The sequence below is a fragment of the Falco biarmicus genome, chromosome 6, assembly GCF_023638135.1.
Source record: "Falco biarmicus isolate bFalBia1 chromosome 6, bFalBia1.pri, whole genome shotgun sequence".
Lineage (NCBI taxonomy): Eukaryota > Metazoa > Chordata > Aves > Falconiformes > Falconidae > Falco > Falco biarmicus.
In genome coordinates, this window is record NC_079293.1 from 6,766,535 (window position 1) to 6,888,430 (window position 121,896).

The following is a 121,896-nucleotide window of genomic DNA, read 5'->3' on the forward strand; positions in this document are numbered from 1 at the left end:
TACAACACCACAGGTTATTCTGTGACCTGTATGGCACTGAGTCGAATGACGAAGCTTAAACACCATCCTGCTCACAGACTTGACAGTGATGTCTCGGTGTCTGTCAGGAGCATGACAACTGTGGGTGGTCAAGAACAGAGAGAGTCCTGCAGTCTCTTAGACAGTTGTCCACATACAACGCTGAAGTTCAGTTTTGGAGCAACAGACAATTACAAATACCAAGTGATGCTCTGGCTAGCCTGTGTAAGGGGTGACTTTGGAAGTCTGTTATCTGCTGGCTGTGCTGAGAAGCTGACTGAAGCCGCATGTGATCAAAGTGGGAAAGTCAGCCTTTAGGCCAACTGCATTTGAGTAACTGGAGCTAAAGACCATGGCTAGGAGGGTCAGTGTGGCCAGGCCAACACCAGACATGCCTTGGAGTCCAGCACGGAGCGTCTGACACAGTTACAGCTGCTCGAGCATCAGCACCAGGGAGCTGCAGGCTACCCAAGAGAAAGTAATGAGCTAGGCACACATATTCTCATTCTACACTGATGTTATGGCCACTGTTCGAAGTATTTTCCTCTTCCCATAACCTGCATGCCAGTTTTACACAAGTTTTGAGCAACAGCTTTTCAGCCCCGTTATGAGAGCAGTCACGGTTACACATTCACCATGCTAATGCTTTGTTGCTTCATCTTTCTAGATCTTTTATTTCCCGTAGTGAGTAACCCAGCCCCACTTACACTGTTGTGTTTACCCAGCCCCACTTACACTGTTGTGTTTGTAGTTTCACGGTAGTGCAACTACTTCTTCAGTGCAACAGCACTGCATGTCAGCAATGCATTATAACAGCCAACAAAGCCAACAATCCGCACCAAACAAGAATTTTGATTAAATTAGCAAACTTCTCTCCTTGGGAGAGTAGCAAAGGAGTTTCATTTCCATCTAACACTGTCTTTTCTGAAGGTGCACATCCCACAGCCATAAAGAATTCTTCATTCCTCCTCCTTCCCAACATGACCTGGCTTGATCAGGCTACATCAGTGTAACTGATTAACATTTTGTTGGCTGAGCCCGAGCAGGAATTTATCACCCATCACAAATTCACTGTGCCCCTGTCCTGTGGGTTAACGCACCTGAATTAACATCTGAAGATTAAAATTCTGTGCCGTCAGAGTCCAGACAAGAACAACATCCAGACAAAAGGTAAATTAGCCCTGGGAAACGGGAGGATGGGGCATTCCTGATTTTTCTTCTTTCCCCACCCCCACCCCCCCTTCAATGAAACAAGAATAAACAAGGTATTCCTAGCAGTCACAGTATGAACATGTAAATAGAGAAGAATATAAGGACTGTAAAGAAAACACCTGCCTGGTTTGGGGACAGAGTTTTAGAAGTATATTGACCCAGATTCCAGTCTTGGTTCTGAATGCAATATTGTAGTTGAAGGGTCAATTTGATCTCTGCCATTTGTAGCAGTGTGACAGTTTAGAAGTGGAAAGAATCAAATCCTTTGAATTTACTGCGATTTCTGCTATGCCTTTGTTCTGTTCAGTGGCTTTTATATATTTTCAGAAGTAAATTTAAATCTACCCACGTCCTGCTGAGCACAAAGCATGGAAAGTCCGCTCATCCACCACCTACCAGACTCAAGCCCGGCCAAGTCACTGCACCACTGCTTCCAAGATGCTTATGAAAAAGCTGTGTAATCATCTAATTTATTTTAGGAGGTGTTAGAATAGCAAAGGTAAAACAAATATTATGCTTGGCAGCTACACAGAATAGGGCATTATCATCACCCATGGATAGTAATAATCTTCTATTGATTCAATATATTTGTGGTTTAAAAGTCTAATGAATAGGTCTAGGCTATATTACCTAGTGTAGTGATATTTGTAGGAAAGGGGGGGGAAAAAAGCTGTTTCAACAGAAGAGACCATCAATGAACTCAGAGAAGCATTAAAGCAGATTTTGTCATGTTCTTAACTGTAAAAAACTGGGGTTTAGATAAAAATCATGTTTTAGAATGTGTATGTGGAACTAGTGACTGCACTTCCCCCTTTTAAGGTTAGCTATAATAATATTTTGGAATTATTTTAGCTTGAAAATTTGAAGGTTTAGTGCAAAACGGAAGTTAAGAGAACAAATTACTTCATTAGTTCTTGCCTTAAAAATTTGTTTATACTTGGTGGTATTATTGTTACTTCCAAATTGAGACTTTTGGAATTTCTGTAATGTTATTAGAACACATCTGAATCTTGAAAGATTGACATTTCAGAATTATTTCATCATCCTTTGGGTCTTGTTTGTATTACTTAGGGAAATAACTTTTGATTGAGCCAATTACAGTATGCTGAATGGTTAAATATATTAAGAGCAGTAACTGAAATCTGACATTCCATTGTTTGCACTCTTCCAAAAATACATGAGCCATTTTTACTTGAAAAGTGCAAAAAGGGTTTGAGAACATGCTTTAAAGGAATACTGTCCGTTTACATCTGGCCTAAAACAAGCTTATACCAGACATAGTCTGAAAATAAATGTTTCTGTGGGGCTTAAAAGTTCCCTCCCTTCTTTCTAAGATATGAAAAAAAGGAAAAAAAGAAATCTGAAAATAGTTTAAAATAACATATGAGTCCCTTGAATAAAACTTGCCACTGAGTATGTGAAAAAATCTCCATAATGCACTAAGTAGGAGAGAAAAAATATACACTAAAAATTTAAACATGGATAGGGAATGGCTGGCATCTCCCGGTGGGTACATTGAGGAATGAAGATGCAGAGCTGTGGCAATTAGGTCTGCATTAAGCACAACGCAAGAGCATTAAGGGGTGTGCCTTGATATGGTGGCACCAGGGTGGGAGGGGGCTGAGGTCTTGGTAGTCATAGCATGGGGAACTTGGTGTGTTGCATGGTCTCTGCCAAGTGCTGCCTGCTCAGCTTCCCCCACCACACTTCCCAGCTGTGTGCGGGTCTACATTAAATGGAGGATGAGCCTTCCTATCCCTTCCCCAACCCTCATTTTAACAATCTTTTGGAAATCCTGCCCAAATTTAACCTTTTGGATGCCATACTGAAATACCTTGTTGCCTTGACAAAGGCAAAATCAACAGTGCCCAAGTTTCTGAAGATCCTCCGCAACATGTAGAAGCAATGGAGGAAAAACTATAAGGGCTTTTTTTTTTTTTTCACCCCCTTTTATTCACCTTTCCACACCAGGCATTCTGGACCCAGCAGAATTGTACTTACTGGGTACAGAAATGCCAGCAGCCACCATGCTACCGTGAGCCTCCTAAGGGTGTCTGTGGAGCCCTTCATTATTCAAATATCAACTAGCTTTCTAAAAAAGCAAAGGTTCTAGCTCTTGTGGCTGCAAGGGAAAGCCTGAAAATAAGAATCCTTATTTTGGATGCGTGTGCAAAAGCTTCTTAGCTATTATCCCTTTCCAGCCCCATAATTTTTCTTAATCAAATGGTTTCGGGTATTTGATTGGAGGTTGGGGTTTTTTTCAAAACATTAGAGTTGGTAACATTATTTTCTATTTAAGTATACATTTATTGCCTCCCTATAGATGATACAAAGCATGTTATTCAGCCCAGAGTCTGCTGAATTTAGCAATTCATTTGAAATTCAGTGCCAAATCAGGGAAGCACTGAAAGATCATGCAATTACCTTGCAGAAGGTACCAACGTACCAGCTTTTCATGCAAGATTTCTGCCCTCCTGAGCCCATCTGATTGCATCTGAAAGCAGTTACTGTTTAGCTGAAGAGCCCCAAGGAAAACCAGAGGAAGCTGTACAGCTAGGATTCGGTTTGGCACACATCTCTGCTTTCACAGAGCATCTATTAACATTTGACTCTCATTGTAATAATGGACCACGAGTGGCTTTGGATTCAGATCTGAACAGCAGCTCGACGATACATGGCACCTATGTTATTTAATAAAAACCACTGCAAGGTAAAAGACAGAAAATAAATCATTAGCGCGTTTCTACTCCATTTTGTGCACTTTTCAAGCCAGGCTGTAGTTTTCACATCTGCTTTTGTTAGCCATGCAGTTTTCCTGCAGTTTTCCCTGCACTGGACCATCTTTTGCCATGATGCAATGCAGCTAAAACTCGAGTAGGTGAATAAACAAGTTGCAATTCCAAACTAGGTCACTAGGTGGTACCTAACCGGAGAGGCAGTGACGTTAGGATAGGCAAGCGGTGATTAGCGCAATGTAATCATCTGCGCAAGGGCTCCGTTTCATTAAAGATGTGTTAGAGCACACATCCATGGCCATCTGTTTCTGTTTTGCCAGCCCACTTGATTGGCCATCACAAGCATTCCCATGTGTGCTGAAGCATTGTTGAGCACAACATCTGGCAACAACCAACACCGCCGTTAAAAAAACATGATAACAACAGAGGCATTAAAGCAAATATATGTACAATAATTTCATTGTTGAAACCTTTACCAAGGCAGGCCTGTCGTCCAACAAAGTGAACACTGAAAATGCTCCTTTCCTAAAGTTTTGCTTTACTGGGCAAACACTTCAGTAGGAAGACACTTCAGTGGAATAGCTTTTTTTTTTTTTTTTCTTGGTCCTGGCTTTTGACATTGCTCAGAAGGCAATCAAAAAAAAATTAAAGCATTTACAAGGGAATGAAAAGCATTAAAGCAAGACTGAACTTTTGACTAATTTTCCTGTATTAAATAGAACATATTTATGCCATATGTTGTCAGAACATAGAACAACTGCATTTTAGAAATGAAACTGAAAAATCAAAACATCTGAATCTTTATCTTGGCAAAATAAAGAATAAGTGTTGAAGGAACCTAATGATCTTTTGGGAGTGAGAAAAGTTGCTGTCACTGAAAATGGATGGAATGCCTCCAGATTTACGCTGATGTAGCTTCAAGAAAAATTTGACCAAAGTTTAGTCAGCAAGTAAATAAATGACTCTATTTACAGCTGCTTTTTGCCATAGATTTAAGTGTAGTGAATAAGCCACTGTTTTTCCCATTTACATTTCTGAGGATAACTTTTAATGAATTATGAAGCACCTCATGCTGAAAAAAACACACAGCTTAGAAAAAGCAGGATATCCTCAGGCCTCCTATCTTTCTTGATCCCTGAGTCTGTCTATTTTCTTTTCCTTCACATAATTTAAGCCCTTCCAGACTAGCCAGGCATCTACAAGAAGACAGACGAAAAGATGGACAAGAGATATATCTGTCCTTAGAAACTGAGCTATGCTTAACATCCTTAAGCAAACACAGCTGACACACTTGCAGTTTGTTTATGCGTTTAAGCATTCACTGCAGAAACCAAGCTAATATCATTGATCTCACTTCTTACATCGTAGTGTGTAACAAAAAGCTAAAAAGCAAGATGTGTGTGCGCAGGCCTGACATCTCCAAGCCCACAGAACAGGAGCAAAGTAAATAATGCCAAAAAAAGTCTTTCTCAGTGAGGCCACCAACAGTATCTTTCAACGAGTTACTTTTAAGTGGAAATGCTGAGGCTGCAGGGTGAAGGACCTGCCTCTGTATGCTGACCAGCTCCATTGGACTGTGATGTTTTACCAACAATTCCTGTTACACGGAACACAAGAAGAAAGAAATTTTCTGCTTCTGCATATTGCTGAAAAGAAGATAATGCAAGGTTTCTACCGTCTTTCTTCTGGACAATACAAGAATAGCTTGAGTACTGCCTTTTCCTGTCCTCAGCGCCTGAGGATGGTCCATTTAATTTGCTAACAGCAACGTAGTTTAGGCTGGCAGCCAGCTGTGAGGAGGGCTTAGGGGAAGGAGAAGGGAAAAGTACCAAGATGCTTCTGCTTATTAACTCTCAGTGCTGGAAGACAGGGAACAGAGTTGTCTTGTACTTGCTGCTGGGGACTGTTACATTAATCATATATGTGCACTGTTGCTGGTCCTCTCCTCCCCTAGCAAAATCCTTTCACAGAAATACAGAATGGTCAGGGTAGGAAGGGACCTCCAGAGATCATCTCGTCCAGCCCCCTGCTAAAGTAGCTTCACCTGGAGCAGGTTGCACAGAGTCACCTCCAGGCAGGTTTTGAATGTCTGCAGAGAAGGAGACCCCACAGCCTCTCTGGGCAGCCTGTCCCAGTGCTCTGTCACCATCAAGGTACAGAAGTTCTTCCTTATATTCAGGTGGAACCTCTTGTGTTGCCATTTGTGCCTGTTGCCCCTTGTCCTGTCCTGGGCACCACCGCAAGGAGCCTGGCCCCGTCCTCTGGACACTCGCCCTTAAGGTATCTGTAGACATTGACCAGATCCCCTCCCAGTCTTCTCCTCTCCAGGCTACACAGCCCCGGCTCTCTCAGCCTTCGCTCACAAGGGAGATGCTCCAGTCCCCTCACCATCTTCATAGCCCCCCGCTGGGCCCTCTCCAGCAGTTCCCTGTCTCCCGTGAACTGGGGAGCCCAGGACTGGACACAGCACCCCAGGTGTGGCCTCACCAGGGCAGAGCAGAGGGGGACGATAACCTCCCTCAAAACCTCCCTCGACCTGCTGGCCACGCTGCTCCTAATCCCCCCCAGGGTCCCATGGGCCTTCTTGGCCACCAGGACACACAGCTGGCTCGTGGGCAGCTTGCTGTCCCCCAGAACCCCCAGGCAGTCTCCGCAGAGCTGCCTTCCAGCAGGTCAGCCCCCAGCCTGTTCATCCTACACCAGATCAGTAGCGAGGTCAGACTTTGCACAGGTGCCAGGCTAAGTTACTCTCTGTTCTCAGATAAGCTGGTTGACATGGTGGCTGGTTTTCAGAGGATATGTCCAAGCTGGTTTAGGGATCCTTGCCAGATCTCCACTGGTATAGACTGGGTCACATGCCTGCTGCCACTCTGGGGGGAGAGGACCTTGGCATGAGCCATCTGCTCGTCTGTGTTTTGGCTGCTTCTTGGAGGAGATGGTTTAGTTTGTTCCCATAGTTGAGCCTCAGAGCAAGCTACCAGTTATACAGAGGCCCTGAAGTTAAAACAGGGTAGGAATAAAGCTGATGGAGCCATCACACCCACTTCAGACTACCCCAGCTGCTTGGACCCAGCCCCTGTTACTACTTTACAACCTCTGGCTGAAGGATTAGGCAGAGATGGTTTTACTGGCAAGAACAATATATGGTTGTAAAGGAACATTACTGATGCACAAGGAAGAATGGACGGCTGCACTAAAAATACAGTGGTCACAACGCAACTGTTAATAACCTCGGTGAATGTGACCACATTTGCCCTACAACTACCTCCGCTGCCTGAGCACCCAAATCGCTCATCCCTTCCCCTGGTGCTGGAGGCGCAAGTTGCTGGTATCAGCATCCCGCCTTTGCTGAGAACTGCGGTGCCCATGTCTGCCCAGCTGATTACAGGTTGGATCCACCCCTTGAGCAGACAGGAATATTTGCTTCAGAAACATTAATTTGCTGCTGGAATAAATGGTTTGCCAAGGTATTTATTCCCAGATCGGTTAGAAATGTTGGACTCTGACCTGTTGCCCTGACTGCAGTGTCCTTCAAGCTCCTCCAGAGGTAAACAGATGCCCTCCTTCTCCCCCTTTGGCTCCTCTGCGCGGCTGAGGTTCCCACATCATTTCTAGTATTGAGTTCCCACATCTTTTTTAGTGCTGAGTTTTGGATCAAGGCCCCTAGTCTTCCTGCAGCTGTAACAACAGCAGCAATTTAGTGGTAAATTCTGTCAGAAGGATTATGAAATTCATTGACAAATGTTCCTTTATAGTGTGTCAGATTTGAAGCATAACTGAATGGGAAAAATAGTCTTCCTCCAAAAAGAGTTTTTTAAAAAATATGCAGTATATTGCACAACTTTTTGCTCTTTTTTTTTGCCCAAGGAACCACTTTTGGTTATATTCACATTTCTTTTGTCACTGGCTTGTTGGGCTGGGTCTGGTGGTGGCTGATGGATCTGTTTTTATGACATTGCCAAGGGAGAACAGAGGTGTGAGGTAGGAGTTCTGGCACTGTGGTCTAATAAAAATGAGGGAAAATGCATTTAAAAAATGAATGTAGAAGGCCTAATATGAGTTTGAGAGATGCAATGGGGCTACTTTCTTTTTCTCTTCCCCCTAAGAAACTCCTGTTTATCATGGCCCTTGGGATGGCAAACAGCCCTAGCCACATGATTGTACCCTTTCTCTTTCGTAATTAAGATTTTGGTGTTTTGCTATATTTGTGATCGGCAATGGTTGATTAAAAAAAAACAACAACAACAAACCAAAACACCACAAAACAACAAAAGAATTCACTCTTTAGTATGTGGAATCTGGCTGTGCCTGCCCCTGAAGTGGGAAGAAGCGATAGAGAGCGTTTCTGTGTATGAAGGCAGAAGAGTAGCTTTCCCAATATGCTGCCAGGGTAGAAGGACCTACAGACACTCTCAAGTTCCACAGCACATTCAAGAAACTGTTTATTTTTGCCTATCTGTTTTTAGGATTTTTTTTTTAAGTGCTCAGATTTGGCTTAACTCTGATCCCACTGACTTCAAAAAGAACAGAAATAATCCACTGCTGAGTTCTTCTGCAAACCTCACTCTTAATTGTCATGCAAGAAGGAAAAATGCAGCCTAGGAGAGCAATGGGCCACATAAAGAAGTTGAAATGGAGGATCTCTAGAATCCTAGTTTTTCATTTAGAAAGTACTTAGATCCAACGGTGAGTCAAAGGCATTATAGCAGCAGAGCCTGGTATCATGTACACATTATCGATGCCAACTAATTTTCAGCCAGGGTAAACTGGGAATAGCTAAGATTTCTTATTTGGGAAAGAGAGATCAAGGACTCAGGAGCAGGTCATATTTCACAGAATGGAAATATGCACTTCTGGGAGCAGGCTGCTTTTTCTTTACTGCAGGCAGCTGAATAAAAAAGCTGAAAAAGAAACAGGAGTGGCCAACCTATGACTCTTGCAGCACGTGTAGCTCACAAGCAGTGCAGGGGTTTTTTCCTAAGCTGAGACTGGTGTGCTTGAGCAGCAGCAGCAATGTTTTGGTGGGTAACTATGCTCAGGGATAGGAAGAAGGGCTCCACCAGGCTACAGTAGCTGGTGGTCACCGAGTCTGCTGGGACCCTGTTTGCTTCCTTCCCAGCGGAATGGTTGGACACCTGCAAAGCATCTGCCATCTTGCAGTGTCCTTTCTCCCCTTGGCTTTTTGACTTACATGGTACATACCTATACAAAATTGGGCTTTCCAACTAGCTGAAGAGCTTGATATTCTTACTGGGTCATCAAGGAATGTAGGCAATTCCCATCTGATATAAATCCAACCACCTTGTGGGAACAGCAGGCATAGTAACACCCAGCTGGTCCCCCACTCACCCTACTGAAGACAGTAGCTCCTGCCCTACTTACTGCCCCCTAATACAGATGTCTCCTTGGTGGCGATGTTCATGGCAATACAGGATTCCTGCGCAGGGAGTATATCATGACAGACTAGCAGACTTAACCCCCGCAGGTATATATTCTCCAATGCTTAGAAGAGAGGTCTCCTACATTAGGATACCTCAGACAGAGAAACGTGTGAAAGTGCTTGGAAGAAGAGAAGTACAGGTCTTTCCCTATTCCATCATGCACATTAGACAAATTGACCATAACATACCGCCTCTCACCTCTGTTTGCTTTCTTCTCAGACAAGCATGATCCAGATGAATAAAGTTTGGAATGGGTATTTGGACCAATATGGAATGGCAGAGTCAAGCACACTGTCTCACTCCTTGATACATCACCATGTATTTTACATCTATAATGATCCTGAGATGTTTTTACCAAACCATGTAGTTGCTGTCAGTAAACTTATCAGGTGAAAATTGTGGGAATTTAGAAATAAAAGAATCAAAATCTCCTTCAGAAAGGTCTTCTTAGGGCTGTGTTAAATTACTTTGCCCTTGTGAACTGTCATTGAAATCAACGCGTTTTTGGGTGGGATGAAAAGGCATACACTACAAATTGTGCAAGCTGATCCAATACATCAGAAACAGAATTTGATTTGGTCCTCAGCATGCCAGCTGTATCTGGGGGCATTAGTCAGGATGTCCCCTGGCTCAGCTGCTTCCAAGTATTCCCTGCAGGTCTGGGAAGTCTTGCTGTTTGATCCCATTATTGTTCCCTTGTAGAAGGTGCATCAGAAGTGGTCTGAGATTCCATTACAAGTCACTTATCCATGAGTCCTTTGGATTGAACTCTATTACTATACTCTTCCTGTTTCACTTGTGAAGGCCCTGAAAGAGAAATCAGAAGCACTCTGTCACCTCCTCCAGCAGGCATATTCCCACCCCATTCCAGCAAGTTGCTCCTGGCTTCCACACCTACCCCCACGTACAATGGGTGCTTTTCATGAATGTTGTCCAAGTTGTCTTTTGATAGGTACAGCACTGCTTTGTGTACTGCGAATGCTTAAGTAAATATATTAACTTCAGATCTGTAACTTCACAAAGCCTCATTATGGTTTGTATACTTCACTGAAACCTTACCCTGTAGTACTTAACATCTGTGATTCAGGGTGTCAAAGTGTTAATTGGCTGGCATGATCAAGATTAAACGAGTAGATTATTTTTATATTCTTCAGTAATATATTAAAAGTGAAACATGATCCATTGGCCCTTGAGGTTCAAGTCTCAGCACATGCAATTATACAAGGAGTTCCCTGTGAAAGTGGTCTGGAGAGATGAAAAAAGTGAGCCCTTCCCAGATGTGGTCTTAGCAGTGGTCCATAATACATGACATCAATGAGTTAAACTAAGGAAACTAGTGAAGGCCAACATCTCGGTTTTACGTTTCAGATGAGGTTTTTGCTTATGCCCACCTCAGGAAATGAATATTGCATTCATAAATTGTTTTTCTTATCCAGGAGATGAACCTTAACATTTTCATTCAGCCCCAGAGTATTAGATTTCTTTAACACTTTGCCACATTAGAATATGTTTTCCATCTGAATCTGATGATGCAATATCTGAAGAAAAAGTTGGCTGAGTGGCATTCCATAACAAGCAATAAAAGTTTATGATGCACAGAGTATGATAATTGGCACAATATGAATTGAATGCTTCCTTACGGATAATATTTGATAAGATATAGCATGTGTAGCTATCATAACATTTCAATCAACCCACGATTGCTACTTTAAACTGTATTTATTTTATTGTCTCCATAATGGATTTTACAGTGCCAAAAATTGGTCTGACTTCACTAGAAAGATGAAAAGTCAGTGTGTTGTTTTCCCTGGTGCATTTATTTCCCACTGAAATCCTTTTCTCTTATTTTCTTCTCATTTTTTTCAACCCACCTCCTTGCCATGAGCTGTTGACATATGATTTGTTGAAAGTCGAAGCTAGTGGACACCAGTGTTTTATTCCCCCCACTCCCCACCCCCCATTGTGGCATTATTTTTGCATAGGGGCTTTTACAAGGTTAATTAAACCATAATGGGGAAATCATTCACGGACAATGTCCTTTCCCAGTTTCCAGATTTTATAAACCTCACACCTGTTTTACTTAGGTTTTTGTGCTACATCAGCCTATAAATCCTCCTGTATTTCCCAGCGTAGTTTCTTATGAAATAAAACTTTTTTCCCTCCATTTGCTCAACTGTTTTCAATACTTGCAGTCATGCCTGAAGTTGTCAATCAAGGAACAGCTTATCAGTCTGAGCTTTTCCTTTTCAAGCTTATGCTCAGTGACTTTTGAGACCTGTCAACACCCAGTTGATTTTAGCCTTAACAATAAAGTCACACTCTATCTCCCACCTAGTAGCTTTAGATTAAATTCTGATGTCATATACGTCATATTTACATAGTTAAAACTCATAACAAAGCAACCCACAGGCAATAGGATGTAATAACCATGCAACAGAGCCATTTCCTGTCCCCTTTTTTCTCTCACACTATGTTTCGTGTAGTTTATTGGATGTGAATGTTTTGAAAATGAAAATCGTCTGGGAGAAAACTGCTAGCCAGGCGTGAGGTTTAGAAGAATTCAACTAAAAGAATATATAGAGTTGTAAATGCTTGGCCACCTCTGGTATTGTAAAATAGAAACTCTTTCAATATTTCTTTCATTTCCACAAGAAGAATAGATGGGAGGCCACAATTATGTGCTCCAGCAGTCGATTTTTAATATCTTTAATTCTGCTCATATTAAAGGAAAACAATTAACTTGGAGTCAGAAAGCCTTAAACACCAAAAGTTTTACAGTTTTCATTTTAAAGCACAAAGGACCTACTTCAAATACAATGCAACGGGAACTTTAACCACGGGCTATGTTTAAAAGACAAATCCACCATGGTACTTTAAACAATCAATTAAGGCAAGTTTAACAATTTTTTTTCTGCCTCACAAAACAGCCCCATTAAAAATAAGAAAATAAAAACCGCTGTTGCTTCTCTCTCTCTCACACACACATGCACACACGGAGTAATCTTTAACCACAGTCATATCAAGAGATTGTGTTTTACCTAAAAATACAGAAAAGAGTGAGCCTTAACCAGTGAACTCGATGTAGAACTGTGCAGTACCTTCTGCAAACCATTTTTTCAAACTGAGGACAACTGAAATGCTCCCATTGATTTGGCTACTGCTAGCACTCTGAGTGAAAAATAAAATATCACTTCAAGCTATTTAATGGGGGTGGGGGGTGGGGGGGTGTTCTTTCACTAGTATTGATTTATTTTATAATTTGAACATAATGCCCAAACAAGAGAATACAAAGAGTGAAGAAAAAAGGCATCAGTTTCTGCTGGAAAGCCAAAGAGGACCCTTCTGGCATAAAGACTCTGTAATTCTTCCCTTCTACCCTAGGCATGCCCTTCTCTGTGATGTTCCAGCATGGATATAAATGGTCCTTTAGTGCTGAAGCGGGGGGCGCTCCAGGGGATGCTCCAACTGCTGAAAACTTACAGGTAGGCTGGGCTTAAACGCACATGTCTGTCTGCATAGAGCAGGGCTTGCGTCATGGGTTGTGTGCAGTGGGCTTGCCCAGATGTATGGCCGCCATCCAGTTCTTCCAAACCTCGCTGCTTCTGTTTGCCTTGCTGCTATGGCTGCTACTATTGTTCCAACAGTTTTCTTTGCTACAAAAGCCTGGCCAGCAGAGGTTAAATCAGACTGGACTTGGGGCCAGACAGCTCTTTAGACTTGGGAGAACAGTTTGTTTGTGCTGAGTTCTCCAGTTCTTGCTCAGTAAATAATGGTCCGTTTCAAAATGAACCAACCATGTGTCAAAGCACTGGCTTTCCAGTTTGTCCTGAGAGTCCTTTATTCGTCAGCAACTGGCAGCCTAACTCCCTCAGGAGGGACAGCTTGTTACACAGCAGGCCCCATGGAAACAGGACCCTAATGGTGACCCTGGCTTAGACATCAAATGTGAGCTATTGGTGCTGGGGACTGCAGAAAAAGTGGATGCTGGGGCTATAAACAGGAGCGACATTTGTGAGACATCCTTTGGCTCGCTTGGAGGACTGAGTCCTGAGTCTGGCCTTGGATGCGGCAGTTCAAAATGATATGAAGGGAGAGACTCAGAGAAAGACAGTAAGAACAAGCAGAGACCAAGGAAACAAGGAGAGAGAAGGAAATTTTCCTGCTTCGCCTAGAAAAAAAAAAGAAAACTGAGATAAGATACGTAATAGGCTTTGAATGCTTTGAATGATAGCTGCCAAAGGGGAAGGACCTACTCTTCTCTTTTCATCTCCTTTTAGATGTGACAAGCAGTAACATGCTTAAATTGGAGCAGGGAAGAATGAGGTCAGGCATTAGGAAAATCTTCTAGCCATAACGATCCTTAAGCACTGGAAGGTGCTTCTGAGGGATGTTGTGCAATTTCTAGTGCTGGCAGTCATCAGATATGGTTTCAGCACAGAGAATCCTGTCTTGAATCAAGGAGATGGGGTAATGACCTCCCACAGCATCTCACACCCTTGTTATCTCTAAGTCTATGCTTGGCCTTTGTCTCTTTTCCTGACTAATTTCATATCAACACCTGTCCCTCCTCCTAAGCCATCCTGCTCAACCCCGCAGCCCCTCCTAAGCAAAGTTAACCATCAGCAGGCAGTAGCACTCACTGGAAATAGCGACCTCTATTCCCCCAGCTCCTGCTGGTGTTTCCTGACAGAAGCTTACCACTGCAGGGAGTGGATGACCAACAGCAGTAGCAGAACAGGAAAGTCACCCAAGGTCAAGCTACTGGTCAGCAGCTCAGCAGTCATCTTGGGCTTCCTGCACCCATAGACTTGTGTATCCAGTGGATCATGTTATGTCTGTCAGTCAACTGGCCTTCAGTACCAGGGTTTGGCTATCTCTACAGAAGGAAAAAATATATGGGTATAGTTAACATGTGTAACTCTAATGCATAACACATGTAGCCATGTATGTAGCCAGAAGGTGTTCATTGTGCTTGCTGGAGTGATGATTGCCTCAGCTTGCACCACATTTTTTGTGCCACTGCTGCATTTCCCCCATCAATTGCCTGTTTGGCCACAGAGCATGAGTGCTTTTTTCTTCTCACATACTGAAACAGCCGGTCACATGCCAGCATCAAACCCACTGTGGACCTCCCTGTACCGCAGGAGACTTCAGGATGTTGTGCAGCCAGTTTGACATTCAGTGTTCCTGAGCTCTTGCTGAGATTTTGCACCATGCACTGAAGTCAACAAGAACAACAGATGTTCAGCAACTTTGGAAATCAAGCCAAAAGCCTTTGCTGGGGTTGATCTGATGGCAAAAGGACCCAATTCTGTGTATGTGATATAAAGCCCAAACTGTAGACTACCTGCTCCTCAAATGGACATGCCATATACAGTGAAATTGCACTCTAAGTCTTCTGACTGCTTCGTTGCATAGCAAGGAGGTTCCTATGAAGCCTTCAGAGAAAATATGAAGCCTACATAATGGAAGACTTGATTAAGTGGACATAGACTGCTCAGGCCCATAGCTGGAAAATTTTTAAGGACATGAGGCAGTCTGCTTTCCTTTCCTAGAGATTATGTGTGCCCACAGAAACACATGAGATGCTGCTCATTAGCTACTGAGCAGCATCTGTATCCACTCCTCGCGGGCTGAGATTAGTGAAAGCAGGATGCAGGAGCTGGTGCCCTTCACAGACACCCCTTTTTATGATACTGTGCTTCCCATCTTCAGGCCTTGCACCAGCCCTGCTGCGTGTCAGCCACAACATTCTGAGTGCCAGCTTTGGCACTGGGGTGGAGGGTGTTGACCACCTGGCGTAAGTTACCTAGAGGTTACCACCCAGTTGCTTTAAGGACTCAGTGGGAGAGCTTTTCAGCTGACCTGAAGTAGCATACATGTATATGTGAGAAACAGCTACTGTCTTTCTCTGTTTTTGATCATTGTATAGGGCAATGAATCTGACAAAAGAGCTGAGTGAGACTCCATGTTAGTGTCTGTGTATTTCAGTCCGTAAAGGCAATCAGTCCCTTTCAGCTTTGTACACAGAATGATGATGCTGAGGGATGCGGTCTCTGCTGCCCTCACAGCTAACAGTGACCTCTCCAGCAGCTGAGGCACTGGCCATGGCTCTGCAGCCCTGACTTTCAGCTCTCAAAAGGCCCTTTTGCACTGCCTTCTCTTCTTACTAGCAAAGCTTTGTCATAATTTTTCAGAGAAAGTATATGTTTCTTATTCACTTTCCTTACCTTTTTGTTTATTTAATCAGAACATTTCGCCTTCTCATTTACCGAGATTTTCATTTGTCTAGGATAGAAGCACTTTCTTTCAACCTGTCACTCCTTTGTACAGTGGCTGACACAATATTGCTCTGAACCACTACTATTCTTTAAATAATAATAATAGTTGTGATGATAAGAATAATAAAACCTTAAAGGCTTTGTATCTCAGAAACATGAATTGGGAGCCCCATGCTTGCAGGAGATGTTGGGAAAAGGAAGCTAGACGTGACTTGTTTAGTAAATGTATCCACACATTTTCTTCTGCGAGTGTTGCATCATACATTAGGCTTTCTGATTCCTTGGTGAATGAAGTGTAATGTGTATAATATGGAAAGAAGACAATGCTCATGAGAAGTATATGATTACAAAGGTAGAAACCAGGGTGCAGTGTGAGTTTCCTTCAACTAGATTTCTACCAGACAATTTAACAGGGAGGAAATACAGGGCTAATAAAGCAAGTAAGAGAGAGGAGTAACTAAATTAGTTGGAGGAACAAAGCAGACTGACATTCAGCTTGCCCAGCTTGTCACTATTAGATGTGCAAGTGATAAATTAATCAGATGAACAGAATTGCCCTAGATACTGCAAACTGTTACACAAGTCAACTCTGTGTGTCACATTAATGAGTATTTATGAAAATTAATATGAAACAATGGAAAAGTTCAGTTGTTAAAATATGACCTGCCAACTGCTTCTACCATTGTTTTCACTGTACCCCATGAAACAAAGAGCGTTTGGAGTCCAGGCCTCTGCTTCATTTTCAGCTTGTCCCTAGCTTGTGATTTGTTGTTGCAATTTTGTCAAGATGCAAGAAAACAGTGGCTGTTTCCACCACCAGCATCTTCCAGCGGGCTCTACAAGGCCTTTGCTATGCAGCAACTGCCACACTGAAGTGAACTGTCTCTTCTCAGAAGAGCACTGCATTCTCTTTTGTGGAGCTAAGGGCATTCTCCTGCCCTCAGTTATGCAGGACAAATCCTTGGGGTTTTCCATTGGGAGCTGGGCCCACAGGGCTGGAGCAGACACCCATGTTATGAAATGGCAGAGCAAACGGTTGCAAACCAAAATGAGAGCTCAAGTGCTGCCTCCCTACTGAAGCAAACCAAACCTAAGGACCTCACTCAGTTTCATCAGCACATCATCACAGATCTAGAATTCACACACGAGGATATCTGAGATTAATATGTTTCTTCTTTACACTTTGGCTAAAAGATATCTGTGGTCACAGTGAGGTAATGACTGGCAGACGCTGATTTTCCAGTGACCTGTAAGGATGCTTGCTCTTGATCTCAGTTCAGCACTCCTGCTGCTATGTTTTCTTACCCTTTTTTAACTTAGAGTCTTGGACTGGCTCCCACACATCCAGGCAGGCTTAGTTCTCTCAGGCTACATGTAGCAAACGCTGTCTTCTTTCTGCAAGAGCCTTTTTTCTAAATTACTTTCTGGTCTTCAACATGTTTTACTCTCTTTTTTGTTCACTTCCTTTCTCCCCTGCATAAATCGGCTTTCCCTGCTGAACTGACAGGTTTCAACTTTCCATTCAGCCTTCACTTCTACCTTGGGTTTTCTGCACTCGTTATGCTCTGCCACCCCTTGTCTTTGGCTGGAGAGATCCTCTTGCCTTTGCTGTGCCCTATTCAGGTCATGGAAGGCAACCTCTGAGCTGTGCCGATTCCTCCATACCAGCCCTTTTGCTGTTTTGGACCCCAACCCTCCTCCTTTCCAGAGCAAAGGATGGAAAAATATGATAATGTTTTGAGTAATGAATTTGAAATTGAAAGTAATGAATCATTTTTGTGACTTGGGGGTTTACACATGGGTCCGTATTTGGTCCTGGCATCATCTTATCCATAGTTCCTCCTTATGCCATTTCGGAAGTGAAATAAAATATACAACATATAATGCTTCTTTCCCTTGCTTCCTGTTCTCATCGGCTTCCTTGCTTTTGGAACCCGAAGTGCCAGTGCTCTCTTTTAATCTCTGGATCTCATTTTTCTTGATGCCTCTCTTGGATTTAAAATTTTTGGATGTGCTGTCTCCTCTTTGCCTATTTGATGTAACTTGCAGACACCGCTTGCCCCTCTGAAGATAAACTCCTAGTACAAATACAGAACAAACAACTGAGACGAATACCTGGGCAACTGTGACCAAGTGAGAAAACTGATCATTTGAGAAAAATAATACCCAACACTTTTAAGAACATTTGGCAAAAAAAAATGCTTTGCTTTTTACATAGCTCTTCCTTGCAAAGACAGCTGCGAAGGACAGCTGCAAAGAGAGTGGGGTTATTTTTGTTTGTTTCCCTGGCTCAAATGGTAGATTCATGTGGTCACATGAAAAAAGTTCATCTTGGCTTTAGGTACATTCAGTTGTCCCTTACAGTTATTTCCAGAGATAAACCAGTAACGCAAGCACAGCTCTGAACACAGGTGGGGTCTGAACATAAATCAGACTGCCCAACAATCTCAACACCAGCTCTCCCCCATCTTGAGATCCCATTGGCATCCCCATCACAGGCAATGACTGGGGCTGAAACAAAACCAAGCAGGTTGGAGCCAGCCCTGGGTATTTCAAGAACCTGTTCATATTGCCTTGTCCAAGCTCACTGTCCTTCATAATTGCCATCATATGTTTCTACGTGCAACGTGACTGAAAGATAGCTTTATATCCGTTCCACTGTTTGCTTATGCTGCATCACAGTATATACAGCGGGAGTCTCTCACAGCTGTACAAAAGTCGGGACCAAAGTGTTCATAAACAAGCACAATCAGTAGCCTGGACTAATTTTCACTAATGTGTCTTGTGATGGAAAGTAGCTAAAATCAACTCTCTACTTCTACTGATATTAACTGAAGATACTATTTCCCCTGCTGTAATTGTGTCTCTTCCTTTAACTGTAGTTTGTTTAAAGCAAAAGCAGACTGTATTACATTTTAAAGTAACTTTTCTTTATTTTTGCTCAAATGTAGCAATAATATTAACTTAATATGGCAAAAATAATACATTATTTAATTCTTTAACAGTCTAGCATGAAATTTGATCTATGTACACAATTTGTCTCAAATTGTTTCACACTTTACTGCCAATACTGCTTTGCTTTTTTTTTCAAGTGTTTGTTCATTTTTTTTTTAACACTCCCTAACCCCAAAATTGCCACGAGGAAAATTTCACAATTCTGTGTACTCAAGGAAATTTGAAAATGTTACTTCACCAAAGACATTCCTATTTGGAAGCTAAAATGAAACAATTCTGTATGGATGGCAGGACTAAGTCATAAAATGAAAGACAGTGTTGCAAACCTCACAGCCCCATTATAAGTCAGGATTTTTCAATCTCTTAAGTCACAAGATCATCATGGTTCCCTATTTCCTCCACAAATTAGGAATATCCATGAAACTACAAATCTTTCCATTGAAAGGGAGGATTGTCTCCAGGCTCAGTAAATATATATCCAATTACAGAAATGCAGTAATATCAAGAAGATCCAGTGCATAGACAGAGATTAAAAGTATCCCACATTCTTTCATCATTTTACACAGTATCACCCAGACAAAAGAAAATCATCTGAAATCAAAGGACTTGAATTTAGATGGAATCATTTGGAGAAGAATAGTGCATTCAGCTGGGGGATTGGGGACTTGGGGTGCCACCAAAACATTCATAATGCCTATGACCACAAGCATGGCTAATTGTCACTAGCATGCTCCATTAGACAGAGATTTTCATGGGTTAAACAATTATTTTGTTTAACATGTCTACCCAGATCTCCATCTGCCTCTCTTGGTCACCACTTTCTAGATTTCAGCAGAATTGTGTTTTCTTTCTGCATCAAACCATCAAAGGAGGCCAAATACAGTCCAGGAATACATTATAAACCTCAAACCTTGGTCCAACCTGCTAAATATTTATTGAATTTGGAAAAAATGTGAGACAAATTTAGATTGAACTTGGGCTGATTTATTGTGTTTGGCAAAACATGGTTGTTTCGTATGATTATGACTCTCAAACCAGACAAAGCTAAGTGGTTTCATTTGAATGAAACTAAAGCTTAAATCAAAGCTGGAGAGACATTACTGGAACAAAAGTTGTTGGGGGTTTTGTCTTTTTTTTTTTTTTTTTTTGTTTTGTTTTAACAGCAACAAAAGTTATTTTGGTTTGGTTCTTTATTCATCTTAAGCCAGACTCCATAAAATATTTTATCTGGGCCTTTAGTCTGCCTGCACATATACAAATGGAAAATCATGCTGATTTTCAGTACAAATTTTTTTCCTGATCATTAACTACCTATCTTTACCAGAACAAAGGAAGTCCTCACAGTTTTCTTGAAGCTGATTTCTTCACAACAAATACATTCTTCCAGAACAGAGAACTCTTTTTGCCTAAAACATGCAGAGACTTTCAACCAAAAAGAGAGAGAGAAACTAAAGTTTTTACTGGAGATTTTAAAACAAATAACTATTCCAAATATTAAATTACAGGGAATAGGCATGTGAAAGCAACAATAAAATAGCAACAGAAAGATGCAAAAAAGATGCTAATTTTGCTATTCTGAAATTCTCATGCATTGCAAAATTTATGGTACTTTCTTATATCATCATCATCATTATTTGGAATCATCAAGTGGAGTGTTGTTTTCCAGACAGACGTTTTTGACAATGTAAGTTGCAAACAGTTTTCTCATTGTTTCATTGATATTTTTACATAGACTTAATTTTTATCTACTGAAATAATTAATTTGAAAATAAAATATGTTCTTATCTTAAAGTTAGAGCAGATACATAGCAAACTCTTCACAAAAATGGATATTAAACAACAAAATCTAAAGAACTTGGGCAGGTAGCACTACGTTTTTTCCTCATATGCTTATACAAAATAATTTCCTTTCAGGTTTGAATTATAAATTCACTAAAGCAAACAAAATTTTTGCTTTGAATTGCAGATGTTTTCCTTGACAGAAGAATGCGTTTAATTTAATTTGCAATGCAGCTGATGCTGGAGTAAACATAGCAGCAGTTGGACTGCGATTCGTCTTAAGATAGAATTAAAATATATTTAATATTTTCATCACTGAAGGCTAAAGAAGAATATTTTGCTATCACCATGGCCACATAAAGCAGAACATGATGTAATCACAAGTTCATTTGCACAGATACTCTGGCAACTGAAGGTGGAATCAAGGCCTTTTGGGTGTCATTCAAGAAAATACAAAGGTGACAATTAAACCTGAGCAAAACGCAAAAGGACGGCACAGAGGCCTTTAGCACAGAAGATGAACAAAGGTGAGAAAACAAAGTTTAAAAATAAATAGTTTTTTTACGTAGATACCAAGACTACCTACTGTTGTGGTTTAACCCTGGATGGTAATGAAGCACCACGCAGCTGCTCACTCACTCCCCATCAGCCAGAGGGATGGGGAGGAGAATTGGAACGGGATGTAAAACTCAAGGGTTGAGGTAAGAACAGTTTAATAATTGAAATAGAATAAAAATGCAAGAACAATAATAACAATGATGACAATAACAGTTGTAATGAAAAGGGGGAGGGAATGAATGACATCCAGAGGAAAAGGCAGAAGGGAACACGCCGGCTGACTGATGCCCGGCCAGTCCCCAGCAACGACCCGCCTGCCCCGGCCAACCCCCCGGGTATATATACCTGGCATGGCGACCCATGGCACGGAATATCCCTTTGGATAGTTCGGGTCAGCTGTCCTGGCTGTGTCCCCTCCCAATCCCTTGTGCCCCTCCAGCCTTTTTGCTAGTGGGGCCTGAGGAACTGACAAGTCTCACATCAAAGCCAAAACACAGCACCGCACCAGCTCCTGAGAAGGTAATTAACTCCATCCCAGCTGAAACCAGGACACCTAGAAAGGCAATGGGTAATGCTTAGGAAAGAGGTAGTGAGAAGCATGCACCTCAGAGGTTCATCCTGGGATTGTTTATCCCTCCAACACCCCATGACCAGAGCATGCCCTTTGCAGAGCTGGACCCTTGCTCTTGGACACAAGCTGGCTGTGCTGCCCCCCCTCCCTGTCCTGCCCTCCAAGACAGATGAGGAGCACCGGCAAGGCACGGTGCTGGGGCAAGGGAAACAGCAGCTGCTCGGTACCAATAAATTAAAGACAACAGTGTGGTAGTAGGGCCGTGCAAAGACCAATGTATAGAAAAATCCTGCAGAGTTTCAGTACAGGAGATGCAGCAACTGCATCTGCTCTGCGGGCAGCTGCTGGCTAACAGCTAGCCCAGCCGGGGGTCTCCCCCTCGCCTTCCCCATTGCCTTGTGTGATGCCATGCTGCTCGGCCTGAGCAACGTTTCACAGCCTGGCCTTTCACAGAGTTGCCCCGAATTAACTGTTCACAGAATAACACAGCAGAAAGGTAAAGTGTGGCAATTTTATACAGCACAAGCACATCTAAAATAATACCCACTCCCACTGTGGTGTGAGAAAAAGGCTAGCTGCAATTAAGCTGCTGAAGTATAGCGCTTTCATTCATTAAAAACAATTCGTTGATTTAGCACACAACACAAAACACCCACAGACCACAGGAAATCTCTGGGCTAATTCTCCTGCCCTTTCACCTCTCACACATTCGAGCTTTCTGCTTTCTTCCTCCTGTCCATCTGCTTTAATCATTAGCAACAGCCTTGTGCAACAGCTCTAGCAAGTAAAGTCAGCTGTCATCAGAGCATATTTAAACTCTGACTGTTAGTTTCCACTAAATCAGCTCTATGCCCACAGGCCCCATTAAGCTCAGAGAAGGGCAGTGGTGCAGGTCCCAAAAAGCTCTAGGGGGAACCAGCATTTCCCAGATGAAATTGTGGTCCTCAGACCAGGTTTATTCTTTCCTGAATTTTCCAATAGCTTTCAAGTCGAAACATGACTGGTGCAGAAAACAGTCGCTGTGTGACCAGCGCAGTAGGGTAGGTCTAAGGATGGTGAGTTTGCATTGCAGTGTGCATTTGAGTGCCAAAATATACTATTGTTAAGAGGGAAAAATAAGCGCGGCTCTTGAGAGTGGTCTGACAGGACAAGTACAGGGAGGACTGCAGTACCAGAGCTGGGGAGGATTTGATTTTGCTTAGGAAATGAGCTTTCCCTTTCGTAACATGCTGGCTTCCCCACAGAGCCATGGCTGAAGGAAGAGAATGAGGGCAATGGCAGGGGAAGCTCTTGATGTCAGCAGCACCTTAAAAGCAGCAATGTCATTCAAAATTAATCCAATAAAATGAAGATGCAGTCTTGCTTTGTAAAATACATTTATCCATTTGGATTACCTCTGCTGGAGAACAGCGTAGGAAATTCGGAGGTGCAATTGAAAGTACCAAGTTAGGCCAATAAAAAATGGGCAACAGGTACTGAGGCAAGCTGAAGGGATACCAGGGCACTTTAGTTTCCATTGTCCTTAGAAGAAGCTTTGGGGTTTTTTTTTTGCTGTGCTCCTAACTGTACATACACTATCTGCTTTGTATGTATACTGTCCATTAGAGTGTTACATCAACCATTAGGTAGACCTAGAGACCAACACATCGCAGGAATAGATTCAACTAAAAAGTTGAGGCATTAGTCCTGAATATCCATGTTAAATGTATGGTTAAGTACCTGTCTTTGGACCACACCCTCAACTGGTGTGAATCTGTGTACTAGAATCAAAGAAAATACAAAGACAGACAACCAGGACAATCGCTCATAGAATCACAGAATGGTTTGGGTTGGAAGAGACCATCTAGTCCAGGGGTCCTCAAACTTTTTAAACAGGGGGCCAGCATGTGGATGAAGTGGCAGGAGGTCATCTGCGGCTGCTTGGTTTCCCCCCCCCAGCCCCCAGCAGGGTGTGTGTGTGTGTCTGTAAATACTGGGGGCTGGACTGAGGACCCTGGGGGGCTGTATCCGGCCCATGGGCCGTAGTTTGAGGACCCCTGATCTAGTCCAACCCTTCTGCAATGAGCAGGGACATTTTCAACTAGATCAGGTTGCCCAGAGACCCATCCAACCTGACCTTGAATGTTTCCAGGGATGGGACATCTACTGCCTCTCTGGGCAACCTGTTCCAGTGTTGTAACACCCTCATCATAAAAAATTTCTTTCTTGTACCCTCTTTTAGTTTAAAACCATTCCCCCTTGTCCTATCACTACAGGCCCTACTAAAAAGTCTGTTCCCATCTTTCTTATAAGCCTCCTTTAAGTATTGAAAAGCTGCAACAAGGTCTCCCCAGAGCCCTCTCTTCTCAAGACTAGACAACCCCAACTCTTTCAGCCTGCCCTCATAGGAGAGGTGTTCTACCCTTTTGACCATTTTTATACTCCTCCTCTGGACCTTCTCCAACGGGTCCATGTCTTTCCCGTGCTAAGGGCTCCAGAGCTGGGTGCAGTACTGCAGGTGGGGTCTCACCAGAGTGGAGTAAAGGGGCAGAGTCACTCCCTCGACCTGCTGGCCATGCTCCTTTTGATGCAGCCCAAGATACAGTTGGCTTTCTGAGCACATTGTTGGCTCACGTCCAGTTTTTCATCCATCAGTCCTTCTCTGCAGGACTCTCTCAATCCTTTCCTGCCCCAGCCTGTATTGATACTGGGGGCTGCACCAACCCCAGTGCAGGACCTTGGTCTTGGCCATGTCAAACTTCATGAGGTCCACATGAGCCCACTTCTCGAGCTTGTCCAGGTGCCTCTGAATGGCATCCCATTCCTCAGGCGTGTCAACCGCACCACTCAGCTTACACAGCACCTGCCATTCAAAGAATACTTAGGTTAGGTGTCCTTGGTTCAGAAAAGTGACAGCAGGAAAGTAACGTTACAGAGCAACCAACAGAATTGTAAGTGGCATGGCAAAGATAAGTAAGAAATCATTATTCACTGTTCAGAGGTAGCTGTACTGCCTTTGGACCTACCCTTTACCCTGTGCAACCTGTGAAATTTTTGGGTCCTTAAAATGCCTGTACAGAAGTAGTTTTTAACACTGCATGCACTTAAGTGATGGAAGCCAAAAAGAATCAGATTTATGGGAGGTAGGTCTGTCTAAGGTTATTAACCATAGTGGATATCACTAAGCCACTGATATCTAGAGGCTGGGAAGATGGGTGAAGCTCTGCATGCCTTGCGTTAGTATTCTGTCACTTCATGCCTGCTTGCAGTCACTGTTAGAAACAAGATACTGGGTTTGAGTGATATTCAGGTTTTCACAGTGACATGAATATGTCTGTTCTCCAGAAAGCTTAACAACTCATAGGACATCTTGCCAGGTATTGCATTCAAACATTAAAGTTACAGACTGAAACACTACAAAGCAAACAAATGAATAAGGAGTGAAAACTCACGTTGCCATTGCAGGATTTCCAAATTATCACCTAGTATCTTGAATAGTGGTTTTAATCTCCAGCATACTTTACTTATTAGCTGGTGGAAGGGTGACAAGTCTACAGAGGAAATTACCCTGAGCTTCAGAAAATAAGGTATGCTCTGCTTTAGGGCAGCAACAGATTCAGGTTACCCCAACCATACACTCTTTAAATGACTATATTTAATGAAGTAAGTTCAAATGTTTCAACAAAGCTGAATCACTAGCATTAATAGAAGCATAATTAAAGTTATATCAGCACCTTTGTTCTGAAATTGCATCTTATCTGGTCCGTTTCAAAAGTGTATTTTGGACAGAAGTTTCATCAGGTAAAAACCAAAAATCTGTGCTGAGGTTGGTCCTAGAAAGGCAGCTCCAGAGGGTGCCGCTACACTCGGAGCTCCTGACTTGGGGCTCCAGGGTCCTGCTCTCCACCTCCCTCCCTCCAGAGGATCCTGGAGCTCTCAGAGTGGTTAGAGAGGGAGGGAGTGCCTTGGACCAGCCTCCCACTAAGGCACCCTTCCACATGTCTGCTGAAATGCATCTGGCTGTTTTCCGCCTTCTTACACCTCTCTAAACGGCCACATTTTAAAATGCACACATCCACAGCGCACACGAGAACATTTCGCATTTGGTTTTTGCAATGTAATGGTTTTGCTTGCTTTGTTATGGTTTCTTGCACCAGATGTAGGAATGCTGAGACATATGGAAAAGAAAATCAGCTACAGCAAGGGCAAGCTACCAGTCGTTGTTGCAGGTTCCTCAGAGACAGGTGAATAGGATTAAAGACAATGTCAACCAACTGGCAGAACGACTTAGAAAACCACTAGCATTTCCTCTTTCCTTATCAACTCCCTCAGCCCAGAACTGTAATGCTGAGCTGTGCTTGTTCAGTTCTTCAAAGAAAGTAATTCTGGAAAAAATCCTATGATGATAGTCATTAAAGATCCTGTTGTAAATGTTGCAAGATGATAGCAATTAAAAGAAATTTAAGCCTCTTCACAGCCTGATTCAGGTCTCTTCACCAAACACTTAGGGAGGTTCAACTGACCTTTAATGAGCAGTCCAGCCTTAGAGATGTTACACAGGACAAAAATCACCAAAGTTTTAAGATCTCGACACTGAGGGAAAACTTGGACGTAGGATGGAAAGGCGAGTGAGGATCTGCTTACACCTAGTTTACAATCTAGCCCTCCACTCCACCACAGCCTTATAAAATGTCACGAGTTCTTCACCCCTGTCTGCCTGGGAGCCTCAACAGGGACAACATAGACACACTTGAACTGGCTGTAACCTCACCAGCCTGCTGGACCTGTGGCTGGGGACTGGCACTGCCACAGTAACGGCTGCAGAGAGCTGCATGGGGTGCAGAAAACACCCACAGCTCTGACCTCTGCCCTCCTCGGCTACTGCCGTCCCTGAAGCGACAACATGTGGGGCAATGCCTCTTGCTGAGACAGCTGGCCAGAGCCTTTATGCAGCACACCCCTGGTTCTCCTCCTCCTCTTCTTCCTCCGTGTAGCAGCAGTGCTGCGTTGTACTGCTGAGGAGCTTGGAGGCGGCACGACGTGCACGAGCGGCCGTGGTGGTGCAGAGCGTGAGGTGGCTGACTGCCCGTGGGCTTAGCCAGCCTCTCAGCTCGGTTTCACAGCCCCGGCTGCTGGCCACCTTCCAGTACCTTGTTTCCCAGTACCACCTTGGTTAAAACTAGCTGAAGTCTGTCTGCACTGCACCACGCTTCCAGCTGCACTCGTCCTCCCAACAGCGCCACAGGCAATCTTGGCTCTGGACATAACCCATTGCCTGCATGTCCACGCACAGAAAACCGGTTTTCAAAAGCATTGACTCAACTGTTCAAGCAGACATTAGGATCACTTACAGAAGCATACAGAATACTTTGTTTCAGCGCTCAATGGTCTGTTTGTGTGTTTACCAACTGGAGGGGGTTGTAACATGCAATTTTGCCAAGGCAAAAAGGTGTTCCAAGAAGAGCAGCAGCAGCTGTAAGCAGGCTCTGGGAATTAAATAATGGCATCTTATAAAACTTCACAAATTGAGCCAATAAGTGTGCAATAAGTCAGTTTTGAAATTACTGTCTTATATCAAGTTTCTCTAATAAAAGTCAAATTTGTGCTTAGAAAAGCTTAAAGCCCATATGTAGGAAAACTTTATAACTCTAATGGGAGCCATGATAGAGCAGCATGTTAGTAAATACATGTGTAAGCAGCACAGTACAAAGAGAAAAGTAGCAATATGTTAATTATCTCCCTCCTGTATTATTTTTGGTTGTCACTATGGATGCAACTGCAGCGAAACACATGCACATTCCTGACAGCTGCTCTGTTCCACAAGGAATAAAACGGCAGGAAGACTGGCAATGCGAAAGAGAGAAAACAGAGGCTTTTCTTCTATAAAAATTCATTATGTGTCCATTCAGAGATAGAAATAACCTTTTCCATGTTCTTGGTGACTGATTCAGAGGCAACATTTTTGAAGGAGATATATGGGTTGGAAAAGAAAGCTGTCTGTTGCTGGAGAACTAGTCCGTAGGGACAGGCTCCTTATTAACAGCCATAGGTTCTCACTTAGCTTGAAGTGTTGCAAACAGTCGTGCCAGCACTGACAGAGGGGTAGTCTCTCACATCCCAAAGGCCTGCATGGCCTCTGGCAGGCTCACCCAGTGAGCGCGGAGCCAGCCTGGAATCCAGTTCACCACCAGACAAGAGGTGAGCAAGGCTGTTGCTGCTTTGCGGGTGTGAGACTTGGACACTGTGCAGAAGACGTATCCCACTGCTGGAGAGGTTCCAGCCATGCCGTGCAGAGCACCGCGGAGTGACGGCAACACAACCAGTGGCTAACTGCATTTGCCAAATGGGCAAACATTCTATTGCCCTAAATAAAAGTGGACAAACTCTTTTCGCTTGCATTTTTCCTCAGCCACAGTACAAAGCAGCAACACTTTGTCCCATCCAAATGAGGTAACCATTGCTCTCTATAGGTTCAGGTATAATAATAAAGGTTCAGCTGAAATGAACCGGGCAAAGGCTTCAAGAACAGATACTGGTCCTCTCACTTGAGCTTTTAGAGAAAAAAATCATCGAAGAGAGCGCCAAGATGAAGGACACTGTAGGCCTTTTTCACTGAAAGAGCATACCCTTAAACAGGAAGGGCAGAAAGACAAAGGATTGAGTAGTTTGACAAGGTGGTTGAGTTAATCCAGGAGATTCTGGGATAAAAAGAGTACATTAGACATGCAGTCACCCCAGCATCCTCCAAACCTCACTAATCTATCACCCACAGAATCAGCTTCTCACCTAGAAGACATTAACCATAATGGGGCAAATAAATAGAAACATTACCAGAGTTATCAAACACTATTTTGGCCAATCCACAAAGGTGTGGATAAGTAAACTGAAGATGTTGCGTGAAAAGGGTGACAGTGTACCTAACTCCAAAAGGACATTCAAGGCTACAAGTCTCAAGGAGTCCAGAGTTAATAATCTAATTCCACAGTAGGATGGGTCTTTAAGATACACCTTTCTCTTCATTTCTTTGTTTACATGACTGCAGTTCAACCTATTGGGTTTTGTAGTTTCCATTCTTAGGCACTTGGCCCATGCACTGCACAGCTTAAGCACCAATCCTAACATCTTTATTAGATAATGCCTAAAACTTTGGCATTACAATGCATTCTCCTTTTTAAGGAGTTACACTTGGGCTTAATGTAACAGACCTGTTTACATTTACGTTTTTAATAATTTTGAGTTATTAGGCAATGCCACTTCAAAGATTTCCTTTGCCTTTTAGAACAAAAATGTAGCTTCTATAACCTTTCCTTATCACCAGGTCTCCTTGAGACCTACTGTTCTTCAGATTACTGCATGCTGTGCTTTTAGAAATAGACAAATTATATCCTCTTCCTGTGATATGGTGACTAAAACTGTATAAACAAGCATTTCAGATAGCAATGTGTAAACAACGCACCAGGTCATCCCAGTCTGCAAATATAACAGGAACACAAAATTTCCTGGGCAACAGTGAGGGTATGAGCAAAGTCACTCCCCAAATATGCAGGGGCTCTGGCCTCGAAAGCCAGAAAAATCGCTTTACCTGTTGTATTCCACATGACTTTGGTCATCACAAGAGTATGCAAGTATGGAAGCCTCTTTCCTTAGTATGGTATCTGTTATATACTGCTGGTTGTCTGGACAAGAGTTGTCTATATGGCAGTGGTTTGTTTTGCTTGGGCTTTTCCTTTTGTGTTTTGCTTTTTGGGTATACAGGGAGGTTGGGTGTTTTGGGGAGTAGGGGTCACGGATGCACACCCTGCTCATCAGTCAGGTGGTCCTCTTTTCTCATGATAGGTTATCCCATGGACATGGATGGTCCCTGTCTCTGCCATACTCTTCAAGGTGAAGGCAGGCAGCCATCCACAGTTTTCCCTCCCAGACTTCTTAGCCAGTCCTCTGGAAAACCTGAGCTCAGGTCCTGCCTCGTTTTGAAAAGCAGCATCAACACCTTGAACTTGATTCATAATTCAGGGAAAAAACAGTTTTCTTTTACATCCTTGAGAGAGAAGACCTGCTTAGGGCTCCTTGGTCCAGATTTTGGGCAGCCTAATTCCACACAAATCCCTGTGCTTAGGATTTCCTGTGGCTGGCTCTAGGCCTTCATGCATCCAAGGCAATATAAAAACACTAAAAAAGGGGTTTCAGAAGGAAAGTGAGGCTGGCTGAACCTAGGCCTACAGGTTTCCACTCTTGAAGGTAAAGTTTTTTTCCCATGTTTTATTCTACAGTATGACCAAGATGGGCAGAAAGTGTCTGGCTGAGAGCAAATTACACAACAACCTGCTGCAAACAGCCTGAGCTAAAACACTTCACGTTCAATAGGGCTTTCAACTCTAGCGCTCTGGATCCAGCTGCTGGTCTTCAATTTTGGCTGCAACACAGGGGCAGGAAGCTGCAGCCTCCGTTGAGTGCAACAACAGGAGCACCCAGAGATATGTTTGTCAGATGTTGTAAGAAGGGCTAAGGGAAATTAACAGAGTCCCAAAATCCAGTACTTGAAATAGCAACTCTCACCTGCACCTTCCCGGCATTTTATCTGGGATCTTGCAGATTTTTCACTCATCTTTTTGATTTTTTATGTGTTTGCCTGTATACAATGAAATGGATGAAAGTGCTGGAACAACTAGTAGTTTAGTTTCATATAATGATTCATGAAAATCCATAAAGCTGTAGTAGGATTTAACTTGCATTCTATTACATATAGATACAATATACACATATATAATAAATATATGTATATATTATATATATAAAAATAGACAGTGCCTTCAAAACTTGTATTTTCCCATGAAAAGAATACAGTCTAACCCTAGCTTTTGAAGCTCTTTCGCCTTTGAGATAAGAATGCACAAATGTGTAGCCATTTTTCCTAGAATATCACAACATGCTCTGCTCCTAAATTGGAAAATATCACTGTCTCCATATTTCACTATATCTGGGGAATACAAAGTGAGCTCTTCTGTGGACTAGGGGACAGAGGGGCATTGGAACAGCATGTGCAGGAAGACACAGTGCAACCACTGGGGATACAGTGAGATGCAAAAACCTCACATTTCTACTTACAGTGATATCTGGGAAGCAATTTCACAATAATATAAGAAGATATATGGATAGCCTGACCTATTTTTTTGTAGAGACTCACTGCAGCTGAGTATTTCCTGTACTGACCTGGATCCAATATCATAGAACCTAATAAATCAGTTAATATTTCAGGTAACTAAAATATTAAAAGATGCCTTAAAGATTTAAAATTTTTCCACACATCATACTCCAGCTTAACAAAAAAGGTAATGTGAAACATGTAAAAATTCCCCTCCTTTATTAATTTTTCTTTTTTTTTTTTTTTTTAACTTGAAAGCTTTCCAACTAAGCAAGGGGAAGCCATGACCTTAGAAAGCGCTTTTCTCTTTACCAGAGTGTTCAGAGACAATGTGTGTGGCACATTTAAGTGATACACAATCCCCAGTTCTTCCCCTCAGTCTCTAGGGAATAAAGACAGAATATCTTGTTGCAGTAAGAACTATTCCCCAGAATACAGATGTCATCTATTTGGTGCATCTAATGATGTTCAGTTATTAAACATCCTGTTTAGTTCTGATCTGTCCCCAAATATGGGATTTTCTTAGAATCACAGAATCATAGAATCATTTATGTTGGAAAGGACCTTTAAGATGATCAGGTCCAACCGTTAACCCAGGACTGCCAAATCTACCACTAAGCCATGTCCCTAAGCACCGCATCTATGCATCTTTTAAACAAGAACCCAAATTTTCATCTGTGACACATGGGCTCCATGGTGACCCCTCCTACGTATGGAGACTCCTTATAACCACACCAGAAATAAATATACTTGGAATAGACCCAACTCCTTTCACTTTGTTGGACTCTGCTGACCATGATGTAACTGCACAGGCATCATGCTGCTTAGCCCAGGAGAATCTGTCTATTAAAAATGAAAATGAAAAAAAAAAAAAAAAAAAAAAAAAAGGATTGTTTTTCTAAAACAAAAGGATCCCAGTTTCCTAAAGCCAAGGCTTTTGTATTAATCAGAGAACCTGTTGATCTTCGCCAGCCACTGCATTTCCTGGAAGTTCAAGGAGCTGAAACAGTTAATTCAACACAATCTCTTAGGAAGAGCCTAGTAGCAGAAAAGGGTTGGCTGAAAGCATTTTCCTGTACTCAGGGTTTTAGTTAATTTTATACACAACAACTAGCATGACACACTATTTTGGAAAAGGTCATAATTCATTCCAGTCCACTTGCAAACCAGGAATTCTAGGCTTTGTATAAGTCTTTTGTAAAATGGCCAATTTTATGTAGATCATGCAAACACTCAGAAGTGCAACTGTCAGGAGACAAAATTCACCAACAGCCGAATGGAATTAAACTCAAAAACATCTTGGTTATTGTCTTCTGTACTAAATAAGCACAAGTCAAAATCTAAAAAAAATATGGTTGACACCAAAATAATATTTTGTCACTGATCCATAGGTATGAAGTCAATCCAAAATCTACAAAACTCAAGGCTTCACATTTTTCATGAACCTCTGATGCAGGCTTCTATGCTTTTCAAGTTACTCTGTCTCTCCCAGCTCTGCAGAGAAACATGCAAACTAAAAGCCTTTGGTGTAGCCATAGCTAACAGCCTAGTTACTGGTTTTAGTTGATTTTTCTATTTGCAAATATTCTATGAACAGGTTTTAATTTGCTTATTTCTTTAATGTAAAGTAATTTCATTTTCAGGTTACAGACTGGGCACACAGTATCCGCTGCATATATGAAGCAAAAACCATCTAAGATTTGAGCTAAGATATCTGGTAGGTCATCACTGATGAAGCAGTAGACAAAGATGTAACTTTGTGTTTCCATGCTGAAACCTAACTACATCATGTCATTATGTTTACACATATACCTAATGCTAGAAGTTAGATAGTTAATCTCTTAGCTGGATTAAGGGACTTGTCACAGGAGGAACGTCAAAATGCTCTTTGGCATTGCCTTTACTTTAGAATAAAATATAAAAGGGGGGGTTATTTCATTTAGTTAGTTGATTATTATTTTTGTTAATAAACATGGACCTGAAATGTCAGGTTTATGAATGCATAGTTTATGAGCACATTTTACTTCTAACAAATGTCTTATATAGTGGGAAATGTTAAAAAAAAACCAACCCAAATGCTAACTGTTCATAGTGACATTTTCTAACAAATAATTTTATGTTTCCTAATTAAAATAGGAGATTTAATTTCAAAATATCCTTTCATTTTGTGTTTAAAAAACCCTTTTAAATAAAAGTCCTCAGACCTATAGGTGTCCCTAATGTTTTAGGATTTTAACTGTGTCATCCACCAAAAATCTCCGAATGTTCTAGGTTCGGGTTAACTTGATTTCCCCTCCCCGCTGATGTGCAAACAAATCAGCCATCCTGGAGGAGCTCAACAGAAAGACAAAACAGCCACAAACTTCAGTTTGAAATTGGCCCAAGTTTCAACCCCCCTCAGTGCCGTAAGCAGGGCAGGAGCTGCCCGCAGGCTGGTGGTGGTACCTTCGACTGGCCGCAGCACATGGCTGGGGGCAGGTACCCCTTCAGCCACCCAGTATTAGTCCATTGCCACATGTGAGTCAGAACCTGAAGACTCCCCAGGGCAGAACTGTCATTTCATAGCAACCTTTCTCAGTACGCTCTACATTTGGCCAAGTCAAGCAGCTGCAATCCTACCTTAGTCATTTAGCAGGCAGGTTGGTCCTGAAATTTGTCGAGCACACATAGCAGTCCTTTAATGTAGCCCATTAAACAAACCCTGATGCATGTCAGCAGTTCTCAAATTCAGTGGGAATGCTTCAGCAACTGAGACATTTTGGGTTTGAGGGTCCCATCCTGGCCAGTACGTGGGAATTTTGCCATTGAATTCCACTGGTGTGGGGGGATACTCCAGGACCAGGCCAACTCTAACAATACAGAGGAAAAAATGCTTTTAGGCATCATGTGTGGTTTTACCCAGCATTGTTCTGCTACAGAAAAGTTTTCTGCATGCAAAATCTGCATTTTCACTTTGTAATGTTACAATTAGAGTCTTTGCAAGTGTCTCCTTGGATCCACTATGAAAGTGGGAGTAAAACTGAAACTACTCAAATTAAAGCTGTTGTATGTTTGCAAAGGCTTAAAATGCCTTTTTTTTCCTAACTCCACACAACACACATCCTCCTGGCTAATCCCTTGAATCCAGGGAACAAAAAGCTGCTTCACACAGTCTGGCTCATCTAGATAATGAAATATCCAGAGGACTTAGGTCTGGGGAAATGCTCTGATTTGCAGTTGTTTAAAGGCAGGACAAGTTAATAGTGTCGCTGGTGAAGATAATCTAAGGAATTTCAACAATAAACAGGAGCTGAAATGTCCCTGGTTTAATGCACAGTTGATGTCACGACTTGGTTGCTTTAAAAAAAAAGAAAAAAAAAAGTCTGCACTTATACTGTCAACAGCAATGGATAAAGCGGACTTGAGCCTCTTCATATCCACCAGACAATCTTATTCTTACCTGACTATCATATATTCTTTGCCTTGCAGTTACTTTTCAATGTATGCTGCTACACATCAGTGCTGATGTACCTGAACTCCGGTGCATGTGGCTCTCGCTGTTCCCAGAGCACTGATAGCTGGCTGGAGGCTCCACTGCGGAGCAGAAGAAAAGGTCACTACTGAAACAGATTTCCAACTACAGGTCCTGTCTGCAGGGGCAGATGCATCTTCTCACACACACCCGGTATCTCCCTGCAGTCAAGGGGCTCCAGGAGGAGCGGACAGGTCTACCTGTATGGAGAAACAGCAAAAAAAAGCACAGATACACACCTGATAGGAGAAATGGGTCAAAAGAAGGGGAAATAAAAGCGCACTGGAATAAAGCCTTGCTCATTACAAGGGTCTGGAAACCAGTTTGGGTGATTTTTTAACTCTGACCTGTAAATGTCTCTTTGAAAAGAAGACATATAAACTGTTTAGTAAAAGTGTATTTTAAGGAAGTAGTTAAAAGAAAAGAATTTGAAGGCAGAACCAGCCAGTCACTCCAGGCAAAGGAGAATGTATTCACCAAACTTGTTTTAATAGCAGAAGAAAACATACCTATGTTGGTCAAGTGATTTTTTCCTGCTGAAGATGGCAAATATATTAATCGAACAACTTACTTGACAAAAAACTCTGGCTATTATTTAGTCAGCTGTAGTCACAGCCTAATTTATGTCTGTTGCTGTCCTCATTGTTATGAGTATCCCTCAGGAGCTAACAGTGTGAGATAGTACAAAACGTTTTTATTTTATTTTATTTTATTGCCTACACCCAAATGCTTGGTAATTGTACCAGGTTTTCTCAATGTGACAAGAGGAGGAAATGCTGAGTGAGAATTTTAATAGCAAAAATTATTTAAGAAACAAGAAGTCTTGTTTCCCTCAACTCCCAACCTCTTGGGCACCAGTAAATAACTGAGTAGGAAAATGTTACCCAGAAAGAAGTATTTGTGACCCAGCTGGTGCATTAGCTGGCTGTAAGGAGATGACAAAGTACCTTGAGTCCAGCTGTCTACAGCAAATCTTCCAGATCATCAAGGTGGGAGTACTTCCAAGTCATCAAAGTAGTCCAGAATCCATACAGCAAGCTCCGAGATCTCCATTGCAAAGAATCTCTACAACCTCCACTGTGCACGTACACGCAAGGCACACACATAGTTTTTAAAACACCCGGAAAAGCAATCACAGTATGAAACAAAAAAATGCAACAAAGCCAGCAGGTGTTTGAGGACACTGGCGTATTTCCTCCCTTTATTCTTTTGCTTTTTCCTTCTGCTTTTACCCTCCCTCTCCTGGCAGCAGCACTTTCTTTGCTCAGCCCTTAGCCGTGTTACCCCTCTGCTGCATCCCTCCTGTCCCCAGCATGTTCCCATACATCCCCATATGTCCTGCAGTGACCAGCAATGCCAACAAATACTCAGCGGCTGGCCATGGCCTGCCCACCCGATAGGAGAGGGAGTGATTGAAAAATCCTGCAGGGTATCCCTTAAGCATCACCATCAGGAAACTGGCTGCTGACAAAGGCACGGTGCCGACCCCAGGAATCAAACACTGGCCTGAAGAGCAGGGGCTCTCGCTGTAGCCCAAACACAACTTAACTGTAATCCCTCGCTGCCTCCTGTGCTTATACAATACAGACCTTCTTGGGTTACAAGACACTTTGAAGATCTCACCTTCTCCCATTACTTGTCTTTTACATAAAATGTCCACAGATGTGAGTCTGCTAGCGTGTCGGAGGACTGCGGTTAATAATTTATAAACCAATACTTCCTATAGGGCGTATTGTTTAAGGCAGGGCTGTGTGGCAGAGGGAGGGGGCTGCCTTGCTGCAGGAGCACCCTCTGCTGACTCCCGTGTGGGCCGGCAGCCCTGAGGTGGGGTGACGGCCACCATGGGGACCTGCTGGGGGCCAGCCCCTGGCTGCAAGGGACACTGCGTCTCAGCTTCTCCAGGGTCATGGAGACCGTTAAACCCCTCGCTCTGCAACAAGTAGCAAGGCAAATAGCAAAGCACAAATGAAGTGGAAATCCGCTGATGCACAGTTCTTGGGAACCCCATGTGGTGCACCCCCAACTCGTGAAGCATCGCTTGCAGACAGCCCAGCACTCTTCCTGTGTGCCTGCTCCAGCAATCACACTGAAAGGGCTCCTCTTGAGCCAAAGCCACACGGAAATGGTCCGTACAGCTACACCCGAAAATAGGCCCTTGTGTGTGATGGTGTTTGCCCTGTACTCCTAAATCAGCCCAGGTCTGAGTGGAGCACAGGAGAAGATGTGGGCAGATATATTTGCCAGGTCAAAAATGACTCTCTGCAGGTGGGACTGATGCTCTGGCCCAGCAGTTGCAGCCTGAGAAGAAGGGTCCTCCTGAGGAGTGTGCACTGGGTGGATCTTCAGCTCCTTATCCGCGGCAGCTCTGGAGCTGGAAATGGCAGTAACAGTGGTGAGAACAGTCAAATGGCATCTTCCTGCAGGGGTGTGTGGACCAGATCATCGTAAATAACCAACGTGGCATAAACAATGCCTGCTCAATAAAGAACCAGTGAGTAGCTCAAGAGCACCGCTGGCGAGTGCTTGCCCTTCTGACTTCTACCACGCCTATCTCTATCAACAGTAAGTCTATTTACTGTATCACTTTTGAAAAATATTTTTGGACGTTTCTAAACACTTTTAAAGTATTTTTTAATGAGTGAACTAATGGTTTTTCACATCATCAGGAATCCTTGAGGGATTTTAAACTGATGATTCCCAAAATGCAGTAAAGAAGTGGTTATAAATGTTTCAGAAAAGCTTTCCAGGGTACTGTGCAATTTCAGCTTGCTTGCAGTTTTGCTTATGTCTTAGGCCATTCTTTTACCAGAAAAGTGATTACAAAACCAAAACATTCACGGCTCTCTAGGCATACCTTTACCAACCTGAGGAAGAGTTTGTCTGCTGTCTGCTGAAAGCTGGTCTGCTTTTTCAAACGAGTGTAATAAAAGATATTGCCTCCTCTTACAAATCTTGCCTTGTTGACTGATCAAAATGTTGCAAATGTTATTTCCAGCAGTGTTTTATTATTCAGTCTAGAAGGGCAGGTTTAAAAACTTATGGTAAAGGCATGTCCTCATTTAGCTAGAAACCAAACTGACATCCTCCTGCCTGAAACTTTTGGCTGCTTATCTCCGGCCTGTGGCACAGGAGCCCGTTTTTGCACCACTGGGAAACACAAATGGCTGTTGGCGGCTCTGTGCTGGACACTCTTCATGGTGGGATGGAGGCTGAGGCTTCAGTGTCATCTCACCATGCACCGAAGATCGCGCCTGGGCTATTCCACCCCTCACACCGGTGCCTGCAAGCCCCAGACTGCCCTTTTCTGCTGTCATCATGCCGGGATTGCTGTTGGTAGATGCACAGCAGGAGGCATCACTGGGCAGCCTGGACAAGTGGTGGGACACACGGAAGCTGCTGTGTTGATACTCACGAAGAGGACTGTCACAGACCCCTTCACATGCACAGCATGGGTCCTCACCTGAGATAAGGGCTATCTGTCTTCACATGCGGCTGCACCTCCAGGAACACCTGCAGGGACTGCTGCTACCAAATTTCATTACACTCTGCTTTCTCGGACAGAAATATGTAAATGCCTCTTTCTCATACGACCTGGAATTCGTCTTGGTGGTCTGCTGTTAACAGGGCAGGGATACAGGCAGAGGTGATGTGGTGGGGAAAGCTAAATTCTTTCCCATTCACTCACCCAGGGGGAACCAACACCTTCACAGAGGACAGACCTTAACTGTTGCAAGCACAGACAGTAAACCAAGAGCAACCTCTATCAGAAACACTGTGCGTGTTATACTGGCATGGAGGTGCAATGTATTGAGCTCTGTTTCTGCGTATCAAGACATTTTACATTTTTAAAGGAGGTGAAAAAAATACAGAGAGCCTCCTTCTGCAAAAATGTACCTGGGAAGCGACCCTGGGCTATATTTAATTGGAAAATTGTTCTGGTTGAACTGGCTTTTGGATTTTACTTCCAATTCTGTTAGAATTAGTGCATCAAAAGCACACATACCCTCTCTCTTTCCTCTTGGTGGCCTCCTTTTGTCTCTTTTCCTTGTCATATCTGTATTTTTCTCTTCTGTTCCATAGGGGGGAGGAGTTTCCTCCAAAGAGCCATTCATGACATGGACAGAAGCTTGGCTCTACAAAATACCAGCCTTAAGCAGGTGGCTGTAATGTCACTGGGTGGACCACGTTCCTATGAAAAGGCTCAGCATCAGACCCTCACTTCTGTCTGGCAGCAACAGATAAAAGATTGTCAGTAGCAATCTTGAGCATCTTGAATGTCACCCAGTTGCACATGTCTGCACACAGTGACTTTCAGCCTGTTCTTTTACTTGGCTGCTCTTAACACAGCCTTGGGCCAAGGCAATCCTCTAGTAAAATCAGTGGGAGTTCATTTCACTGGAAACCAGGTATATCTTCCTGGGAGGTACCACATTTTTCCACCGCATATAGGGTTCAGTTTTGTCTTCTAGGTGCCTCCTACCTCACAGACTCATCTGTATTTTTACCAGGTTTTGGATCAGAAACAGTTTGTTGTTATGTGTGTGCTTGGTATTCATCCTCATTGTGGACAGTCACTTATCAGGTACAGATATAAAGCAGTTTTAACTACACGTTGTTTCAATAGTGTTTGTTACAAAGCAGCATCTAATAAACCCCTCGGTTTACTCAGCGCAGCATAAAAAGAATAAGGCATACGCTGTCTAACAGAGCAACCCCCTTGCAACAGCAATAAGAGGATTTGTTCTGAAGGTCTTTTATTTAGGAAGAGGAGCAAAATGTTAAGAAGTGCCAAGATTTTTCTTTTGTGTATAAATCCCCTCACTTTTTATTTCAGGGGTCATGCACCGCTGAGGTATGTGGTAAGGAAATAGCATCTTGAACTTGCCTTATACTGAAAAATGAAACAGATCTTCAATATTCCAAGGAGAAGAGGGTGTGCATCGTTTCTTGAGAATAAGCCCTTTGTGTCTCCATTATTTTTACAATGCACTTTAATGACCTGAAAGCATGTGTGTGCCTTCTTAAATCATCACATACAAAACTACATTTTGACTGTAAAATATATTAAGACTCTTATAGAGGAAGTTATGCCATGTGTGGGGTTTTTTTTCTGTTTTCAAAGATAGGATGAGTCTTGCCCTTATAACAAGGACAGGTCCAAGAATGAAAAAAATAAGGTGGGAAGGGGAAGGTTGTTTTTTTTTTAAAGAGTAAATCCTAGCTCTAGACATCAGTGTCAGAAAAGTCACCCTCACCAGATGGCTAATACAGACAAGGGAAAATAGCCAACTTGATTTCAAATGTGAGGGTGATTTTTAAAATGAATGATAGAAACTACTTCAGATTCATTATTTTAAGCAGGGAAACTCATGTGTTTAGCTTATGGGTCTGGTTTGAATAAAAGTTTGTCTTTCTTGAATAGAAATCATATGTGATTCCAGGCAGTGGCCTGGACCATTTGCTAATACTAATTGTTGCTGGTTGAAAGTAGGGTAGAAGATTGTTAAAGTCTTCCCTGGCAGTAACTTGATCTGTGGAAATGTACTTTACAGGAACTGTGATGAGGTTTACAGCTGGCAGAAGCTTGTGACAGGATGGCCACATGACTTTACATCTCCCTTTTAATAACAGAATAAAAGTTTGCATGACACAAGTTTGGTAGGTAAAGGATGGCAGGGGTTGTATAAACTGTAGCAGAGATATATATTTTTATAAACATGTCACATTTTGAAAGATACTTGATGAAGTGGCTATTTTGAAATAATATTATCACAATATGCTGAAGTAAAGCTGGCAAGTTAGAAAACCACCAACTGAGGACAGATGGGCTGTTGAAGCTCTCACATGAAGAATCAGTGGTGAAAAAAAAAAAAAAAGTGTCAGATTATAATCATGTCAGTTTGCCCTTGCCCAGTCTCAACAGAAACCTGGTCAGTTGGTAAATACTTCATTTGCTGATAAAGAAGAGCTCTAACCTTAGATAAATAGATAAAATGTGATTATTCTGCATAATTTACATGTTAGCATCAGTATCCTGGCAAATTCCATAGTGAAACCTTATCTTCCACTTCTGAAATGCCAGGGTTACACTATTTTCAACCTTCAGCCATAACCCATAGTACAGCATTGCTTTTCACGTTAACATCCAAGCTGGCTGCACCTTGCTGCTGCATGAAACACCCAGAGCACGATTCAGCCACCCAAAAATAGGTCTTAGTGCCCTTCAAATTGCCCTTACATGTCTGAGACACCCCCAGTGGGCTGGCAGATGTAGTGAACAACCCACTGCACGCCACGTCCCTGGCCACGTCCCTGCGTCCCTTCCCAGAGCGGCAGCCAGCTGCCTCGGGGAGACACCTTGCGCATTGCAAACAGCACCGAACCCCAAAGGCTGAAGCACTGAATCAGATCCCCTAGGCGTGTGGTGTAAACCTGCTAAACCACCTTGGGATCAGGCTGTACAGGGACTTGTAACAGAGCTGTGGCTAGGAAGCGTAAAGGAGCTGTGGGTATGATGCTCAGGTGGGATGCCACGGCTCCTTCCTGACAGGGAGCGTGCCGGAATTGTAAGAAAAGCTTGTCCCCAGCTGAAGGGATGAGTGACATTTTGTTGGTGTTCATACCGATGCCATGTCACTTGTGAGCTCATCCAGAAGAATTTCAGCCTGCAGTTCCAGTCAGAGAATCACACACTTGTTTTCATTGTACATCCAACCAGTATCAATGTGTTTTTTGAAGCTTTGTCATGCTCGGGTAGACAGAAAGTATTCTTTTCACTAATATTTGTATTGTTCCACATCTGGTTCATAATAATTCTCATGCTATTGTCAGTGGAATTGCTCTGCCATTTCCTTTCATGATGTGCTTGATGGCTGCTCTGGAAAACAGTTTATTTACAGGTTCAAGAAGATGCCGTTGGGTGTATTTTCCATTTGGCAAACTACAAAAGCAACATATACAGTTATAAACACCTGCATAGACTAACAGATATGTTATGTAATTTACTTCACAGAGAGGTGTACAGTGTAAATATCACGTAAACAGCTTTCCACAAGTCAAAATGAATGCAGAAAAACCCGAGACTCTTAGGGAAATAAAAAAATAGAGAAGTGCAATTTTTTTAAAACATTTTCACATTCCTTCCTTCCCAATCCCAGTCATAGTTACTTCACATTTTTCCAGTGACTCTCCTCTGGAAGTAGTGAATATTGTGTACTTGTTCTATATTCTATCGAAAAAATCAAAAACCTTCGCAAACATTGCTTATTTTTATTCATGATTTTACTTCTCTACCCGTTTGCAGAGTAGCAGCTGGCTGTGAAAATGCTCTGTATTGTGTCCTGTTCTGTGTGGTCCTATGAGAAGTTTCAGTAGGCTCCTGGGGCAAAGCTGAGCTCTTCGGTTGAGTCACATCCATGGCAAAGGCTGGCATTAAGTCCTTTCACCTTTTGCTGGCTCTGACCTGAGCATCCTCTGGCATTTTTAGGTAGCACAATGTTCTTGCCCTAAACGGAGCTAGTCAGTTTTCACACCCACTGCTCAGCTGCAGAGCAGATATATAAATCTTATAATTAATATTCTTGACATTAAAATGTGGACTTCAGTCATGCTGTTGTCTGGGCTAACTTCCTTGTCCTTGATGGTTTGTTTGGGGATTCTTGGCAACCTCTTGTGACGATGACGATAACCTTACAAGTATAGCTCTAAGAGCAGACTCTTCTAATGTTTTCACAGTTGTAAGGTGGAAATAAAGGATGTGGGGTAGGATGTAGAGGAAAGCCAGTATTTCCATTGTTCTGACATGTTTTGAGCAATATATTGCAGCATCGGGTGTGTCTTTCATGGACCAGCCTGCAACGCTGCCCATATAAATACTATGTTTGGGTATGTAATGGTCACTTGGGCATGAAGACTGCAGCTTCCCTGATTGTGGAGCTTCCAGAAGGTTGTAAAAAACTCACAGCTGCCCATGGCAAAAATACCTGGGAGACAATTCAGCTCTTACCCTCATAAACCTGATGCAACTGACTGAAACTCGCTTCTTATCTGCATCTCTCTCAAAAGGAATGGAGATGGCTGTAGGACAGACCTTCTCTGATTCAAAAACCAATGCAGCATCTCACTTACTTTCCTAGCCCTCATGTTCCTGAGGAAGCACACACTTTTTTCTCGATGCCCCTTCTATGTCCCTTAGTACGCTTTCAGCAGAGGACACGGGGGAATCAGGCACAAAAGGTGCAACAAAACTCATTTCGGTGCCTGTGGGTGGGTGGAGCCTCTCCTGCTGCTGCTCCTGCACACTTCAAGGAGGTGCAAAGCACCCCCAGGGGTGTGGGGAAACAGATGGAAGCACCAGCAGTTCACAGCTGTTCACTACGGGCAAGACCGCAGCACAGACCCCTGGGCAGGTTCTTGGAAAGGACTGATTTAACTTAGCTGGGCTTCCAGAACTGCCAAGATTATGCAGAGGAGCACTGAGGCCACCGAAAATGGAGAACAAGATGGACTGGAGCCACCAGAGACCCACACTTCCTAAGCCATGCCTCAGAGAGTTTCTGCACGTGTCAGCCTTTCACAAGCAGTTTGGTGCAAACACTGAGCAAATGTTGGCCTTTGCCGGGGACACGCTTCAGAGAACACCATGGGCAAAGGCTAAGAAAAAGGAAAAGCTTTCCCAAAAGGCACAGAAAACAGGAATTAATGGAATCCCTTCCCCAGCTGTAATTCACGTGTATTTTAAGTACTATTAACGCAGACAAAAACAAGTTCTCGGATAGTTCCTGTAATAGCAAAAGCAGTTGCTATTGTAACAGGTTATGAGTCAATGTTTCATTTTCTTTTATGCATTATAATCTACCTCCAGCCATCTTTTAGCTGACTCTTTCACCAAGTTCTGACTCCCTGTTAAGCCGCAATCTCTGGCACTCATAACTAAAGCAGCGAGACCAAGTCCTTAAACTTATCCACTAAATGTGTTGGCTCTGAGAGCGTTTTCCAGAATTATGTCAGCCCTCCACTTAGCACTTATCTTCCTACCTCCTGCAAGTGCCCCTATTCACAGCACTTTGTACGTAGCCTGGGACTTCCAGAGACCGTCATGCAACATATTAAAACCATTCTAATCTGCTGCTTCACACATAACCCCTCAATCACAGCTCATACTGATTCCAACCATCAGGCTCATAATCTTTGTAGCACATTATCCAAAAAAAAAAAAAAAAAAAAAAAAAGGGGAAAATCCATTTTCATTCTATCTTATCCACAACATGTGCAAATATTACCTCATCCATCCTTGAGCTGGCTCCAGAGATTAACCCAAAGCTGACATGATAGATGTCTAATTTAAAAAATAGTCTGTTTCCTGGCAGTTGATTTTATTGTCAGTTTTGTTTTAAACTTCAACTTTGGGTGTGACATTGCTACCAGAATTTCATATTTTTAAATACCATTTCACTTTCAAAGGCTGAAGCCAAGGATGATGTCATGTGCGCTAGTAGCTTAGCACATACCTGCAATGGGAGCTTGGAGATTAAAAAGAAAGTTTTCCTTGCAAAAACAAGAGCGGGACACATTGGAAAAAGATTTTTGTAGGAAAGCAATGTGACACTATTTAACCTTCTGATTAGGTAAAGCATTACATGAGCCTTTTTAATTGGGGGAATGTCACTGCAGCAGTTCCCCGGGCAGGAAGTGGCGGCTGATGCCTGTGGAAAGCAGGCTGCATGAGGTTTGAAGCAGCACCCTTTGAAGTGAATGGAAAGAGTTTTACTGAGCTCAGCGGAGGTACTCTGCATTTGTACTAATGCAATTCTGAGTACAATTTGACCCATGGGGATGAAGGGCACTGGCTAAATGAAAAAATAGCATGAATCCTTTGTTTATGTTACAGAAAAGCCCATATTGTATGCAATATTACTAAGAAATAAAATATCCTTTGCAGTGAAACAGTTTGTTCTTCCTAATCCAGTATTATTGTTACGCATGTGTTAAATCATAGGATACACATGGTTGTAAAAGCTGATTTATTAACTAACTAAAAATCAGAGGCATCCACCCAAGCGCCACCCAGCATCTGCTGGGACTAATGTCCCTCAAAAACGTCCCATATGTCAAAGGAGGGTATAGGCTCAGAAAAAACACTAATCCCAGCTGGTCAAAAGGAGCAAAAGAAAAACAGGTTTTGCTTTATAGACTACAGTATTTTGTTTGTTTTCATTAAACACTCTTACTGATTTTAAACATCTGTATTTGTTAACTTGTTTAGCTCTTTCAAACTTAAGAGTACAAACAGGGCCATATGTGCTTACTGCTGGCATTTCTGTTCCCCACGCTAACATTGGCCTCCAGAGCCAGGCTTATCTCTGACAACTCGGTAAACATGGCTCACGATGAAATCTGAACTATGCGAGGTAGTTTCTGCCTGCAGAAGGCAGAAGGGACACGTGGAAACCTCCCTCTTAAAACCGGCAGCACCCGCTGCGGCAATGCCGGCTGGGCTGAAGCAAGGCTGACATATGGGGGGCTGCATGGGGCCGGCTCCACTGTCTCTGGTCGTTAGGTTTCTCATCGTTTGCATTTGCTGGTTGGAGTCCGCGCAAGCAGGTGGAAGGGTAAACTCCAGTGACTTGCACATCCCGCTGTTACATTGTCGTAGAGGCTGGTCTGGAATAAAACGAGTAGCTTCCCGCGGCTGCATGAAGCAAGTCTGCTTGCCTCCAGTCACAGCTGGTCAAGAAGAAGATTAAGAAGTGGTTTGGCTTCAATGTATTAGTACTTTCACAGAGATGAAATAGAGTGCACTCCAGGGCTCTTTAATCTAGCAGAGGATGGTCTCACAAGTGGAAGGTTCAAGCCAAACACATTTAAGTGATGAATTAGATAGGTTTTTAACAAAAGGAGGAATCACCATTACAGACCGGAACCAGTTACTCAGGAAAGCGATGTCTTTATGGCTGCTTTCCTAGAGGGCAGGTCACAGTCGGATGAGTTACCAGCCCCAGTCCCACAATACCTCCGATGGACGGGAGATCGGACTACACAGCCTGTAGTCATCTTCACCCTGTATACTTTGGGAACCCATGGAGCTGTGGATGTGTCACTTGCACTCCCCAGAAGTGCAGGGAAATTACAGTCATGCTTCATCTTCCACTATGGGAGAAAAAAATTAATCCCTTATATTCTTCTAATTTTTGGCAATTGACAGCTATGCTTAGGAAAAAAAAAAAAAAAGACTCATTTAAGGCATATCCCAGAGAGTGCTCTCACTTTGAATATTCAGGTCACTTTTTGCAACTACTCATCTAATTTCAGGCCAATCCAGAATAACTTTCCCAGAATATTTTGACTTCGGCTTTTTCCTCCTATGATTGACCTGTCAAGTATAATTCCAGTTTCTAATATATGCCTTTGCAGTAGGTGTATAATCTTGGAACCTGGTCTGGAATTATCCAACCTAATTTTTGACACCCAAGTTGCCTGCTGAATTCTTAATACAAATGGGCCTCTCTTTAGCAACGATTCTTAGTTTCTTTTCCTCAGGTAGTTTGCCCCTTCACACAGACACCATAGATACTGTCATTAAACATTCATCTATATTTAGAATTACAGAAACATGTATCTCTTTTGTCCTCAAACCCTGTCCCCCTTGCCTTCAAGACCTATATTTCATGCTCGGTCCTTCTCTAAGGCTTTGCACCCAGCCCGTGCTCCATGCTATAGAGGTATGAGTCCATGCTCACTTCTCCTGGCTTATTCTCCATAAGCCAGGCATCCATTCAGTCCTTGAGACAGGGGCGCACCCACACACAAGAGCATGTGCACGCACATACGTGTGTTCACACACATACACTCATTTTTTAAATACATGCAGCAACTCTGCCTGCCCCTTTGCAGCAGATAACATGGGAAATACTGATACTATATGAAAGCTAGGGGAGCAGAAGCAGGGAGAGAAGGTGGTAGGTACATGTATGCATACATTTCTTCAAAGGAGAAGAGGAACGGTTAGTGGAATACATACATGTGTGTGTTTAAATGGGAAATGAGGGGGGAGAAGCAAAGGAATGGCAAAGCTTATTTGTCAAAGGCTACAGAAGGCAGAAGACAGACAAATTTGGTTTGTGGATACAGGAGAACTGAGGACAGTCTCTGCTGTTCATGTGCAAGTGTGTACACATGTTGGGGTGAGGGAGAATCATGCTGTGAACTGAGGAAAAGTTCTCCTGATCCTCTCTGGACACAGCCCATGTGAGCCTGACTGCAGCTGTATGAGACTACTAACAGAAGATAAGGGCAGGCAAGAGCTACGGTGGTCTTGGTTCATTGAACACTTCCAAAGGCAGGAATCCAGCATTAGGAGAGGTGCATTACAGTCCTGCAGAAGTCTCGTAAACAATCTGAGCCACTGAATGCCACCACTAGTCCTAGAGACTTTCGGAAGCCTCTCTCAACGTTTCACTAACAAAAGTGTGTAAAATTGTCTGTTCAGCCCTTGTATGCTTCCCTACAGGAGGCACCAGCAATATGAGCTGCTCAGAGAACACACAGGTTTCTGGACATGAAACTGATGATACCTTTTTACTTGTTCCTCTTTTCCCTGCAACATCCCTTTCACTCCATTCTTTAATATGTATCTTTTTTGATTATTAACATTGGCCCCCAGGACAGCTGACTCTTGTCACACCTGTAAGAATACACATGTTAATCTGACTAGACTCAAAGTCCCCTAAGAAGGCAAAAAAGCATCCGAGAGGGTTATCAAAAGCTTCTAGACAATGGAATATCTCAAGAAAACTGGCTTTACTCTCCTGGGTGTGGACTGTGGCTTGTACACATTTTTGAAATCAAGGGCAGGTGTCTGGGAATGCTACCGCAAAGAAAATACACAGGGGGGTCTAATTCATATGGCTTCACATCCCCTTCTAAATTTGCACATCTTTCCGTGTCCAACTATTGGGTGATTTTTATCTCTTACTACGTTTTGACCTCGACAACGTGAAGATCAAATAAGCAGCCCATCATCAATTAACTTTCCAAAGCAAATACTTCAATATTCACAACACATATGCATCACAGGCATAGATGCCGGGCTGTGTGCGCCTTGGTGGGTGTGTGTGCACACGCAGAAGGAGCCAGGGGAATGGGCTGCTCAGTTAACACACAAGTTTCGGAACATGTGGATTATACGCTCTCCTTGTACCTCTTCTCCCCACAACATCTCTTTCACTCCGAATGCAGGCAGATACACATACACACACATGCTCACCTTTGATATAAAATTGGGCCTGGCTCTTGCTGTGAATGTAATTTTCATCTGCTTAATGTCTCTCTTAACGCTCTTCTGTAAGTGGTCTGAGGGGGCCACCATGTCAGGAGAATTTTGGCCCACAATGTTTTAAACCTCATCACACATTAGGGCCAGAAACAGCAATAGCTTCTCATTGTAAATTGTGCCTGTTATTGTAATTTATCAGGATCAAACAGTTGCTGGCAGCCCTTTCCATAAGATCCGGTTGCAGTGTCTATATCAGCATCAAGCAAAATCAAACATGGCTTGCGAACAGAGGTTTAGCGATAAATAAATCACTCAGGGAGCTTTAGAGAAACAAGTCTTCACACACACCAATGTTATGGTACTTGTCTTTATTTCTCTTCCAGCTTTCCTTTCTTTTCTTTTCTTTTTTTTTTTTTTTTTTTTTAATTTGATTCACAGTGTTCGGATGACATGTGTTTTGCCTTATTCAGCCATTTGGAGTACAGGTGCATGACTGTGTTTTTGATGGAGTGTTGCTATTCTGGAGTGCTCCATCCAAAACACAATCCCACACATGTAATCCAAACTGCCGAAGATGAGTCAACCATCTTCCCTTTGCCATGATAATTAGACACTTCTTTTCATTCAAAGTCTCATAGCCTTTATTATTAGTTGCAGATGCCATGCTTGAACAATATTGTTGAATCTTAAAAGGCTTTCACACCGGGCTATTTTATCCCTCAGAGTGGAGGAAATTAACAAAAAGCCCAGGCTTATCCAAACTTAAATTAAATCAAATCAAATATTATGACACTGCAAGAAAACAGTGACACCTAAATACCTTTAGCACACATGTAAAAATCATAGCTTAATATTCTAGTAAGTAAATATAGCAGCTTGCTGGCTTTGTCATAATTAGGGGATTCACGGAACAGCAGCTTCCAGCCTTACTAATCCAGGCAGGCCACACATTCAAGTGTCTTTTCCTTGAAAACGTTTCAGTTTCTTATCACATTAAGAAAATGACCACTTCCCAGAAGCCTGAAACAACAAAGAACCTCAGTAGGTTTAAAATCCTTAAGCTAGGTATTATTTTCCAGACAAATGCTTGCAAAAGGCAGTTTTCACAAGTCTTAATATATGCTGTCTGAACCTTGGGACTGCTGGTGTTTATTTCTGGTACCTTAGGAGCTAAGAGGCGATTAGTGGGGTAGATATGGAGAGAAAGAAGACATGGGAAAGCAGGTGACATAGTCCTTCAAGACTAAGCTTTAAGGACTATTTTAGTCCTCTGACAAGCCGATCTCTTGGTGGCATTTTTGGTACTAGGTGGGTGGCAGACAGACACCAAATGTTCAGCTGCTGGAAAACTAAGTAATGACAGGTTGTATCCCTACCTAAAGAACTGTTTATGGGGGGGGAAAAATATCTTCTGCCTGTCCACATTTGTGAGATTCAGAGAGGTGAGGTTTCCCTTTCCATAGTACCTGTCCAGCTGGCTTTTGTTTTCTGTACTTAAAACATCAGATTAGATTATCTTTATTTGCAGGTGTGAAAAAATAAACCAAAAAAGGAGGACACGTGCTGACACCAGAAAGCTTGCTTTACCTGATGGAGGATGAGACCTCCTTGTCAAGTGCTGCCAGCACAGGGCAACAAAGGCAGCGTGCTACAAATGTGCTGTAGGTGAGGGATCTGCACCGAGCTGAAATGGCCCAAGCAATGCTGGAGATGTGGCAGTAGAGGAGACCTCAGATTTCTCTGACTTCCCCACCCCCCGGCTCTGTACTAACAGCATCTGTACAAACAGCATGGGACTGGGCCCTGCATCTCCACGAGCAAGGATGACGAGTGAGACAGCTAAATTAAATCGACAAACACATGAACTTGCTTCACACAGAGAACAGACTTGTAGTAGTCACCCTGTTCCCCCATCGATACCAGTTAACACATCCCAGGGTTTTTGTTACTACATGTGAACCTGAATTCTGGGGGGTTTATTCCTTAACTGGCCAAAGACAAAAAAGGGTATCCATGTGCACTCATCTACTTTTTTTTTCACTTATTGGAGGAAAAGGGCTTCCTACACATTCACCTTGGCAGTCCGTGAATCAGCTGGCGGAGCAGAACTTGCACAGGCAACAATTCCTGGCAAGGATCTGATTTTGTCCCCCCAGCTTTTAAGACCTGATGCTCAGTTCCCTGTGCAGGAATGTAAGACTAAACCTCACAGCACGATTTCAAAGAAAATAAAATATGTGGAGCAGATTATCTTAGGATAAAATTATAATGAGAAAAAAAGCTTGAGGAAAAAGGTAACTGGAGTAAATTTTACACTCCAGCTCTCCTGTCCAAAGGTACACTGTCACTACCTTTAGCCTACTGAAAATGCCATAGGAATACCACTAACAAGCCGCTTGGTTCACAGCAATACTGTTTACAGCAGACATGAAGTCAGGAAAACGGTGCAATACATTATTGGTTGAAAAGTTAAATCAAACTCCTGGCAAATAAATGAATGCTCATTCCAAATTTTCTTTCTAAAAATGTAGGCTAGTAGACGGCAAAGTGAGTGATCCATTAACAAAGTAATGACCTTTCAAGCCAGAAGACGATCTTGCCCAGTAACTAACTGCTTAATGAAATTACTACCTCAGCAGCATAATTACACGTCCTTTGACAGAAGCCGCAGAAAGTCGAGTAGACCGTGCCCATCGAGCTTGAACTCCGGTGCTTACAGCTGCGCTGCTCCATTTCAGTGCAAGGAGCCACGCAAGCATGCTGAACGCCCTCAGCCCGGCACGGGGAGCTGAACCACCTGAGCAATCCAAACTGGAGTCGGAATACCATTAGTTATCACGTGTATGCACCTGCCACTACGCCCCACGTGTGTCCCAGGGCAGACAGACCTAGAGTTAGCAGAGAAATGCCAGCAGTTACACACAGGTGAAGAACAGGTTGGAGGGGCTGTTCTCATACACCTCCAGATGAAGAACAAGCACCACGCTGCCCGCCTGTAGCCATCACCGGTGGTGTGGGGCATACCTAGCGGGGGGCTTCAAACAGGGAAGGGTGCTGGCCTCTGACAGAGGCAAATCTCAGCAACATTTTGACTGATTTCCCTGAGAAGATGCACAAATCTTTCTACCTTTTCACTTCAGCAGAGACTCCAACCCAGAATAAGCATCCTGTGCTGAAAGCAGGGAAGCACGATCCTTGGCCAAGTGGGTGTTCCAGGTTCCCCCCACTCCAGTAACAGGAGTGATTTTTAAATCAATCCCCCCCAAAACCTGAAGACCTCCCAGTTGCACTAAGCACAACAGTTTGATAATTTTTCAGACAGTAGGATAAATGTGATATAATGACTAGCTGTATTTTAGGGAGAAATCTCCTCTGGCAATCCTAAAACTACCTTACTTTCAGAGGAAAATGCTGAAAATTGCAAATCTATCACTTAAGAGTTTACGCTGTTTCTGTACCAACAAATGTAATCGCACTTGCCATATGGTGCTTTCTCAGATACTTATCTGCAGAGAAATGATGTTCCCCTAAAGTAGCTTTTTAAGATAAACACACATCCATGTGCTGTTTATTGTACTTTAAAAATACACACACACAAAAAAAAAAAAAAAAAAAAAGGTTGAGCACAGAGAAATTTCTTCAAACTGCATTTGGAGAGTGACCCAAGATGTGGGAAAGTTGTCTATTGCTTATGTTATTTTTTCACCCACTTTTGAGTGCTTTGAGGCTACATTTCCCCTGAGTTATGACAGATATTGCCACCCACCTTAGTTCTTCCTGCCTCTGCCCTAACAGAACCTCTTTGTTGTTTTATCTAATCAGATTCAGAGGCCCTGCTAGAGTTGGCTCTTTCAGACTGTTCAAAGCGGTTATATTTCTTATTTCCCAGGCTTCAGAAGAACTAAAAATAACCAAGTGAAAATCTGAAATGCAAAGCTAATATTCTTGCCAGTGTTAGGCAGATATGTCGTCAGGACTAACGAGAGATTTTACAGATCTGAAAAATTTTAATAAATCAGGACACTTAGTTTTTGGAGTTTTCTGAGTTTAACCTTTCCAAAGCCACTAAGAATTTTTTGTAAAAATATTTACCTTTTTTTCTGAACAGAAGATATGCAGTGTGTCTTCATGCAAAGAGATAAACTTATTATAAAACTTCCTACATACAAAGAAGAATATTCATGGCAGATGACAGTTTACAGTTCAAATGACTTCGGGGTGAATGTAACCCAAGTTGTTTCTCAGTCCCTGTGTAGAGTAGGAGTCGTAGGTGTGTCGCCTGATGCCAAGTACTGAGAATTTTCACTGGCAAAGGAGCTGCAGCAGGCATAGGGCAGGGCAGTTAGGCTAGTTCAAAAGTGCTACAGTTGTTAAACCAGCCCTATCTTTGCCCAGTAATTTTTCCAGGATTTGTCAAAAGCGAAAGCTCCTAACAGGAGGGATCTTACTCCGCTGGCTGGATTATGTAGTAGAGGAATGCTTCCCAACAAGTTTATAGAGAATCAGCAAATGGAAGAAAAAGCAGCATTAATTGCTGGCAAATGCACTTCTTTTGAGAGAGTGAGAAGCAGCTATAATTATTGACTGCAAACATTCACCCTCTTAAAGGAACTTCTAATTGCTTACATTTCCTGGTGATAGTTTTCTCTATGATGGGGAAGGGTTTACTCCTGCAGCAGTAACTACAGCAACGTTGCGCTCCCCGTCTTCCAGAGGAACTGGAAAGTTGGCAGCACAGGGCACAACATCAAGGCAACTAAGCACTTACACAAATGAGCCAAAGGGAGGATCTGTTTTCCAAAGGTCTGAGAGCTGGTGCATGTTTGCTAACTTCCAGAAACTGGGAAATAGACAGCAATGTGACAGCCCAGCTTCCAAACCCCCAGCTCCGTCCAAGGGATGCAAGCTTCAAGCAGAAATAAAATCAGTGACTGGCCTAAGCCTCTGGAATAATTTGAAACACAACACAGAATTTTGTTCTCAGCCCATGCAGAAACTGCAAGAGGGAAAAGGTGGGTGAGATGCTAAGCTGAGCTCAGGCTAGCTACCGTAACACAGTCAACCATAAATCTGGCCCTTGAGATCTGAGGACTATGGTTAATCAGTGGCGAAACAAAATAAGACCTGCAGTGAAACAAAAGTGAAAGCATATAAAAAAAGTTTTTTTAAACTGAAATTATAGTTGAGTGAACTATTTTATAACTAATCCTAATTTAACAATGCCAGACTACTGTTTTCTCTTGCATAAAATACAGTTCCACCTCATTTTTCCATTTTCTATGCAACTTGTACTTTTATGGAAGGCTCTTCCTTTTTCTGATGCATATACTGGAAAGGGATTTTATTGCATAGTCATGTAAGGAAGCATTATCACAGTGGGCATGCCCAGAGAATGCAGTTTTAACTTCTTAATTCACCACTGTTTGTTTGCTTTTCATTCAGTATGAAACTGTTAACCTTTAAAAAAACAAAACCAAGAATATGGCTAAATATTTATTATCATAATCTCGTATTTCACATATTTGCAAGTTCAGTACTGAAATACTATCTAATGCAATGCCTCAGCCAAAGTGGATGTGGCAGACGTTTTGTTTCTTTTTTATTTGATGTCTTTCTCCCCATTGACATTTATGGATGATACGAATCTGAAATCAGATGTGCAAAAACAAAAGTATGGATATTTTATCCCTTTTAATATTACCATTAATTGTTTGAAATTATTATACTAATACGTGAAGCCTTATATTTTAGCAATTTTATCACGAAAAAAATATGTGTTAAGTGTACACGACACACATTTAAATGAGACGCCAATGACTACAGCGGCAAAATCTGGTTTCATAGAAGTCAGCAAAGGATTCCCACCCATGTCAGCAGAGACAGAATTTTACTTTATAATTTGGGGCTCTGTCCAGCAGGACCTATTTCAGAACTTGTGACCGCTCTTTTGCTTTATCAGTGCCGACACCCAAATTGCCATGTTTCTGGCTGAAATTCATGGCTAGCCCTGCTCTCCGTTTTTGAAGCTCCACTGTTAAGAGCTCTTGAGAAAACTGCTCCAACTGGTTGGCATTAAAAGGAAATGAAAATCTTTTAAGTGGCTATTGTGCATGTTATTTGAATGCACTGGATGACATTTCAACACCAGGCAATGCCTCCACCACCACAGTCATCAAGAGTGGTTTGGGTTTTTTTTCCTTCCCATATGGGCACTGAGGTTTCCAACAGCATTGATCCCTCTGCACATTTTTCTATACTTTGTACAAGCCTCTTTGAACATATTTCTGCAAACAGAAATGGGCAACAGTCTTTTAGCAGCTTGCAGGACTCAGCCCTTGATGTGATTATTTGATTATATATAAAGTAACTCTCGTGATCAATGAATGATGTCACAGCTATCACTTTGAAGTTAGCAGCAAAACTTGCATTGGCTTAAATCTGAGCGGGATCAAGGCACGCAGCATCAGACTGACACCCCTTAATTAATTTCCATATTTCTCTCTAAATGCTCATGCCTCACTCGACGCTTTTTCATGAGATGAGAGAAAAGAGCAAACGCTGGAAACTGATGTTTTCACCAGCAGCAAGCTGTCACGCTTAACAAATCGTTCTAGTGTATTAGTTTATGTGGGCATCCTGTCCTTGATCAGCTCCCACATTTCCCATAGGCAGCAGCAGAAGTTGTGCACAAGGACAAAAGAAATGACCCATGCTTTGCAAATGGAAAAATAATACTCCATCTGCAGACAAAAGGCCTGATTGAAAGAATTGCTGCAGCACCTTTAGCAAAGTAATTCCTATTGAATTGGGTGGAAAATAGAGAGCCCGTATTTCTTTGCTTCTTTGAATTTAACTGTAATTTATACTCGCATAAAAAAATCTGGGATACATAAAGGCCATATTGGAAGCATGGTCTTTATCTCTCAAGCTAACAGGAAATGAGAGCCCATAATAGGGTTTTAACTAGTTTCTCACTTGTGATGAGCATCCAACACTCGCCGAAGAAAACTTCCTTTCAAAATCTTTTCATTCCAAGTCAGCTCAACAGAGAATCAAAATGTGTGTGCGCATGTGTGTGTGTGAACAATGTTCATTTGTATTCTTAAGTGAGCTTGTTTTATTTTGCCATTTACTAAATGCTGGTGTAAAAATTCCTAAAGCAACGTGACTCTCACAACAAACACAACTGACAGACCCTAGCTGGAGAGCACATGCAAGCACAGACTGCAATTGTTCTGTGGTTATTTGAGAGACAGTGGTCAGGGAAACAGGGGTCATTAATTTCTCTGTGTATTTTAAACATTTCCAGAGATGTGCTAAAATGTATTAAAAGCACAGCAGCAGACATCTAAGGCTGAAACATTAGAAAAGCTTTAGAAGGGGATTTCTGCGCGAGAGCAGAAGGGATGGTTTGGGTTTGACCTTTGCATCAGGGAAGGCAACGCGCTTTAACCCTTCCCATCTTGCTTTTCCAGAGGATCAGCTGGGCGACTTCTGGAGGAGCGCATCCCTCAGGAACCTGAGGAAGAGCTCTTGGCTGCAGGTGGCAACAGCGCTGGCCCCACGGGCTGCGTGAACAGGGCCACAGGTGGTCCCCTGCACGGGCCCGGCGCCACCGAACGGGGACACGAGCTGCACTCGGCCAGCGCGCCCGCGCCTCGCCCGGGGCTCCCGCGCGGCGCAACAAGGCGGGCACGGGAGACCAGGGAGCCGCAAGCTCGGCACCGACGGCGGGGAGGATGCCACGGCCGCGGCCCTATCTCTGCCCCGCCGCCGCCAGCCCGGGGGCAGGCGGCCAGGGGGCCCCAAGCCCGTCCCCGTCCCTGCGGGGCCGGCACCCGCCTCCCCCCGCTCACAGCCCCCGCTCGCCGCAGGCAGGTGCGCCGGCAGGCCTCGGCCAGGGGCTGCCGCGTTATCCTGGCGTGACCCCTCACGGTGCGAGCGCCGAGCGGCGCGGCCCGGCCTGGCCGCGCTCACCCGCGCCCGTCTCCGCCGCTGCCGCCGCCCAGCAGGCGGCGCCGTTCCGCACGCCCGGCAAGCGACGCCGGGGTACGTCACCGCGCGGCGACTTCCGCCTCCAGCCGCGCGGGCCGCGCCGGGCCCAGGCGACTTCAGCCGCCGTAGCCATGGCGGCGGGCGCGCTGCTCGCCCGTCACGTGGCCTCCACGCGCGGCGGCGCGGGGCGGGGGCGGCGCCCAGCCGGCGGATGTGGCGGCTCCACGTGACGCGGCGCCCCGCGGGCAGTTTTGGCGGGCGCGGCGGCGGCTGCGGGGGTTGCCTGGGCAAGCGCGCCGCCTGCGGGGAGGGCCGCGGCCGGGGGGCGGCCCGGGTGCGCTCCCGGCGCCCCGAGGCAGGGCAGCGGGCGGGCCGCCCGCCCTCAGCGCAGCGCTCGGCTCTCAGCCGCTTTCCGGAGCGCGGCCCCGGCCCGCGGAGCCCAGCCCTGCCCGCCGGCCCGGCCTGGCTGTGCCTCGTCGGGGGCGGCTCTCCTCCCGTCCGGCCGCTTGCCTCCGACCCCCGAGCTGCCGGGGGCCGTCGCGGCCTGTCGCCAGCGGTCGCTGGGCCCGGGGCGGGAGAGGAGGGGCTGGCGGTGGGGAGCACGGCCCCCCGGCCCGGGCCCTGCCTCTGCTTCAGGGGAAGCCGGAGGAGGAGGCGGCACAGGTCACGGCTGGGCCTAACGCCGGGATGATTAAAAGATTACGTGAAAGGTGTTAGGCTCTGTAAGCTTTCCTTCATCCCTGCAGTCTAGCCATACCTTCCCAAAACCTGCTTTCTGCGCTGTGTTGCAGCATCTATCCCAGCAAGTGACTGCTTTGGTTTATGTGCAGCCATTTGTGAGCCTCCAGTGCTAAAGGTATGGCTGTAAAGTATATTTGCTAAGGGTGATGTTTGTAATCTTCTGGTATGGAAATTGTCTGGCATATTTGTTGCCCTTTGGAAAAATAAAGTTTTATATTGTTTTATGAAAGCTGTAACTGGAAGCTGGAAGTACAGATAATGTCAGAAGAATAAGTTTGTTTTTTCTGGTAGAGGCTGGAATTATGTATTCTCCACTTGCTGAAGTGGTTGGCACAGCTCGTAAACCGTTAGAGCATCTAATGTTTAACATCTAGTGTTCTTTGATGTAAAAGTATAAAAGGATACTGGATTATGTGTGTCATGAGAGGTAACATTCTTAATCTTCTTACCATGTTTTTGGAGTTATTGTCCAAGAGCTTACATAAGGATATCTTACTCAACTCAGTCTGGGCAGTCTGCTATAATTTCTTTTTTTTTTTTTAACTTCCAAAGCCAAAGAGTCGGGTGGTCTATGGATGAATAAGGAGTGAAAGCAGGAAGCAGTTGTCACAACTTGCCTGTCAAAATCAATTTACTAGGTAGGTAACAGTCCTGTGTACTGAGAGGGCTTCATATTGGGAGAAGTTTTATTTAATGGTAAAAGCATTTCTGCAAATGTTTAGCCCTTTTATACATTACATACCAGTTCTCAGCCTGGAAGATGCTAGGGTAGTTTAATGCTGCTCTACATATGCAGTTTTGGAAGTAGCATATGTGTTGAGCAGTGTGATATACAAAGGCTTTGTTGCATTTTGAGTGTGGGGTATATTTTATACCTGAGAAGTTCACACACGCGTTAGGGAATGGGAGAGGGCAAGTGCCATTGGCTTTCTGTCTCAGGGCAGACCAAACCTAATGTCATCCTGTAATCTTAAAGACTTTCATGTATTTATTGTTTACTGAGTCCTAAGCACAGCAGAGGTGATGAAACAACTTGTAATGCCAGATGTCTCCCGTTTTGGGGAAGAAACACAGAAAGGAATAAAAGCTCTTAAAATGGCTGAGAAGTATTACTGCAGTGGATTCTTGTTTGATCATTGACAAAATGCTTAAGTATGGGTAACTGAGAGCTGTCTTTTGGAAAAAAAAATGAAGAGAATAATATTTTATTTATCCCTGAAAGTTTTTAAATGCTGAAACTGTTATTTTGGCAATGAGTATTTTGATGATAAGAAATCTGGGTAATGCAGGTATGTTTGCATGGATTGTCTTCATTCTGTAAGTAATTTAGATTAAAGGTGGGAGGAATGAAATCTGGCATCTCTCAAAGTTTGGATTATTTTTGCTTATAGCTCTCTATGAAAGCAGCAAATCGCTAGGTTACCTCTACTTTCAGAATGCCTTTAATTAACTTTATTTTTATTTTAAATCTTAGTCTTTAAACTCAGTTGTTTGGAAGGTAACACCCAGCTGGAGATTATGGCTCATCGATTTTCAAAAGAAGAGTTAGATGAGCAGTTTGAAGAGTTTCTGAAAGAGGTATGTTTCAGACCAAGGTCACATCCCTTTATTAAAATACAGGGGGGGAATTAAGCATGGAGGAACATGAAATGGAAGATGCAGCTGTGCTTTTATCACATTCACATAGCTGTCTTATGTGTGGGTCTTTGCAAGGTTTTAACTTCTTCGCTATACTTAATTCCTACTAATCTGCTCTATTGAAGTCAAGAGAACAATTTTGTGATCAAATATTTTGTCACTGCTAGCTTATATCTTCAGAAAGAGCACTTGCTTCTTGACTGTGTTTCAGTTTGTGTTATTTAGTAGCAAAAGCTTCAAATTGATATATAATTGAAAATGAGATTAAAATTTTTTCCTGTATGTAGACACAAGTTACATTATAAGAATTCCCTTATTTTTCTGTGTAATATCTAATTTGACTGAATTCTATTTAAAAATTCTTGTATTAATCCTAACAAAATGATGTATGTTGTAGTGATTACAAAATTTTTATTTGATTCCTTTTTATTCCTCGGGGTGCTTGATGATTTTGAGTACTGGCAAAATCATGCAAGTCTGTGGGTAACGACTTAAGCTAACAATTATTGGATGTGGTCAAAATGCCCTAACTTGGTATGTTTTTGTCACTGCATGTAGACCTGTAATTTCAAAATTTACCCTCTGGTCTGTCAGACACACAGTGTAGTAACCCTAAGATATAAATACTGCATACATAAGACCTTTAATAGGTTATATGACTGTATATAAGTGTAGCTAATGATGGCCGAGGATATTCTTGGGATCTGTTATATGTAATATATGCTTAAAGTTTTTTTTAATGTAGAGATTGTGCTACAGTTTACTTACAAAAAATGTAGGTGCTCAATTCTATAAAAATTGCCACTTGTACTATGTGGTAAAGATCTGTAGTAACCAGAGGCTTCTTTGTAAAGAAGATTTAGCTTCCCCAGGTGAGTCTGTTACACTGCCTCGACTGTGCAGCTTGTGTGTTATTTTTACAGATGGAGAATAAATGTAACTTCACAGAGCAATACTAAATTGAGAGTACAGAAAACTGAAATGCCATCTGAAAGTTAAGATTCACAGATAACTTAAAGGTAGATTTTGGCCTTTAATTTGGTGATGTACTTGAGTTAGCATTCTTGAATTACAGAAATTGTTCATGTTAGTAAAAATAGAAAATTGGGCTCTGCATTTCTGTCAAATTCTTTACTTTCTATTGTTATGAAGGGAGTTGCTCTGGGGAAGAAGAGGAAGAGGTTTATTATTTTATTTATTTTGTGAATCTTGTCAAAATTCCGCATATGGTTGCTTCTAGTATTTTGTTCCTCATTGGACATGCTGTTCTTACTCCTCAGCTATTGCCCATGTTGAGAATGTTTGAGTTAGGAGGAAAAAAAATAAGAAAATAGCTGTATTGAATTATTATAAGTGGTATTTGGCACGTTCCAGATAATGTAACTTCTAACAACTCATGTCTTTCATGTTTTTTATAATTTCAAACTGAAACTTTTGGAAAGTTTTAAGCTTTCTTAGACGCATATACTGCCAATCTAGTCATTAAAAATATGCGTTCTTTTATGTTTTGCTAGCTAGATACAGACCCAAGTAACAATGACGTTATATACTTTCTATTACTTTATATGTGTGCATCTTCTGTTATGTCCCTCCCTTTATTTTTGTTGTTCATTAAAGGTGTGTACCCTTATAATGTTTGAAAAATGAGAAACTGTTGTGCTCTGTTCTTTGAAATAACTGTGTAGGTGATGTTTGTGTTGAGAGTATAACAGTGGGGGTGGGTGGGGGAATAGCAAAAAATTCATTAGTTTGAGAAGACAATATTGCTTAAGAAAATCTTTCAAAGAAGAAATGGAACAGGATGGTTAAATAACTCAGTGAAACTGCCTTTGGGGCAGCGTATCTATGTTTGCAATTAAAACATACAAAGTTGAAAGATTGTATATACAGTTGGATGATGCAGGTCTAATATGAGGATTAAACCAAAGTATTTTGGCATATGTGCTAAACTTTAAAAGCTATCGGCAGAGGATTTTCTAGGCTTTTATCATACAGAAGGAAACACAAATGTGTAATAACAATTACTCCATGTAGGATAGGTCTTTTAATGATTCCCTCTGCCTGGTCAGGCTTATTCCCAATGCCTTGCCAGAACTGCCTGTTGTCATCCATGATTATTCTCTTCCTCCTCCATTGTCTTTGTGTCTGTGATCTTTCTGCTCCCCACCACCCGTATCTTGCTTTAGCATGCTTCCCTTATTGTCACTTTAATTTCCCTTAAGCGTCGTCTGTTATATTGGTATAGCTCCTAGGTTTTCAGAGTAGTGGCTGTAAAACTCCACTGCAGTGTGAGGAGCTCTTTCTAATACACAGTGCTTCAATTAGTTGTTTTTTTAAATGACACTTCAAGCAAAGCAAAGTTATGAAAAAGCCATTGTCTGCTTCTAGTCTTCTAGGTTGACTTTTATTCTACTTGTTCATGGACAGCTGAGAGGGAAGGCTTTCAAAAGGAAAGGCTATACCATATTTATTAGAAAATCTGTATAATGGTACCTGGAAGAATAACACTACACCTTAAACCACATTTGAAAAACTTTGTAAATTTTTATTGAAAGATAAAATGTATTAAAATACTATTTCGTACTGAAAATGTAATCTGGATTAGGCTTTACTTACTGAAAAATACTTGTTTCATGAAACAATTACAATGACTAGTCATGAAAGTCCTGAGTGTTTTAGATCCAATCCTCTATTACTTACCTACTTTAAGTTCTTTCATGTGTATAGGAGGTGGTAAGCTGATTATATGCCATGCAGTTGTCTCAGTTCTTAAAACTGACTTTTTTGACTTTTATTTAAGTTGAGATTAAATAACTGACGCTTTTTTTTTTTAATTATTATTTTGGTTTGGGGTTTTTTTGTGTCTTTTCCTGAGAGGCTGACAGGCTGTTTTGTAAAAGGAAGAAATCAGTGCTACTTCCTGGTACTAAAAAGCCATTGCAGGTCCAAAAAGTTGATAGATGTCTATTTACTTTTTTTCCAAAGGAATTAAAAACCTGTAAGTTTCACTTTTGAGACAACTGACATGTTGGGAAAAATGCACTAATATTTTTATGTCAGCATTTCTTTCCCAGCTGCTGCAACTTCACTGTCTGCAGTTGACAAGATGGCTGAACATAGAAGGTTTCCAGAACTCAAGAACAACCTGTGGGAGTTGCAGTTTCTTTAGTTACAATACTCTAAGGAGTATGAGCATCGCTGAAGTTCTGCTTGCAGAGTAGAGGATACTGTTAGTCATAAAAGAAACAGCAAGCGATAACAGAGCTTGCATCAAGCCTGTCAGTACTTCTAGCTAGCAGGAGGCAGCCCACCCTTCAGGGACAATGGCACTAGTACTTGTGTTGTAAGGAAGTTGTTATTTATAGGAAATTTATTATGAATGTGAAAGTTTTGTTCTGTGTCACTGAGCCAACTTAAAGAAATTGCGATACATCCTGTTGCCTAGCAGCTTCATAATTCATTAAAATTGTGTCTTATTGAAGTGCAAGGCACAGAGCACTTAAACATTCTTTTTGAGACTGTATGACAGGCATTTAGTTTTCTCAAGTGAAACTGTAAGCTCTAAAGTTGTTGGTCAGAGATACTTGTAAGAATATTATTTTTTTTTTTTAAATGGTCGTTTTGGATAATTGGCATTTGATTTATGGATGTTCTTGTTAGGCCTGTGTAAATTAAAGTGTTAGATATATAGTAAAGGTAAGCTTTTATGGTAGTGCTTTTTAAGCAATAGGAATCAGGTAGTAGACTGCAAAGGCTTGTTTTAATATAACATCCTCTTGTGTTTTACATATTAAATACCCACAGTCCTGTTGTCTCTAGTATTTTAATACTATCACATTTTCTTATTTGTGTCTATTATAAAAGTGAAGCTTTTGAAATTGTCCCATATGATGTGTTTTGTATGTGAATTCTTTGTTTCTTACGCTTTATGGTTTTTGCTAACTGTTCACTGTGTTCTTTGGGACACTTTGGGACAATTGGTTTCAACAGTTATGGCTAAAAGATAAAAATAAAAGTATGCCACTACCCTTAACCCAATGTTTACTGAGTTCAAGCACAAAGAATACGTAGTACATGAGGTTGCAGTGCACTAGCTTAATGAATATATTTCCTTGTTCAGTGTCTGGACAGCTAATTGTGGCTTTGAGCCTTCTGTAAGCCAGAAAGAGCTTTATTAAAGGAAAACAGCAGAGATTTGTTTGTTTTTTAAAAAAGCTGCATCACTTAAAAAAAAAAGTTGTTGTCTTATGAAGTATCTTTAGGTCTTTTCCTTCCTGTTACTCTTCAGTAACTTCAATTCATAGAATGTTCATATTCGTAGACTTTTTTTCCTCCATTGATTTAAGCCATCAGTCAAAATTGGCATGGATGACTAACACACACAGAAGCTTAATGCACAGAGTTGGGTAGGAATGGCTCTGACATTTCTACTAATTTCCATAAATGCAAAGTATAAAATTAATTTCTAAAGTCTGATTTCCTGGGAGCTAGAATGTTGCTTGTGAAGGTTTATTTTTAGAATTTTAATAATGTTGTTCATGTACAAAGCAAGGCCAAGGCTAAACTTTCTGCTGTACTTCATTATCTTCAGGGATGTAGTTGGGATTTTGGTTCTTACATTTTGTAGCTAATTGAAAAAGGATTGATTATGCTGTTCCTTTGTACATATACTCTAACAAGTAGTTAACTTTTAACATACCCAAATTCTGGCAGTGGGGTTATTATATTATGCCACATTAATATAGTTATTGTTTCTTAGTCAACTTTGACATGCATGTACAAAAAAGGCAGGCAGTGGGGAGTGAAGAGAGGCATCTGAACTCAGAAGTCTAGAACTCAGTGGCTGAAAGACAGTTGAACAATGCGAATATGTAAAAGCTGTCTTTAATGTTGTATGCAATTGACTCAGTCTCTTTCAGATGATTCACTTGGAAATTCGAAGAAAAAATCCAGCGTTCTTGAGACATTGGGACAGCCCAGGAAAAAAGAAACGAAGAAAAAGAATTCAGTGCCATGGTGGATCTCTGAGGAAGATTCAGACGATGGTGGTAAAATAATGCAGTTTTGCAATTTTTTGGCCACAGGGGGTCAGGCTAGTACTTTCTTAGACTTCATACAGGCCTGGTTTCAGGTTAAGTTGGTGCCACTCAAGTCTAGAAGATTACAGTGCGAGTTTGTAAAGCATTAAAACCCAAATGTAATTGTTGGGGTTGTTTTTTTTAAAGGATCATACTCAAGCTGTAAGCAAGCTTTCTGCTGCTTTTTCTGTAGCTTTCGAGTTATTAAAACTTGTGAAGAGTAAACACGTCATTAATAGGAAGATAATTAGAAAATCAAAACCATGAATTCTGCTGAAATATTTGTGGGTGTGTTTTGTTACCAGCATGTTCCTTACACTGACCTTTTATAGATTTCTTTTGTCAAAACTGGAGAGGAAAAAGACCCATTTGTGTAATCTTACGCAAATTAAGTATTTGTAATAGGTTAGGGAAATGCATAAAAAGTTTTCAACAGCAGCTGATTCAAAGATGTGTGTCTGTCAATATTCTCATCATTTCCCTTGGCAAGAACTCAAGGGGAAAAGGACTGTGATTACATGATTGCTAGGCCAGTATTGACTTAGTCACATAGTTCTGAAAGAAAATACATTATTGTTTGTAAGGTTTCCACCCCTAGTTTTCCATGTCTTCGTTGCTTTCTTATTGGGTAGTAAAGCCTATGAGTAGTTTCCACAGAGTGATTGCCTCTTGTGCTTATAGTAATTGGTGAAGTCTTATTTTCATGATTTGTATAATTTATAACTGAAGCTTAACAGAAGGTTCCAGAATCAGTTTTTCACTTGTCAGAGTTAAGATACTGCTGGTATTCTCCAGTTTTAAGCGTAGCTCTGTCCTGTCAATGTTGTCATAGTTAGGAGTCGAATCTTAGTCAGCATTTGTGCCATTTAGGCATAACCCTAACAGGTGTTGTCTGGACGGCTTATCTGTCTCTAACCTTTTAAGATGTTGTTGGAAAACTCAAATGGCTATGAGAGAGTTCCTATCATGTAGTTATGAGATACTACGATTTCCTTACAGCTTTTCAAAAACTGGAAAGACAGAGTGTTCTTGCTGGGCAAAGTGCGCGAATTAAGCTGTTAGCATGACCTCATTTTTCTACATAATATCAAAGTTTTCAGGTGTCTTCAGAAGTCAAGCATTCTTCCATGGTTTTTCTGAGATGCTTGAGGCAACCCATAAAGCACTTTAATGCTTCTCATGCTGCTTAAACCAGAACACACTGGAATAGGTACTTAGAAGACAGGGTGATTACAAATTTTAGAGGACAATGCTTGTGTGGGTTAAGTACAATGCAGAGCAGAATTAGAAGAAATAATGGGATTATATCAAGTTGTTCCAATTCTATCACTTTTATTTTTTCAATTAAAAATATCTTATCAGCTGTGTAATTTAACTAGAAGTAAAGCTATTAGGACTGAAACATACTTGATCTGCAGTTTATTGACGTATAAAATAAAAAGAGTTCTGGTAAACTTCTTAAGGTCTCAAAAAATGCTTCTCCTTTTAATAGGAAAACATTCCGAAGGTGAGCCTACCCAGTTTTGCTGGTATGGAATACATTTACTTGGAAAAGAAGCTAACCTGTTCATATTCATATTCTAGATGAAGGGGCTGGATTTTTTGGAGGAAGTTGAAAGTAATCTGTGTGTAATGCTTTTTGAATCAAAGCAAAGGTCCAATGTGTCTTGGCAGTTGGACATAATAAAACTCAGAATACGAACGTGGGGCAGATATGCTAGATCTGTGTGCTGAATTCTTCCCCATGCACCATTTTTGCCAGTCAGATTGTTAGGATCTGTACCTCTGTTACCAGTTTCTGCATAGAATTCTGTGCTTGTGTGACATACACAGTAAGCCATATCCCACCACCCATATGCCACCTAGGAACAAGTATTGCCAAGCAGAGGGGCCTTAAAATTTTGCCAGAGGGCTTTCCAGGCTCTGTCTTGGCAAGAAGAGGACAGCTGGGTGGTGTGAAGCAGAGCTCCTGGTTGTATCATCCCATCAGGAAAGGGCTGTATTTGTCACACCGGACACTTGGAAACGGTAGCAGCTGTATTAACGTATACTGTGATAGATGAGGAGCTGCCTAGCACAGAAGCAATCTGTGTTATGATGAATGCCATTCTGCTAACTAGTTGTAGGGCAATTAACTTCCTGTCAGAAAACAGTCATTGGCAGAGGCCAGCTTGGCCACCTTCAGTATAAACTTGAGTTTTCCTCTGTGGTTGTGAAAGTACATAACTTTTATGTGGCTATAACTGAGAATGATGAATCCCACGCATAAAGGGTACACCCTACAAACTATGCTATGATTTTGGTTCATGTAGATACACTTGCAATATTTTAAAATGACAGGTCAGGTGACCTTAAGGAGCTTGGTATGGATAGGCTTCTAGAACTGCTCGTTTTTTCCTCTCTGTGTGTCTGTTTGTATTTGACATAGTACTTGGAAGCATGCAAGACAATCTAATGTTTTCCAAGAGATGTATGTTGTGTAGTACGTTGTTCAGATGTATTAATAGTGGATAAAGGCACAGAAGCATTGCAATATTAGTTACTGCACAGGGTGACTAAGAAGATTATTTAGATTTGTAGCTTTGTAATGTTATTAAGTGTGCCCTAAATAGTAAAATAATTGTCCTGCAGGAAAAAAATAATATTGCTGTGATGATAATAAAGAAATCAGCTGAATTTAATTTCTGAGAAGTGTAATGCTGACACGCTTTGTAATTTTATGGAGATCCTTGTATATTCTTCTAGGCTTGAACCTTCATGTTGGTTGGAGTTAGGACTTCATTAACAGGCTGTCAGCTAATAAAATTATTATTTTTGAAGTGTTTTGTCATCATGGACCAAATTTATGTAAATGTAAGTCTTACCTCCACCCACAGTGAAGCACTGCGTTACAAATTTGTGTTCCGTATATATGAATTGATGTGTTTGGCACTGTATAGAGATATTGTTATATTAACAAAGTATGAAGTCTGGGTAATCAGCTTGAGTAATGCACCAAGCTGATAAATTGTTTCTGATTTGAGGTTTTCATTTTTAGTTACTTCATTATCTATCTATACCATGCTTTCTCGGAAAGGCACAAAGAGAGATGACTGGAAGACTAAATACACGCTATGCATTTTTTTGTTGTTGTTGTCTGATTGTTTTTTCCAAGGCATCTTGTTACAGAAGTGCCAGGAAATAAGTAGAGATTTAAACCAATATCCGATTTTCACTTGGTTTTGTAGATTAATGGTAAGCAGCATAGACTATTTCTGTTTGTTGGGCTGAGAAGTATAAAGTATATTTTAAAATATCTCAGCTTGTTATTCTAGGCACGTTGGAACTCCTTGTGCTTCAGCTTTAAACTGAAATGTGCAAATATGATTCAAGATACTGTCTTCCATATTTGACAGGTTAAAGACCTACCTCTAACGTCCTTTCTATTTGCTTTTGTCATTTAAATGCTGAAAAGAAATTGGATAATAAGAATTCTTGTCTTGTCTTTCTTGCCTGTCTGTTTTTGCTGTTTGTCTTACTCTTCAAGATTTTCAAACAAGATTTGTTAAACTGGGAAAAGAGAAGACACTGATGGAAAGCCATGCTGAAATAGTGGAAAATAGTGAACAAAAGAGTCCCTATTCAGATTCACAGTCTGGTATTTGATTAAATATGTCTTGTTATATTTATTCAATATCAGCTTTGTATCACTAGTGCGTTTTCTATAGAAAATCCTTTGCAAATTGTCCATTTGACCATAGCGCTGTCACTGAAAGCAAGCTGCCACTTACTTCATTTGTCATTTCCAGAAGAAAATAACAACTGTGTGAGCTTCTGCTCAGTTGTCATTAATGTCATTAATCACTACATATCTGATGTGGGACAGACAGTATTGAATGTAAGCCGTGGGGGAGAATAACTCTGAAGATCTGAACAAGTCAGAATGTTTAGTAAACAGAAAATCTCTTACACTTTTCTATTTCATACTCAAGAAATATTAATATTCACTGTCCTACTTTTTTTTATTGATGTGATTCTTTTCCCTCTGCTGACCAGTAGGCTGTCTGGTACAGGCTGCTCCTGGAACAGAAAAAATACAGTTGGTGTAATAATGACAAACAAAGTTTAATCTACAAGATTATTTTAGTCAGTGTCACTTCAGATTCAACCTTTTATGTGAAGTCACTTTTTATGCTATCTGAAGAGATACTCTGGAGCTTAATTAAGAATTATAAACATAGATCATGAAATACTTTTGTGTACAGAACAATAGCAGTTACCTTGTATCTACTAGTTGAAATGTGGCTTTGGTGTTAAATTCAAGCAGATCAATAATATTTTGGAGAGCAATGACAAAGAAATATTTGGCACCTGGTCTTTAGGTCACGTTGGTTTCTGCTATGTAGCCTGTAGAGCATTTCTCTGTGTTAGCTTTCTAGAGCATATATGCTGCCCTGTTTTCATAAGCCTCCTTTGCATAGAAATAGCTATAAAGCATCTTGGTCTGGGAAATAAACACTAATACTGAATCTGTTTCTCGAGTTAGGCTTAATATTTTAAATAGGAGCAATAGGAGGACTTTGGTAGTTATTTCAAATTACTGTTTTAAAAGGCATAACATTAGTTAGTTATTACTAGGCATTAGTTATAACAGAAGGCATGCTGTCAACAGTTTTAGTTTCCCAGTAAATGTGGAAGAATATAAATCCAGAGAAGTGATGTCTTACTAGTGGACTTGGATGTCAGTTGAGGGAATAAAGGACCCAGGTGTTGTATTGGAACGGATATCTCATCACATATCCTCATAGTCCTGTTTCTGGATAGCAGAAGTATTTGGCCCAATCCCCTAGATGACTCTTGCTCTCTCTTGTGTCAAGGTAAAGTCAGAAGACCTGTAACTAAGAGTTTTCTCTGAATTAGCCAGTTTAGAAGCACCTTCCACCCTGGACAATTTGAACAAGGAAAAGTCTTAACAAGTGCATCTGGGTAGCTTAAGGGGTGTAAAGTGTGCAGTGTGACTATCACGTAAGTACCATGAGAGAGCACAGTTTTCAGCATAGGTACTGTTATTTAAACTTAATTCTACTAATGTGAATGGAAGGTGTTTGGTTGTATTTGCTGCTAAGCGAGTCCTCACAAGGGTCTGAGCGAAGAACATGCAGTTCTTGTACCTGACAGTGATAAATTCACACTTACGTACCTATGTTTTTCTACTTTTCTTTGAACCAATCTAGATAATCTTTCAAAACTTGTAGTACAGAACTTCTCATATTGTTTAAGTAGTTTTACTAGTTTTCTTTGATTTCAGGTATTATATTGAGGCACTAGAGCCGTGTATTTGAATGCTAGGTACATGTAGAGTAAGAAGGAATTTGTCTTTTTTTAAAAAATAAGGGGGGGAAAGAGTTTTATTCTCAGAAGTTAATACTTGTAACTCTAGTTGTAGATTGAATTATCTATAATTTTCTAGCTATAAGAAACTGAACTGCATTACTTTTTTCAGAAGTGTCAGTCTGAATTCTCACATCTTGTTTTCCTCTTTATTCCCTGTCTGTTTTGTGTAAAAACTTATAAATGTTTGTGTACACTTAAAAGTAGTTCCCCCTAAACCTTCTTCCAGTGCATCTTGCAGCAAGGCTTTATCTAAATTCAAAATGCTGGAAAAATTTCATAAGGACAAGAAAGATTCATATTTAAACAAAGAAGAAGGAAGCCTCACTTCTGACAGTCCAGGCAGTTCTGAGGGTAACAAATTTACTGTATTTTGTATGATGTTAGAAAGGTAAAATGGCTCAATTCTAACAGTCCTGGACAGATTAAGGAGAAAAGAAGTTACTTTTTTAAATAGATATTTATCGTTGTAGGTTTGAGTACTTTGTATTTATGTTTTTAAACTTTTTCCTGGAAGTGTGGTAGTTAGAAATGTTTTTCTAAGTGAAACTCGGGCTCTTACTTAAATTAATTTTGAGTGGCAGAACTTCAAAAAAGAATATTATATATCGTTAGCCTTACAAAATATTGCATATGAAGATATAGGAGTTCAAGAAGACTGCTACTTCAAGAAATTTGTATGAAAAGTAACACCACACCCCACTCCCCCATGCCCCCCAAATAAATCACTTCTGCAAGCCCCACACAAATCAGTAGGACTGTTCAAACAACCAAAAAACACACTGAAAAGAGACTTTGAAGTCCATCCAAGTGGATATTTTTTCCAAGTTTGATAGGTTTCTCAGAGTTCAGATTGTGTAGGGTGAATAAAAAAGACATTCTTGCCTTCATTAGCAATGGTAGTATCCCCTGTAATCTGGGGTGTGTGGCTGGGAATTGGAGTGGCAGAATTGCAAAACTCAATGACTGAAAAACAGTATTTGACTTTCAGATTATTATGGGACATGCTTTTTAAAAAAAAGCTCTGGTCTGGTTTGACAAACTTAACAAAAACTTAGGAAATATTAGAAAGCTTGCATAAATCCCATGAAGCCTTCAAGATCAATGCAAGTCTGTTCAGAAAGTTCATTGAGCTTGAGATGATTTAAATAAAGCAACTCAGGAAAACATTTTTCTCGAAAATTTTGTTCTGTTAAATGTTCTAATTGTCTTTTTCCCATCTCCTTTGTTAAATGTCTTACATAGGAGGGCAGTGACAGTTTATCTTTGATTATGATAACATAGTGCCATTGAAAAATAGGGTGTGGGAGGTCTGGTGAGACTATGGCTAATCTAAAGCTTTGGGGGGAAAAAAAATAAAATTGTGACCCAACTGCAAACAGAGTCCTGTTGGCTGTCTTGGTAACTAGGATAGGGTGCCATCTGGGTAAATTACTTTAAATTACTGCATTAAGTTACCAGAGAAATGGACTATTCATATTTGTTCACTCCTGTTTAGTGTTTTGAGCTTTCCATTTTATACTTTTCAATGCAGTAGCAAAATGTATTTATTCAGGTGTTAACTTTGTATACGTGTGGAGCTTGACCTTTAGTTGATGTCTCTGACATTTATTTCTCGCATATAAGGCAAGTCAGTCAGATCTCTGTATTGAGGATGGAGTTCAAGTTAGATACAGGAGCGTGGAAGTAATTTCCAAGATGTAGGGTGCTTAGCCTCCCGATAAAATGTGCAAGGGGACTTTTGCCCCACGTTACATTTGCCCCATGATGAACTTTAGGTTTGTATGTTCTACTTCTTAACAGGGAGTCTCTTATAATCAGAATGCACGTGCTAAGGGCTGCCTGTAGGGAAGGAGGAGGTGTTCAGGCCCTTACTTTCTGCACCCTGCCTCACCCTGGGTACATTTTCAGTACTGAAGGGAGAAGATTCTCCATTGTCATGATATAGGCAAGTATGGCTTTTCTTAGAAAGGGCTTGCTTGGACCTGTGTAGAGGACAGAGTAACAGCCCAGAGCTGAAGCACTTGCTCAGCACATGGAAGACTGGTTTAGTGTTCTTGGTCTGAAGGGTTGTTGATGTACGCATCTCCTGCAGTCTCCTGCCAGCAGGAAATGAGTGTTGTCGGTGCTTCACCCCTCCCGCTATGTGCGGTACAAGGGCACAGCTACAGTCTAAACATCATTTGGCCAGACAGAACAAAAAATTCTGCGTTTATTTTACCAACTGGAGATTCATGTTGGAAAAGACAGACATGGTTTCTGTTCCCTTCTGTGAGAACTGTTAAATCATTTCATATGTCATTGGATTAAATGCATTAGCAGCTTTTCTCCTAGCCCTTCTCCTAAGAGAACCTCTGAAGAATCTAAATATAAATGTGTGTGCTTTAGGGGCAAGAAGGGACTTGGCACTGCTTTTTAACTAGTAATGTCCTGCAATATTTGGGTTTTAGTTTTCCATAAGGAAGTTAATAAGGCAGCATTCTATCCAAGAGCAGAAGTCACACAGAAAGTTGGGTAAGGTGATGTTGAACCCTCACAACAATGAAATTACAGTAAGGAGAGCAGCTGCATGTTGTAGTTGCATAAACATACAGAATGAAAGAACTGGGTGTTCATCAATGGCATTTCAGTAACTTTGGTTACTGTTTTTTACCTTAAAGCATTTAATTTGCAACAAATGAAATGTAGCTGGCTAAACTGATGGCTACTATTTTCAAAAATTTGCCGTGCTTTCTCTGGGGCTGGTAGATCAAACAATACGAACAAACTTTTAACAAAGAAGTGTTCTGTATATGGTTTTGTCTGCGTGATTGTTTTCTGTGAGTAATGTGACAGTAAGTCAGTTTTTACAAGCCTATTTAACTAATTAAACAAGATCTACATACCTCATAATAGAAATGGAAGTTAAATGAATGTGATTTGTGAGACCGTATCTTTGCTGTTGCAATATGAGATTAAAATTGGTGGTTGTGGAAGATGACTGGAAGACTGAAATACCGTACAAACAGCTTTTAGATGATAGTCAAGCATATTGCAACTTTTTTCCTAGGAATGTTTGGAGCCAATGGAAGCTTTGTCAAGATACGGAACACTTCACAGCCTATGGGAGAAAGTAATGAGAATATGCATGTGGAAAAGATGCAGCTTCAGGAGAGTAATGGGGTTGCTGTATCCTTAAGTAGAGACAGCCTGGAGACAAATGGTGAGAACAGAGAGCACAACCTTTTCATTAATTTAGCTAGAGCTAAATAAATTACTATTACAAGCAGTTTACCTTAATTCATTGCAAATCGGGATTCTTCACTTCTGTCAGTTGCATCTCGTGAACTGAAAGCTCCTAGTACTAGTTTGTGATGATATGATACTATTAATACGTTATGAGTCTGTAGTTGTTGTTACTTATTATGACTATTCTACATGGACATACAGCACAGACACAGTTAGTTTAATCTTTGTTTTGAAATTTAGGTTCAGTTTTAGCTTCTGGGCCTAATCACAGTATCATGGGAGTTGGATTGGATACCTTGGAAGAACAAAAAGAAAAAGAGATCTTCTTTGCCAAACTTGAACAAGAAGCTTCCTCTACTATTGATTATTCAAGATTAAATAAAGAGCTGGATTCCAGTGATTCTGTCATACTAGCACCATTTGTACGGTAATTTAGAGGGAAGAAAAGTTGTGGACTGTTAGTGGTAATGGGCACGTGATGGATGTATGATTTCAGTCAGGTTTCTGTTTGTTGTGGTTTGGGTTTTTATGAAGGCAAGGACAGAAACGAGCTTATTAAATGAAAGTAAGATGAGAACATGACTTTGTTTTAAGTGGACATAGCTACATAGTCTTGTGCATAGCTTAATAGTAACTAGGATTTAACATTCTTAATTGTAAGGTGGAACTAAATAAAGAGTTAACAACTGATATAGATCAGGAAAGGTTCCGTGTCCCCTTAGACATGGTGTTACAAATGAATCTAGAGGAGAGATACAAAATTTTCTTAGACTAGGGCAATCCATTTCTAATTAGTTATGTGAAAATAGGTTCAAACATGTATGAGAGAAATGGGTGAAGGGGGATTTCAGGCTGCTGCTGCTAAATATGCTGAGTGCAGAGGAAAATTCCAATATGAAAACAGTTGGAGGGTCAGAATTCTTGAGAGTTTTCTGTAAGGACAAAACTTTACAAGAAAAGGGGAAAGCAATTTGTTTGTGGTTTGGTTTTTTTTTTTTGTTAACACAGAATGAGAAGGTCGGAAGACAAAGCAGACCTGATGATAAAAAGCTGTTCGAGAAACTAATGTAGATATTGGAGGGAATGCAGAAAGGGAGTGATTTAAGAGTTAGATTGAGACTTTTAACTATGAACAGTTGTAAACTTAAATCTTTAATAATTGCTAACATTTATCTGCCTTTCTTACCTATGATTTGATACGATGGATGGATTCAGGTTTTTAATTCTATTGCTAATTGTAAGAAGTATTGAAGTTTGGAGTTAGGAAAAAGTATGTTTGTTTGCTGTCCAAGAAGAGATTAAAATTTTCATTTTGTTTCTCAGAAATGAACAAACTGGAAAAGGAGCAGAGGAGCCTGCACATGAGGAGAAATCTGGTAATACCATCTTTCTAAATTGTTAATTTGAAAACTCTTACCTTTCTTGGCTTGTCGTGGTGGTTTGTTTTTTGTTTTTTAATTGCCGTATGTACACTAAGAAATGCAAGAACTTCATTAAGAAGATTAATAGAAATGGAAGTGTGGATTAGTGCTCCAGTTCAAATGCAGAGTCTTCAGAAGATGTCATAGCAGGGTGTCAAGAGGATGGCGCAGGATCTTCATGTTTGTAGTGGGATGTAATTTAAAGGTCTGGAAGTAGGAAACTGTACTACAGTCTCATAGTTTCTTCTAGACTATGTGTTGCCTTTGGAGCTAGTCAGAAGACTTGACTTTTTTTAAGTTTCAGATTCATAAGATGGTCCAGCATCCTCACTGAACCTTTTTGTTTTGAGTAATATGTAAACCAGTTGACTTCTGTTCCCTTATCACCACTGTTGTGGGTAAAGCTTTTTTTATCTGAAAAAAATATTTTATCTGTAGTTCTTACATCAAGCCTTTTAGGCTGCCTTTGCATTATGACTGTGCAGCTGTTATTCAAACAGAGGGCTTTGTTGTTTGCTTTTAGTTTTGTGCCCTTTTTTTAAAAAAGTGGATTTGTAATCTAGTGTGATATAAAAGACAAACAGGAAAAACAGAAAAACCTGAAACCCAACTATCAATCAAAAAATGAAGAAAAAATTACCCTAACAGTGAAATGTGTTAATGTTTGAGTTACTCCAGTGTCTTAACTATCATCTGTATTTTTGTACCATCTTTTCATGCCTGAGTTTAACCTCTGTAATCTGCAATATTACTCTTACTTGATTTTTTTTCCCCAAAAATTTCCATGCTGCACTCCTTTCGTCTTCCTTTCACTTTGTCATTTCTCTTTATTTCACTCTTCATTGCTAGCATATGATAAAGAGTGTATTCCTGTAATTTAATCAACAGATTGTATTTTCAAATTTATATATTTAGCTGAACTTTAGAGCTGTCCTGTTGTCAGTCTGGAATTTCCCAGACATAAAGAGGCCGTTTTGTAAACCTTATCCCAGGAAATCTTTTCTCCTTTTTTCTCCTTGAAAGCTTGATTACTCTGTAGACTGCAACAGATCACAATAGTTGCAGCAGAGATGCTATAATTTTTTAGCTTTATTCCTAACTAAGGGGTTGAAAATGCCTAATTGTTATGGTCAGGTTTATGAAATTGACACTTCTAATTTTTAGTAAACCTGTTTCTGTGGAATAGCTGGAAATAACCAAGCTCTGTGTTGTGTGTGTTTTGGTTTCAAACTGCTATTTCATCAAATAGCAAATGAAATAACATCTAATACATGTTCAGGAATAGCATAAGCACTCTGTGTGTCTTAAGTCAGAATGAGAAAGCTATTTTCAGCTGATCTCACTTCTCATGGTCCAAACCCAAAGAGAATGCTGAAATAGTGACTTCTTTTCATAGAGTAGTTTTTACATATGAGTTAAACCGTGTGTCAGTTGTATTGGTGACAAAATACAGAGAGAACACTATATAAACCAGTATTTTGCAATTCTTCTACATTTAAGCGTTACAAGTGATGCAGACATTGAAGCCTCTCGCCACAGGAGCTGAGTGGGGGAGATGTGCAATAGGGCATCAGAACTTGTGGAAGGATCTAGGTAACTGAAGAAAAAACATACGGCTTGCTTGTAAAATTCATTCTTTTTGACACACTTGTGTTTTTAAATAATGCTTACTCTTGAAAGTAGCCGTTGGGCCCCCAGAGCATGTCAGAGGAAGCAGAATTACAGGTTGTGAGCCTAAAAACTGCTGGAGCTGTCAAAGTGGATATGCAGAGTACTTTGCTTACTAGGGGGGAATTAACACCGTTTCACCCCTCAGTGACAGAAAATTATTTAATTCAAGTATGCCTGGAGGAGACAGAGGTAAAGTATAATTGATCGTAAGAAAAACTTCATTTGAATTTAGAGATAATAAGTGTGACTTTGACTGTGGTTTTATTACAACACCCAGTCTTGAAACCTTTCTGTTGCTTTTGTGAAAGGAGTAATAGTGGCAGTACCTGTTCTTAGACAATAGATTGGGGAAAAGGAAATGGCTTTCCCTTACTGCTTTGTCTTCCTTGAATATTCGTTGTATTTGATGTTTATTTTACTGTTCAGGCAGCTACAGTGAAGACTTTGAAGAAGAAACAGATGCTAATCCTGCCTTTAAAACTGAAGGAAGCCAGATGAATGAGAACATCATGTCAGGATTTGATTTAAGTCCCCAAGAACAGGTATACCTTACCAAATGTTTATATTACTTGCATGATTTGTAAAAACTCTGCAATATATAACTGCAGATATAGTAAAACTTTATATAATATGTACTATCTTAAAGAAAAGAATATAGTCATCCTGCGACTGGTTTGTTCTATTAAGGATACACGCTTTCCTATGATAAATCACTGAAAGGATTAAGTTCTTCACAGGGTTTCGTGTTTACTCCTCCTTCGAATTAAGAACTGTGGATGAGCTCAGGTTGGAGCCTCAGCTTCAGAATACCTACTGGTTAATATCTTTCATGGAGCTATTAAGGTGGTGTCTTCACCAGCAAGTGACACAGACTGAGGGAAGTAGTTCTGTGAAACAGTTTGGACAGAAGACCCAAAATCTACACTGTCTGAACTTTGAGGGTATTTACTGTCAACTAGCTTAGTCAGATTTTTTGATGTGGAGCACGTGTTCTGATTTGGTGTTTTATATGAAAGGATTCCGTAGAGCAACCCCGTGTTCATTGGTAATGGGTAACTGTGGGGTTTTTTTATTCTTTTTAAGTAAATTTATTAAAGTAATATTTCTAATAAATGTTTGAAAAAGACAAATAGAATGGAAGTGTAATGTGCTTACTGCTACATTATTTTCTTTTCTCAAATTATGATTTAAGAGAACCAGGAAGGTGCAAAAATATTATTCCATTTATGCGGAGTAGCATTTACTTCCTAGTCACTTGTGAGTGGAGAGTACAGAATGCTGAGGACTTTCTGGCATCCTAAGGAGAGTTTGAGAGAAGCGCATATTCTTGAAGCATGAAGAATTGTTAATTCTAACTTCCAAGAACTATTCTTAGGTTTTAGGCCAACTTTTAAAGTTCACCTAGATTTTTTTTCCTGTGAAATTCAAACAGTAATATTTTCTCTTTATTTTTGTTAGAAAGAAGCAAATGCTGGCATGCTGGCTAAAGGTAAAATATACTTTGATTAGTAGGAGAATATTAAATGTAACTCTGAAACTTGCTTACCTGATTTTTACTATTTTGATATTTTTGACCTGGTTTTATTATGTTCTGCTGAAAGTGTGGTGGACTGAAATGGTTAAAAGTTAATTTACATATTAGCACTTCAAAGTGATCATCAGTGTAATTCTTTATTTTACTACCTCTAGTCAGTACTCAGATTTTGATGCTTGCAATCAGAGTTTACAGTTTTTACCTTTAATGGTGTTAGAATATATAGCTTTTTTTGCATGTTTAGGACATCAAGATAAGCTTTGGTGTACTTCTAATTCTAGTGTACCCAGTATAAATAAGAGAATTGTGTTTTCTTTAATACATGTCTTCTTGGGTTTAGTTGTATTACTTGATTCACAAGATTCAACTACAGAAGTTCAAAAGGCTGTTGGAACATCAGGCGTAGCTCTAGTTGAACATCATCTGCCTGAAGAAGTCAATAGAATTGAAATGAATGAAGCAGGTAAGAGTTGAGTTTTTTAAAAAAAATAAACAAACCAAAAAGCAGCAGCAACAACAACAAAACCACAACAAAACACAACCCCCAGAATCTTTCTTTAGTAGATTTAGGTGGCTTTGATGTCTGTCTTCATTTGTTCGTAGGTTATCAGTGAATATGAAGGCCTTGGCTTTTAGTAACAGATTGTGAAAGGAGGAGGAAATATTTCAGAAAAAAGTCATGTTTCTGCTAAAAAGACACCTTTTTACGCTTGTTTTTTGTAAAGGTGCTTTTGATGTTGCAGTTTGATTTTTAAATACTATCTCCTTTTGTTACTCGTTGTAGCCAAAATTCTTCTGTGACAGCATTGAACACAGTTAAAACATACATTCTTTTATCAAACTTAGTACAACAGTGTATGCTACTTATATCTAGAGTATGGCTCTGATGGCATCTGTTAAAATAGTTATATATGCTGTTAGTGTTAGTACTGATAAAATAGTAAGGTGGGCAAGGGGGGTGGAGAGGCATGCAAACTGTAGATGAGACTGTTTAGTATGTACTAATGAACTTGGCAACTATTTATTTTTATTGTAAAATTGAGATTAAGTTGGTTTTTTTTTTTCATAACTGAAATCACTGTTCTCAGCACATGACAGACCAAGCTAGTAACTGAAACACGGGCTCCATTGGGATGTTGCCCAAAATAGATAATCCTGTAGTGTCTCTTACGAGCTTGCATTTTTCACAGGCACTTCCTATGGACAAACCACCAGTGACATCGAAGCATTACACCAAGCATACCAACATATTGATCAGTCTTTGGGTGACACTGATGAGCAAAAACTGCACGATTCTGCAATGGCAATCTCAGAATGCTTAGTGCAAGGTGTTTCACAAAATAGTGACATCTGTTCAAAAAACATGTCAACTATTGAATCAGGTAAATACTAAAGGCAGGCATGTATTGTACAAGCATGTAAAATGAGTGAAGTAGTAATATGTTTAATCATTTATGAAAGATTTTAAAATGTTGTCCTTTTTAAAAATACTTTTTTTCTAAGGTTCTGTTTTGTTTTATTTTGCACTAATTAGATTTACCTACTGTCGAAGAATTGATGAAACCAATTAAAGGACATTCATGTAATGTCAGAGGGTTTGATGTGGAGCCTGAAAGGTACTTATTTCAGAATGCATTGTAAAAATTGCTCTAACTTAAGTCCAATAATTATTTGTGAGAAACAACTTACTAAATAACTCATCACTCTTTTTCCTTAATTAAATACTGAAATTTCTTTGTCTTGCACCAGCATTATGGCATTTGCAGCAAGTTTGTACAATGCAGGCATTTGTAAAATGAAGATACAGAGCTAATTGGTTTAGACCAAGGATTCCCAAACTTGGAGTGAGAAGCGTTGATGTTGATGTTTGTCAATCATTTGGAGCAGCGTTCCTCGCTCACAGCTACCGCAGGATCTCTTCTTTCCCAGTCTTCTGCTGTTTCCCTTCCCCCGTACATGGATTTCAGCCTACGTCCTATCCTAACTCTCCAGCCTCTGTAATCTAAGATCAAATCCTCTTATTCTGCTTACTCTTGTGATTTTTACTAACCTGCGCTCCATACCTCTTTCTGAGTTGCTCCAGCTGTCATGTCTAGAGCAGAAAACATAGGCCCTGGAACTGTCAGAAATAGGTTATGATTAGCAAATGAGTTTTGGGAGCTTATCGTGTACCTACACTCAGCGGAAATTACCATTCGTTGTTTTATTAGCATTAATTGCATGCTGCAGATGTTCATCTTGTAGCTGAGTTCGGTACCTCCACAAAAACAGTCACTACTGGGAAATAGCTTTTTGTTCCGCAGTGTGGGCGTGAATCTGTTTACATCTGCAGGGTTGCTCTTAAAAGGGGCCTAGTGGCGCTTTCAAATTCAAGCAGTCTTTACAGCTGATACCTAAAGGAGTATCACTTTTCCAGAGCGACAGAAAAGCAAAGGGCAAAAGTCTTGTTATGTGTGATTTTATTCCTTTCTCTTGTAGTCCTGTGAAACTGTTAAGCAGCGCAGCAAATGACCTTGTCAGCCACATGCCCTTTGAAGAGCACCAGGATAATACAGTTTGGGAGACAAACTTACTTGAAAACAGAGAAGAGGGCATCTTTCTGCAGACAGGTGTGAATGGTGATAACTTTCAGAGGGTGGCTGAGAAAGAAATTCAGACCAGTGAAGTACGGCCTGATGTACTAAGAGAAAAAATAGTACGAGACTTTTTGCTTTCAGAAGGCAGCAAAACTAAACAAGTAAGTAATATCAATCAGATTTTTATTATATGGAAATATATTTAAAATGTGTATGTTTTTACACTGTCTTTCATTTGATTATGCTGTGATGTTTAGAAATTGAGGCTGTTTTTGTTTTTCTTGAAACTCTCACGTTACCATTGCTGCTGTTAAAGGTCAGGCAAATCCACTGGACTTTGGGACCAGTGGGATTCTTCCTATCCCAGCCCAGTATGTGCAAGACAGCTGCAGTTCCGTGTCCCCAGCTCGAGCTGGTAGTGGGTCTAGGCACATGTTCCTATTGAGGGAACACACATAGGCTCAGAACAGAGAGCATATCTACAGAGGACAGTCAGAAATACAGTTCAATAAGAATATAGGAGACACTGCAATGATCGGTGTTGGGCTTTGTCAGACAAATGTACTGACCAGCAACCCGGTCATGTCACCACCTTCTTTAATCTTATTTTCCCTCTTTATTTCCCAGACTTGTTCATACTTGATCCACCTTAATTTCTCCCTTTATCTAGTTTTTATCCTTTCAATAAACATCCTGTATGTTTTGCACATTCTCACAATCCTCTCAAACACTGCATAACATGATTTGCGCAATTCCAGATCTTCTCCCTGCATCCCCATATTCTCTTCTCCCCTGCATCCCTTAAATTAGCCCCACACTTCTTTAGGCAACCACCTCTTCTATCTGCAAGGCGTTGCAAGGAGAGAGAGTTGTTTGTCTGATTTCTCCTGGTGGATTTCCCACCAGGGCCAGAGCTCAGCTTTCTTGTTTGCTGGTCTGAGGAGTTGGGTGCTCTGTTTTTGATGATCGAGTTTGGCAGGGTTCCTCTGCCTGCCACTGTTCCTTTCTTCATCGCTGGGCTTCTGTGTGCACTGTGACTAGCCTTTAGTCACAAGCTGTGCTTTTGGTAAGCTAAAGATCCTGTAATGTAGTAATAACTTCCCAGAACAATTGAACAGAACCAGTACAAAATACCTGCGTTTCATATATTTCTGAAGTAGTAAAATTCTGCAAAATTACATACTATTAATTCAGTTTAAAATAATGCTTCCCACTGCCCCAAGTCTTACAGCTGTGTAATTCTTGTAACTGCTTCTGTGTTCTTTTCAGTAATGGAAGCTACCTTCAGATTACACTAGAGCCTAACACTTGTTCTAAACGCGTGCGCTCTTGTCACAGGCTCTTCAGTCTGGTTCCTTGAAGAATGAAAGATCAGAGTCAATGACTACTAAACCAATGTTACACAAGAATATCAGAAGTCCAGCACCTTTACATAAAAAGAAATCTTCATATGGTCCACATGGAGTGATTAGAAGTTCTGGGTATGGGAGACTCACTTCAGTCTCAAAACAGTCTTCTCCAGTTAATGAAAAGAAATCACCAAAAGAAACTTTCAAAAAGACGAGCATGAAAGCCAAAAGTCCTGCAGACAGAGCAAGATCTAAAGGTAATTCTGTTGCAAGAAGTATTGAGTTTTAAGAGCCAGAGAGCTTTGCTGTTCATTCTTCACATTAAAAAAAACAAAAACAAAAACCAAAATGTTGGAGAAAAAATCTAAACCCAAACACAATTAAGTACTGAGTTTTCTTCAATATCAGCACAAAGTTGCTGGAAGAGACTTTTAAATAAAGCTTTGCACTGTTGTCTTGTTTCATTTCTACTCCCGTATACCACCACTATGTTTGACACTTACCTATTGTTCACCAGTAGGACCAAAATAATAGAAGAAGCTGGTGTTCAAAGTATCTACAAATTACATTTTTCATTACAGTAAATGCAGGGATTTGCTGACACACTAACTTCTGTGTGTGATGCCGAATTTCTATTCTCAGCTGCTTTTTTTTTATCTTTCCTAGACTACAAAGAAAGCACTAAAAAGAAAATCTTATTTTCTGTTCATGTCTCTTGTAATGCTAAGGAAGGGAGAATAATAGCATTGTAGTCCTGTGGAAGCTGAGTTGCAAGTGAAGGACTGAACGTACTTATTTTGGGGTGAAGCCTGAAGAGTTTCATGAGATAGTTCAGCATCTTTCCAGATGATGTTTGCTGTCTCTCAGGGAAGCAAAAATAACTACAGATGCCCAGGTTTTAGCACACTTCTAGCATGTAATGCTTTAAAAAAACATACAAGTAGTGTTGGGAAAAGCAATTTAGGATTATGTTGCCCGTCTTGGGGAGATGCTTTAGTGGCAGCTGTCAGACTAAGGGAGCTCAGTTCCTCAGCGCGTTGCTGTGGCACTCCCTGGAGAAGAGGAGGGTGTACAGCCAGATGGAGGTGAAGTGAGTGAGAGTCCTGAGAGTCCACTAGCCTCATTCAAACATGTTCTTCCTTCTCTAGCTGTAACCATTCTCCGTAGCAATTTCAGATGACTTCAGAAGTTAATCCACCAGGATGCATTCTGCAGGGACCTCTAGCTACAAAGAGAATGGCATTGAATCAAGCAATGCCCTAGTCGTCAGTGCTAAGGGAGTACCTTTGTGGGGGGATAGTTTTGAGAAATGTAAAAAGTATTAAATTCAGAAAATTATCATTGCCTGCTTGATTTCCGGTATAAGATTCTGAAGCAGGAGCTCCCAGCTTAAACTGCTGTAGGCAGAAGGGAAATGTCAGTTGTAGTTACTGTCTGTTTTCCAGAAGACTAAGATGTGAATAGTTCCATGTATGTTAGTTACTTTCGAGGGGGAGCTTCCCTGATTTTTAGTTTCCAGTCATGTTGCTATTTGATGCAATAAGTAAATGTGTGTCTTTATGTGCTGTCTGTACTCCAAAGTCCATCTTGAAAATTGCGGTGGCTTGGCTTCACCATAGCTTGAAATACATTGTATTTCTGTATACTTGGGTAACCGGTCACAAGTCAAGTAGAGACCTGAGGTTAACCTTATTTCATGAAGGGTTTATTATCCACCTACTTGTTTCAGTTGTTCCCTTGGGTTTTGTTTTATTTTGTCATCAGTTCCTTACTTAAAAAAAAATACATTTTCTGTAATGTTTCATTGCTCTTAAGTTTTTGTATTTAATTCAAAATTCAGGTTGTAGAATACTTAATTTATCTGCCTAAGAGGTAAATCACGTGAATAGATTATTTTTTTTAAAGGACATTACATTCTGAATTTAATTTTGTTCTATTTTACTTTCTGCCTAAACGAAGTAGCCTTATTTGCTACTAGGATAATAAGATCTGCAACAAATGAACCAACTTTGGAGGGAAGTGTTAACAGAGTTACATCTGGCCACTCAGTTGTTAACAATCTTGGACACCGGGCTGTGGACTATGGCAGACAATATCAGCATGTAAGTAATAATCACTGATGCTCCTAATTATAGTATGTACAACTTGGTTTGCAAGCTTATTTTGACAAGCTTTTTAATAATTTTATTATTAAAATTAATTAAAATCACAAGATTGGCAAATGCTGAAACATTGAATAGACTTTCCTTTACTGAAATACTAGGTTTTGCTCTTAAAATATACAGGTATAATTATATTGCTTTTCAGTTGCTTGGATAATTCTGTTGCTGGGTGGTTCTGTGTACTTTAAAGTTGGAATGCTTATTGATTTCTGAAAATTACTACTTTGTGATAGAAGAGGGGAAAATCTAAAATAAAATTATTCTGTTATGTTTAGTGCTACTACTGGTTGGGATTTATTTTTTTCTACTTGTATTGCATTATATATTTAATAGTATTTTCTGATTTCTCCAATATGACTGAATTTGCAGTACTATGATGGATTTCCCTTCTTCCTTATCAACTGTATAAAAAATTTATTCATTCAACACCTAAATTACTACTGCTCTTCAAAAAGTAAGAAGCATAATAGAATAATTCTGGTGGCTGTTATATGAGAGGTGTTTGTTTCTTGTTGGTTTTGGGCTTTTTTTCCTCCCACATACTTCAGAAATGAGAAAGTAGCTCATTAAAGTAAATGCAGGATGTTTTGCTGTGAGAATGGTGGGGTTTTTTTCTTGTCAAGTGCCTTATGTGGTTGCTGAGAGCCAGACAAGCCAGTTAAAATTGATGAGTGGAATTTTTTGTAAACAGTCAGCTCAGTGTAATGTTTCCCTGAATTCTTCTCTTCACTAGGATTTGTCATTGTCTCCTATCAGAAGTTGTGATAGAGAACTGTATTTGCTGAAACGAGTACAAGTTGCAGAGGAGGACCTGAATGCAGCTCGTGATTTGATTCAACAGCTGACAAGCACAGTTTCACAAAAAGAGAAAGAAATAGAGACAAAGATGGGAGAATTGAAAACACAGCATGAAAAAGAGCTTTCTCGGCTGGGTCAGGAAAACTATGTTCTTCAGAGTAAGGTACTTTATCATCTTGTATCCCATTACTATAGAATAGGAAAAACATTGCTTCTGAAAATTAAATTAATGCTGTTTTACATGAGTTGTTAATGAAATCCAGATTTACACACACTGCTAGTTTGTAAAAGCATACCTGCTGTTACATTTATTGCCCATAAGCCATGATCTTTTTTTTCTACAGAGATAAACTGTTACCCTCATTTCCATTAGTCTATTTTGAGACTTCTGCATCATTTTACAAAAATTTAACTTGCTCTTATGTTAAAAAAAAAAAAAAAGCGTAAGAGATTAACAGATACGCTTGTTAGAGATAATTACTTAGCTGTTGAGATATTGCTTATTTTTTTGATGCATTGAAAAATGTAGTGTTTTGTCTGTATGGCATATTTCCAGGGTTATTCCACTACGCCCTCCTGTCTAGATACATAAGAACAGAACAGGGAGGGTAAAACTCTGTTAACTTTTCCCAAACTTTTTTATACTTTGTTCCCATTTTGTGATGCTTCTGTAAAACTCCAATAACCAGATTGGCTCATTGGTCTGCTTTCATATCATAATGAAATGTTGATCTATTTACATTGTAAAAGTGTAGTGTTGTAGAGAATTCCATGTTGCTAACAAAACTTTCTTATTAGTTTTGTGTCTTTTTTTCTTTCTGAAAGTTAAGAAGTATGGAAGAACTGACTCAAGAGAAGGGATGGACCCATCATACAGCAATAGCTCCTGTCACCGAAGAAAAACTAGCACAAATACAAAAAGAAATTGAAGATCAAGAAGTCATTATTCAAGGTTATCAACAGGTATACCACGCAGCATATTGAGCTGTGTTCTAGCCAGTTTCAGAAACAAAATTTTTTAATGGTTTCTGCTTTTCTGTTGAAAACTGCTTTCTTGCTACCTAAAAAGTGGATGAAATTTAGATGTGAAGGGCAAACATGTATTGCACGTTTTAGAAGTACTTCACACATCTAGTTTGGGTTGTTTGTCCATGATTCCTTGTAACTGTTCTAAATTGTCTGACAGTGACTTGTCAGTTGAGAACTGGGAAAATACTTTATGGCCAATAAAGAACCACAGACTTTTTGCCCCAAATCCAAAAGAAAACTAGTATTTTTAAGCATTGTTAGAAATCTGGGGGGTTCTATCTTGCAGATGTTTTTCACAGGATCTAAGCAGCTGAGTTCAAGGAAACCTTATTAGTGTGCCTGATTTTTATTACTTAGTCAAACGTAGAAACAGATAATGCAAGCTCAATAATCCTTTTGAATGCTTGCAGCTATAAAACCAAATGGGTTAGTTTAGCCAGCTTCCAGCTGGTGCTCAGTGGCCTTTCTTGGTATGGGCGCACTGTCTTGCCGGAATGGCTGTGAGCATCTCAGATTAGTGATGATTTGTGTCCACAGTATTGGAGCATGGGCAGGCTGAGCTCTGATCTGTCGGCACCCATCCACATATGCAGTTTTAGAATATAGTTGGGGTAGCTTTGCAGAGGAACTGGCCTAGGATTTCCAGAGTGAGCAGGCACTTGGGCAAGATTGTAGAAGTCACTGTAAACTACTCTAGCATAAAGATAATGAAAGTATATATCTATTTTAGAACCTTAGTAATAAAACAGCTAATGTTTTCTTCCACTGTTGCAGTATGCAAACCATGCAAGGCGTAGACAATTGTTTTTGAACTGGACAAAACAGAAATTTATGAACATTCTTTAACTTTGTGTGTCTCAACTTAGGAAAATGAGAGGTTGTACAAACAAATGAAAGAGCTACAAATCCAAAACAAAAAAAATGAGGAACGGATGTTTAAGGAAAATCAGTGTTTAATGTCTGAATTAGTAGCCCTAAGGTAGGCTCATTTAAACATCTGACCTAAAATCTCTGGAATTTTCAGCTGTGTTTATTATTTTATTTGTGAAGAATCACTGCAGAGTCTTATCAGGTGCATGTTTTCCAGTGCTTCTTGGGTTTGTGGTTTTGTTTTTTCTTTTGAGAATTGATTTTTGTTGGTGGAAACTTAATTTAGTCGTCTTGCTGATGTTGCAGACCTGTGGGAAGACTGGAGCCTTCCATTTGGGGAATAGTCCAATGCTAAAATTCAAATATTTTTATTCATATCAGAATGTGATGTATACTACATTGTATACTACACTTGTTCTGGTATTACGGCTCTGCTCATGGGTCAGAATGTTTTGATACTGTTGTAAGATACACAGTGGATCAGGAGCCACAAGAGATCCTGGTAGTGGTGGAACCATTAGATTCACTGCAGTGTACGTATCCTTTGCTACTAATGAGGAAAAAACCTAGCAATTGCATGTACTCCTATTTTACAAATCTTTGCTTGGGAGAGACCTGTACGTGAGTTCCACTGCTGCAGAGTAGGTTTTGTTTCACTCCCTTTTGTAGTCCCAACAAACAAGTTTGTGCAAGGTGAGAAGATTTTGCCTTACAGGTGGAATTTTTTGGTGTAAAGATGTACTGCATAGTTGCTTCTTTCTTTATTTTGAGACTGCACGGATTGACTTCATGGTACTGGGTGGGGGCTTTTTTTTCAGTATGCCAGGTCACCACATTGCATAACTGGTTTTGCTGTTGTCATTTAGAGAAAAGATAGAGAAGATTAATACCCAATCACAAATCGTGCAGGATTCTGAACCAGCCAGAAATCAGAGTTTCACAGAATTGATTTCAGAGCTTCGAGCAGCACAGGTAGGTATATACCAACCCTTTTTCATGTGTTCTTACAAAAAACACATAACCATCCATATTGTAGACTAATAATGTAAATCTAGTGGATCATGCTTATTTGCCACACTTTCATATCACAAATGTCTCATCAAATGAACTTTCAGAAGTAATCCCCTGAGACATGCGCTGAAGGAAGTGCAACATTGCCCTGTTTACTGGCAATTCTGAAATGTCTTGTGAGAGCTTGCAGGAAGTAGTGATACCTCTATCACTTTCCTGCATAAGACAAATCCAGAAGGAAGTTTATCCCTGCTCTTACAGAGTAGGTTCTAGAAAAGAATGCCAGAGTGAGAAGAATCTTCTGTTGACTCATGTAACTTTTTTTGTGTTCCTGCAAATGCTTGTGGTTTTGAGGGTGGATGTTTAGTAAGCTTCATGTTAAAATTAAAGGTTTTCAGGTACTTCCATTGCTCTGCTTATTGCAAGTAGGTTGACTGTTCTGGTACATACTTCCTCTGATAGCTAGACCAGAAATTAAAAGATGCTTCTTCTGGTTTAGTTTTTGTGGTGGTGGTGGTGTGTGTGTTTCTTTGTTTTTTTAAAAAAAAAGACAACAACTGGTTAGTAGGTCATAAGGAAGATCTGGATCCAGGGAGCTTCAGGACCAGCGGAGGTGTTCCTGGTATTCCTGGTCTGATAGTGCTGACTTAGAGCTCATAAGACTCCAGGGCCATCCTTAGTTGCAGCCTCATAGGTGCTGTTGCTACACTTCCCAGCCCTTGGGACCAGCCAAGTAATGAGACTGGACACAAGATCCAAGGATGGAGAGGGACACACACACCACACTAACATGGTCAGGCACACAGATAGCAGGGAGAGTAGCGCCTTTGCTCGCGCCGCAGAAATGCAAGCAATACTGTTGGAAACACAAGAAGCTTCTGTGGCCTGATGCTGTTCAGCAGATCAGGACAGGAGTTTGCTAGCAGTAACACACATCTGTGTGCATGCTGGCCCTAGGTACTTGGCCTGTTTACTGGCTGGCCCCAAAATCTCGGTCCCCCAGTTGTGCTTCCTGTTGTGTCCCTAGGACAAGGGCCTCCATCTCCAGAGGTGGCACTGGCACTGAGACCTTTCATCCTACTTAGACTTGAAGTGTGCTACTGATGATATATAAACAAACAAAACAGAGAGTGCATGCAGAAAATGGTGAGAAATAGAATTTAGTAAGATGAACTGTTGGACAATATATCTGTCCATTTAAGCTACAGTCTTGAGTCTTAGAAATAAGTAAAGCTATTTTCTTTATTGACCCTTTCAAAAGGCAGATGTTTTCTACTTCGAAGACAGTTATGTAAGACTTACTAAAAAAAGTAATTTTCTAATGTTAAGCTAAGTTTTCCCATGCTGTGCTATAGCAAGGCCTGGAAATAATAGCAACATTAGGAAACCTCATTGCTGGTGTGGTCTGACGCAACTGTTGTGATTTAATCGTTTCATGGTGAAAGAGCCTATTCATTTCTTTTGCATGACAATGTCTGTTCAGTTTTACTAAACAGTTTAGTTTTAGTTGTCTTACTGTTTTCTCTAAAACTCAGAAGGAAGAAACTAAATTACAAGAAGAGATAAGACTTCTCAAACAAGATAAGCAAGCTCTTGAGGTAGACTTGGGACAAGCAAAGAAGGAGAGAGATCTAGCAAAAGTCCAGATTGCATCTACATTAGGTAAAGCACCTTCATTTTGTTGAATAATTTTGCCTACTCTCTGCTTCGCTAAATAAATAACTAAAACTTGTTTCTTATTAGAGTATTACTTAAGTCAAATGCATCTAGACCATTTCCAAACATTGTCTAAACCTCTCATAAAAGCATACAGTGAAGGACATGCTGCAGTACCTTTGGCACTCTATTAGAACGCCTTTTCTTGTACCTAGCCAAACTCACTGTTGCCTGTTAAGTTTGATTTCTTGCCCGTCTTCCACTGGACATGGAAAACAGATGCTTCCATTTATATGGCAACTCTGTTCATAAGAAGAGTTTTACTATGTTGCATTTTGGTCTCCTATTTAGATCTTGCCCATTTTTTACCTATAACTTTTGCCTTGCGACTTTTTTCAACATTCTTATCAGAACTCTTTCCAGTTTCACTTCAGCTTTCTTAATGAGAAAGGGCCAGAAACTGGACTCTCACTTCCAGCATGTCTCTTCTCAAAATGCCCTATCCCTCAATGACAGGAGTATGATCGATCTATATCGAAGCATGTATTTTGTATTGTAATCCACGTTGAAAATTTGTTTACTAGAATTGTGATCAAGAATAGATCCCCCTGGGATTCTGTTTTAAAAATGTTCTGTGGTAAACTGTAAATTGTTGAGTACTTCCATGTAGGAGAGAAGAAAGTTTGTTTTTTCAAATACTCTTGCATTTGAAGTCCTAATTAGGGTCTAGTTTTAAAACTTTACTGCGGTAACAGGATTGTGAAAAGAGTAAATGTATGAAATGTGCTGAGGATAGTGTTGGCTAATTCTTCAATACGTAATTACTAATAATACTAAGGATGTTATATTTTTGTAGGTGAGAAGTCTTATGAATTTAAAGTTATGGAAGAATCGTACAAACAGGAGATTACTCATTTAAAAAGAAGACTTCAGTGGTATGCAGAAAACCAAGACCTTCTAGATAAAGATGCAGCTCGTCTTAAAGATGCAAGAGAAGAAATTGAGAGACTAAAACTAGAGGTGATAATATCTAGCTTTATCTTTAGAAGTCGGAACTTTAAAATTATTTCTTAGTGATGAGTATAAGGTAATCCTGTTCATAATAATCCCATTTTTTTCAAGAAAAAACATGTAAATCTTCATAACCTTTGAATCAAATGTGGATTCTACAAAATTGATATTACTACTTATGCAGTGAGAGTTGCAAGTGCAGAATGCTTAAAACCTGGTTTTGCTTCTACTGAAATCTTGACGATGCTTCTGGAAACAAAAGTAATGTGTTTCCTTAAAACCTGAAAAGTTATTGACTAAGAAAAGGAAGTACATTGTCACATTAACAACTTGGAACAGCCCTCTTGTCATTCTCTTTTCCTTTTTACTCCATGGTATCATAGGCAACACTTATTTATTCTCTTAAGTACCGTTTCCAATACAAATTATCTGGTTGCTGTAGTAAGGAAGAAAAAGCCAAAACGCTCAAATTATAAAGCAAGCAAAACTAATATATGAACGGACTGGAAATAGTCCTGAGATTTGCACTGCCTACTTATCAGATTTGATTTAGGATTCATAGAAATAAAGAATTTTACCAATGATAAAATATAACTGATCTTGGAATTTTTTCATAGCATTTTATTAGAGAGCTCACAGATTAAAGGGGTGCTTCTGAACAGCAGCAAGGCAAGGAAGTCCCTTAAATGCCACCATATCCAACTTTGATCAACATACCATCGCTGTGAAAGAAAATATTTTTATTTGCGTTTTCTTTAGGATGGATTGGTGTTTAAAAACAATGATCAGATTAGTCAAACTATGCTGGCGTAAAAGCATTACTTATGCTAACATTGCCAATATGAGCAAGAAATCAAGATAGCAATACTTCCAACTATAAAAGGTGTAATAACCCTGTACAGTGATAATAGTGGCTGATAAAGGTAGGAAATTCAATTTTAGATTAAAACTTTGAGTCTTTGTGGCCAGGCTTTACGGGAGTGCAGGAGCGTTAGCTATACAGTTCCTTCCCCTGATCCTGGGAGTTAGCATTTATTTGGGCGCAACACAACATTGCTTTTTGGCTGTTTCTGTTTCTCATCACAGAGCATAGCTTTGCAAATCACAGTCTATTTCCTTAACTCACCCTGAATTCGTGTAACGTGCTGTAGGACTTTATATTACAGCTTATTAACCAAGCCTGTATACTGGAAGTATGGAGAAAGAGGCAGATTTACTGGTCTGAAGACAAGAATGTGCCAGAGCTGAAGTTCTCTTCTCAATTTCCATAGCTAGTTTCAGCTCCTTTGTTCTTAAGTGGCTTAAAGAAGCTGTAACTTAGTTTAAGAACCTGAAGAATCAGTTAGTACAGAAGTTACCATTACCAGTTTTTAAGTTGCAGAATAATTCCACTATATTGTGTGTGTTTGAAATATTTCTGTACTACAGGACAATATCTGTGAATATATGTTTCGATTTATTTTCTCATAAATTGGATAGGTTGAGAAGCTCAGAGCTGAAGCTGGAGATCAGTGTGTGCAACAGAAGAAACGTTTGCGAGACAGAGCAGCAGACGCTAAAAGAATTCAGGATCTTGAGCGACAAGTATGCAATAATAGAACTGTGTTTCGTTTAACCTTTATTTCAGATAAGGTCTCTTAAAATACTTACCAGCCCTTTCATAAGGATAAAGCATTAATTGAAGCACTATGATAAAGTAACTTTTGCTATGGAATACTCTTAACACAAAAAGATGCAATTACTAACTTCCAAAGAGCTCTTCTGCTACTATGTTCTAACAAGCTATTTACTGATACGCCTTTTAGAATCCCTTAACATTAAAATAGTGTTTAGAGTTGCTTGGAAAGAGGCAAGAGGGCAAAGGCACACACAAGCTTGCTGTTTTATCTTTTGAGGCTGTTTCGGTCTGTTTCAGTAATCCCTTAACGTTATGATCAGTTTCAACCAAGCTGATTCAAGGGTAGGGGTTTATGTTTTACTGGTTTCCTACAAGAATCATGAAAACTGGGGAGCAGAGACCTTGAAATCTGTTTCTACTGAGGAAAACTCGGATGGAAGTGGGCCTTTCTGAATTTTAGGAGATGGCAGCTGCATTTACTAGGGATGTGGGGCAAAAGGAATGAGCCTCTGCAGTATTCTGATGTGAAGAATATGTTATCCATAGATAAGAGAGGCTTGTTATTAGCCTTGCATGCAAGGTGTTAGTTTTATGTTATTGCAGACTCCAAAATAAAAGCCATATAGTCTGTTATTGGGAGAATAATTTCAATACTGTTATGAAATATCTCCCTACCAGTTGGAAAAGTAGAACGTGAATGTAAGTCCAGGAAAAAGGCAGATTAACAGCATTAAGAGGTGTACAGCTTAAGTGCTAAGAAAATAAATAAAAGGTCCATTTGATGTAAGACAGTCTGAAGACCAGAGCAATATTTTAAGATGATGTATAAGTCAATCAGTAGTAAAAGTAAAAAGTTAAAAAAGAAATTCTTAACATACGCTTCTCTAGATTTCATTCTTTACCCAGCTTAAGCGGATTTTGCTAACATTTTGTCACTATTTCTGTTTGCTTTTCATTAGTACTTTATTCTTTTTGACTTCTGACTGAATTTTCTTTTTGATAGATCAGAGAAATGGAAGGAATTCTAAAAAGAAGGTATCCAAATTCTTTGCCTGCTTTGATTTATGCTGCTGCTGCTGCTGAGAAAACTACTGATCTTTCAGCTAAAACAAACACGGTTGATTTTTTGGAGAGAAGAATAAAAAAGTTAGAAACAGAACTTGAAGGTAAAGATGATGAAGCTAAGAAAAGTCTCCGTGCCATGGAACAACAATTTCAAAAAATAAAGGTAAAAGTTGGCGGCTTGTTGAGTAGTCTTCTCTGCAAGTAACAGCCACAAGGTTGCTGAGGTCTAACACAGAGTAGTGGTGAAAACTAATGGCAAAGACCGCATTCAAGGGAACAAAATACTCAAAGAATTTATAACCAAAACTTCAGTAGCTTCAGGACCCAAGATAAAAAGAGGATTAAAATTGTTACAGTATTGAAACTGGGAGGGCAAATTCTTGAGGCATAATAATTTAATTCTTACAACTAAGATAAGTGGGTTTCATTCTGTGGGTCAGAGGCTACTCTAAGGCTACTTACCTGATTCCTTGCTGTACCCAAGGCTGTGGCTGCAAAGGTCTGCTGACTTTAGCGTTTCTGCAGAGAATGTCTGGGAACACTAAACATTCTATCCCAAAATTAGGTGATAGCGAGTGTGAAGACTTTTGTTAGGAAGCACGGAAGTCTGGCATTTTATTTCAAGGAAGAGGTGAACTGCACAAGTGCTTTATGATCAGGAAAGGAAAGCTTTGGCCAGTTGTTCCTCCTTTTCTCCGTGTGAATAACTCACCGTGCTTTCCTCAGAGGCTACCCAGGCTATTGAGAAGAGTTAGGTTTTCCGTAGCTTATTAGGAAGAAAGAATCTGTGTCTCTGAATTCATACTTATTATAATAAGATCTACCCTGTAAAAGAATTTGTTTAAAAATGTGAAGTACAGTTTTGAGCATGTGACATTAATGTTTGAAAACTTACACATGACAAATACATAATGACAGATTTTTAAAAAATTAAATACTGCTTGCTATACTTAAATAAGATGTTACTTTGTCTGAGTTGGTAACACCTGAAGAGAACTCAATTATATAAAAGTGAAAGTTTCTTGTCAATTTAATTTTCTTTCCTATAGTTACTGTATTTATTGTGAGTGGAGGATTACTTTGTAGTAAATGTTTTGAGTAATTCTGTTTTGCATCAGGCTTAAGTTTGCTTCACGTATTTTATTTTTTTTTACTTGTTAATTTCAGAACTGATTGTCGGTAATACTGATGCATATCCTGTCTTGTGAAATCTTGCTTCAGATGTGCAGTAACTTTAAATAATAATAGAAAGAGCTAATAATAAAAGTACACTTGAGGAAACTGCTTTTTCTTCCCCTCCTCCCACTCCTCTCCCTTAGATACAATATGAGCAAAGACTTGTAGAGCTTGAGCAACTACTTGCCTACAAATTTATGAGTGAATCACCAAAACTGAATGGCGATAAAGCCAGTTCTACAGAACTTGAACAGGAGCTTCTGAATCTAAAGACGACCCATCAGATCACCGTTAAAAACCTCCAGGCAGAAATTGAAAACCTTAAAAGTCAAAATTCCCAATTACAACTCAGAAGTAAGAAGGATTATAAAGACTTCGAGTCTACCGGCTCACAAATGAAACAAGGTAACACAAAAGACAGACTGCTAAAACTAAATGAAGAACTGGTCGCCAAAAATAGAGAAATAGAAGACCTTACAAAAACTGTGGAGACTCTTCAAAAAGAAAGGATGGTGATGTTGTCGGATAATAATTTAAGAAATAAAACCAATAATAAGGGAAACTCTGCAGACATCTTGAAAAAGAATACCTCAGTAACAGATAAAAGGATTTCCAGCAACAGTGAACCCTTCCTAAGCATTTTCAACGATGACAAAATATACCAACCACACACCTTTTCTGATCCTAATCTCTCAGAAGTTCTGCAAGAAAATGCACACCTGAAAGAGGAGCTAGAAAGATTATCGCTAGAAATGAACCAGCAGAGGGTGAAGTCTCAGGCAACACTGGCTTATTCTGAAAATAACATACGAAGGTAAATTCTCAATGTGTTCCTCTAAAAACCTTGTTAAAATGTTGGCTGATACAGGATTGAAGTGACATATTAACATGTCGCCCATGTATGAAGCTAGGTTATACTTGGCCAATGCCCTCCATAAATTTTTATTGTATAGCGTTAATATTTGGTACACATAAACTGGGGTATGCATTCAGTGGGATTTACTTGACCAACCGTAGAAACTTTACACTTCGCCTCATTTCCCTTAGATCCCTTCACAGTCAAAGTAGAGGAAACTGGCATATTTGATTGCAACACATCCTGTTCTAAAATAGGTACCTGAAACAGGACAGCTGCGTTCTGATTTAAAAGCACCTATTTTCGCTCCTTATTTTTCATAAGAGGAGCCAAAAAAAGATTGTGTGAGTTTTCTGTATTCTAGCTGCCTCTAATTAAATGAGGCAAATAGCCAACATTGTAAGCTTCCCACCCTGATGTCCCTCCAGAGCAGCAGAAGTAATGGTGGTGCTATCTTGCAATATATGAAATTTCAAAGGTGTGCCACCTTTAGCACTTTCGATATGTTATGTGTTCAAGTGAGAAAATTTGCCACGTTTTTGAACTGTAACTGCTTTACTAAATCTTTTTTTTTCCTTCACTCTGTTCAGGATACAGGAAGACACAGCAGAATACATTGCATCTCTGAAAGCTTCCCATCAGAGGGAACTGGAGAAGATGATTTGCCAGCATGCAAAGGAGCATTCTACTTCTAAAGTAGCTGAACTAAACAGCAGAATTTCAACACAAGAGGTAAGATACAGTAGATACACTCATTACGTATAGATAATCTATTAAAGTTTTTTCTTTCTATATTACTATAAACTTTAGCTTTCTTTGAAGTAGAATGTTGTTTTAAAAAAGGGCCTGTGATACAGTATTCACAGAATCACAGAATGGCTGAGTTTGGAATGGACCTATGGAAGTCATCCTGTCCAACTCTCCTGCTTAAGCAGGGTCATCTAGAGCCAGGTGCTCAGGACCAGGTCCAGATGGCTTTTGAGTATCTCCAAGAAGGGAGATTGCACAGTCTTTCTGGGCTTAGAAATCCAAACAAGCGCTTGGTCACCCTCACAGTGAAGAAGTTTTCTCTGTGGTCAGGCAGAACCTCCTGTATTTCAGTTTGCACCCTTTGCTGTTTCTTCCATTGCTGGATACCAACTGGAAAGAGCCTGGCTCTGTTGGCTTTGAACCTTTTTCAGGTATTTGTGAACACTGATGAAAACCCCCAGAGCCGCCTTTTTCTCCAGGCTAAACAGTCCCAGTGCTCTCAGCCTTTCCTCATGTGAGAGGTGCTCCAGTTCCCTTCATTGTCTCAGTGACCCTTTACAGACTCTCTCCAGTAGCTCCATGCACAGTACTCCAGGTGTGGCCTCACCAGAGCCGAGTAGAGGGGAAGGAACACCTTTGTCCACCAGCTAGCAGCATTCATGCAGCCCAGGATACCATTAGCCTTTTGTTCGAATGGGTGGCCAGCAGGACACCCAGGTCCTCTTCTGCAAAGCTGCTTTCTAGCTGGGTGGCCCCAGCATATACTGGTGTCTGAGGTTGTTCCTCTCCAGGAGCGGGAGTTTGCACTTCCCTTTTGTTGAAGTTCATGAGGTTCCTGTCAGCCCATTTCTCCAGTCTGTCGAGGAGCCTCTGGATGGCAGCACAGTCCTTTGGTGTATTCAGCTTCCTTCATTTTTACGTGATCAGCAAACGTGCTGAGGGTACGCTTTGCCCCATCATCCAGATCATTAATGCGGGTGTTGAACAGGATTGGACGCAGAGTTGACAGTTCTACACATCACATCCCCTGAGTTACTGGCCTCCAGCTAGACGTCATCATGCGCATTGCCACCCGCTGGCCCAGCCATTTCAGTCAGTTTGCGATCCAGCTCGCTGTCCGCTTACCCAGCTCGTACTTCACCAGCTCCTCTGCAAGGGTCTTACAGGACACGGTGTTGAAAGCCTGACTGCTGAAGTCCAGCTACGCGATGCCCACTGCTCTGCCCTCATCGGCCAGGCCAGTTGTGTCATCGTAGAGGGTGGTCAGGTTGGTCACGCGTGACTTCTTCCCCTTTAAGAATCCATGCTTACTGCTCCTGATCACCACCTTGTCCTTCGTGGGCCTGCTAGGTTTGCAGGGTTAGTTGCTCCATCACCTTCCCAGGGACTGAAGCAAGGCTGACTACCCTGTAGTTCCCTGTGTCCTCCTTCTTGCCCGTTTTCACAGTTGCTGGCAGCACACATCGTTGCATCCCGTCATGGCCGTGGGCTTGCCTATGTGCAGTTTGCATAAATATTCCCTGACCAGGTCCTCTTCCCCTAAGAGTGTATCTTTCTCATTCCAGACTTGCCCCTTAGTCCCTGGGGCGCTGGATTCCCAAAGGCCAGTCTTGCTGGTAAAGACGAGTGAAGGCGGCGTTCAGTACCTCAGCCTTTCCCATGGTCTGGGTCACCAGGGCCCCTGCCCCGTTCATCAGCAGGCCCACGTTTTCCCTAGTCTCCTGTTTGCCACCTGGGTACTTAGAGATGCCCTTCTTGTTGCCTTTGCCAGTCTGGCCAGGTTCAGTTCTAGGTGGGGTTGGGCTCTCCTCACCACATCTCTGCATGCTCAGTGTCTCTGTATTCCTCCCAGGTGACCCGTCCTTGTTCCCACGCTCTGTATGCTCCTTTTTTGTGTTTGAGTTTTGCCAGGAGTTACTTGTTTGTCCACGCAGGCCTCCTGGTGGTTTTGCCTGACTTTCTGCTTGTTGGGGTGGACGTCCCCTGAGCTTGGAGGAGGTGATCCTTGAATGTCAACCAGCCTTTTTTGGGCCCCTCTTCCCCCCAGATCCCCATCCCATGGGACTCTTTCCAGCAGGTCTTTGAAGAGGCTGAAGTCAGCTCTCCTGCAGTCTGTGATCGTGCTTTTTGGCCTGCTTCCTCCTCTCAGGACCCTGAAGTCCACCATCTCATGGTCACTGCAGCCAAGGTTGTCTTTGATGTTCACATCCCCCACAAAACCCTTCTGTGCTTGCGCGTTCAAGGCCCAGCAGAGTACCCCTCCTCACTGGCTCCTCTCTCGCTTGGGTCAGGAAGCTGTCACGCTTATGCCTTCCTCTGTCGTTCCTTCAGGAGGTATCAGGGTGGTTGAAGACCCCATGAGGACCTGGGCCTGTAATTATATTCGTGCATGAAAATTTTGGGACAAGTTTTACACGCATCGTATGACGGTAGAAAGAGCTATTGCATTCAGATTATTTCAGAACTTTTTTTAACTGAGGAAAGTAAACTTGAAGATTGAGACTTGTTTTCATACACTATATATGTATGGGTGTGCTCTTTAACAGTCCACACAGAGGGTCGTTAAACAGTGTGCATGCATACATGTTAGAGGTATTGCTAATACATGCATCGCTTATACCTCTGGTACGACAATACTGATTGTGCTTTTGGTGTATTTTTCCTTTTTGCACAGGTTTTCACATGTTGTCATGGGTATTTATGTTCATGACAAACTATTTTTAATCTTTTTGTAGATACTAATAAAACATCTCCAAGAACAAATCGGCGAACAGCAGAGACATCAGGAAGCCCTTTTAGTTTCACAGATGCGAGAGGAACTCCTACAAAAAGAGGTACATTTGAATTTGGATTGGGTGTACCTTGCTGTAACAAAAGACTTGTCGCTTTCATCCTTGTAGAGCCTCAAATAATTAGTAAAATAAGTCTTAGAAACAGTATCTTGGTTGCTTCTACATCAGTTATGTTTGGGAATGCAATGTATTTTTCTAATGCAAACAAGAGAACAAAACAGAACAGAAGGTGGAACTTTGACCTCTGATTTTTTTTTTATTATTTTTATTTTTAATTAGTTAGACATGTCTGACATCTGTACGAAAATTGATCAGCAGGTTAATCCAAGCATTCATAGCCTCTGAGAGTTGTGATGGGTAGTAAATAGACCGCAGGACTTCATTAAGAGGATATTTCATTATTGCTTTCAAATTCTTTGTTCAGATAAAGCCTTCCTTGTTTCATCGTTAATTGCCATGAAAGTGACTTAGGCAATTATATTCTTGGTTTTCTCCTTCAACATCTATGAAACTTAAGGTCTTCCTAAGAAGAGGTTAGTTGTAATAGCTCTTCTGAAATTCACTGGTATTTGAGAGAGGTATTTAGGTTTTCCCTAATCTTCTATTAATAGCATATAATCTAAAAATTATACTTGTTTGTGTTTTCATTTTTGTCTTAATATTGTGTAAAATTGCTGTCTGTGTTTTAGCTCAAGCTTTTTGAACCTATCGGCTATACTTCTGTTGTTCTTCAAGTGCTGCCAATTTTTATTATTTTTTTTTTATCACCTCCTGTTCAGGCAGAGGATATAGCTTCTCTTAGCATTGTGCCTACAATTAATTCGCTATCTCCTTGATGTATGAAAATGGCTAATTTTAACTTCATTTTAATAATACACTAATTAATGTGCAAGAGTTATTAAAAAGAATTCTCCTATTCAGTAGGGGACTGAGAACTCTAGACACTTAATCTTGTTTGCTGCCCTTATTTAGAAGAAATGAGAGAAGCATCAGTATGTGTTTAGTACGTACTTAATTAATCTTAATCTCACTAGAGTCGTTCAGTATTTATCTTACCCATGCAAAATTCCATGTCTGTTGTTAAATATTTATGGCAAAGTGAGGGTTTGTAAGGAGAGAAAAAAAATCTATTAAACAAGCTCTTTATTTGCAGAATAAAGGCTGAGGCTTTGGGTTCATATTATGATAGCTGCTGCTTTTCCATACAAAGCTTGTTTTGCTCCAGTGAGCCCAGTATATATAATAGTTTCTCCTGGGAAAACAGGGCAAGAGTACAATGAGACAAATGTTATTAGTTTGTTTCTTCTGTGACTGCTTTGCAGATTATTAATGACAGTGATGGTAAAGAGAATGATCATCCTATCTGATCCATACATTACAGGCTGAGTTCAAGGTGCTGGCGTTTCAGAAAATGTAATGGAGTGCCTTTGTTACAGAAATCATTGCAGAACTGTAGAGAGAAATGTCAAAGTAAAGCCTTGCTTTTCCCCTCTAGCACGATTGCTGTGCTGCTTATAAAATACATTTTAAGCATGAAGTGGTTAAATAAGTTGAGCTGAAAAAAAGAAGGTAACTAAACCTGCAAACAGAATTAGTCACGGTAGGGAAAAGCACTACTATTTGTAATAGGACTGAGTTCTCTGTCTAAAATGGTGGTACCTCAAAAAAGACAAACATTTTTTCTGAGGCTTTCTGGAAGATTGTTACTTGAATACTGACTTTGGGAATGCTGTTCATGGATGTTTTCCATTAACTATACACTTCTTTGCATAACAACTTGCATGTAGCACACAGCTTTGTATTTAACACGGTTCTGTTGCTGGCAAAATATATGGAACCTATTTTCTCCTGGGGCTTTTTTCCCCTCGTAACGTCTTTCCTGCATGAATTTTTCTTGTATTTAATTATGTACTTGAGATCACACATCAGCAGCACTTCCCGTCAGTGGGGCAACTTAGCAGCCACACAGCAGACACGACATTTCACAGACCTTACGAAACAAGAACTTCTGAAGCTTGTCTGACAAATGTGGCTGAAACTGCCCCGCAGGTTCAAAGCTGCTGGAGTAATGCACAGGCAAAAATGTAGTAACATAGGCCTTGCTATTTTAGAAAACCACGTTAAAAAATGGGAATAGTAAGCCGTCTGGGAGTCACTTCCCAGGAAGAGTTGACATCTTACGAAGACCCAATGCTTCCAGCTACCTGAATCGGCAGCAGAGAGCCAAGGATGGCTGCGTGCTTCAACAGGGTTAGAAGTTCTCAAATATACTGGGTACGGGAAGCTAAGGGTTATAAAAAAGGATAAACATCTCAAAGCTTTCACTTTCGTTTACTTATACACATTAAGGAAGTGACCAAAGATGACTTAGGATGTTAAATGAAGAATTATCGAGTTACTTAAAATAGGCAAAGAATGAGAATAAAACAGCAGGGCTTTATAAGAAAGCTTACCTGAATTTATTGAGGATCAGGAAATCAGTTGTAAGTCACTGGTAGAGTTGGTTTGATCTGGCAGTTGTTAGACCAAGTGGGGTTTGTAATCATGTCTGACAGCAGCATGCCTGTTCTTAATTTATTCCTTAGAAATACACTGGTACATTTTAGATTCAGTCTTTATCCAGGGTGTGAGAAGGGATTGTGTAAGAACATCTAGTCATAATACTCTCAATTAATTTTTTCGTATGTTTAGAACGTAAAAATTGACTGTGAATAAGCACTTCATAATTCATTATGAACAGGATTGGATTTATCACATAGGAGTAGATTTTCGTATCCTCAGGCCACTTATGAATGAAAGATCATAATCAAAATCCCTGAGCCCCTATTTAAGCTTTCTCTTTTTATTTTTTTTTAAGATTTCTCTTTTATGTCTTCCTTTATGCAGCTTTTGAATGGAATGATTAAACAATGCAAATATACTTTGAAAGGAATCTGTTTTATACACTGCTTAACACAATGGTAACAATTTTCATCGATTCTCTCAAACTATAGGTGACAAAATTGTTGGAAGAGCTGAGAGAAGCTAAGGAGAACCAGAGTCCTGAAATGAAACATTTTTTGTGCCTGGAAAAGAAAATCAAGCATATAGAGACCAGACATGCAGAAAGAGAGCAAGAAATTCAAAAGGTACACCAGAGTCTCTCTGCATTTACTTCTCAAGAGCAGTTTATCGGTTTAACTGTAATTTTACGGTATTTGCACAGGCTGGTTTAGCTCATGCTGCAGGGGGGCAAGTACTTTGTGATAGAGCCATGGGTTTGTCTTCGGTGCCTGCTGATACAAGTGAATGTAAATGCATCCTAGTCAGCGCGGCCTTGCTGTGGCAATTAAGATTACTTGTGCATGACTGGCGTACCAGGTGCGTAACTTCCTCGCAACCTGATCTAAAGAGGCTTTGCTTTTGCAGAGGGTTGGACCGCATGACCTCTGGAAGTCCCTTATACCATTAAGTTATTTCATATTTCAATTACGCAGTAGAAACTAGCTGTTGAAAAAACGTTGTAATATGTGAGAGTTTGTAATGCAGAGTTTGTGAAGCTTGATATACTACGCCCCAACTAAACTGTAATTTTATTTTCTAGTCCTAGAAATTCCATTCAGAAAAACTGCATTAAAAGTGTAGAAACATCCTGTAGCAGTCTACCACATACTGGTTTTAATACCCCAAACAATAAGAACAAAAAAAAGGCTTTATCCTCCACAGACTAAAAATCTGGATTTCGAAGGTTGGATCTTTGTGATACAGGTTCTTGGATCTGACGTTTGTATCCCTTGAATAGGAAAAACAATTTTGCATTGATCCTCCCCCCATCTTATGTCATGGCCTCCATCCTGATTTTTCATTTACTGGGGAGGCTGCTATCATCTGGAAAGTTTTCTAGTTCATATAGATATTTTTTTTCCTTAAAACTTCTATCACTTAAATATATGACTGTCTTTTGTTAGTGTTTTAACTTTGACTTCATATATTTAAGTAAAACCTAAGAAGGGCAGTTGGACTAGAAGATCATCAGCCTGTAGAAGTTCTTAGTTTGTGGAGTGAGTTCTACAGGTCTGAAGCCAGATCTCAAGGAATACACTTTTTACGTACAGAATTGTTTACGGTAGAAGGTTTTATTCTCATGTATTTCTACATCAAGCATTTTAATTTTCTTTCCAAAGAGCTGTGCATAAATCACTGGATTAAGAACAAACCCAGCTGCCCCTGATGCTGTGACTTTGTTCACATTCTGTCCTGTTGAAGGCAGCTGTAATAGTTATTTTTTTATACTATTCATTTGCTTCTGTATGTGAGAATTTCTTTACAATTTCTGCAAAGTGCTTGCTGCTGCCTAGTCTGTGATCTATCTCCACTAATCCATATACCTGACACAGTATTTACTAAGATGTTTTGTAATGTATATTTTAAAAAAAATAGAAGTAATAATATACCCAATAATTACTACTAAGTGATTTCATCTTTCCTGGGGCTACTAGCCTTGTTACGTATTAAGCTTTGGGTTTTGTTTGTCCTAGTTTTGTACCTTTAATGATCTGCAGTGGGGCACCAGACAGTTCCCCAAACGAATGATAATGAAATGAACAACGTAGAAAAACTAATTGCTGAACAAGGAAATAGCACATTATCCTTCGTATCAAACCACAAATATAATAATTATGGCCTTTAAGCAATAGAGATTTTTCTTAAAAGAATCTCTTACAATTAATAGTGTTGTGGAGATTTTGATACCTTGTGATGCTTTTTATTTTGGGTAATTTAATAGGATTAAGCCATGGATTCATGTCAAAATGAATTCAAACTTCTATCTGCAGCAGCTTCAGATCTTTGTGACTAAAAGTTATTTTCCAGTAATTCATAGAACTTGTGGTTTTTAAAAAAGTACAGCAGTAGCCCAAAACGTGTCATTTAGATTTGGTTTGTTTCTCTTGCAGAGCATTCTTTTGAATTGCCGTTTAAATGTGTTAATTAAAAGGTTCATTTTGATTACAGATGGGTTTATGTTATGCTCAGCTTTGTCTTAAGTATTCAAGCTTTTAAATTGCTGCTTTGGAGAGGACAAGTTAAATTCTCCTGAGGATCATTAGTCAATAACGGATCCTACCCTTCTGTCGTTAATGCAACTATTTAAAGGAATAAATAAACGATTTCTTGTAATATTCAGAACAAATTGTAAGTACTTAACATGAGCACTGGGCTTTCAGGCCAAGCAGCAAATACAACGAAGTGGCATATTTTGGCGAAGCGGGGGTGGTGGCCGAGTATTGGATTAGGAAGTTACAGCACCGACTTGCTTGTACTTTGCAGGCGGCCCGACTAACGCACCATATTACTGAAGCAAGGCAAAGCCAGGAGGTGGAGAAGTGGCGAAGACTGGCACAGCGGAAGAATCAAGAACTGGAGAAATTTCGAGTGGAATTGGATTCAATATTAGATGTTTTACGTGAACTGCAGAAACAAGGAGTTGTTATTCCTGCACCTAATTCCAGTGCATTCAGCATGACAGACAGCTGTTGGAAGACCTGATTAGATAGGAGTTGATTAAAGCAGAAATTTGAATATTCAAAGTTATGTATAGAAAATATTACTGAAAATCGTTAGTGTAACACTTGTAAATTGAAGTACATTCTGAATTTATCTGGAATCTTGCCTGTCCAAAGGTAGATTTGCATTTAGCAACACCCCAGTCATAGTGTGGTTTACATTTTGTTAGTAATAAAGTTACATGCAATTTTTAAAAAATATTAGGAATATTGAGGTTATTCCATAAATTCAGTTACCATTGAAAAGCTCCATGATGCATTTTCAGATACTGTAGAATATGCCTGAATATTTTTAACTTGTCGTTCTAACTTGTCTTACAATTACTCCTTTGTGAACAATTTGAGTAATATGCTGCTTGGCTTGTATTTTTAAGTGTATAGAGTTACTATTTTTCATTTGACAGGGCATGAAAATCTTCTTTTTCCAACACTTTGCTGCTCTTCCTCCAATTCATAAAACATTTCTTCCCTTATTTTTTAAGACCCCATTTGACTCAGAGTGAGTGGAGAGCTGGAGCAGAGCAGGCATTCTCTGGTGACGCTCACATTCAAACTATTCATTGCTTGCTTTTCAGATACTTCCAACTGTGCTGGTAAGAATGATGGCAGAGTGGTCTAGCTGAATTGTTACGGGGCAGATAAAAAAAAAAAAAAGTCTGTAAAATACAGTGTGAAGTAATTAAACCATATAGGCACAGACAGTAATTAAGTGCAAGAACTTTGTTTTGTTTTGTGTGTACACACACACGAATATAAAGTGAGAGAGCATGTGTACACATATAGATATAAAAAAAAAATGGTCACCTGGCCAATTAAAGTAGTAATCTTGGTTGTTTCACATTTGGATATTTTCAGTATGGGTATTTTGTCCCTCAATAATGAAGTATTAGTCTGTATTCATAAAATGTGTAAATATAGTAATGCTTTGTATATAAAATAGCAGCTATGTGTAAATATGCTCTATTTTCTTGACTTGGGACTGGTTTGCAAATGAAGAGGATAAAATCAAATAATTTCAACTTACCATTTATTTCCTGAACAATTTGCTACACGGGTAATGCTGTATTATAGTGTGTGACCTGAAGTGCCTTTTTTTGAAATTGCAGCCCCCGTTCTGTTCCCAGAGAGGCCGGGTCCTGGCTGGTCGGTGGGCTAGGGCACTGCCTAGGGGAAGCAGTTCTGGTTGCTGGCAGCTCACGCTCTCAAATGTATAATGCTCGGGTCATCAGGAGGCAGGTGCCTTAGTGTTCATGCAGTTCATTCAGACACCTTTTCAAATTCTTATATTCAGTTCTCAGCAAATGCTGGTATCTTGCATAGTTTGAATTAAATTGCAATTAAATTCTCTCTCTGAGTCTCTTTTACTGAGCAGGGACACTGTTACTGTAAGCTGTAGTACGGTTTATACGGTGTTCCCACATGTATTTATGTATTCCTGCAAACACTGAAGTATAATCTTTATAGTTTGTAGGTATTTTCTGTGAAGTGGGCATTCTACACAGTAAAGAGACTGTCTTTGGTCTTGAATGGCTGTAGTAATGGTGTTCGCTTTGGAGAAGCAAGGTCCAAGTTTTAACTTCTCTGCTAAGGTTGTTTGTTTTTGACTCTCCAGCAACATTAACAGTACAGAAGGGGGAAAACGCCCTAAATGGCCCAGAGGCCGACACAACAGGTCACTAGCTTTTACTGTATTCCACTGAGGATTGGAGTGGGGACTTTCAGAGAGTTAACAACGATGTATGCCTCTTGTATGGTTTTCTTCTTGTGCCATACTATTTCATCACACATTTCCAGGAGAAACTATAATGGGATGAATTAAAAGAATGAATCTTAAATCCAATTTCTTTGAATCGCTAGCTTAAGTTTAGCTGGAATTCATTTGTTTACAGCAAAGCAGCTGGAGCATAATAATTTGAATTTGCCAGCTTTGAAGCTTTTAGGAAATCAACTGAGCAGCTGGCTGGGTGACTCAGTGACCTGGACTAGAGAGAAGACATTTTGGTCAAGAGAGGAAAACAGGGCGTGCAGAAGTGTCAGAGCTCATCGTGACACTTGTGGCAGAGACATAACATGAACTAGGGCACACTGCTTCTCCAAAATACATGTCAAAATTCTTCATGTAACAAATTAAATATGTTATAATGGATAAAGATTTTAAATTCTGACACTATCCGGTATTTAAGCTATTCTGAAAAAAAACCCAACCCAGATCTGTATGCTAGCACTAGGTGTGCAAATCCAGCTCTGCAGGGAAGGGGGGCCATGCATCATTTGAACAGAAAGTCCGCCAGTAACTTCGTATCATGATGTTTAGCCATACAAAAGGCTACCTACGTACCTCTTGTCCAAAAATAAGCAGGCAGGGGCCTCCAGCTCTTGCTCTTGTTGGAGAACCCGCGGTAAAAGGCTCTGGGTCAGTGCTGTCCTTGCTACCTGTCAGTACCTGAGGCTACTGTGTAAGTTCAGTCCCGTTCTCCAGTATCTCAAGCTGACTTGTCATCTTTCACCGCCAGCAGGATAAGGCGGAGTAGAAGGGGAAAAAGCACACTTGAATTCCTCCTTTGCTAAGGCTCATGGAGGGGTTTGTGGGTTCTTTTTATCACGGAGCGGCAAAAGGAGTCATTACTATAGTACTCAAAACCTACAGCTCAGGTGCATACAAACTCAACTGCATGACAAAACCACATCATTTACTTCACCTTTTAGCCTCGGACTGGTGTATCACTGGATTGTGGTAGAGAAGTTCATGGGTTCAATTCTGCCTTTCCTCTATAAGCAGGTGCTTACATTACCTTTTTTAAAAAACTAACAGCCACCAACTGCACACAAAATTTGTTTACACAGAAATATTCACCTTTGAAAACTGGAATAAATACCTTGACCTAGTAAGTTCTTACAGAATACAATACATGTTTATGTTACCTTAGATTTAACTTCACAGAGAATTCCCTATCACAGGTGATGTGTTGATAGTGAGTTTTGAACAGAGGCTCTGAAACAGAGAGCCCAACCATTAAGAAAACTTGCAACAGCTCCATTTTCAAACACCATTAAATTCCAAGTACTCCTTTTGAAGGGTTTTACCCTGGTCAAAACTTTTCTGTTCACAGTGAACTGACTCATGTTGATTTTCTGGGAAGAGATTAATTTTTTAAACATATTACATAAAGTCAGTTATTATATCAATCTCCCTTGAGGTAAAACATTGTGTCTATTAGTTCTTAAAAAGGAGAAAGAAAGAACAGCTTTAAAATAACTGCTTTTGAAGGCTGGAGAAAGCTTCTGCATTTGCCTTCGACTCTGCTGTAATGCAGAGGCAGAGCAAAACCCTGAATCAGACTGTGCTGCTGGCACGCTGCTTCTGAAGCCACGGGGGAGCTGTGCAGTGGGGACTGCCGGGTTATTTTTCTGTGAAAAAGCAGCATGAAGGACTTCAGCGATAGAGGGGAGATAAGGTGAAAAAGGAAGAACCATCAGGGAAAAACTGAAGCAGGAACCAAACACAGGATTAATAACATTCTTCAGAAGGACACTAGGAATACAATTCAAATGCACTCTAAGTTAAGTTGGCATTACCTCTTGCTCACTTTATTAAATACCTTTCATCTAGGCATTAAGTGTCACCAGTATTCTTACACATGAACACTTCTTTCTCCCTAACGTAGCAGTTCAAAAGCCAAAAAGATTTAAGGTAGCAGAAGGAAAACTTAGGTTAGCCCACGGGTAATAGCAAGCTTTTATTTTTCTAAAACCAGACCTGCATTATTTTGAAATGCAGTTTTAAATGCTTTAAAAATAAACTTCATTTTTTAATTGCAGAGGAAATGGGTTCTACACTGATTTCCCCTCATTTCAGCAGCTCTTCTGTTTTCAAGCATGGCAAAGGAAAAACAGATGAAAAGAACAGATCAAACATCACTGAAGGCAGCTCGCTCACCCTGACACAGGCTATAAAAGCCACATTTAGTAGAAGTCCCAGAGCTTGTTAGCAAGAACAATCAGACAAAGCTTAACCATCAGATAGTTAACAATTGTTTGAGGTGCCTCAGCGGGAAGCAGTTGCCACATTCAGATTTTTCAAATTTCTTAATTTGGGAAGAGAAAAGGGAAGCCCACAGCTAACAGCCTTCATACTTGTGGTTAAGTACTTAGAAGCAGCGTACTGGAGACCTCCACTGCAACCCGTGCAGCTAAGCTCATTTGTAACGGGGTTCACATCCGTCTTCTCTTGGGAACTATTTTCCAACAGTAATCTGCTAGCTTTAAACAGGCTCTGCTTTAAGTAGAATCCCATTACTTTAAACACTAGGAAGTAGTGCAAAAGTTACATTTGACAACAGGAAATTCAGGTATAAATGGTTTATAAGGTTGTAAGAGATAAAAACAAAAGTTTTCCCCCACTCTGTATTCTCTAACTGCATAACCCGTTCACTACTTTTTCTATTTGTCAGGTGAAAGAACAATGAGTGCATCAGCATTTAAGTGTCTGAAAAATGTATCAGCAGGCCATTGCTGCATTTTCACTCTGACTCAAACACCTATAACAAAGCAGGTTAGTTTCAAGAAAACCCAGTCAGGCACGGTATGTTGAATCCACTCGTTTCATTTCAGTTAAGAGCTTCCTGCAGAGCACTCTCACTGGAAGTCCAGCAGAGGGTTTGAACCTGGTTCCTCTGCATCCTCTGTGCTTGCTCTAAAACCATTTGGCCATTAGTTACCATCTTCTGAAGAAAGCTGAAACATGATTTCAGTACTGGCTAAGGTTCAGAACCTCACTCCTCTCTAAGAAATAAATTTAAAGGTTGAAATTTCACCAATTCCTTAACAAACCTTTCCCTGGGAGAACAGCTGTGGTGGCAGCACCATCGCAACTGACTACAAAAAGATGGAGGAAGTGCAGCTCAGCTATGCTTTTGGAGTTGGTCCTCTCAGCAGCTCAAAGCCTGCCAGCCCTTCACTGAGCCCACTAGTCAATAAACAGCCATTTATAGAGCCAAAAAACTATAGGAAGGTTCAACCTACGCATCTTCAACCTCAAAACATAACACCAGCTTAGCATACGACCACCATTTGCATATAATAACTGCTGGCAAAAGATAACAGTTTCCATCTGATTTCAGCTACTGAATCCTGCACTTACCGAACTGGAAGTTTGCATCACCAATCAAGAAAAACCAAAAAAAACCAAAAAAACAAGCCACCCCAAAACAAACCAGAAAACCACAAAGTGTCAAATTACTCTGTGTGTGTGTGTAGAATACTAATTCCAGGTCATCACTGGGCACCTATCAGAATGTCACTGTGAAGTAATGTAATTACAGGCACCAGTTTGCTTTTACCCAGCAGCAGGTGGTGGTATCATTTCGTAAACTTTGTAACCAGTTTAAAATGCAAGGTACTCCCTCTGGAAGCTTTGTAAATTGGGTTTAACCTGCACTGGAAAGCAGTGAGGAATCAGAAACTGGTGTTAATGCCAAGCAGATATGCATTGTGCTGAGTTTCAGGTGTCCCTTTTCGGGAGCGGCAGAAGCTGTAGAACCTCCCCAGGGGCTGCCTGTTGATTCCTTGCTCCAGTCTTAATTTGAGGTTTACACTTTTCTTGGCCAAGGAGTTTTCGTACACCTCGAATGCCAGGCTCCAGCCTTCACAGTCCCCATAATATTATTATGGTACCCTTCAAAAGCTGGACACAAGCAGTCATTTAAAAAACACAGAACAAAAAAAGAAATTTAAAAAGTATCAAGAAGCAAAAATAATGCTGAGCAAAAGGTTTAGACCACAGAAGGCACCAGAATAAAGCAGTGTTTTACTTCTTGTCTAAACAGAGTTCTGTCAGCGGAGCCAGTCTTGCACACAATACAAAGCACAGGCCTGAAATGAAAATAACAGAAGGCCAAGAAAGGCTTCACACTGGACAATAACAGGAACATTTACCTTAAAGTAAAAGACTTTTCAGTCAAGGATCTGATGGGAAGATTGAATGACCGATTTGCTTTCTAAAATGATTGGTGGCTCTGAGATGAGGAGATCATCCTCACCTAGTGAAGAATTCTGCTCAGTGTTCACAAAGTTAGGTATGTTAAATTTTGTAAGACAATGCAGGTCCTCCTCAAACATTCCACTGCTCCTGGGAACTTCCTGGAAGTGGGTATTACTCTCCAGACCTGGACCCTTCTGACTTTGTTTTGCTTTACCCAAATGTTCCACTTCATTAATACAGAAATGGAAAAGTGACTGGGATTCTTCAGTTATTTGACGAGAAAAGACCCTCTCCGACTCCAGAGGTCTTCCAAAATCTGCCACAAAGCTGTTCATACAAAATCTTTTTTCAGAAGGTTCTGCATTGCTAGGGAGGAAAAAGAAAAATACAGTAAGCACAGGAGTAAAGCTATTTGAGATCTTAACAGCAACTAAGGTTTCAGCAACCATTATGATCAGGAAGAAAGAAAACCCTACACTTTGACTACAACAGACTTCAAAAGCCAGCATTGTTTATTATTTTCTGATGAAGGTATTTTAGTTGTGATAATTTTCCATGAGCATGTTATCGATGCCAGCACTCCTAAATGGCACTCCGAGTAATCAATATACCGTAATAATCTACTCACTGAACGCACTTAGAAATACTCTTCAGTATTTCCTCTCAATATCAAGTAATAACAAGTTTTTTAAGATGGCTTGCAGAACATTTTGAGAAAAATCTTTCCAAGGCCTAGACAGCATTGCTGTCACTAAAGACATGATTTGAGTGCCTGGCTGTCCAGACCTCACACCATCCTTTCCACTGACTTCAGTCAATGACATTCAGATTGCCAAATTAGGACAGCTGGAGCTAAAGACTATCAGGTAGGCACAGTCTTAACCACTCGGACACGCAGCCCGGGAAGGACATCTGAACATCCTTCTTTGAGTTTTCTAGGAGCATTCACTCAAACTAGCTCCAATCTGCACGGACTTGTGCAGGAGCCAGGAACAGCTGGGCATGAGAAAAGCTCAAGCCAGACAAAGATTTTTGGATAGTAATACATTCTTTGCAAGGCTGAATCGATATGCTGTCATCACAAAATGCAAGTTATTTGCATCTGAAAGGCAGTAGAGGTATTCAGAGGATGAGCAGGGAGAAATCTAAACATATTCTCAGAATGTAAGTTTTGTTAAGTAAGAATTAATAAATCTTACCATTTACATATGAACATGTAGCCAATGACACTGGAGCCAGACAGCTGGACACCTAAAGGTGCACACAGCACTTAAAATTACAGTGTTTCTCTGAAAAATCTCTTAATTCTTTCAAGGCTGCGGTAGGAGGCGAGTGCCTAACATGCTTTTGAAAGCCTTAGATGGCACCTTCAGAAATCTACCCCTAAAACCTTCAAGGTCACAGGATACCTACCATTAGTCTTTTGTTCATAGTTAAAGATCCCTGCTTCTAAAATGCTGATTCACTTCCATTACATGACACAAGAATGCTATCCTAACAACATCAGTTACACCAGCCTTCAAATCAAAGTACTCCTCTAGTTTGTCAGAACTGTATTGGCTCATTCTGCATTTCAAAGCGAAGCACGTGGAAGCATAACGTTTAAATTGATGCAAGACAAACCAGTAACTAAGTAATAGTCTGCTGTATACACAGCAGGAGACAAACACACTGGAGTAATAGTGCAGTAGCCTTCAGAACTGATGACTAACATGTAAGTATTTCTAGTACAACAGAAAGCACCACTGAATGTATGCTGCATGTATAGTTTCGCGAATCTGGCACCAAGAGTTTTATGTAGCATGGTGGCACAGACAGTGGAGGTGGCAAGTAAGCACAGAAAGGACAAGCACCGTAAGCCTTGGAAGAAGTGACTTTGGAAATAATCTTGAAATGCATCCACTAGAAAAGTAAAACTAGTTTATAGGTGTGGAAAGTGCTTTATAATCTAGTGTGCTGTGAAGGAGCAAAAGCTGACTGTAACACAAGACTGGAATGGCAACCTGATCTAAATGGAAGAACAGAAGATGCAGAGAAATCTCCTAACAACCCACAAGCTTGAGGGTAGGTGACAGAGAACAATCCTGTGCTCAGCATGAGTAAGGAACACATGATCTAATACACAGTGATGGTTTTGGATTCTGAAATTCACAAATACTACCTGTATTTTGGGGAGGAATTTTTTTTTTTTTTTTTTTAAACTAGAAACTCACACAGTCTTGCTCATTACAGTATGCAACTACACCTCAGCGTCTTAACTTTTCAGAACACTCAAAATATGAAAAGTAGCCCTAGTTTTGCTGTGAAAGGGGAGCACTGCTACCTGGGGGATGAAATCCATTGTGCTATACTTGGGCCAACAGGACCTTCTGAGCCCCAGAAGCTGCCAACAAAGACAGCAAGAAGGTGAATGCCAGACACCTTGAGCCGCATACACACCGAAAGCCACTCAAAACAAGCAGCTGCCAATGAACTAACCCAGGCTCCCTTTTCTGGGAACCTTCCAGCCTACCATGCTCAGTTCTGGTCCACTGGATTCAGTATTAAGCTCTGGACTCTGCCCGCTGGACTTGAGTGCACTGTCAGGGTACAGACCACTTTGCCCAATATACCCTTCCAGCAGGAGCATAGTGGTTTGGAACTGACGTTTGAGATCCCCATCTTAAACACCTCTTCTCTCAACACTCCCTGAAGTGACCTGGGGTACTTGGCAAACCATGGAAAGCGGTAACTAGCCAATCCTCCACAATAACAGGAGTTGGCATCCCAAAAGGAACTCTGGGAGATCTAAACAGATCCTTCGCACCAGTCCAGAAGTGCTACCCTGAACCTGAGGAACCTTCCTGATTAACATCGGCAAACATACACATATATCTGTAGAAGTTTTTTGTTTCAGTGGATCTGCGTTTCTCTGAGTGGATTTCACTCCAGAATCCTTAACCAAAACCAAATGATTTCTTAAAATTATCAGTCAATTCACCTTTACTGCAACTAGTTGTACAACCTGCCTCAATAGCTGCATGAAACTTTGAGATGACATCAGCCAGTATTCCGTACAGATAGCTTACATGAACACATGCATTTGTTGCACAAATGCATTAAGGATGTTTATAAACACAGAAGCAAACAGTGTAATATCTTCTCCCAGGTGATGAATGAGAGCACTCTTCAAGCAGAAATTCAGAAATCTTGTCAACAATTTTTTTTTTTGTTGCATAAGCTAATGTTCTACAGATACTAATATGTAAGCAAACAAAAGCACAACAGACATCATTTCCATAACTAATGAAATTTCTACCTCTCCCCATCATATTCTGACCATTTTCTTCTGGTCTGAGAATGTACTCAGTTCTGAACATCTTGTACAATTTTGAAAAGTACATGCTATCATACTTTATATTGAGCCAAGAAAAGCATAGCGCTAGAAAAATCAGAGTATTGTACTTTGGATCCATCCATCTGAACACAGTTACACTTCTCTCTCACATTAATGGTACTTCAAAGAACAGCTGAATTGACTTACTGAAGTCAGAGACACGTCCATCAATCAGGCTGGCTTTCTCACAAGACCTAGGAATCCCATTAACATCCGTTTCTAAAGGAGGACTGCAAGACAGCCCACTAGTGAAACGGTGAGTCATGAAGAATCCAGTCAGGTATCAAGACAGAAGATTCAAGCAAACTAAAGCCACAGCCTGCACTGGTTTTACAGGTAGGCATTTACGTTCTCCAGTTTTTCAATACATGTATCAAAAATAAGAGGAAAAAACAGTATTCGGTGCCCTTAGCATATTCCTGGATGATCTATTTCCAGTACCATACACATCTGGTTATCAGATCTCAAAAAAAAAAAAAAAAAGCTCAACTTTGTTCAAGGTGCCAACTCAGCATACATAGTACATGGGCAAGCATCCAAACACACAGCTCCCAAAGCACCATAGAAGTTTAAGGCAGATAGAGAACAGAGTCACTGGGCTCACTTCAGCAACTGAAGGAAAATGATATTAAGATATAGGTGGGAAGGGACTTCTGGATGTCTCTAGCCTAACGCCCTGATGAAGGCAAGGCCAACTCTGAATTCAGTTCGCATTACCTGGATGTAGAAGTTGACCAAAGATGGGGGTTTCACAAACTCTCTAGGCAACGTGTTCTGAGAAAATTGATGAATAAAGCAGAAAACCAGTGGGTGATGTCAAGCAGGCCTCTGCTACCTGAAAGTGCATTTTTACAAGTGTACAAGACTCTTGAAAAATATCCATATTAAATTCCCTTCGTTTATATTTGACTTATCACTTCTTTCCCTCTCAAATTATTCACGTGGGATACAGACTCAGATGCTTACCTAAAAAACAAGATCTCCAGGGAAAAGAGGCAGCACACCGACACTTGAAAGGACTTCAAACATACTTGAGAGCAAGGTCTGGCTACTTTATGACAGTCTGACAGGCAGGCAAAAATACCAGTCTCTCTCTCTTTCTCACCAAAGCAAAAATTCAGGAGCACAGAAGAGGCTCACTATATACGTATTTCCTCTCTAAAGTGGCCCTGTCTCTAGAGATGTGCTATTACACGAAATTTCAGAGCCACTCTACATATGACGACTAAATAGCAAAGGGCCTTCAGCAGGCCCAGATAGACAGGCTGCTTTAGGAAATGACAAGCACTACCAATTGCCTTTCACAATCAGCTTCTCATCATTGCTACCTGCCTGCAAGCGATCTCACTCTCCAGAGAGGCTTTTTACTTCTACTTTACGGCACACAAGCCAGAGAGGAGATGTGGGTTCAGACTTTCTCAGAGGAAGGGACACTGACAGCCTGCATGCTGTGCAAATGCAGATAAATGGTTGAGGCGAGGCATGGTCTGCACATACTTAACAGCCAGAAAGAACAAGAAAAAATGTTGGTTTGTGATTTTCAGGGACTCTGGTGTTAAAGGTGGAGCCAATCTGTACTTCAGCATCTACTAGAATTTCTCAGCAGAAACTAAGACACTCAGACTAGGGGAGCTACAGAGTTAAGGGAAGATTTTGTAAATACTACTGACATCTGCCTTTTGGACTTGAACACTCAAGCATGTAGAAACTCACCAGACTTCAACCTCCTTAGTTTAACATGTGCACTGCATTTTATTTGTATATCTGTCAATATTCACATTTCTCTGTTCCACACCGTAACATAAGCCTACCTAGAATGACCCCATTTATTTGCAGAACAGTACTCTGAACCCACCTGTTTGGCAGCCTACCCACAGAACTTCCTTTGAGCATAAAAATGCATACATGCAGCTATTCCCTTCTCTACGTGCCTACTGACTGTGTGCTAAACAGGGAACGGGTTAATAACAATTCTCCAGAACTAGCGTCCTAGAAGTGCTTGGAACAAAGACCTTCTGAACAAAGACTGCACCTTTTCATAAGAATGGACTAGAACAAGACATCGCTGAGCCAGTGCAATGTCAGCACTGTCACTGCTTGTTTGGGGGCTGCAATAGAACAGACGTGCCACTTCGCAAGCGGTATTTGTTATCCCAGTTTTCAGACTCACTCTTGATGTGGTGCCCCCGTCTTTGTCAGCAGGGTCAGGACAAAAAACATGAAGATGACAAAAACTGCAAGACCAACCCAAAATCCAATCACAATGGAATCTGGTGAAAAAGAGAAAACAAGATGATTAGTATTTAACCTGCACTTGCAGAAAGTTTCCTTCCATATGCAGCATGACTGCAAATCCCAAAATACTTTATTCCCAACTGGCAAAGAAGAAGGATGATCAGATTTGTCGTTACCTATTTTTAAACAGAAAGCTGCCACTGAAGCTCTTGTTTCGAGTCCAAATTTTACTGATGTCTGGACAAACCAGAAACAAGGTGAAAGAGGAGAGACATTGAAATCTCTTGATTAGTAAAATAAGATCAGCTCCCTTTGTGATTCCTGGCCCATTTCCAAGTATTGCTTTGGAGACAACTTCAGTACTAGAACTCAGAAGAGAGGATTATTTGATTTTCAGAAAAAAAAACCCACCTGTCCTTGTAGAATTGAGCCCCTGATATTTTAAATTATTTCTGCCCCAGACCATTAGGTTTCTAGGTATCGATAGATCTCTTTGCCATAATAGGTTTAGGAAGATCTAGCTTTCTTTCAGTGGTAAGATAGAGGGTTCTCAAATAAACAGAACCACAGATAAAATGATTTGCTACCTCAACAAGTACCAATAACCAATATACAACACATTTTTTGAATAATTTTTAATTTGTGTTTCCAACTTGCATACAGAAAACTGCAATAAAAAAAAAAAGTCAGAGGAGCCAAATGCATTTGAACAACAAAAAGTCAAACCACCAGTTAAGGAAAACACCAATGCAAATATAGAAGCAATTGGGAAAAGCATGGCTTTTTGGCTGTGTGCATAAAATGTACCTACTGTTCTCATTTATAGCCAGTAGACCCACGGACAAATCACTAGTCCTACTAAAAACAAATTTATGTCCCCTTATGACTACAAAGTTGGTCCACAGTTGCTCCTGAAGGGATCCCAAAGCTTCCAGGAACTTCATTAAGAAGGGTCCAAGTAGGACAAATATTTCCAGACATCAGTTGATAAGCATGGTCCAAAGTTACAGAGCATCAACTCAAAATATGACCTGGTCCAGGACCCACAGTATACAGGCACTTTTTCACCTGTCATTTCAGTTGGTTGGTTGGGGTTTTTTTAATGCAAATATTCAAAATGTCCACTATAAGAGTTCAAAAAACCTTAACATACAAACATGCAAGAGGAAAGTCTTGGTCAGGACAGGTATTCTACCTACCCTTAACCTCTCATGACACAGCTACTACTGAACCTCAAAGATACTCACTGGCTGTAAAGCTACGTAACAATTTGTCTGACCCAGTACAGCAGGCACAGCACAGAACTTCTGCCAGCCCTTTGGATCTCCTACAGGACTTATCTAAAGACACCAGAAAACAAGGAATCAGCTATCCTGCCTGTTTCTTGACCCCAATGGTTAATCACACTCCCACTGTGAAATACCTTCCATGCTAAAAGCCAGATCTGGGACCTGGAAATCAATTCAAACCATTTTCTCTTTCTCCGTGAAGTCAAATTGCCTGCTGCACTTGAGATTTTCTCCCTGTGAAAATACTTCATCACAATCAAGTTGCTCCTTAATCCATTTTCTGGTAAGCTAACGAGGTTAAGTTTCAAGTCTCCTGCTGCAATGTTTACTTCACCTCTCCTCTGCCACATCTCCCCCTCTCAACACCCTTTGTAAAATAACTACAGGGTGGTTCAAGTATAGGTCTCCATGATGCGTGTGTAAGTTTGCAATACTCCGTTTTGTTTAAAGCATATTGATACAAGTTTATTTCTGTAATACCATGCATTATGAGCCCTAAATTATTTTCAGAATCATTCTGTAAGTATAGCCTGTATGCAGTGGTTCAAGATGCATCTTTGTGTTTGGCCTTACTAATACACAACAATAGCTCATTATTATCTACCACACTACAGGACTTTGTAGTACCTGAAAAGAAACACTCCCATTAAAAAATTTACCACTTAACCATTCACAGCTACTAGTACCTACCAATTAGTTAGACGTGCTTCAATCATATGCAACTGCATTGATAAACAGAATGTAAAGTCTGATCAAATAAGATGTCTAAAAAAACATGCATAGATTATATTATTAAAGCTGCAAAACTGAACTCATCAGCTATAGAAAAAACATAAAAGCGAAACATGTTAAAAAAAAATAATCAAGATTCTGATAAGCTCTACTACTCCCCACAAAAGTCACACCACCAGCACTGCATGCTGAATAACAAGTGTCTTGTGGTTTGTTTGGTGTTCACCCCCAGCAGAATTCCAAAGTATACTGAGCTTAAAGCTGCATTTTCCTTGCTTTGTTGTGGCTCCTGACACAAATCCAGCCCTCTGCTGCATCTATTACATTCTTTGGCTTTGTTTAAAATTAAAGCAGGCGGCCCAAGTTCTCTTCAATATTTCATTTAGGTCTCACTCATTTAAGTGCAAATTACCCAAACCTACTAACTTCTAAACATTTATTAAAAATAAATTGTATATAACAAAATTTATTCAAAAAATATGGTATATATGACCATATTTATAACGCTGCCCCAAGTTACAAATAGATTGGGAAAATATCCCACGACTTTCTCAAGTTGCAGTATCAACCTTCCTTTCCTTTGTCGCACAGACTCGTAACATCCTGGCAGCAGTTCTGGCTCCCTGATCATTCCTACGTATTTTTCCTCCCTCTAAAGTTACTGAGGTTTCTTCTGTTCCAAAGGCACAAAAAAGGACTGTTCTTATCTCTGCCAGTCACAGATATCTCCTGGCTATCTTTATCTACTTACTTTTTAAAGCTTTAATTTACAAAACATCTGGTGCCTACTCTTCTGGATTTTCTCATTTCTAATTCCCGTCTTGGCTACTCCTCAGGCAGAACACACTTTTTGCTTGTAAAACAGTTGGGTTTATTTCAGTCATATATTTTGACAAGTCACTGTGGCATCTGAACATCTCATCTTCTCTCCACCTCCCCCCCCCCCCCCCCCCCCCCCCCCGAAGTGTATTTTTGTGTGTTACATTGTTATGTGAACATTTTTCTTCACAGGTCACTTTGCATTAATTTTTTTTCCTCCGCTTTCAGAAAACAGGCTTCTGAATTACTTTGTATATACATTAAATTTTTAGAAACCTCCCCAGACCTACCACTAGTACATCAAGCTCCAGCTGGAAAGGAGTTGTGACTTCTGTCCATTCTCTAGGAGGAGCTGCCCAGAACCCTCCTGCTCTACAAACAGCAGCCAGGCAGCAAAGCTGAGCTGCCACACTTAGCACAGCGATCACTTCAATGGCAAGCCAAGATTTTTCTGTTTTGCATCTTTTACAATCCAGAGAATTACCTTTTTTTTTTTTTCTTCACATCACACTCTTTGGTACACTGAGCTAAAAAGAAGGCATGTACATAACACTGCAGCTAATCTTTGTAATCAGTAATCTTTGTAATCCCATTTGGTCTCTGATTAAGTGGAAGAATGGCATTTAAATTAGAAACATGATAAAAGCTAACCTGCATTTTTCAAGTGCCTAACATTTGTAAAAATACAGACAGTAATAAGCAGGCTTTTGGGGGAGGTGGGGGAAGGTAAAGTACGATACAGGCTAAAAAGCAAATTCTGCTCTAGTTTTTTAAAAGCATTAATAACTTCAACCAGTTTCTTCTGTCCCTTACAGAGCCTCCCCAAAACCTCCTGACTGTGCAGAGCCAAGGGAGATCAGCCTTTCTGGGCTGCTGTTCGCCACTGCAGGCAATTCTCTTTCCTAGTCTGAATCCCTACCACGACAAATGATGCAGAAATTACGCATCCCACACTGGACCAGTGCTCCAGCACTGGATGGAGACCCTTCCCCAGTACTCTGGTGTTCAAAACCTCTCACAGCGTATCCAGCTCAGAAATAAAGAAACAAGATGGTTTGGTTCTCTTTAGCAAAGCACTTGCAAAACACTTCCAATTCTGAGTTAGTCTGTTACTTTTGTTTGTTTGTCTTCTACTCACAACCATCTCCTCCTAAAAAAAATAATTTTCATAAAAATCAAAGCCATTGTCCAGATTTTATATAAATGTTGGTCCAGCTGTACTAGCTTGTCCTAGGTAAATTCCTCTCAATTCCTATCCGTATTTTTCATCTCTGTCATCCCTGTCCTCCACTTGTTACTTCTGCGGTAAAACAGCTCCAGTATTAACAGAACACTGAATTTAGCAAATTCCTCCTACAAAGAAAGTCCAATGATAAAACTTTCTTCAGAAGGAGAAACTTCTTTCATTTAAAATCTTATAAAAGCCTTAAATTTATTTTCTATGAATGAAAACAAGAGCAGTAAGGCTGCCCACCACTGCCTTTTTAGCATTAACAGGAACAAGAACAAAGCAATGCTGATCATGCCAAGTCGTTACCAGAAGCAGAAGCATCTGTATTTCCTGTTATAAACTGTTCCTGATAGCTGGGTATTCCTCAGTATTGACAAATTTCTACTACAGCCAAGAAATCCACGGTTTTCTCATGCACAAGAAAAGCAGTCAACAAAAAGACACAGAATAATAAAAAATTACAGTAACCTAATGAATAAAGTAATGCTTCTAATTGCCGAGAATCCAAAAAATTAGGAGATTATTTTTGTACAATAAACCATTACAAACGAAGAGCAGGAACCTTAAGGTGGGGAAGCTCAGCTGCAATAATATATGTCTCTACTAAACTTACATTTATGAGCCTTCAGGCCTTCAAACGACACCGGTCCATACTCATAGTACTCATACTCCCAGGTGTAATCAGAGTTAGACAAGGCTTGCTGGGAGGTTCTGTTAGAAATCAGCCTCAGGGCAGACATCTTGCACCTCAATAAATATATACCTGTGGGTACAAAATGCATTACTAGATATTACATACTTCTGACACACTATTTGATTTAATTGAGAATCCTTCCCTATTTATGGGATCTCTTCCTCATCACTGTTCCCAAGTGCAGACACTCATGCTTACAAAGGTGCTCTCTCAACTGTTCCTTTAAAATCCAGTATCCCTGCCTCATCAGACAAGGCTATCGCATCCCCTCCTGTTCCTTCCCCAGCCTTGGCTGGCCAACCGCCAGTCAACACTGAGCTTCTTGTCAATGGAAAGAGAACCTACATTCACTCCACAGAGATGCCTGTAACTATACAAAACCAGGCTCTTCCAACGGAATAAAGCTTTTACAGCTCAAAAACAGTAAATACCAAAGACCGCCAGCCTCAGCAGCTTAGGATGAATGCTGCCGTGAAAGTCTGGGTGAAGAACTGGCCAGACTACCAGGCTCAAAGGGTTACATTACCCATACAAAGTCTTGTTGGCAGCTGGTTATCAGTGGAGCGCACTCATAGCAAGTTCACAGATTACGTGAGGGATAGTCAAGAGGCTGGAGGGCAGAATGCTACTCAGAGGGACCAGGACAAGCTGGAGAAAGGGAGTGACAGGAACCTCATGAGGACCACCAGTGCAAAAGTAAAGTCCTGCATCTGGGAGGGAATAACCCCATGCAGCAGTACAGGCTGCTGGGGAGCAGCTCTGCAGAGAAGGCCCTGTGATGAACAAGCTGAATGTCAGTCAGCAACATGCCTTGTGTACTGGGCTGAATTAACAAGACTCTAGCCAGCAGGTCAAGAGAAGTGTTTACTCTTCTCTACTCACCACTGGTAACACTATATCTGGGGTACTGTATCCGGTTTTGGTATCCAAAATAACAGAAAGATATGGACCCACTGGTGCCAGTCCAGTGGAAGGCCACCAAGATGGTCAGGGAGCTGAAATACAGGATGCATGAGAGCCTAAGGGAACTGGGTTTGTTCAACCTGAAGAAGAGAAGGCTCCACGGAGACCTTCATGGTGTCTGCAGTAACAGAGTGCACAGAGATTCCAGAGCCAGACTCTGCTCAGAGGTGCAGAGTGAAAGGACAAGCAGCAACGAACACAAATCAGGAAACAGGAAATTTAAATTAGATACAAGGAAAACTTTACCTGATTTAGTTGAACATGCTTTGAGCAGGAGGTTGGACCATGCGACCACCAGAGGTCCCTTCCAACCTAAATTTCTCTGTGCTAGTAACAGCTTCAATATGGCACTAGGGAAGGAAGATAAAACAGGAGTGATTTTCTCCACAGATTAACAAAAACTGCAACGCAACATTAAACATCATTGAATTGTCTTGATAGATATTGCTGTCATTACCACAACACTGCACTAGGGATTTAGGTTTTGCAGATTAGGGTGGGTTTTTTTTCAGAATACTAGACAGTTTTATGCACACCAAAAGAGAGCACATCTCTACACAACACATCTGCTGCAGCAGCTGGAGTCAGGACATTCAACTTGAAACATATTACAAAATACTTTTTGTAAAAGCAAATCGAGCTTTGGGTAATTTTGCATTCAATTAAAACCCAGCAGAGTGAAGACTTCATGCGGTTCATAGAACTATTGCAATCAGTTGTTCTGTGGACAATGAAACTTCTCAGAACACAAACTCAAATCCAGATAAAATTTCTTGAAAAGAAGGGCCCTAAATAGTCACGTCACTCAAAATACCTGAAACTTCAGTCAGCCCTAAGATTAATTAAATTGACTAAGGCTGTGCAAGGAAGGCATGTTGTTCAAGTGCTAGGAGGGCCATACCTAAAGAACAAGAATCCGGCACAAAACGAAGAACATAAATGCACCCAGGCAATACGAACAGCATTTCAGATATGTAAAAAAGTTATTTCTGCAACTATTTTGCCATGAGCAAATGGTGGCAGAAATGCCTCAAAACAATTTTAAATAAATAGTGAAGTACACCTGAAGTAAGCTTCATACCCAGTTACAACATTCAGAACATTAAACACATACCAAAACCTGACTAGCAAGTGACAAATCATTTAAAACAAGAAGCGGGTCTATTTTTCAACTTAAATTGGCTTAGTTTATACAATAAGCAACTTGCTAACAGGGGCAGGGAGGAGGTGGTGACCAACCCCATTCTTGGGTCAGGATAAGGAGCTTCAGATTACCCTCACCTTCCCTCCTTTAGCCACTCAGAAAGCTCCCAGTGAGAACAAGCAGCCTGAAGCACAGAGGAGGAAGAAAAAAAGATGGCTGTAATGGACAACCCAGTTCATGGCTGAGGATGTTTCCCAACCCTTTAAGAACATGACAGAAAGAGGTAAGTAACTTTAAGTGCCTGTGTTAACAGTGAAGTTCCTCCTTTGCTTTCCCAGTGTCAAGAAAACCTTCTTATTTCCTGGAGTCAAAGAAAGAACGTCTAATTAAGCTTTAGACAGAGTTTTTCTTGTTTTAAATCAACCAAAGTGACTAATGCCTCTGGGAGAAGCAAACAGCACAGAGGAAAATCCAAGATTCCTGTCCTAGTTTGCTCCCATCTCAGCTCTGTCAGATGCCTCTTACAAGATTTTGTGTTTCATTTTGTGAGTGGGCCCGAGGAGACTACATGGTACAGAAGGTTCCCACCATCTTTTCCCCCCGGCTTCCTCTTGATGTTTTGTTGATGATGCATCTCTTGACAAATTTTATTAGCACATTCCTGTTTAATTGTATACTCTTCCAGAGGAGTCTTTCATTTAAATATTTCTTACATGGCATCACCAATGTTCACTGTCACCTCCTCACTTTCAGCATTATAAAAAGAGCTGAACAGGAATCCACAGAACTAAAACTACAGAGTAAGGTATATGAACAATCCAAAAAATGTTTCTTCCTGCACTTCAAGTGCAGGTAGATGGGATTAGCTGGCGCACACGCAGATCTTTCTCCTGATCTAGTCACTAGTGTCCATTTATGATTTATGGGGACAACAGCCACTTCTAGGACACAAAGAATCTGTTTGGGTTTAGTCTTCAGTTAGGACTAGAATCTCCAGTGTTTCACCACTGACTACAAGCATTTCTAGACTTCCTTTCACC

At 40.7% G+C, this 121,896-nt stretch overlaps 3 protein-coding genes across 10 annotated transcripts; 1 reads left to right on the forward strand and 2 right to left on the reverse strand.

Annotated features, from left to right (window-relative positions):
• Positions 1 to 54,934: 54,934 nt before the first annotated feature.
• LOC130151377 (translation initiation factor IF-2-like) lies at positions 54,935 to 56,284 on the reverse strand. The gene is made up of 2 exons (XM_056343548.1): positions 56,208 to 56,284; positions 54,935 to 56,126 (listed from the first exon to the last, which is right to left on the reverse strand). Exons 1-2 carry the CDS (start codon positions 56,282 to 56,284, stop codon positions 54,935 to 54,937), a joined length of 1,269 nt encoding a protein of 422 aa, XP_056199523.1.
• Positions 55,794 to 103,740, forward strand: CEP162 (centrosomal protein 162). 7 transcript variants are annotated; one of them, XM_056343138.1, is made up of 30 exons: positions 55,794 to 56,306; positions 56,744 to 56,829; positions 57,666 to 57,769; positions 62,739 to 62,877; positions 66,434 to 66,544; positions 68,482 to 68,631; positions 71,327 to 71,479; positions 71,746 to 71,932; positions 72,829 to 72,881; positions 75,024 to 75,139; positions 76,056 to 76,086; positions 76,472 to 76,594; positions 77,322 to 77,513; positions 77,666 to 77,747; positions 78,610 to 78,868; positions 80,046 to 80,313; positions 82,016 to 82,158; positions 82,952 to 83,179; positions 83,842 to 83,979; positions 84,912 to 85,024; positions 85,782 to 85,887; positions 87,462 to 87,588; positions 88,439 to 88,602; positions 90,073 to 90,177; positions 91,215 to 91,439; positions 92,596 to 93,266; positions 93,899 to 94,040; positions 96,794 to 96,892; positions 99,844 to 99,978; positions 102,158 to 103,740. In XM_056343138.1, the coding sequence occupies exons 3-30, from the start codon at positions 57,710 to 57,712 to the stop codon at positions 102,374 to 102,376; spliced, it is 4,539 nt and encodes a 1,512-aa protein (XP_056199113.1). In that variant the 5' UTR covers positions 55,794 to 56,306; positions 56,744 to 56,829; positions 57,666 to 57,709; the 3' UTR covers positions 102,377 to 103,740. The 7 variants fall into 7 exon arrangements, with proteins under 7 accessions (XP_056199113.1, XP_056199114.1, XP_056199115.1 ...); XM_056343139.1 differs by having other exon boundaries at positions 82,019 to 82,158; XM_056343140.1 differs by lacking the exon at positions 68,482 to 68,631.
• A 2,214-nt stretch (positions 103,741 to 105,954) lies between these two features.
• On the reverse strand, positions 105,955 to 121,132 carry MRAP2 (melanocortin 2 receptor accessory protein 2). Of its 2 annotated transcripts, XM_056344388.1 has the most exons (5): positions 120,994 to 121,132; positions 119,959 to 120,062; positions 118,669 to 118,818; positions 113,920 to 114,019; positions 105,955 to 108,739 (listed from the first exon to the last, which is right to left on the reverse strand). In XM_056344388.1, the coding sequence occupies exons 3-5, from the start codon at positions 118,793 to 118,795 to the stop codon at positions 108,346 to 108,348; spliced, it is 621 nt and encodes a 206-aa protein (XP_056200363.1). In that variant the 5' UTR covers positions 118,796 to 118,818; positions 119,959 to 120,062; positions 120,994 to 121,132; the 3' UTR covers positions 105,955 to 108,345. The 2 variants fall into 2 exon arrangements, with proteins under 2 accessions (XP_056200363.1, XP_056200364.1); XM_056344389.1 differs by lacking the exon at positions 120,994 to 121,132 and having other exon boundaries at positions 119,959 to 120,081.
• Positions 121,133 to 121,896: the final 764 nt, after the last annotated feature.

Coding starts and splice junctions, on each gene's coding strand:
- LOC130151377 (XM_056343548.1), bottom strand. CDS start 56,284: ATGGCTGCACATAAACCAAAGCAGTCACTTGCTGGGATAGATGCTGCA. Junction 56,127..56,207: donor AGAAAGCAGGTTTTGGGAAG/GTATGGCTAGAC, acceptor TCCCGGCGTTAG/GCCCAGCCGTGACCTGTGCC.
- CEP162 (XM_056343138.1), top strand. CDS start 57,710: ATGGCTCATCGATTTTCAAAAGAAGAGTTAGATGAGCAGTTTGAAGAG. Junction 76,087..76,471: donor TGCTGGCATGCTGGCTAAAG/GTAAAATATACT, acceptor TCTTGGGTTTAG/TTGTATTACTTGATTCACAA. Junction 80,314..82,015: donor AGACAGAGCAAGATCTAAAG/GTAATTCTGTTG, acceptor GCCTAAACGAAG/TAGCCTTATTTGCTACTAGG.
- MRAP2 (XM_056344388.1), bottom strand. CDS start 118,795: ATGTCTGCCCTGAGGCTGATTTCTAACAGAACCTCCCAGCAAGCCTTG. Junction 114,020..118,668: donor AGGCCTGAAGGCTCATAAAT/GTAAGTTTAGTA, acceptor CTTTTTCACCAG/ATTCCATTGTGATTGGATTT. Junction 108,740..113,919: donor ACGGGGGCACCACATCAAGA/GTGAGTCTGAAA, acceptor TTTCCTCCCTAG/CAATGCAGAACCTTCTGAAA.